The sequence below is a fragment of the Convolutriloba macropyga genome, chromosome 2 (genome assembly GCF_964194025.1).
Source record: "Convolutriloba macropyga chromosome 2, txConMacr16.3, whole genome shotgun sequence".
Taxonomy (NCBI): domain Eukaryota; kingdom Metazoa; phylum Xenacoelomorpha; order Acoela; family Convolutidae; genus Convolutriloba; species Convolutriloba macropyga.
In genome coordinates this window covers 75,982,585-76,113,220 of record NC_134469.1, presented here as the reverse complement: position 1 = coordinate 76,113,220, position 130,636 = coordinate 75,982,585, and the positions used below count along the sequence as shown (strand labels likewise).

The 130,636-nt window shown below is 35.9% G+C and overlaps 7 protein-coding genes across 9 annotated transcripts; 2 read left to right on the top strand and 5 right to left on the bottom strand.

Annotated features, from left to right (window-relative positions):
- The first annotated feature begins 8,491 nt into the window (after positions 1–8,491).
- LOC142335468 (glycine receptor subunit alphaZ1-like) lies at positions 8,492–13,528 on the top strand. The gene is made up of 2 exons (XM_075383981.1): positions 8,492–8,695; positions 12,294–13,528. Exons 1-2 carry the CDS (start codon positions 8,511–8,513, stop codon positions 12,709–12,711), a joined length of 603 nt encoding a protein of 200 aa, XP_075240096.1. The 5' UTR covers positions 8,492–8,510; the 3' UTR covers positions 12,712–13,528.
- A 12,010-nt stretch (positions 13,529–25,538) lies between these two features.
- LOC142334710 (lysM and putative peptidoglycan-binding domain-containing protein 3-like) lies at positions 25,539–43,637 on the bottom strand. Its single transcript, XM_075382954.1, has 3 exons — positions 42,981–43,637; positions 26,432–26,815; positions 25,539–25,968 (listed from the first exon to the last, which is right to left on the bottom strand). Exons 1-3 carry the CDS (start codon positions 43,464–43,466, stop codon positions 25,696–25,698), a joined length of 1,143 nt encoding a protein of 380 aa, XP_075239069.1. The 5' UTR covers positions 43,467–43,637; the 3' UTR covers positions 25,539–25,695.
- A 67-nt stretch (positions 43,638–43,704) lies between these two features.
- LOC142334709 (zinc finger protein 830-like) lies at positions 43,705–46,556 on the bottom strand. The gene is made up of 3 exons (XM_075382953.1): positions 46,073–46,556; positions 44,766–45,040; positions 43,705–44,407 (listed from the first exon to the last, which is right to left on the bottom strand). The coding sequence occupies exons 1-3, from the start codon at positions 46,545–46,547 to the stop codon at positions 43,895–43,897; spliced, it is 1,263 nt and encodes a 420-aa protein (XP_075239068.1). The 5' UTR covers positions 46,548–46,556; the 3' UTR covers positions 43,705–43,894.
- Positions 46,557–49,731: 3,175 nt separating this feature from the next.
- On the top strand, positions 49,732–55,868 carry LOC142335467 (galactosylgalactosylxylosylprotein 3-beta-glucuronosyltransferase 1-like). Of its 3 annotated transcripts, XM_075383978.1 has the most exons (5): positions 49,732–50,269; positions 51,344–51,569; positions 52,006–52,167; positions 52,237–52,303; positions 55,182–55,868. In XM_075383978.1, exons 1-5 carry the CDS (start codon positions 49,956–49,958, stop codon positions 55,346–55,348), a joined length of 936 nt encoding a protein of 311 aa, XP_075240093.1. In that variant the 5' UTR covers positions 49,732–49,955; the 3' UTR covers positions 55,349–55,868. The 3 variants fall into 3 exon arrangements, with proteins under 3 accessions (XP_075240093.1, XP_075240095.1, XP_075240094.1); XM_075383980.1 differs by lacking the exon at positions 52,237–52,303 and having other exon boundaries at positions 52,006–52,120; XM_075383979.1 differs by lacking the exon at positions 52,237–52,303.
- A 3,805-nt stretch (positions 55,869–59,673) lies between these two features.
- On the bottom strand, positions 59,674–99,140 carry LOC142334707 (eukaryotic translation initiation factor 5B-like). Its single transcript, XM_075382951.1, has 15 exons — positions 99,070–99,140; positions 96,932–97,470; positions 92,666–92,908; positions 86,953–87,356; positions 86,296–86,609; positions 85,391–85,990; positions 76,110–76,252; positions 75,560–75,751; positions 74,624–74,995; positions 74,065–74,214; positions 73,583–73,722; positions 67,122–67,314; positions 66,541–66,681; positions 66,021–66,303; positions 59,674–60,224 (listed from the first exon to the last, which is right to left on the bottom strand). The coding sequence occupies exons 2-15, from the start codon at positions 97,065–97,067 to the stop codon at positions 59,951–59,953; spliced, it is 3,585 nt and encodes a 1,194-aa protein (XP_075239066.1). The 5' UTR covers positions 97,068–97,470; positions 99,070–99,140; the 3' UTR covers positions 59,674–59,950.
- On the bottom strand, positions 99,009–116,706 carry LOC142334708 (maternal embryonic leucine zipper kinase-like). The gene is made up of 6 exons (XM_075382952.1): positions 116,380–116,706; positions 112,481–112,616; positions 111,378–111,584; positions 108,110–108,480; positions 106,721–107,363; positions 99,009–99,857 (listed from the first exon to the last, which is right to left on the bottom strand). Exons 1-6 carry the CDS (start codon positions 116,626–116,628, stop codon positions 99,583–99,585), a joined length of 1,881 nt encoding a protein of 626 aa, XP_075239067.1. The 5' UTR covers positions 116,629–116,706; the 3' UTR covers positions 99,009–99,582.
- A 773-nt stretch (positions 116,707–117,479) lies between these two features.
- Positions 117,480–118,058, bottom strand: LOC142335000 (uncharacterized). The gene has a single exon (XM_075383329.1). The coding sequence runs from the start codon at positions 118,056–118,058 to the stop codon at positions 117,480–117,482; it is 579 nt and encodes a 192-aa protein (XP_075239444.1).
- Positions 118,059–130,636: the final 12,578 nt, after the last annotated feature.

The window sequence follows — 130,636 nt, the reverse complement described above, 5'->3', positions numbered from 1 at the left end:
ATTAAGAAGATTACTTATCGAGTATTAGAGATTTAAATTCTTGTTAACAACTGACTGATTTCCGTTGTTTTTGTTCATTTTCCCCCAATTTCATTTGCCAATTTTGCCAAAAAAAGTTCAAATTGTTAACGATAGCGTTGTTGGTTTTACTACTAAAGACAGAAGAGTGTTTTTGAAATGCTTAATCCTTTTTTCGATATTTTATTGAATTTTGATATTTTGAATCCATTTGTCAAGTCGTCCATATATGGTTTAAAACAATTAAGGGTTCCTAATGGAAGAACAGCAATAGCAATGCAAGTCATGGTCTAACCGTTGTTTTTCGTTCCAAAAAAATTTGGATTGCAATCACTTGCTGTTTTTTTTTTCAAAACTATTCATGATTTTTTTTTTGAATTATTGAACAAAACAATTAAAATCAAGGCATACTACAGACAGATCGAATTAGTTTCCCAAGGAGTTTTTCATTTAACATAGCCTGTGGCCGCTTTGCCTTAAAAATACGAAAGTGCTATTCAAAAATTAACAATGGATCATTGAGCTTTGCCATTTTTTGTTTCTCTTTGTGGGTCAAACTGTAGCCTAAAATTAGCAAATACAGGTTGCATCGTTTTTCTAGCTGTCCTATCTTTGAGGTTATTCTTTTTGTCTTGTCATAACATTGACGGATCACACATTACATTTTGGCGTTTATATAAAACGCAATTTGACATATCAATTTGTTCAGTGAAAAGATAAAGGTTTTCAGCGGTTTCAACACCGTCTTCCAGCAGAATTTAATGGATTCTTTAATTCCTTTGCATTTTGTTGTTTTCTGCAGTCGGAAGAAACATTGATGATAATTGCAGTTCTAGCGGCTTTCTAAAGTTCAACAGGGGAAACTTTTTTTTTGCTTTCAGTTGAAAGTTAAAGTTTTTTTTAAATGTGAAAATAAGTGTATTAAATCTTTATAGACGATTTTGTTTTATTTTTCACTTTGATTTTTTTGTCTACTTATTCCCCATCTCATTAATTACAGGTCGTCTATCACATTATTGCTGTTAAAAAGGACGTTGAACATGTCTACTAGTTTTTTGCATTGCTGATTAGACTGACACTTCGACCCGGGTTTCAATTAAGCTGTATCTGAACATGAATATTTGCAAAAAACAGTAAACGACAAACACAAAATTATGTAGAAAATTATTTTGAGGATAAAAAAGTAAAGATACTTGAAAATTTAATTAAAAGCACTGAGATACAGTCTAACGCCTATTTAAAATAATAGGAAATAAATATTGAACAATTTATTGTTCCGACCCACTTTAGCGGGTGATGAACTATATATATAATCAACTGGGAATTTGTTGTTCAGATCAAAATATTCGTACAGGTTTGTGTGTGGCACTATTAGAATGCCCATCCAGCGCAGTATATATATATATATATATATATATATATATATATATATACATATATATAGATATATATATATATATATATATATATATATATATATATATATATATATAATTAAGAAGATTATTTATCCAGCGCAGAATATATAATTAAGAAGATTACTTATCGAGTATTAGAGATTTAAATTCTTGTTAACAACTGACTGATTTCCGTTGTTTTTGTTCATTTTCCCCCAATTTCATTTGCCAATTTTGCCAAAAAAAGTTCAAATTGTTAACGATAGCGTTGTTGGTTTTACTACTAAAGACAGAAGAGTGTTTTTGAAATGCTTAATCCTTTTTTCGATATTTTATTGAATTTTGATATTTTGAATCCATTTGTCAAGTCGTCCATATATGGTTTAAAACAATTAAGGGTTCCTAATGGAAGAACAGCAATAGCAATGCAAGTCATGGTCTAACCGTTGTTTTTCGTTCCAAAAAAATTTGGATTGCAATCACTTGCTGTTTTTTTTTTCAAAACTATTCATGATTTTTTTTTTTGAATTATTGAACAAAACAATTAAAATCAAGGCATACTACAGACAGATCGAATTAGTTTCCCAAGGAGTTTTCATTTAACATAGCCTGTGGCCGCTTTGCCTTAAAAATACGAAAGTGCTATTCAAAAATTAACAATGGATCATTGAGCTTTGCCATTTTTTGTTTCTCTTTGTGGGTCAAACTGTAGCCTAAAATTAGCAAATACAGGTTGCATCGTTTTTCTAGCTGTCCTATCTTTGAGGTTATTCTTTTTGTCTTGTCATAACATTGACGGATCACACATTACATTTTGGCGTTTATATAAAACGCAATTTGACATATCAATTTGTTCAGTGAAAAGATAAAGGTTTTCAGCGGTTTCAACACCGTCTTCCAGCAGAATTTAATGGATTCTTTAATTCCTTTGCATTTTGTTGTTTTCTGCAGTCGGAAGAAACATTGATGATAATTGCAGTTCTAGCGGCTTTCTAAAGTTCAACAGGGGAAACTTTTTTTTTGCTTTCAGTTGAAAGTTAAAGTTTTTTTTAAATGTGAAAATAAGTGTATTAAATCTTTATAGACGATTTTGTTTTATTTTTCACTTTGATTTTTTTTGTCTACTTATTCCCCATCTCATTAATTACAGGTCGTCTATCACATTATTGCTGTTAAAAAGGACGTTGAACATGTCTACTAGTTTTTTGCATTGCTGATTAGACTGACACTTCGACCCGGGTTTCAATTAAGCTGTATCTGAACATGAATATTTGCAAAAAACAGTAAACGACAAACACAAAATTATGTAGAAAATTATTTTGAGGATAAAAAAGTAAAGATACTTGAAAATTTAATTAAAAGCACTGAGATACAGTCTAACGCCTATTTAAAATAATAGGAAATAAATATTGAACAATTTATTGTTCCGACCCACTTTAGCGGGTGATGAACTATATATATAATCAACTGGGAATTTGTTGTTCAGATCAAAATATTCGTACAGGTTTGTGTGTGGCACTATTAGAATGCCCATCCAGCGCAGTATATATATATATATATATATATATATATATATATATATATATACATATATATAGATATATATATATATATATATATATATATATATATATATATATATATAATTAAGAAGATTATTTATCCAGCGCAGAATATATAATTAAGAAGATTACTTATCGAGTATTAGAGATTTAAATTCTTGTTAACAACTGACTGATTTCCGTTGTTTTTGTTCATTTTCCCCCAATTTCATTTGCCAATTTTGCCAAAAAAAGTTCAAATTGTTAACGATAGCGTTGTTGGTTTTACTACTAAAGACAGAAGAGTGTTTTTGAAATGCTTAATCCTTTTTTCGATATTTTATTGAATTTTGATATTTTGAATCCATTTGTCAAGTCGTCCATATATGGTTTAAAAACAATTAAGGGTTCCTAATGGAAGAACAGCAATAGCAATGCAAGTCATGGTCTAACCGTTGTTTTTTCGTTCCAAAAGAAATTGGATTGCAATCACTTGCTGTTTTTTTTTTTTCAAAACTATTCATGATTTTTTTTTTGAATTATAGAACAAAACAATTAAAATCAAGGCACACTACAGACAGATCGAATTAGTTTCCTAAGGAGTTTTCATTTAACATAGCCTGTGGCCGCTTTGACTTAAAAATGCGAAAGTGCTTTTTAAAAATTAACAATGGATCATTGAGCTTTGCCATTTTTTGTTTCTCTTTGTGGGTCAAACTGTAGCCTAAAATTAGCAAATACAGGTTGCATCGTTTTTCTAGCTGTCCTATCTTTGAGGTTATTCTTTTTGTCCTTGTCATAACATTGACGGATCACACATTACATTTTGGCGTTTATATAAAACGCAATTTGACATATCAATTTGTTCAGTGAAAAGATAAAGGTTTTCAGCGGTTTCAACACCGTCTTCCAGCAGAATTTAATGGATTCTTTAATTCCTTTGCATTTTGTTGTTTTCTGCAGTCGGAAGAAACATTGATGATAATTGCAGTTCTAGCGGCTTTCTAAAGTTCAACAGGGGAAACTTTTTTTTTGCTTTCAGTTGAAAGTTAAAGTTTTTTTTAAATGTGAAAATAAGTGTATTAAATCTTTATAGACGATTTTGTTTTATTTTTCACTTTGATTTTTTTGTCTACTTATTCCCCATCTCATTAATTACAGGTCGTCTATCACATTATTGCTGTTAAAAAGGACGTTGAACATGTCTACTAGTTTTTTGCATTGCTGATTAGACTGACACTTCGACCCGGGTTTCAATTAAGCTGTATCTGAACATGAATATTTGCAAAAAACAGTAAACGACAAACACAAAATTATGTAGAAAATTATTTTGAGGATAAAAAAGTAAAGATACTTGAAAATTTAATTAAAAGCACTGAGATACAGTCTAACGCCTATTTAAAATAATAGGAAATAAATATTGAACAATTTATTGTTCCGACCCACTTTAGCGGGTGATGAACTATATATATAATCAACTGGGAATTTGTTGTTCAGATCAAAATATTCGTACAGGTTTGTGTGTGGCACTATTAGAATGCCCATCCAGCGCAGTATATATATATATATATATATATATATATATATATATATATATACATATATATAGATATATATATATATATATATATATATATATATATATATATAATTAAGAAGATTATTTATCCAGCGCAGAATATATAATTAAGAAGATTACTTATCGAGTATTAGAGATTTAAATTCTTGTTAACAACTGACTGATTTCCGTTGTTTTTGTTCATTTTCCCCCAATTTCATTTGCCAATTTTGCCAAAAAAAGTTCAAATTGTTAACGATAGCGTTGTTGGTTTTACTACTAAAGACAGAAGAGTGTTTTTGAAATGCTTAATCCTTTTTTCGATATTTTATTGAATTTTGATATTTTGAATCCATTTGTCAAGTCGTCCATATATGGTTTAAAACAATTAAGGGTTCCTAATGGAAGAACAGCAATAGCAATGCAAGTCATGGTCTAACCGTTGTTTTTCGTTCCAAAAGAAATTGGATTGCAATCACTTGCTGTTTTTTTTTTTCAAAACTATTCATGATTTTTTTTTTGAATTATAGAACAAAACAATTAAAATCAAGGCACACTACAGACAGATCGAATTAGTTTCCTAAGGAGTTTTCATTTAACATAGCCTGTGGCCGCTTTGACTTAAAAATGCGAAAGTGCTTTTTAAAAATTAACAATGGATCATTGAGCTTTGCCATTTTTTGTTTCTCTTTGTGGGTCAAACTGTAGCCTAAAATTAGCAAATACAGGTTGCATCGTTTTTCTAGCTGTCCTATCTTTGAGGTTATTCTTTTTGTCTTGTCATAACATTGACGGATCACGCATTACAATTTTGGCGTTTATATAAAACGCAATTTGACATATCAATTTGTTCAGTGAAAAGATAAAGGTTTTCAGCGGTTTCAACACCGTCTTCCAGCAGAATTTAATGGATTTTTTAATTCCTTTGCATTTTCTTGTTTTTTGCAGTCGGAAGAAACTTTGATGATAATTGCAGTTCTAGCGGCTTTCTAAAGTTCAACAAGGGAAACTTTTTTTTTGCTTTCAGTTGAAAGTTAAAGTTTTTTTTAAATGTGAAAATAAGTGTATTAAATCTTTATAGACGATTTTGATTTATTTTTCACTTTGATTTTTTTGTCTACTTATTCCCCATCTCATTAATTACAGGTCGTCTATCACATTATTGCTGTTAAAAAGGACGTTGAACATGTCTACTAGTTTTTTGCATTGCTGATTAGACTGACACTTCGACCCGGGTTTCAATTAAGCTGTATCTGAACATGAATATTTGCAAAAAACAGTAAACGACAAACACAAAATTATGTAGAAAATTATTTTGAGGATAAAAAAGTAAAGATACTTGAAAATTTAATTAAAAGCACTGAGATACAGTCTAACGCCTATTTAAAATAATAGGAAATAAATATTGAACAATTTATTGTTCCGACCCACTTTAGCGGGTGATGAACTATATATATAATCAACTGGGAATTTGTTGTTCAGATCAAAATATTCGTACAGGTTTGTGTGTGGCACTATTAGAATGCCCATCCAGCGCAGTATATATATATATATATATATATATATATATATATATATACATATATATAGATATATATATATATATATATATATATATATATATAATTAAGAAGATTATTTATCCAGCGCAGAATATATAATTAAGAAGATTACTTATCGAGTATTAGAGATTTAAATTCTTGTTAACAACTGACTGATTTCCGTTGTTTTTGTTCATTTTCCCCCAATTTCATTTGCCAATTTTGCCAAAAAAAGTTCAAATTGTTAACGATAGCGTTGTTGGTTTTACTACTAAAGACAGAAGAGTGTTTTTGAAATGCTTAATCCTTTTTTCGATATTTTATTGAATTTTGATATTTTGAATCCATTTGTCAAGTCGTCCATATATGGTTTAAAACAATTAAGGGTTCCTAATGGAAGAACAGCAATAGCAATGCAAGTCATGGTCTAACCGTTGTTTTTCGTTCCAAAAAAATTTGGATTGCAATCACTTGCTGTTTTTTTTTTCAAAACTATTCATGATTTTTTTTTTGAATTATTGAACAAAACAATTAAAATCAAGGCATACTACAGACAGATCGAATTAGTTTCCCAAGGAGTTTTCATTTAACATAGCCTGTGGCCGCTTTGCCTTAAAAATACGAAAGTGCTATTCAAAAATTAACAATGGATCATTGAGCTTTGCCATTTTTTGTTTCTCTTTGTGGGTCAAACTGTAGCCTAAAATTAGCAAATACAGGTTGCATCGTTTTTCTAGCTGTCCTATCTTTGAGGTTATTCTTTTTGTCTTGTCATAACATTGACGGATCACACATTACATTTTGGCGTTTATATAAAACGCAATTTGACATATCAATTTGTTCAGTGAAAAGATAAAGGTTTTCAGCGGTTTCAACACCGTCTTCCAGCAGAATTTAATGGATTCTTTAATTCCTATGCATTTTGTTGTTTTCTGCAGTCGGAAGAAACATTGATGATAATTGCAGTTCTAGCGGCTTTCTAAAGTTCAACAGGGGAAACTTTTTTTTTGCTTTCAGTTGAAAGTTAAAGTTTTTTTTAAATGTGAAAATAAGTGTATTAAATCTTTATAGACGATTTTGTTTTATTTTTCACTTTGATTTTTTTGTCTACTTATTCCCCATCTCATTAATTACAGGTCGTCTATCACATTATTGCTGTTAAAAAGGACGTTGAACATGTCTACTAGTTTTTTTTGCATTGCTGATACTTCGACCCGGGTTTCAATTAAGCTGTATCTGAACATGGATATTTAGCGGTTTCGAGACCGCTAACTCGCAATATTTAATTGAATTTGTTTTTGTCTGCATTTTTTGTTGTAGACTTACTATAAATTCTCGATAATGACAGCGCTCAAGGTCTTGACCTTGATGTGTAAATGAACTTAAACCTATTTAATTATTTCAGCTTTTATGTAATGGTTTCAATTTATTTGTAGATCTTTTCAAAAAGTTTAAACGTTTTTTTTGACATGCCGTTTTGTTTCACTTTTACTACTTTTTACCGAGCCTCATTAAGGACTGAGTGGTCCCGTGTGTGAATTTTAATTTAATTTGTTGAGCTTAGATTTATTTGACGCTATTTTGGCAAAGTTAGACATTGGGTTTGTATGTAAATAATGTTTGTTGACGTTGTTTGATTTCTTTTTTTGTCTTCTCTTGCAATCTTTGCAATGACAGGTCTCATCGGCCCTCTAATGTGGCATTTTTGACTTTACTAAGTGATTTGAATAGAAAGCATTTTTTTAAAATTCAAGCACTGACTATTTTTGAGCAATATTCGAATTTTTGAAAGTTTTCTATCTCATCCTCATTTGGCAGACAATTCAGCCAAAAATGAAGTTCAGTGGGGTCCGAACATTATGTGCGAACGGACATTACTGAGACTCCTTGTTTACCTTTATAAAGATTTATCAGGCCTGTATTTTTTAACTCAAATTTTTATACTTTGTTTGACGCCATTTATTTTTGTTAATAATTATGGTCGGGCAGGCGCTGATTCGAAAGCGAGATCGGGATGTCGCCGCTAATCATCATTAAAAGTGTGCAAAAAATTTAATTTGGTGATTTTTTTCAGTTTTTCAAGGAACGCTGGTAAAAACTATTTCACAGCGCAGGTAATTCCATTCAATGCTAAATATGCTCAATTTTTATGGTAAAGTTGTTATTTTTTCCACATTCTAGCCTAAAATGGTCTACATTCTTTTCCCAGTTATTCCTTGACTCGGAATTAGGTGGTGAGCAGATGCAAAGGATGGTTAGAAATTATAAAAAGTCACTAATCATTGTTGAAAATAAATTTGAAAAGTGCGCGATTTTCATTAGAAATTTTTTAAAAAATGACTATTCTTATTTGAAAATATATTTAAAAAGTTAACGATTTTGATTTGTTGACAAAACATGGATTTCAACATGCTTTTTGTTTGTTTGAACAGGTAACAACTACACTACTCTATGTATGGAGATCAGACTGTCGAGGAAGATCACGATGTACATTGTGACTATGTACTTGCCAAGTGTCGCTCTCGTTATCCTCAGTTGGGTGTCATTCTGGATCGACAAGAAGGCAGTGCCGGCTAGGGCTGGCTTGACCATCACCACCATCCTCGCCCAGATCACACTTATCACTGGAACTGCCAACAAGTAAGAGATCCATAGACTCCGGTACCAGACTCACGCCCACCCTTATCAATTTTGGTCACATAATGTCACCCAGTTCCAATGTTTTTTCCGAGTATAATCGAGCAGAAGTCTGGACCATTGTCCTATTACGATTTCACCAGAAGCTAGTCCAGTATGGTGATTTGGTACGGTATGATCAGGGATCAAACGTCTGGAAAGGTATCATTAGATCTTTTCTTGAAGTGACTACTAAAGGTCTGGCAAGCGAATTCGGTCAAAACTCAAGCACATCCACATGTAATTTTGGGTCATGAGCTTATGAGCTGTCATTTTGTGATTAACACTGTTATGATTTTTTTCAGTTAGCAGCAATTATTTTATTGCACTGATCAAACCATTTTTTTAGCATTTTATCTGCCAGTAATGTCATATTAAAGCTTATTTGAGGTCCCGACGTACATATTCTCGACATTTTTTTAGCATTTCAATCGAAGTCAGCTTCAGATTATACAGCTCAATTTTTGGAGTCCTTCTGTGGTTTCAAATTTTGTGAACAATTGGATAATTGAACAAAGTTGCGGATATTTTAGAGGTGTGTTCTTGTATAGTAGGCTTACCAAATTAGTTTACGTTTAAAAAGAGAGGCTCGGTAATGTGCGTTTGAATATAATGTCCCGAAATAGGTAACAAATTCACAAAAAGGGAGCCAACAATTCACCAACTGATTTCAAAGTCATTACTGCAATTAGCTGTTAATTTAAAAAACTATAATCACATAAAATTCCTTAAGAAGCCAATGGGACTTGTCGTTTGTGAGATGAGTCATCAAATCAGAAAAGAACAACAAATACAGACACACCGTGAATTTTCAATCAATTTAGGAAAACACAAAATATTTTAGCCAACCAAATCAATAGCTAATAACTGAACAGTATACATTAACTTGCCTGTTAATATTTATATCGTTTCTCAGTTTTATTTAAAAAACCACAATTATGAACAACTATCCAAAAATCTCAAACAGTTAATAAAAACTCTTTGTATCAACATTACAACTACTAGAAATCAACCTCAATATGAAGCCAATGAAAACTGGTTAATCAGAAATTGACAGAATAAAGTTTCCAATCCAATTAAAACAGATATTACTATATAAATGCTTAAAATATATATTCAATTGCGCCCGTTTTAGGTAACTTGTGTTAATGTCGCCATGTGATACTTTGACAACACTTCAAGAAAGAACCAGGATTATAAACAAACGTTCGACAATCAAATTTTTTAAATGAAAACTCGTAGTATCAAAATCATAAAACCAATAGCTAAAAATCAAAACCTCTAAACACTTTATCTTTTCTTCACTGAAATAAAGATAGGACCGAAGATTAATTAAACCGAGTTACAGGTTGCCAAGTATTAAAAATCGCGCGAAAACTTTCGTTAAAAATTATTCAGAGTCATGACAGTCAGTAGTTATCATATCAATGCATTAGATAGGTTAGTTTTGTCTACTTTAGAAAACCAATTGGACTTTTGATTGATGAGAACAACTCGTCAGACCACATAAAGTGCTACAAGTGCAGGCAAACTTTTTAGAAACAAAAACAAAAACACAAAAACCAAGAACTATTCCCTGACACAAAATATATGTTCCTTGGGCATCATTGAGACTGAAATTTGATGTCTGTAAGCGTGATGAAAAAAACAAAGCGGTGACTCCAATTAAAAAAAAACACTTTTCAATTCGAAATATTTTGATTGCATAAATCCACCATGAGTGCAAAACTAGCCCTTCTATACCTCCCAGCTGAAATTTTAAACCTGGATATTTCCTCAATAAGCTAAAAAGAGCTTTAGAAAATCTTTAATTAAAATTGTGAATAATGGTTTTCTAAGGATACTAATCACAATTCAATTCTCTGCGATTAATATCAGGGTCTGACTAAAGTTTAATGAAGAAAAACTCAGCTGAGCATATAATTCCTCCCACCAATAAAAGCTGCCGAAAGAAAAACAAATGGACAGCAATACGTTTATTCAGTCTAATCATACTCTGACTGGACTGTATCCACAGGCTCTGTTTTCTTTGCTTTCAGGTAAGAAAAGTTCAGCAAAATTTTGGTATTTTGTAGATTTATATAAGGTACCAACACCTTTTATACCCAATACTGCGTCCAATCGTTGTCAACAGGAGGACAGATGTAACTTTCAATAAAAGTTTCACGAAATAAGGAAAGGTTTAAACAAGGTTAATTGAAAGAGATATTAAAATAGTTATCCTAGATTATCTCAATAGAACATGTAGACTAAAAGGCTGATGTGCTGAAAAGTGTGCTGAAAGATCATGCTGCGACAATTATGTCGTAAAACTGACTTTTTTGACAGCCAAAATTGGCTAAAAAAATTGAACGAAAAGTTACTCGGATCAATCAGTGATTTTGAATTAAAAGATCTTTTCAATGCATTCTAAACCAAATCAGATAGAGTTTCTTAACAAATGATTCAAAGTTATAAAATTGACGTAAAGGACAAGATGAAAACGAAATCTCAGCAAAAAATATTCAGCATAAACCATCTGCATACTACTGTAAACATTGCTTATATAGATTTTCATTTGAAGCCAATAATATCAAAAAACTTCTGATTCTGACGAGCTAGATAGTTTACAATGAATATCAAATTCAAAAAATTTTTCGAAAAAATTAAAACATTTAAAAATCACTTTTTTCAGCATGAAAATTTCAACAATACTCATACTAAGTTTGCACAAAGACGGACAGAATTTGAAAGCTTCGAAAAACATTTGAAAAAGAGGATAACTCCAAAAATCTAAAGAATTTAGGTTACATATTTCCCGTTTGTACCCCCCGCGCAGTGGGTCCCATTTTCTAAGTGCCATGTTTTAATATATGGGCTATAAAAGACGTATAAGGTCAGAAACAGATGAAACCCAATTTAATGGCATTTAGGTTTCCAAACACTTGTTTTTTCTATCATTGCACTTAAACTTTAAAATAATTTATTTGCGAAAAATCACTACATGGAATAAAAAACGTTTTCTCTACTACTAACACAAATGAATGTCAAAACATGAATAAAAAACTACCAAACAGGTAGAAACTAGTTATGAGTGATTGGTGTCCGGAATACTCTCAATTGGTCAAAACCTCAAGAAGAAGAACTACTAATTGAACTACTAAGTTCAAACAAAAAGAGAAAACCAAATGAACTGTCGAGATTAGTGCATTTGGCAAAGCCTCAAACAAAGAGAACAAGACAAATGCGCGTCTAGAACACCGATGAAAATGAGAAAAAGCCGAATGCTACCCGTTGCTCCCTTATTGGCCAGTGTTTAATATTCGTTGAGTAAAGGAATTTTTCGCGAAAATTTTTGATTGTCCGGGGGGGGGGGGTACCAAGAGACCAAATAGAGCACAACCCAGCCGTATACCAGTGATATATAGTATCTTCCTACTCGGCTATTTTTCCTTGCAGCTAATTTTTATTGCAGCTCCGTGTCATCGTGTCAAATCATTACAACTGTACATCCGGTATCGGAATCAAAATTTAAAAAGCCGTGAAAATTTCAAATCAGTGCATATGCTGATATGGTGTTTAGGTTTCCTGGAATTGCTGATTTGAAGTTGGGGGACACTTACATGATCGTCAACTTCTTCTTCGTCTTCGGTTCTCTCATTGAGTTCGCCATGGTCAGTGGACAAGAGCAACAGAAGATGCGAAACACGCCAGAACAGAAGCCAAAGGAGGAGCAAAAGAAAGGAGCGAACGAGGTGGAGTTGGCTGCAAATGATGACGCAGTTAAGGCCGCTTTGATGACCTCTAACAGTCCAAATGGCGCTGACCTTGACTGCGAGTTGAAAGGTCCTGAAACGTCAATGGTTGACCAGTTAAAGAAGTCGTTCAATCGCCGGTTCCGAGGAGATATTGACCTCGCCGCCCGATTTCTGTTTCCGGCGACTTTTGCATTGTGGAACTGTGTTTATTTCGCACTCGGTTTTGGATTGAGATCGTATTGAGTTCCCCAACAACCTCTTCCTTGATGACTCTCGACGCTGACAGCCGCAATGTTTGAAACATGTTTGCCAGTTAAAAAATATACTAACGAAACAAATCAATGACATTATATCTAAGAAACTTCGACCACTTTCGATTAATCGCACGAGAGATTTTCGTTTTTTATAACATTTGGTGCTGCACGAGATTATATTTTCACTAATACAGGTCAGAGATATGAATAGTATCTAAAAATGAATAGTATCACATTTCGAGGCACATCTAAAATGTAGGTCAACCTAAATCAGTACTCAACGAAACTAAAATTTCTTGTTTATCTGGTGAAAATCTTATTTCTTGATACCCATACAATGATGTTGATACCCATGCAAAAATGTTTGATTGTATCTTTATGTTTTAATTGCCATATTACATGTCAAGATCTTACCATGGTGTAATATTATGTTCCGTATAAAATTATAAGTTTCAGTTCACCGGGTAAAAAATCAGTTCCGTTACATCATCAGCAACTGCAACCATTTAGAGAACCATTCTCGCGAAAAATTATCAACTACACATTTTTTTCTCTTTGAACGTTACCGGGGTCAAGGGTACATATAAAGATTTTGTCTCAAAATCACGAATGGAGGAACATTATAGTATACTATAAATTGAAGATACAGAACTGACCTGATATCAAAGATATCATGAGATGCAACTTAACTAAAAATTTGTCTCTCAATGTTGGCATGCTTAATAGCTTAAATCTCAAATTTAAATTTTAATGCGTAGTTTGTATTCATCTTCTTGTCATTGATTCAATTGATTTTTGATCACAAATCTTTTTCGGCAGGTCAAAAGATGTAGCTCCAAAATAACATTCAACTTCCAGACATTTTATAGCTAAAAAATGCTTAATGTCACTTTCTGTAAAATTGCGCCTGCGCAGTCAAAATTGCGTGTGCTTCAAACGCTAAATTTTCTGTCTTAATATACAGAGACTAGAGTAAGCTCGTAACATCGAAAAGTTGCTCAAATGAGATTCTTAAACGACAAAGACACCAGACGGTACCACGATTCCTCAATTCCAAATTGTTAAAAACAAAATTTTCATGAAGTTAACAAAAAAGATTTTGATATTAGTCAGACATAATAATTCAATTTTCGTAAGAAACGCAAGTATCTTTTGTGCACGTTATAAAAAGTCAAATCAACGAGCAACAGCAGCATGTTTTTTTCCATTGAACTTGGAAGCGACGCCTGCTCTGAACAGTTAATAGCTGCAAATAACACTTATTAGACGGTTACTATTTTAACACACAGAACTTCACGTTAAAATTTACAGAAGTGTACGATTTGCTTATGATCCGAAATTCTCATAACCGATTCAAGATTATTGTTGCTACCCCACTTGTGGGGGGAGGGGGAGGAAATGTATACTCAAATTGGTTTTTTTTGTTCAGACAATGTTCGCCGATCGATATATTCATCGTAGAGAAATGTGAGTGGTATCATTAAAAATCTCGTCCAGCGTAGAGTTCGAAATTAAAAAGATTTTTTTTTGAATTCCGTATTTTTCGAGGAGTTATCGAGGTTTAGAGTTTTGAGTAAAAACGGGATATTTGGCATAATTTTGTTAAGTTTTAGCATTAACTTTGTTCATATTAAGAGTTTTTCTATAAAAATATTACGACAAATTTGCATTTCACGCTAAAAAATGAAACAGTTTTGTGTTGTTTCGAGACGAAGAAAGGCGATAAAAAGGTTCGTTCTGGTCTCATAGGGAAGTTTACTATCGAAAAAAAATCAAATTCAATTTGAGAACTGTTTATTCAGAAAACTTTTGTAATTTTTGTAATTTTTAGTGAAAATTTGATTTTGTTTTCGAGATTTACCAAATTTTTGGAGCTCTATGGCAGAGACTCGATGACTAAAAATGCAAAACGCTTCCTAATGAGCATTAAATGAGCCTATGTAGTGCTTTGAGAGGACAGCTAATTGCTGTTCAACCTTCAGAAAATTTTTTCGAAAAGTTGTTTTCAGCTTATTTTCGTGAACGGTAAGTCCGTCTCAGTAATGACTGGAACCACTTCCTTTCTATTGCAACCGAAATTGTTCTGGTGAGCTGTTTTATCTTCTAAACAAAGTTTTTATGGCTTCGATTCAACGAGTTTTAATATATATTTTTTAATCTTTTGGATATTTTTTTTGGATTTTTGGTTCCTTTTGAAATCTTATCACATTATCCTATTACTGATAGTTCCCATTGGCTTAGAGGAGACTTTAAATGGATCATAGATAACGTTGTCAGTTAAAAGCTTATGATTTCAATTGCTCCGACACTTCTCGCATTTTTCTACTGATTTGTTTTGCTTGTATTTGTTGTTGTTTTCATAGTCATTAGACATATCGTGATGTTCTGCTGATGAATTATGACTGACAAACATCCTTTTTTTCCCATTCTGGCATAACTTAGCGTCATCAATAACTCCCGTTAAAAGCTAATAAAATATTGGCGTTGATACAACGGGTTTGGATGGCGTTGATTTTTTGAAGTCATTTTTTAAACAAGTAAGAATCTCATTGCCCTTAAGAACTAAATCAAATTAGTAATATTTTCATTGAAAAAAATCATTTTTTTATAGCTTCGACACTTTTCCCGCTCATTTTTTTGAATTTGCTGTTTTTAACTGTCGCTTTTAATCTTTATGTAGCCGTAAAATGCCGACCGGTCTTATAAGCCTCTAATTGAGGATTGAATGAATGACATTGCTCAATTTAGTCACCAATTAGTGAAAAGTCCTAAAGTTTATGATATTTTTCGTTTTCAGAATTTTTTTTTCAGTTCTATTGTTCTTGACGTCAATTTGCACGTTACTCTCATCAATGAGAGCTCCCATTCATATCATTGTAATTCAAAAAAAAAATTCTGTCAATTGAAATTAAGTCGTAACTGAGGTTTTGTTTGATGAACACTACGCGCTTTCAAAAATTTTTTTTGAGTGTTGAATATATGTGTTTCTTTTTCTCTTCTTTCAGCATATTCGCTTAGCAACAGATCTCAATGATTTTCACATGTGCCCAAAAGTACTTATTTAATCTTTCAGTATAATTTTAGCTGAATTAGTATAAAAGGCTATTGAAAAAAAAACAAAATTTTCAAATAATAGCTAATGATTTTAATGGCTTCAATAATTTGTTATCGCAAATTGTTTGTATTTTTTTTTGAGTTTTTCTGCATTTCTAGTCCGCTTCTATTGCTTAGTCTAACCAGACACAGGTTCCATTGGTTTCGTAATTAATTTTTAGTAAAGTTATCAGAAATTATTTTGTTAAATGCTAATTATTTTTAGGACGTCTGAACATTTGGTTAATGAAAAAAAGTTGGTTGATTATCGAAATTTGCCTCCTTCTTTCATCTTTTTGTCGACCTGTTACCTATTCTTATTAATGAGAAGTCCAATCTGCTGTAGAGTTAGGAAACAGTAAATTTGTGTACTTAACCATTTATCTGATTGCATTGTGACGTTGTTACTAGGTTTTGATTTTTAATTTTTAGATTTTGAGTTTTTGCCGTGACATTTCTGTTTTTGCTTATTTTGTTGTTTGTTTTTTTTCTCTCAAAATCTTTTAAGTAGCAGATCTGTAATGAGGCATGGCATTATGTAATTCAATTACTTGTTTGGTTCTATAACAAACTTTTTAAGCTCAAACATCTATTTTTTATTATCACTTCATTTGGTTGACAATTAAGTCAAAAATGTCGATGAGCTCGGGTCAGATGATCATGTGCGAACGCAGATTAACGAGATTCTTTGTTATTGTGAGCTTTGGCCGTGACATTTTTGTTTTTGCTGTGTTTGTTTCTTTCTCTCAAAGTCTTTTATGTGGCAGATCTCGTGGGTGCTGCAATGAGGCATGGCATTATGTAATTCAATTACTCATTTGATTCAGTAACGATTCTTTAAGCTCAAGCGTCTATTTTTGATTATCACTTATTTTGGTTGACACTTGAGTCACAAATGTAGATGAGCTCGGGTCGAAACATCATGTGTGAACGCATATTAATGAGCACCCTGGTCATTTATGTATAAAAAACAATTTTCATACTTTTATGATCTCAAATGATAAACAAGCGGCTCGTCCTACTGTGTACCTCATTGCAGTCTACTTGACATGTGAGCAAAAAAAGTTCGCATTTGATTGTAAGGAAAAATCACAGCCTATATTTATACATGTGTTCTTAATTGCCGGTGAACTAAACCTACTTTCGCGATTTTGAGTGCAAGATCGATTTTTAGAAAGAATACGTAAATTAAATACGTAAATTAAATACGAAACGGCAAATAAATATTGATTTTTCGACGTAGGCGTAAATCACACAATTACGTTAGGTACTTATTACATGATTTTAAGTAAATTTTACGTCTTTGATACCTAAGCTTCGCGGAGATCAGACATTGGTGATAATAATTTTTAAGAATTTTTATTCGAACATATTTTTTCGGAAGAGAATTTAATGTTTACTAAGTCAGTCTATTAAAAATCTCAGTTGTTGTTTCAAAACAGAATTCAGACAATTTGTATATGTTTTCGTTTTATAAAATTATAAAAAAAAGCAAATTTCTTTTTATTTATTTATTAGGCTGAAATTAAACTACAGATGTTAATTTAACTATTTAATAAATTTGTTCATGCCCTTTCTATATTTTTGGCTTTTCGAATGAATATTTTCTTTACTCCAGGTTTGCTCAAAAATCAGCCACCAAAGTCTTCTCGTGCTCTAACATAGCTTAGTCATTATTAGATTACCGGTAGTTACACTCAATAATTCGATTTTTTCGGATTGTTTCTGTCTCCAAACTTGTATTTTAGGTAATTTTCTGTTGTTTTTGAGATTGTATAATTTTTCATAGTTGAAATTGGCTTAATCAAATTACCGCAAAATATTTTTCCAGGTAAGACTATAGTTCTAAATGAAAAACCCTAGAGTTTCGCAAAAATGCAACTTAAACAAGATGTTGACTTAACCAAAAAGTTTTTAATTCAAAACTACTGAAACCACTGAACAAAGTAACATCAACAGAAATAAACTCTTGAAATGCGAGAAACTCTTCAAAAAATTTGCAAGTGCAGTTCACACACACATTTTTAGGTTGATTACAAATTAGAGTAAAAGCTCATTTTAGAGTACAAATTCCTTATTGTTATTGGACCCCTAATAATTCATAGGTCAAAACACATCAAAAATAATCAAAAAGTATTTCAAGATAAGTGTAAATTAGTGTTTTTGCTTCGATTTTGATTTTTATATCAAAAAACAAAGTTTACAATTTAAACCATCTTATAATATCTTATCTGGCAAGTTACTTTAAGAACAGAAATGAGAAATGTGTGAAATCAGCTCTCTATTGCGTGCTGGCAAGACAACTTAACGTTTATTTTCTCACTTAATAAATAAGATATTGACCTGGAATGGCATCTTAAGTTTTAAAGGCCATAAATGTGTAAAATTTCTTCTTGCTTAGAAGCAGAAAGAAACTTGGAAAGATGTCGTAAAATCATGAAGAAATAAATATGGACATGTGTTGAGCAAAAACTTTTTGAAAAGTAATCAGCAGATCATAACTTGCTAATCAACGTCTTGCGACAAGCAAAAATTGGCAAAAACAACACGTCTCAAAAAATGGGGACTTCGTCGTATTGTTTCTTGATATGCAAAAAAACCATTTCAGCATTTGGTTTTTGTTTATCATTATTGATTACGTTCCTTTCAGAATACTTTTTTGCGCAAATGCTTCCTAAAAGCACTCAAGCAAAATACAGGAATAATGACTCTTTTTTCGAAAAATTGGGGACTTAATAGACTTCATTTTTCATTTTTGATAGCTTTTAGCAAAGCGGATCTGATTCTTTTAAATTTAGAGCAACTTTTTTTGAAATTTCTGCACAATGTGTTAAATTTTAACTAACAATAGCATAGTTGGGGAAAATGCAAAAGTTGAGTATTCATTTAAACGTTGTTTTCCTTGGAATCAGTCTTGTCAATTTTTTACATCTGACTTTCAAAGAATTGAATCGGCAAATTCATGAGCAATTTATCTCTATCTTCAAGGAAAAATAAATAAAATATGGAATATTTCTCTGCAACAAATTGGGTAAACAATAGTAACTTTTGAACGTAAACCGACTAATGTCTGAAGAAATGCTCTCGAACGACAGGCGAATCATAGATAAATTTTTCTTCAAGTGTGCAAAAAAATTTAAGAATCCACGCCAAGATTCGAGTCATTGACCTGCCGCTACCAGACCAGAAGCACTACCCACTCGGCTATCAGGCCCTTATTGTTGCTATATTGCAACTGATTTTGTTTTAGCGACAAGCTTTACATCGGAGTGAGCAATAGAGATCAATCAAAAATGAAGAACGAAAGCGAGAAAAAGTCACTTGAGAAGTCAAAGAATGTTCAAGCAGAAAAGCGCAAAATCGTCCAGCAAAAAATTTGCTAAAAGACCAACACGTTTACAATAATTGCTGTGAACTTCGTTAAGAACAATTAAAGTTTGCGTATTATGGTCTGACAAAATATTTCCCCACTAACTTAAAACCCTGTGCATGTAACACAAGCCTGTATCTCCTCTCAAATCTAGATAGCATTTTATACAAAGTAAAGAAAAATTATTGAAACAAAAACTCCCTCATTTGAGATTTTATGGTATAAACGTCTTCCAAAAAAGGTGAACGCTAGAAATAGATTGCGCACAACCAAGTAATATCTTGAAAAAAATTTTATAATTGGTCTTAAAAATGTTGACTATAAAAACATAAACCGACTACCGTCGGATCAATTGTTCTCTAACAACAAGTGGTGGTATTAAAAGTTCAAAAACATACATTTGGCCCAAGCTATATGTGCAAAAATTTCCACCCCAAGGGTTCAAAGCAGCAGTTTCCGAACGCAAAGATGGGACCTTGTTGAGCACTTGCCGTTGAAGCACTTGGTTTGTTGACCAAATTCTGTTTAACTATTTGTGCGAACGCACAATTAATTTCGCTTTAGATCCACTTCATATCAATCAGAAAAACAATCAAGAAGTCAATAATATTCTAGAAAACTGCTAAGCAAAACTTTAAACACACACAGAAGCGTTTACAATAATTACTTCAAAGTTCATTCTAGAACAATTGATAATAATTCAATTTATCGATTAGTTTTTAAACATAAATTTTTACCTGTGCACCTATAACTCAGTTTTATTCGGTGTTGCTTATTTTAACTTCAAACAAATGTGAATTACAGAGGTCGTCATTTCATGAGCACACGTAACCGAGCTTCATTGTCAGCTTTGGTGTCTAACTTTGCAAGAGCGAAACCTAACAAACAGAACTTCCAAACAGTCGCCATTGCTTCCTATGGCCCGATAGGGATTGAAACACGAACTGAAAACTTTGAATGTTTTACAAACTTTTTCAGAAGTTCGAGCTATTTTGATTGAATTTTGTAGTTAGGCACCCTTTTGCTGCATTAGAACTGATAACTAGGACTAATAAAAAAAAATTAATTACGGCTCTTCTAAAAATGGACATTAGGTTTATCCCGTTTCAATTTTTGGTTAGTTTTCGATTTGATTCCGTTCAAATTAGATTGCTTCCATTAGTTTATATTTTATTGAGCACCTGAAAAGCTGTTTGAGAGCACGTCGAGTAGAATGAGGGAGCAATTAACCTAACCTAGATAAATAGAAGATTTCACACAAAATCCGGAGGCAAAATTATGTAAAACTAAACAATTTTACGTTAGTTTTACTAAGTTATTATTGGCTATTTCACCATTTGAACTTTGTAATACGAACAAACAGTAAATACTATCCCTAAAATCAAATGTTCTTATAATAATTCAAAACTAATTTGAAATATGAATAGTCAAGAGCCACAATTCTCTCGAATTTTATATTTACCAAATTTGAGTAAAAACATTAAAACTTAGCTCGCAGATTGCCAGAAAATAGCCGCAATAGATTCGTAGATCGGCAGTCTAAAAAAAACAGTAAAAAAGACAGACCAAAAAAATTCGTCTTTTCTTTGCAGGCTGATCTGTTATATTTGGATTAAAAATCTGTATAAGTTATTGCTGCCTCTATTAGCTGATCTCAAATAACCTTCAATTAGAGTGACACACACCCATTTGACCTTATCTCTTTGAATTAAAGTAAATAAAAGTCAATTTCAAACTGAGGAAGTCATTTTTGAGAGTGAGATAAGTCAAGTGTGACCAAAAATTTAATCACGCTCATGAACAAAAAAACTCGCTCCACTAAGAGCGAAAAATTACGTCACACATGCAATTCAGTTGAAATTGCATGAACGAATGAACAAAAAGTGGCTGTGACGTCATATGGTCGTAACGAAAATCATGACGACGAATTAAAAACATAGCCCGAAGAATTCCGGAAGCGACTCGAAGCATCAAAACTTCACTAACAAAACCGTACTGGCAGCAGAAGCCACTACTTTTGTTTTAAACCATTAACTCACTACCTCTCCACGTCTGCTCTAAAAATTTGTGAAACTTAAACCACTTTCACCAAGAGAAACAAAATGCAGCAACATTTTATATCATTGAAAACGTTTGGTAACGTTAAAAAACCGAAATAAATAAGTGCTCAAAAAAGTGATATACTGAAAAAGCTGACAAGGTTATCAATTGCCCTCAAATATTTCATGATTTTAATCTGAAAAAGACCGTGAAAGCAAACGGCAGATAATAATCTTAGAAACTATGTTAAATCTTTTCAAAACAGAAAGCTCAAATTTAAGAAATAGAAAACACCTATAATTACACTTCTAATCACTTTAATTAAGAGAAAAAACAACACACACTTGTTCCTTGTTGTACAGATGCTAGACAACATGATTTCATACTAATTCAAAAATTAAATTGATCACAGAAAAGACATAAGCAGCAGAAGAATATTCAAAGACAAAAAATCTTTTAATTTAAAACCAAGGCCGGAAGAAAGTTGCAGTAAAGTGTCTTGAGTGGAAATTGCGGAAAAATGCGGAGGCTATCAAACTCTCAGTACTGCCTTATGTTGAATGAAATCAAATGCAAACCAAAATGACGAAAATCTAAGAACAAGCTGAAATCATTCATTTTTAACAACTGAAAAAATCAAAATACCGAAAATTAATGTAGGCTCCAGGACAAAGATAGAAAGAAACTAACTAGAATGTGAAGAAAATGGGCACAATGTAAGGAACACCGTAACAAAAACACACACTTGATTTTTGAGAGTTAGAAATCAATTAAAAAATCAAGAAAAACGAATACATTTCATTGTTCAGCTTTCAAGAGATATAAAAGATAACTAATCATTCGATACAAAGATCTATTTTCCTGAAGAGAACAAAAATTAGGAAAAAAGCAGAAATAATAAATAAGAAACATTGAAGCATTTTGCAAAAAAATGGTCAAAAAACATTCATTTATGAAAAAGTTTTGACTGTTTTTCAAAAACCTAACGCCAAAAAATGATTGAATTTTTATTGAAACGCAATTAAAGTCCCTCATGTTGCAAAAAAAAGACTATTTCTAGCAATTAAAACCAAAATACAAACAAAAAAACTGACAAAAATCGGAAAAATACTACCAAAATCGGATTAGCATATGTAAATTTTAAAAAACAAAATTACATCGAGGTAGAAAGAGGCGTTGAGTATATGAAATATCAAAGAGAAGTTGCCATATTAACTGATCTTTGACAAAAAGACGGTTAAAAGATCCAAAAATCAAGAAATTAAGAGAAAAAATACAAGAATTAACTAAAAAAATTAGGAAATATGTGCCAATTTTCAAGTTGAAACGCATTTTCAGGCTCTGCAGAACACTGTGGAATCAATTTCCGAGGTTGACATTTCAATATATTATCGAGTAAACTTTATTTCTATAAGAAACCAAACTAAAAGCTAAAAAATTTGGACCACTTAGTCCAAAAAACGGCTAAAATGGTTATCTATTTGTACCATTTAGTCAAAAACTACTTTTCAAAGTCAAAAAGTCATTCACTAAACGAAGCGCATGATCAAAAAATTTCTCTCGCTTAATGAAAATCTATTCACCGAGACAGCTTTTCTCACTTTCGCTTTTAGGTCAAAATGCGTGAACAAATCTACTTCCTGTAAAAAAAAACATAGCCGGAAGAATTCCGGAAGCGACTCGAAGCGTCAAAACTTCAGTAACAAAGCCGTAATTGCAGCGTAAGCCACTACTTTTTGTATTAAACCCTTAACTCAATTCCTCTCCAGGTCTGCATTAACAATTGGTGCAACTTAAACCACTGTCACCAAGAGAAACAAAATGCAGCACAATTTTATATTTAAAACGTTTGGTAACGTTAAAAAATCCGAAATAATTAAAGTGGTCAAAAAAGTGATAGTCTGAAAAAGCTGACAAGGTTATCAATTGCCCTCAAATAAATCATGATTCTAATCTGAAAAAGATCGCGAAAGCAAATGGCAGATAAAAATCTTAGAAACTAAGTTAAATCTTTTCAAAAAAGAAACCCAAATTTAAGAATCAGAAAACACCTATAATTACACTTCTAATCACTGCATTTAAAACAAAAAACAAAACACACTTCTTCCTTGTTGTACATATGCTAGACTAAATGATTTCATTCTAATTCAAAAATTAAATTGATTAAAGAAAATACATAAGCAGCAGAAGAATATTCAAAGGCAAAAAATCGTTTAAATTAATACCAAGGCCTGAAGAAAGTTGCAGTAAACAGTCATAAGTAGAAATTTTGGAAAAAGCTTGCTATCAAACTTTCAGTACTGCCTTATATTGAATGAAATCAATTGCAGGCCAAAGAAATGGCGAAAATCTAAGAAAAAGCTGAAATCAATCATTTTTAACAACTGAAAAAATCAATATACCGAAAATAAATGTAGGTGCCAGGACAAAGATAGAATGATATTAACTAGAATGTGAAGAATATGGGCACAATGTAAAAAACACCGTAACAAAAAGACATTCTTGATTTTTGAAAGTTAAAAATCAATTTCAAGAAATTCAAGAAAAAGGCATACATTTCATTGTTCAGCATTCAAGACATAGAAAAGATAACTAGTCATCCGATACAAAGATCTATCCTCCTGAGGAGAAAGAAAAATAGGAAAAAGCAGAATCCATAAATACGAAACATAGAAACATTTTGCAAGAAAATGGTTAAAAAACTTTTAAGACTGCATTCATGAAAAACTTTCAACTGTTTTTCAAAAACTTAACGCCAAAAAATGATTGAATTTTAATTGAAACAAAATTAAAGTCCCTCATGTTGCACAAAAAGACTATTTCTAGCAATTACAACCACAATACAAACAAAAAAACTGACGAAAATCGGAAAAAAAACTACCAAAATCGGATTAGCATAAGTAGACTTTTATTTAAAAAAATTAAATGGAGGTAGAAAGAGGCGTTGAGTATATGAATTATCGAAGAGAAGTTGCATTAAGAACTGATTTTTGACAAAAAGACGGTTAAAAGATCCAAAAATTAAGAAATTAATACAAAAAAGTAAAAAAAAATAACTTAAAAATCAAGAAATATGCGCCAATTTTCAACTTGAAACGCATTTTCAGGCTCTTCAAAAGACTGTCGCATCAATTTCCGAGGATGACATTTCAATATAGTATCGAATAAAACTTATTTCTACAAATAACCAAAATAAAAGCAAAAAAAATTGGGCCACTTAGACGAAAAAAACGGCTAAAAACGGTTATATATGTGTACCATTCAGTCAAAAACTACTTTTCAAAGTCAAAAAGTCATTCAATAAACGCAGCGCATGATCAAAAAACTTCTCTCGCTCAGAAATTGGTTCACACGGCAATATTACTCACTTTCGCTTTTAGGTCAAAACAGCGTCTGAACGAATAGTACTTCCGGTAAAAAAAAACCTTAAGAAAACCAATACTCCTCTTCGAGTCGTAAAAAAACTTCTCTCGCTTAGCGAAAATTTGTTCAGCAAGACAGCTTTTCTCACTTTCGCTTTTAGGTCAAAATGCCGCGTGAACAAATCTACTTCCTGTAAAAAAAAGACCGAGAGAAAACCAATACTCCTCTTCGAGTCGTAAAAAAGACCGAGAGAAAACCAATACTCCTCTTCGAGTCGTAAAAAAACCAAGAGAAGGGCAATAATAGCCCCAGCTATTGCTGTGCGGCTATTAATAAAAACCTACGGGATCGCATAGAAATCCATCCATTCTCGAAAAAATATTGGTAATAGAAGAAAATTTAAAAAGCTCATAAAATTTAAATTAAATTCTGACACCAAAATAGTATTATTTATAATCAAGTACCTTGAGAAAAGACAATGAAACACATTATTGACATAAAATATCTGATACATAATTTACAAAAGATTATAATTATAATTTAAGTCGCACCGAACCCTCTTTTGGTCAAACGTTCCGGCCATTTATGAACACCCTGAAAGCCCTCAAAACAATCATTTAACTTGAATCAACCTTCTCACCGATTTTAATATCAGTTTGTTTGTTTGTTTGCAATTTGACCATTTACTGTTGCTTTTTGTTCATCCACAATGGCAAGAAAGGCAGAGCATCAGGCAGGCTGAAAAATTACAACAACATCAGATTATGTTATCTGTGCAACTGAGTTCCAATTTTCCAAAAAAAACAGACAAGTAGCAGAATTCAAACACATTTGACTCTACCGAACTACCAAAAAAACGAAAGCCATTTGTTTTAAGAAAAACCGTGGTGCTAATTGAAGAAAACAATGTTTGATTTAAAAAACTCATGTAACATTAACCATGTGGTTACTTTTATTTTACATATTTCAGTTGCAGAGATAACGGGGCAAAATCAGATGTTGAAATTAGGCCTCAGCAATCAGCATTCATACTCCTCATCATAGATAAAACTTTCATAGTTAAAACAATGAACAGCGTCATAATCATCATCATCAAGGAGAACCAAATCATAACGCATGAGGTGTTTTATCACTAGAGTCTGTTGATGAGGTTGGAGCTTCAAAGTTGTATTTGTAGACCAAGTAGAGGATAGGTGCGGCTACACAGAGGATTAACATAAACCCCACTGCATGTTGCCACCGGATTCCCCAGTCGGCGCCAGAGGGGGGAGGTTTGGACCTGCTCTTCTGGATGACCTCGACTGTTGATGCCCTGGAGAATGCTTGGGAACACATCTCAGAGAGATCTGATTGAAGGAGGTCAGCTGATATGCTCATTGCCTACACATCAAAGCATAGCTTACATTTATATGAAGCATCCAACATCCGAAGATCTTAACAGAATGACAAGATTGTCGTCGCGAAAATGTTGCCTTTTGGGATCGAAGGCAAATAAGACGTGGCGTCATCTGGAAAAATATTTGACAGCTATCAAAAGGACACCAAAAACATTTGCTCAGAAATCACAGCAAGGAAATCACCCAAGCATCTGTGAAATAACTCGAAAACGGCAATTGATCTGTTTACCTGCGTCACGAAAGCTTAAATTAGAGAAGTATACAAACTTATATGCCGACAACGAAAAAATTTTCGGGTATGGAAAAATATCGAATTAAGGAGTGAATCTGGGATTTGTCAATGAAACAATTAAGGTCTATTTGAGTGACATCAATTTGAGTTTAATTATCGCATAACTGACCCGCTGGAATTTAAGGTCTAAGTCTCAAAAGTATGTTCAACTTGCCTGATTGATAGAAACTGTTCTGGTTTCCATCCACTTGATGGGGTTGTTTAGATCACTGCTGGAGTCACTCCTCAGCCTTCCATTCCTCTGACTCCCTCCAGCGCTACCCACCAACACCCCACTATCCCCTTTGCCCTGACTGCTATCTGTGGAGGTAGATGGGAGTTGATGCTGTTGTTTGGAGACGGTGGCAGCGTAAGGGGGAGTGAGGGGGAGGTGATCGAAGGCCATAGCACCATCTAAGGATGAAGAGGGCGAGGGGACGATGACAGAAGAATGGGTTTCATGCAGCACGCTGTGTTTGGTCGTCGGCACTTTTATATGTTTTAATCCAAAGAAATCCTGGTCCGAGATCAAATTGTTTAGGCGCTTAACTTCTGCTATCTAAAATAAGATTACGATTCGCTCATGTGTTTATTTCAGTACGAGTCGTAGTCGAAAATTTGCTGTAAACAAATTTATTAATTCAATAAAATGACTTTTCAAATACTAGTAATTAACGCTTGAATGATTTCATCGCCTATTTTCTCAGATCGATTTATTTTGATGAGAACTTTCAGAATGGCATCGATAAAAAACTCGCGTGGAAGTTTGATCAGCAAGAACAGTTATATACCTGAAATTTACATTTACTATCGTTTGCCCTCCCCTCGACTATCAAATTATTTTTTTATGAGCGGCCTCTAATATTTACTCAATCTTGCCAAAAATCTCTTTTCCAATGAATAACAAACCGACGGCCTATTTGTTCAAATTAGAACATTTCCAATTTGTTAAAAATTTTGATATGACCCAAAAAAATCATCAAGTTGGTTTACTATTTTTGAATTTCAGAAGACACTTTTTGCAAGAGGCAAATTTCAATTGCAATTGATAAAAAATAACCACATATTGAAATGACCACTCATTGAAATCAATCAAGCGTTACCAAAATTTTATAAAACTGTTTCTATTTGTTTAGGGACATTTAGAAAACCAGTTCTTAGAAAACCTGGGAGTTGGGTTGTCAATTTGAGGTGCGCATAGGTTAGCCATGAAAAGTGTAAACGCTGCGATTGAGGGCCGGAATTCATCTGATAACAACGTCAAAAAATGATAGTTATACGCCATATTATCCAATTTAGATAGTGCCAGCAAAGCCACAAAAAGCACAGTTGACTTTCAAATTTGGTAGCATTCTAACTTCTCGTCAAAAGCAGAAAAAAAATAAAATCCATTGCTCCAGATGTCAATTATCTCAAAGCTCCGACTTGAGATTCATGACTTTAAAAATCACCACTAAAATCAGTGATGCGAACCAATTCAATGCGCTATAAAATTATTTACTGCATGTCAGCGAACTATTGTATCTAGAGAACATTGTGCAGTGTAGAGTGAAGCTGCAAAAAACAAATATAGCTGGCATAGTCAATTTCAGAGTGAGGAAGTGATTTTTGAGAGTGAAGTAAGTCACGTGCGACCAAAAAGTTAATAACGAAAATGAGCAAAAATACTCAATACTGCAATAAAAAAGAAAAAATGACGTCACGCAAGCAATTCAGATGAAATTGCACGAGCGACTGGACAAGAGCTTTGAAGTGATTGTGACGTAATATGGTTCTCACAAAAAAATCTTGACGAATTAAAAAAAGCAGCACAAGCCCTGAACTACAATTCGAAGAAATTTCATTGACTAAACAAAAAACTAGACCTAGAATGAACTATGAATCAATTGGTAAAACCATTTAGAAAAAAAACCAATTCAAAAAATTGAAAAAACGGTAAAAAATCAAGATGAAATTGCCGCGTCTGAACAAAAACCACTAGCGAGAAAGCTAATTTCTGTTCAAACCACGTTTTCTAAATTTAACATTACTAGGCTATAACCCCCTTTGTCATGTCGCGGCCCCTCTGCCATTGTCATGCGGGGGCCCAATGCTAATAACGTCCAACGAACACTTGTTTTCAAATTGTGTCATGCGGTTTCCCCATGCACGAAGTAAACCTATGTAAAAATTTCTTTTACCTACTTGAGAGGCGGCCGAATGACATGTTAAAATCGTTCTTTTTATGCTCTGTCATGGGAAATCCACATGCGATTTATATTGTTATGACCGCGACCAGACAAGTGATTGGTTGGATGAGGATTGTCTATGTTGTTATGTGTTTGCTATTTGTTCGAGTTTGTTTGTGTGTCTAGTTTTCTATACTTCAAATTCTATAATTCATTTACAGGACCTCAGTTGGCATTCAGATGCTTCCTTCACATGTGTAATTCAATTCACTTACTGGTGGTAAAATACGGGTCAAAACATGTACAGCAGCAGGATGCCGCTTCATGTACAGCAACAAAATCAGTGTCAGAACAGCAGCAGCAAGGGATGCTGCATATTTTTAAACTTGCTCATTTATAAACTAACTCATTTATAGAGTTGCAACTCATAGACATCCCGAATCTCGTGAAGCTTTATTTGGATCTTTTCCTTTTGTCCCCCCCCCCCCCCCCAGTAGGTTATATGTGCCCCCCCCCCCCGTTACAGCGGACATGTCATTATCTCGACAGATTTATCACTATGGCGCAAAACAACCTAATTGGTCAATAAAAAAGTAGTTCGGTGGACCTTTTATCTTGGGTGTGCGGTCGGCTGGCGCTCCACTCGGCCTCTCCGGGGCCGCACCCTCTCCCCCTGGCGGGGTAAAGGAGCTTTCTCATTTTCTCATTTTTTGGTTGTCAGCTGAACGCCCTGTCTGCCAACTCGGCGGCTACCAAAGCTGGGAAGGGTGGAACAAACGGAAAAGATCGCTTTAATTTAGTGAACCCGAAATAAACGTAAATGGGCCAATGTTTGCAGGTATCTGAATTGTATCTAATAGAATAGTTATATAATAAAATAGTTCAAATACTTATCTGAAAAAGTCAACAATTCTATTAATTTTCTGAAAAGTTAGCGAGATCTTAAGGGGATTGCTACAAGATTTTCAATAGTTTTCTGAAAAAGTCGACACTTCAAATATTTTTTCTAAAAGTCTGCTCCACTCTATTATAGTTGTTGAAATTATTGTACCTAAATAACTTATATTATTGCTTGGGTCCTACCATCGTCTTCGGCTCTTTTATTCAGAGTGGAGCTGCAAAGAGATGAACCAGCTGCATCAAATGCTTTAGCGAAAATGGCAGATGGCGAGTTTTTTCCATCTAAAAACTCAGAAATGCAAACTAGAAAATCGACAATGTTTAGATTACAAATAGATTTTCAATAAACTTTACTTAACAATAAATATTAAAAAATTATGCAAGCCAAAATCGAAAAACCGACAAAACATTTCCATTTAGTCTCTGCAAATAATTGATCTTACTCAATAGCATTTCTTGGAAAGGCTGAGAACTTAACTTAAAAACAAAATTATTTGAGATCAACAAATTGGATGAAATGGATGGAGAACAAATTGCACAATAGGCTAAACGTTTAGTAAAATTCGAAACTTTCGGTTTCCCAAACTATTAATTATCACTTCTGTTACTTTAATATCCTAATTCCAACAAACAGATCGATCAAAATGGTTCTTAATTAAAGAGGCTTGGTAAAAATTGCCCAAAATCGGAAGTCTATACACAATTCCGCAAGTTAATTAAAAAATATCTGCCAGAGGCTCAAAAACCAAATGCCAAACTAAGGATGAACAGATTTCCCTTACGAAAATAAAATTCCGATTAAAGATACAAGCAGAACCGAAACTATAAATCGAGATTACGAAATTATAAAACTTACAAAATGATAAAGCTCAGCTTAAAGATACAAACATAACCAAAATATTGCCTAAAAATAGCAACACTTTTTTAATTTTAAAACGATAAACCGTACGGCAGAAAATGTTCTGATTAGGTTTGTAGTTTCATGAGATTCAAAAAATAAGGGGATTTTTGTGGGCAAGAAGCTTTAATCAATAGCAGCTAGATTTTACTCAACATACTTAAATAAATGGATTTACGAAGTCGTAGTGCATTAACTATTAACGCCTGGGTTTCTTCGGTTCCTCTCACTTCTTTTAACTTCTCTTTTTTGACTTTGAAGCTATTCACTACATTGCGTTAATTTTCGATAAATCAAAATCCGTTTATTTGATACAATGACAAAGAAATTAAGTCAAAGTCAAATTTGAAAATCGTGACTCGTGTAAAGAGTAGAAAGAAGAACACTTAAATTAAGTCTAGTTGAGCAGCGCTTAAAAATTAGAAAAAAATGCTATAAAACAAAAATCAACAAAAATAATTTAAATTTTCTGAGTCAAATTTCTCCTAGAAAATCTAACAAAACAAAAAAGGCAAATGACTAAGAAGGCAAATGGACAAACATAGCTGGCACATTGCCAGAAAATAGCCGCAATAGCTTCGTAGATCTGCAGTCGAAAAAAAAAACAGTTAAAAAGCCAGACCAAAAAAATTCGTCGTTTCAAGTCTGATATGTTTTATTTTGTTTATAAGTCCGTATAAGTTTTTTCTGCCGCTATTAGCTCCTCTCAAATAACTATCATTTAGAGTGAAACACACCCATTTGACATAATATCTTTGAATTAAAGAAACTAAAAGTGAACTTCAAAGTGAGGAATTTATTTTTGAGAGTGAGGTAAGTCAGGTGTGATCAAAAATTTAATCACGCGAATGAACAAAAAAACTCGCTCTACCAAGAGCGAAAATAACGTCACGCACGCACTTCACTTGAAATTGCATGAACGAGGTAACAAAAAGCAGATTCGAAGTGGTTGTGACGTCATATGGTCAAGTCTTGACGACGAAATAAAAAAAACATAGCAGGACAAGTCCTGACGTACAATTCAAAAAATTTTCATTGACTAAACAAAAACTAGACCTAGATGATCGGACTACGAGTGAATTGGGAAAACCCTTTCTAAAAAATCAGACCAAAAATTTAAACAAATAAACTGAAAATCAATGTCAAAAGGCCGCATGTGAACAAAAACCACTAGCAAGAGAGAAATTTGTTTCAAACAAAAACAACTAGGCCTAGAATGAACTATGAATGGATTGGAACAACCATTTAGACAAAAATCCAATCCAAAAAATCTGAAAACCAGTAAAAATCAAAGTGAAATTGCCGCATGTGAACAAAAAAACCACTAGCGAGAAAGCGAATTTTTGTTCAAACACCGTTTTCTCAGTCCACTTTAAAATTAGAGCGAAAAAATTTCACGCCGCAAAACCACTCAAATTTCGCTCCACTTTCTGTTTCGGCGTGACTAAAATCACTGCTCCAATTTGACTTCAAAAATCATGAAAATGTGTGAACAGATCTTAAAAAAACATAGCCGGGAGAAATCCGTAAACAACTCGAAGTGGAAATCGATTTCAACGCCATCCAACTGTTCATCAGACAAAACGTGCCTCCACTAATTTATGATTATCTTGAAACAAAACCATAAAACAAAAAAGTAAAAACAAGTAAATCAAATCTGTTAGAATATGACAAAAAAGTCCGATCAAATTTTGTCATAAATTGCGATCCCGAAATAACTATCTCTGCTAAAAATTACTTCATCAAAACAACTAGTACTTATTAAAACCCCTATGTGAATTTTTTTAAATCACTTGAAGCCAAGTTATGAATAAAAGGCTCTTACAAACAACTTGCACTAAAAAACTGGAAAAAGTTTTAAAAATTTTTAATATTACAAAAGCATATAAATCCAAAGAAAAATTTCTTTCAGCCAATAGTGTATCCAGATGCTCGCTAAACAACAAGCAGGTCAAAATAGGCTAAAGAATTGTCTACAAACAGGAAAAAAAACCCCGAAAAACTTCAAATAATTAAGAAAAATAGTTCCAATTTTCGCCAACTTTTGTCATATTTCTCAACAAAAAAATGATTCATATCCACAAAAACTGTAACCAATTGTTATCTAAAATTTGATCAAGTAGAAGGGGTCTTTCAATACCCATTTGAGCCAGTAAAGCGAAACAATTGTCAAAAAACACAAAAATTAGCCTGAAAATCAGCAAAATACGTGGAAAACCTCCGATTTAGCATAAAATTCCTATGAATTTCCAGAAGCCTTCAAACCACTACCAAAACCTGTCTAAAATAAAAACAAAATCATAGCCAACCTCTTCACCAAACAAACGAAAAAAAACTGCTTCAAAATGCCGCACGTGAACAAAGAATTTTTTTCACATCTCAATTTCTCGCTCTCTAGAAAACAGCGATATGAACAAAAAACAACTCTTTTCGCTCCACTCTTCATTTTGTTCAGCAACAAAATCACTAAATTTTTTCGCGTGTTTAATTTCCCGATTCAAAATTCACTCCAAAATTGATTTAAAAAGGACCTCTCCGATACTCCTCTTCGAGCGTAAAAAAACTCAAAGTCATCCACTGAACACCGCGCATAAACCAAAAACGCAACTTAAAATTCTCTCGCTTCCCAAAGAGTCGTTCACAGCGGCAATTCTACTCACTTCATTCAACATATTCATACCCAATGAGCGGGGAGATTTTAATTCTTATGCCGCCGGATTAGAAACATTTGATTACATATTTGTTAACAAAGGTTTTGAGCGATTTCCGTGCCAGAACTATGTCATTGTATAAATAAATTTCAATCAACGTATTTCCGAAAACGTAGAAAATCAAAATTCAAGTCTTCAAAAACCACGAGTACCGCAATATAGCAATGCAGACCTTACATATTCTCCGCTATAGAAACACGTCTTACAATATTTGAGTGATAACTCAACGGATGTTAAGGTAAAAATATGCAGCAGCAGGAGTAAATGCTATAAAGAACTATTACCGAAATTTTAGTAAACTCCAAATCAATGATTCCACAAAAATATCAAATCCTAGATATCCTGTAATTAAAATTGAACCTCGGCCTGCTTACTAATGTTAACACTAACAGTTCTCTACGTGCTATATTGATCGGCCACATTTTTTGGTAAAAAAATGATCTTTGGGTATATTGTTCCTCTCCACAATAATGAGTCGGAAAAATTTGTATTGGTGCAGGTACTTAGACACTGACATAGACCGACTAACGTCGGAAAAATTGACCTCGAATGACAGGCGGGCAATTTAATTCAGGGGCTGTAGCTCAAATAAATTTTTCTTTATGGTTGCAAAAACAACAGACTAAGGTCGGGTGCAAACACCTACCTCTTGAGTCCGATTCCACCACCTCGATAGAGTTATTAAACACTCAGCTATTATGGCCTTGTCATCGGCAAACAATCGGTTTTGTTTGAACAACAAACTTTATTTCGGAGTGAGAGCAATTGAAACCACTCAAAAATCAAAAAGAACATACTTAAATAAATGGATTTACGAAGTCGTAGTGCATTAACTATTAACGCCTGGGTTTCTTCGGTTCCTCTCACTTCTTTTAACTTCTCTTTTTTGACTTTGAAGCTATTCACTACATTGCGTTAATTTTCGATAAATCAAAATCCGTTCATTTGATACAATGACAAAGAAATTAAGTCAAAGTCAAATTTGAAAATCGTGACTCGTGTAAAGAGTAGAAAGAAGAACACTTAAATTAAGTCTATTTGAGCAGCGCTTAAAAATTAGAAAAAAATGCTATAAAACAAAAATCAACAAAAATAATTTAAATTTTCTGAGTCAAATTTCTCCTAGAAAATCTAACAAAACAAAAAAGGCAAATGACTAAGAAGGCAAATGGACAAACATAGCTGGCACATTGCCAGAAAATAGCCGCAATAGCTTCGTAGATCTGCAGTCGAAAAAAAACAGTTAAAAAGCCAGACAAAAAAAATTCGTCGTTTCAAGTCTGATATGTTTTATTTTGTTTATAAGTCCGTATAAGTTTTTTCTGCCGCTATTAGCTCCCCTCAAATAACTATCATTTAGAGTGAAACACACCCATTTGACATAATATCTTTGAATTAAAGAAACTAAAAGTGAACTTCAAAGTGAGGAATTTATTTTTGAGAGTGAGGTAAGTCAGGTGTGATCAAAAATTTAATCACGCGAATGAACAAAAAACTCGCTCTACCAAGAGCGAAAATAACGTCACGCACGCACTTCACTTGAAATTGCATGAACGAGGTAACAAAAAGCAGATTCGAAGTGGTTGTGACGTCATATGGTCAAGTCTTGACGACGAAATAAAAAAAACATAGCAGGACAAGTCCTGACGTACAATTCAAAAAATTTTCATTGACTAAACAAAAACTAGACCTAGATGATCGGACTACGAGTGAATTGGGAAAACCTTTTCTAAAAAATCAGACCAAAAATTTAAAAAAATAAACTGAAAATCAATGTCAAAAGGCCGCATGTGAACAAAAACCACTAGCAAGAGAGAAATTTGTTTCAAACAAAAACAACTAGGCCTAGAATGAACTATGAATGGATTGGAACAACCATTTAGACAAAAATCCGATCCAAAAAATCTGAAAACCAGTAAAAATCAAAGTGAAATTGCCGCATGTGAACAAAAAAACCACTAGCGAGAAAGCGAACTTTTGTTCAAACACCGTTTTCTCAGTCCACTTTAAAATTAGAGCGAAAAAATTTCACGCCGCAAAACCACTCAAATTTCGCTCCACTTTCTGTTTCGGCGTGACTAAAATCACTGCTCCAATTTGACTTCAAAAATCATGAAAATGTGTGAACAGATCTTAAAAAAACATAGCCGGGAGAAATCCGTAAACAACTCGAAGTGGAAATCGATTTCAACGCCATCCAACTGTTCATCAGACAAAACGTGCCTCCACTAATTTATGATTATCTTGAAACAAAACCATAAAACAAAAAAAGTAAAAACAAGTAAATCAAATCTGTTAGAATATGACAAAAAAGTCCGATCAAATTTTGTCATAAATTGCGATCCCGAAATAACTATCTCTGCTAAAAATTACTTCATCAAAACAACTAGTACTTATTAAAACCCCTATGTGAATTTTTTTAAATCACTTGAAGCCAAGTTATGAATAAAAGGCTCTTACAAACAACTTGCACTAAAAAACTGGAAAAAGTTTTAAAAATTTTTAATATTACAAAAGCATATAAATCCAAAGAAAAACTCCTTTCAGCCAATAGTGTATCCAGATGCTCGCTAAACAACAAGCAGGTCATAATAGGCTAAAGAATTGTCTACAAACAGGAAAAAAACCCCGAAAAACTTCAAATAATTAAGAAAAATAGTTCCAATTTTCGCCAACTTTTGTCATATTTCTCAACAAAAAAATGATTCATATCCACAAAAACTGTAACCAATTGTTATCTAAAATTTGATCAAGTAGAAGAGTCTTTTCAATACCCATTTGAGCCAGTAAAGCGAAACAATTGTCAAAAAACACAAAAATTAGCCTGAAAATCAGCAAAATACGTGGAAAACCTCCGATTTAGCATAAAATTCCTATGAATTTCCAGAAGCCTTCAAACCACTACCAAAACCTGTCTAAAATAAAAACAAAATCATAGCCAACCTCTTCACCAAACAAACGAAAAAAAACTGCTTCAAAATGCCGCACGTGAACAAAGAATTTTTTTCACATCTCAATTTCTCGCTCTCTAGAAAACAGCGATATGAACAAAAAACAACTCTTTTCGCTCCACTCTTCATTTTGTTCAGCAACAAAATCACTAAATTTTTTCGCGTGTTTAATTTCCCGATTCAAAATTCACTACAAAATTGATTTAAAAAGGACCTCTCCGATACTCCTCTTCGAGCGTAAAAAAACTCAAAGTCATCCACTGAACACCGCGCATAAACCAAAAACGCAACTTAAAATTCTCTCGCTTCCCAAAGAGTCGTTCACAGCGGCAATTCTACTCACTTCATTCAACATATTCATACCCAATGAGCGGGGAGATTTCAATTCTTATGCCGCCGGATTAGAAACATTTGATTACATATTTGTTAACAAAGGTTTTGAGTGATTTCCGTGCCAGAACTATGTCATTGTATAAATAAATTTCAATCAACGTATTTCCGAAAACGTAGAAAATCAAAATTCAAGTCTTCAAAACCACGAGTACCGCAATATAGCAATGCAGACCTTACATATTCTCCGCTATAGAAACACGTCTTACAATATTTGAGTGATAACTCAACGGATGTTAATGTAAAAATATGCAGCAGCAGGAGTAAATGCTATAAAGAAATATTACCGAAAATTTAGTAAACTCCAAATCAATGATTCCACAAAAATATCAAATCCTAGATATCCTGTAATTAAAATTGAACCTCGGCCTGCTTACTAATGTTAACACTAACAGTTCTCTACGTGCTATATTGATCGGCCACATTTTTTGGTAAAAAAATGATCTTTGGGTATATTGTTCCTCTCCACAATAATGAGTCGGAAAAATTTGTATTGGTGCAGGTACTTAGACACTGACATAGACCGACTAACGTCGGAAAAATTGACCTCGAATGACAGGCGGGCAATTTAATTCAGGGGCTGCAGCTCAAATAAATTTTTCTTTATGGTTGCAAAAACAACAGAATAAGGCCGGGTGCAAACACCTACCTCTTGAGTCCGATTCCACCACCTCGATAGAGTTATTAACCACTCAGCTATTATGGCCTTGTCATCGGCAAACAATCGGTTTTGTTTGAACAACAAACTTTATTTCGGAGTGAGAGCAATTGAAACCACTCAAAAATCAAAAAGAACATACTTAAATAAATGGATTTACGAAGTCGTAGTGCATTAACTATTAACGCCTGGGTTTCTTCGGTTCCTCTCACTTCTTTTAACTTCTCTTTTTTGACTTTGAAGCTATTCACTACATTGCGTTAATTTTCGATAAATCAAAATCCGTTCATTTGATACAATGACAAAGAAATTAAGTCAAAGTCAAATTTGAAAATCGTGACTCGTGTAAAGAGTAGAAAGAAGAACACTTAAATTAAGTCTATTTGAGCAGCGCTTAAAAATTAGAAAAAAATGCTATAAAACAAAAATCAACAAAAATAATTTAAATTTTCTGAGTCAAATTTCTCCTAGAAAATCTAACAAAACAAAAAAGGCAAATGACTAAGAAGGCAAATGGACAACCATAGCTGGCACATTGCCAGAAAATAGCCGCAATAGCTTCGTAGATCTGCAGTCGAAAAAAAACAGTTAAAAAGCCAGACCAAAAAAATTCGTCGTTTCAAGTCTGATATGTTTTATTTTGTTTATAAGTCCGTACAAGTTTTTCTGCCGCTATTAGCTCCTCTCAAATAACTATCATTTAGAGTGAAACACACCCATTTGACATAATATCTTTGAATTAAAGAAACTAAAAGTGAACTTCAAAGTGAGGAATTTATTTTTGAGAGTGAGGTAAGTCAGGTGTGATCAAAAATTTAATCACGCGCATGAACAGAAAAACTCGCTCCACTAAGAGTGAAAAATGACGTCACACATGCAATTCAGTTGAAATTGCATGACCGAATGAACAAAAAGTGGCTGTGACGTCATATGGTCGTAACAAAAATCATGACGACGAAATAAAAAAAACCAAGAGAAGGCCAATAATAAACTAGCTCTACCAAGAGCGAAAATAACGTCACGCACGCACTTCACTTGAAATTGCATGAACGAGGTAACAAAAAGCAGATTCGAAGTGGTTGTGACGTCATATGGTCAAGTCTTGACGACGAAATAAAAAAAACATAGCAGGACAAGTCCTGACGTACAATTCAAAAAATTTTCATTGACTAAACAAAAACTAGACCTAGATGATCGGACTACGAGTGAATTGGGAAAACGTTTTCTAAAAAATCAGACCAAAAATTTAAAAAAATAAACTGAAAATCAATGTCAAAAGGCCGCATGTGAACAAAAACCACTAGCAAGAGAGAAATTTGTTTCAAACAAAAACAACTAGGCCTAGAATGAACTATGAATGGATTGGAACAACCATTTAGACAAAAATCCGATCCAAAAAATCTGAAAACCAGTAAAAATCAAAGTGAAATTGCCGCATGTGAACAAAAAAACCACTAGCGAGAAAGCGAACTTTTGTTCAAACACCGTTTTCTCAGTCCACTTTAAAATTAGAGCGAAAAAATTTCACGCCGCAAAACCACTCAAATTTCGCTCCACTTTCTGTTTCGGCGTGACTAAAATCACTGCTCCAATTTGACTTCAAAAATCATGAAAATGTGTGAACAGATCTTAAAAAAACATAGCCGGGAGAAATCCGTAAACAACTCGAAGTGGAAATCGATTTCAACGCCATCCAACTGTTCATCAGACAAAACGTGCCTCCACTAATTTATGATTATCTTGAAACAAAACCATAAAACAAAAAAAGTAAAAACAAGTAAATCAAATCTGTTAGAATATGACAAAAAAGTCCGATCAAATTTTGTCATAAATTGCGATCCCGAAATAACTATCTCTGCTAAAAATTACTTCATCAAAACAACTAGTACTTATTAAAACCCCTATGTGAATTTTTTTAAATCACTTGAAGCCAAGTTATGAATAAAAGGCTCTTACAAACAACTTGCACTAAAAACTGGAAAAAGTTTTAAAAATTTTTAATATTACAAAAGCATATAAATCCAAAGAAAAACTCCTTTCAGCCAATAGTGTATCCAGATGCTCGCTAAACAACAAGCAGGTCATAATAGGCTAAAGAATTGTCTACAAACAGGAAAAAAACCCCGAAAAACTTCAAATAATTAAGAAAAATAATTCCAATTTTCGCCAACTTTTGTCATATTTCTCAACAAAAAAATGATTCATATCCACAAAAACTGTAACCAATTGTTATCTAAAATTTGATCAAGTAGAAGGGGTCTTTTCAATACCCATTTGAGCCAGTAAAGCGAAACAATTGTCAAAAAACACAAAAATTAGCCTGAAAATCAGCAAAATACGTGGAAAACCTCCGATTTAGCATAAAATTCCTATGAATTTCCAGAAGCCTTCAAACCACTACCAAAACCTGTCTAAAATAAAAACAAAATCATAGCCAACCTCTTCACCAAAGAAACGAAAAAAAACTGCTTCAAAATGCCGCACGTGAACAAAGAATTTTTTTCACATCTCAATTTCTCGCTCTCTAGAAAACAGCGATATGAACAAAAAACAATTCTTTTCGCTCCACTCTTCATTTTGTTCAGCAACAAAATCACTAAATTTTTTCGCGTGTTTAATTTCCCGATTCAAAATTCACTCCAAAATTGATTTAAAAAGGACCTCTCCGATACTCCTCTTCGAGCGTAAAAAAACTCAAAGTCATCCACTGAACACCGCGCATAAACCAAAAACGCAACTTAAAATTCTCTCGCTTCCCAAAGAGTCGTTCACAGCGGCAATTCTACTCACTTCATTCAACATATTCATACCCAATGAGCGGGGAGATTTTAATTCTTATGCCGCCGGATTAGAAACATTTGATTACATATTTGTTAACAAAGGTTTTGAGTGATTTCCGTGCCAGAACTATGTCATTGTATAAATAAATTTCAATCAACGTATTTCCGAAAACGTAGAAAATCAAAATTCAAGTCTTCAAAACCACGAGTACCGCAATATAGCAATGCAGACCTTACATATTCTCCGCTATAGAAACACGTCTTATAATATTTGAGTGATAACTCAACGGATGTTAAGGTAAAAATATGCAGCAGCAGGAGTAAATGCTATAAAGAAATATTACCGAAAATTTAGTAAACTCCAAATCAATGATTCCACAACAATATCAAATCCTAGATATCCTGTAATTAAAATTGAACCTCGGCCTGCTTACTAATGTTAACACTAACAGTTCTCTACGTGCTATATTGATCGGCCACATTTTTTGGTAAAAAAATGATCTTTGGGTATATTGTTCCTGTCCACAATAATGAGTCGGAAAAATTTGTATTGGTGCAGGTACTTAGACACTGACATAGACCGACTAACGTCGGAAAAATTGACCTCGAATGACAGGCGGGCAATTTAATTCAGGGGCTGTAGCTCAAATAAATTTTTCTTTATGGTTGCAAAAACAACAGACTAAGGTCGGGTGCAAACACCTACCTCTTGAGTCCGATTCCACCACCTCGATAGAGTTATTAACCACTCAGCTATTATGGCCTTGTCATCGGCAAACAATCGGTTTTGTTTGAACAACAAACTTTATTTCGGAGTGAGAGCAATTGAAACCACTCAAAAATCAAAAAGAAGTGCGTGAAAAAGTCACTTGAGAAGTCTAAAGGTTATTCTAAAAGAAAACCGCAAAACGGTCAAGCAAAAAATTTGCATAAACAAGGCACACATGTTTACAATAATTGCTTCCCATTCGAGAGCAATTAACAACATAACTCACTAACGTAGGGCGAATAGCTCTCAAACGACCGGAGAGCGGTTTGCTTCGTCAGTAGCTAGCCACGGTTTATGAGACTAGCTTTAGATTAATTGAAGGGACTTGAGCGCAGAGCGGATTGGTGCACAGCACCGGGGCTGCAAAAAAGGATGGGGGGGGGCTGATCTGGGGGCAGTGGGTGGGTGGGATCAATTTCTAAGAACCGTCCTTCACACCATAAGTATAAGTCTCCAAAACAGTTTCTGTTAATCGCATATTTGACGACTAGTGGGCTGAAAGGCTCTAAGAGAACTTTATGCAAACTAGGGGCTATCTCTTTATCCCGGTTCGGAAGAAGAAAGTCAAATGGGTCAGAAGAAAAATCTGCCAAGCAAAAAACTGCATAAAAGAGACGAACAGGATTAATATATTTGCTACAAATTGCTTTAGAGAGCAATTATCAATGAGTTCCTAAAAAGTGCCTGTTAGGTCATTTATGATAAAAACATTTCCACTATAACTCATTGTTAATGAGGGTCAGAGATGATGACATTACGCCACATAACAGCAGTTGAAGTGCGGCATCAACATAGAGAGAGAGAGAGAGCGAGAGAGAGAGAGATAAAACGTGAACGAGGAATAAAAGGAGAGAACCTTAACCGACAGAGAGAGAGAGAGAAAGAGAGATCGGACAATTTTCCATGATGGGATTCGACTCTGCAACTTCTAGTTTTCTAGCCCTGTTAGTAAATAACTCATATAGAAAAACAAAAAGGCAAGATTAAAAACAAAAGTTTTCAACTTGGCAAAAAAAGTTAAAAACTATTTTTTGTCTTGAAACTAATTTCAACTAACCTATCTCCAAGAATTGAAAAGTTTCGTTGGCCAGAATAGGTCGTTAAATAAAAGGACAATAAGGTTGAAAAGTGTTGGAAAAATTGCAAATTTTGCTAAACATTCATTACATATTTGCTGATATTCAAGATATTAATATCTTGAAAACCATTTATTTGTCTCAAGAGACTATCCAGTATCCCTGTTTCAAGCAAGAAATATTTTCATTGGCTCAAAGATCTATACACTTGGAACATAAAAATTTTCCGAAAATTTGAAGAAATTACGAGAATTTTGAGTCATAAAAAATATTGATCACCATTCCATTAACTCCAGAACTAAGCAGCAATTTATTGTCAAACCCTGGAGGAGGTCTCAGGGCCCCTGTTGCCGGAAAAAAATAAAAAAAATGAAAGAAAAGCGAACCTTTTAAAAAATTGCCTTTATTCGTAATATTAAAATCTTGAAAACCATTCCGTTACATCTATAAATTATGCAGTAAAATTTTATCAAACCCAAGAGGAAGTTTCGTGAATCTTGAGGCTAGATAAACCTAAATATGGCAAAAAATTTTGAAAAACCTAAAAAAAATTGCAAGAGCTAAGAAAAAAATTGGTAAATCTTGTGATATTAAAAAGTTGAAAATTAATCCATGACCAACAAAAATTTTCCAGTATCTTATTATCAGACCCTAACAGAGGTCTAAAAGTTATACAGTTTGAATTTATATTTTCAAACCGTAGAGGAAGTTCCTTGCCTCATGAGGCTGAAAAACCTTAAAAAAGACAAAATTTTCAAAAAATTTGAAAAAAGCAAGTTTTATCAAAAAATTGCTAAAATTTGTGACAATAAAAATTTGAAAAACTGATCAATGGCCAATAAAAATTTGTCAGTAACTTATTGTTAAAATGTTGAAACCGTTCCGTTGCCACTAGAAACTATACAGTAACCTATTACTAAAACATGGAGGAGGTTCCTTGACACCTAGGGCTGATAAAGATTAAAAAATGTCAAAAATTTTCAAATTTTCAAAAATTTTCACGAAAATTGTGCAAAATAGTATAAATTTGCGTCTTTTGGGCGAGCGGTTGTTCGTCAGTAGCTAGAAACGGGGGGGGGGGGGGTGCACCGAGGGCTGATGGGCGGAGGTGGGCCAACAGTGGGGTGGGGGGTAACAGCGCGGGGGGTCAACAGTAGAGGGGTCTTTAACCTCTAAGAACCTCCCTTCACGCCATAAGTATAAGTCTGAGTTTGAGCTGAAAGGTTCTATGAGCACTTAATGCCCGCTTGGCGCTACCTGTTTATCCCATTTTACATGTTTATCCCATGAGGACGAAAAGTCAAATGGGTCAGACGAAAAATCGGTCAAGCGAAAAATCGCAAAAAAAGACCGACAGGACTAACTACAAACTTCGTTTGAGAGCAATTAGTAAAATACATACTGAACAGAAAATGTAACTTACTGTTGTGTGATACTGCAACGCAATGCCCTGTATTGTGTCCGTAGGGTGCATCTTCTTATATACAAAGCTATCTGCCTCCATAGCCGCCTCTTCCGCCTGTTGCATGCAATCGCGTGAGATGCGCACACCGTCGCCCTGCATCGAATCAGCTCCGAAGAAACTCGTCTCGGCAACTTTTCCCGAGGAGCGGCTTCGAACCATGGACGGGGGCATGGTACCCTTGGGGATCTTGATAATACCATTTCTTGAGGCCACTGTGACTGAGTCATTAGGAAGCATGTTGACGGGAGGTTCTGAAGGCAATACCGGGTGGCTATTTGGCGGCCCTGTCTTGAAAAGAGATTTTGCATTCCGGTGATTGTTGTTGTGGTTAATAAGGGGTGCTTTTGCGTATTGTGTTCGATTGTTAAGTTCAAATTCGTCGTCATCGTCTTCTGATTCGTATAGAAGGTGGAACACATCACTCGAAACGCCATTGGTTGACATTTTGACCAATTAAAAACCCGATACAAAAAGATCTCTGCATGTGTGTCGACTGCAGAAAGAATGTCATTCAAACATACAAAATCTCAGCATTATTTGTTCGGACATGGTTCCAGAAACTTCTACAGATGACACGCTCTCTCACTGCAAAAACAATCTGAAACGATTTCAGTTATTACTCCATAAAATATTTGAACAAACTCCCTCCACCAAATAAGGTCAATACATTCAGCAGCAGATGTTCAAGAACTGAAAATCTAATTGGAAAAACGTTCACACTTCTATTTACGAAACACAAGCACCCGTTTTCACGTTAATTTGAACTGCAGGTATTACCATTTAGTCGCAGTTCGAAAAAAATTATTGTTGATAATGTAGTAGAAACATTTTATCACCCACGTATTTTAATCGCTCCAGGCAAATTTGGAACACTACTTCAAAATTGATTTCTTCCTCCAATTGGACATGTCAAACTCTGAAAATTCATCAAAAATATCATCGACGTCACTGCCGTTATCTGAAGCACTATCGGGCTCAGATTTGACAAAGTTCCGAGCGTAAATATTATCGTAAGAGCCCAGATTATCACGCATAGCTCCATTCAGTTTCACTAATATATTATCCTGCAAAGACATTTTGTCCTGGTCCATTTTATCTTCTTCCCCCTTCGAGTCTGTCTCCAGTTTGAGAAAATGGGCAATGACGTCTTTCGTCTCCATGCTGGACGTGTCAACGTCAGGACCTTTTGATATGCGCTGCTGTTGGATGTCTGCTTCTTGTGCACTGTTGTGACCGTTTTGAGGTATTTCGTGGCTTCGCTTCTGTTCAAACAGGTTTGCCGCCCTCGCAAAGTAACTCATTTGTCCCTCAATCTGTTCGATCTCTCTTTCGTGCAAAGTAATTGTTGTCTCTTCCACTTGCATCATTTCAGAGGCCAGCTCTTCCTACATTAGAGGCATTAATATAGATTGGTGTATGAGACGAAAATATCAATTAAAAGTTTTTCTTAAATTACTATTCTAATGAGAATGGCAAAGGGGTATGCTTCTTAGGTTCTGTGGGCTCCGTTTCTCCTGTCCTTCAAGAGATACCTAATTTAATATCTTAACTGTTGTAGAGAATTAATTAATACTTTCTGAAAGTGCACCTGAGATTAATCACATTACCATTCACCAAGTTGGAAGTTTTGATTGAGTTTAAAAGCATTCGTATTAAAATGAATATTTGTCATTCAGCTACTTCGTTACTCAAAACACTACTCATGCGTTACAGAATCAAATCATTTTACAAAATCTTACAAACCTGTTGCATGACTTTTTGGAACTCCTGAAGCTCTTTTTCCATTGGGTCCACGTACTCTATATTTCGTGCTTTTGCATCCAATTTTGGATCATCAAAGAAGCCAGCGGGTAATTCGGAAGTCATGTCAATTTCCTCTTCTTTTTTCTTCTTTGTACCAGCGTATTCGGCATCTCCCCTCTCGCCACTGCTACTGCCTTCCGCCTCTTCCATATCAACAGTTACATCACTCACTACTTGTGATATGCTCTTCTGTCCACTGTTTGGTGACTTAACACCTATCACAACAATCAATCAGACACTACACACTACCGAACAGATTCCGTGATCTAAAAATAATGAACTGTTTCCTTTATCCTGTAATCATTTTAAATGTGAAATAATGCTTGTTTTGCGATTATAATTGTTAATATAGCCTCTATTAACATATAGAGGTTAATATAGAGGTGGGACTATCCAGTACACTTTAAATCTACCATTATAATGGTTGCAAATTTCAAATAGAGATAGTCTATATTTAAGTCTATGCTATTCAAATCCCTAGTCTTTCTCATTTAATATTCAGTGCTCTATTTTTTCAGAACTTGAATTTCTCTGCAATGCAGCGAATTAATCGACAAATCAATTGGGGTATTAAAGTTTGCTATATGAGAAAAAAGTTTGAGAGCTCTACAGATCTCTTAGTAAAATCTGACATTTTGCCTGCAGAATTTTTAATAAGCCAGATGAGTGTTTCAAAACTTAGGAATGATATTTCATTATTGAAAACACACGGCACTGAGAGTTTTTGTTTAAGTGGTAATGTCTTAGTAAGAAAAAACTGTAAAAAAACTGTAGTAAGAAAAAATTGTACTGATTTTGTTTATATAATTTTAAACTTGTAATATTTAACCCCTGGGTTATATTTTCAATTTACTTGTTTTAAAAAAAGTTAGAATATCAATGCAAACATTGTCATGATCATTACACCTATTTATTGATTCTCGTATGTGCATTTCTAAGTGGGACACCTTTTCCGCCAATCGCAGGAAATGAAGACACTTCACGAGAAGCGTGAAAACAATATGATTGTTAAAAATCAGTTAATATTAACGTATATTTACTTCAGTCAATTAAGTTTCCGCTTGATCAGGCATAATATCTGAATGGATCAAACCGTTGAACTCGATGCTGAGGCCGGCGGAGCAAATCAAATACTTCGCACTGATTTTTGTTTCGCTCAGTCGATGCTCAATATTTTCGAAAAAAAATGGTCTACAGAGCCCAGAATGCATAGGTATGGTGATTTCTAATGAAAAATAACAAAAAACCTGTTGTTGTTGTTGAATCAGCGAGTTTCGACTGTTTCGGAGGCGTCGGTGATACCGTAGATGCACTGATGTTTTTCCCTGGAGTATTTTCTGATATTGCATTATTGCCACTCTTCGCAGAAGGTGTGAAAACAATTGGTTGCTCACTGGGTCGACGTTTATTTTTCAGGATGCCTTTCGTGGGAGGACCAATCGATAACGATGGATGAACAGCCGCTACAGTTTCAGCAACATTATTCTCATCTTTGACTGTTTGTTGGACATTGGTGTCCGATTTCTTGCTATTCACACTCTGACGTAGCATTTCCAACATTTCTTTGTGCTTAACCGAGATTACATGAGCGTTCCACAGTTTCTGAGAGGCTGGTTTAATAATCTTGCCACATAATGTGCACATTACTTCACCTTTAGTGGTCAATTTGGCCATTGGCGAATCAATTTTGGGATTACTATCTAAGGGTCTTTTGAGGGACATTATTAATCTGAAAAACAGTTCAGTTGCATGTTTTATTAACTACCATCAGTGTAGAGGAACATTGAATAACAAAATTATTTGATAGGCATAACATGGCGAAAATGGATAAATAGGCTGAAAATAGGACTGTTAAATTCTTTGCATCACTTAATTTATGCGTTGGCGTTGACATACACTAAACAACCAACTACTGTCGGACGAATTGCTTTTGCACGACTGGCGAGGGGGTTGTTTTGGTTTTCGCTAGCTCACTCGGAAATAGGAGAGGAGGTGGTAAAACTTAAACAATTGCCATTCTCACTCAGCTGCTTCGGCGAACCAAACACTTAGAACCTACTAAGGCTCTTCTAAAAGAACTACAAAACAACTTAATGCCCTCGGGCTCAACCAGTTTATCCCGTTTCTTCTGAAGCAATGTCAAATTGTTCAAACGAGCGAAAGCATATTCGTGAACACAAAAACGGTTAAACAAAAAATTCGCATAAAACAAACATAGCTGGCAGATTGCCAGAAAATAACCGCAATAGATTCGCAGATCGGCAGTCTAAAAAAAAACAGTAAAAAAGACAGACCAAAAAAATTCGTCTTTTCATTGAAGGTTGATCTGTTATATTTTGATTAAACATCTGTATAAGTTATTGCTGCCTCTATTAGCTGATTTCAAATAACCTTCATTTAGAGTGACACACACCCATTTGACCTTATCTCATTGAATTAAAGTAAATAAAAGTCGATTTCAAAGTGAGGAAGTCATTTTTGAGAGTGAGGTAAGTCAAGTGTGACCAAAAATTTAATCACGCGCATGAACAAAAAAACTCGCTCCATTAAGAGTGAAAAATGACGTCACACATGCAATTCAGTTGAAATTGCATGAACGAATGAACAAAAAGTGGCTGTGACGTCATATGGTCGTAACAAAAATCATGACGACGAAATAAAAAAAAAACCAAGAGAAGGCCAATAATAGCCCCAGCTATCGCTGTGCGGCTATTAAACATAGCTGGCAGATAGCCAGAAAATAGCCGCAATAGATTCGCAGATCGGCAGTCTAAAAAAACAGTAAAAAAGACAGACCAAAAAAATTCGTCTTTTCATTGAAGGTTGATCTGTTATATTTTGATTAAAAATCTGTATAAGTTATTGCTGCCTATATTAGCTGATTTCAAATAACCTTCATTTAGAGTGACACACACCCATTTGACCTTATCTCTTTGAATTAAAGTAAATAAAAGTCGATTTCAAAGTGAGGAAGTCATTTTTGAGAGTGAGGTAAGTCAAGTGTGACCAAAAATTTAATCACGCGCATGAACAAAAAAACTCGCCCCATTAAGAGTGAAAAATGACGTCACACATGCAATTCAGTTGAAATTGCATGAACGAATGAACAAAAAGTGGCTGTGACGTCATATGGTCGTAACAAAAATCATGACAACGAAATAAAGAAAAACCAAGAGAAGGCCAATAATAGCCCCAGCTATCGCTGTGCGGCTATTAAAAACGCTATATAAAACATGCGACAACAAAAATTGCCAAAACATAGTTCGAGAGCCAATAGATAAAAATTCAAAAATCTAAATAAAAAGTTAATTTTTGTCATATTTCATGTCACAGTCAATCATAAGAAGGATTGTTCCAAGTAAAAAAGTAAAATTTTATTTTCGGTTTTCTTCCCCGCTTCGGAATTTTACCCTTGTCTGAATAGCCCTAGTCCTAGTTTTTGACGAAAAATCTCAATTGCTGTCCAGTAGCAGAGATATTTTTGCTGAAAATCAGAGAATAAATTGCAATGAAAAATAGCGATTACACGAAACTACGATAACGATGTCGTTTACTCAAATATGAACTACTTATGTTGTTTAAAGTATGTTCATGTTAATATTCTGTGAATCTGTCAAAAACAAAGTGGGAAAAAGTGAAGGGCCATAGATTTGGGATATTTTGGCACTTCGCTTCTTTCTGCTCCGATATCTGTGCCTCAGTTCTTGGCCTATTAACTGTTTTAAAGATTGTATTCTCACTTTGAGCGGCATCGCAATTTCAGCTTCATTTATTCTCTATTTTGATTCACAAAAACCGACACTGCGCGGTCTCAACTTGGCAAAAAGAATGCAACCAACATTTTTTTAAATCCGACAAAGCGATGAAACCTTTCTTAGAAGTTCAGAGTTAAATACTTTTTTCAAGGCTCACCACAATTCTAGCACAAATCATGCTTAATGAGTTCAAACCATGCAAGTACCTTTTAGTGCCATAGTGTACGGCTCCTTCAATTGCATTTAAGGTGATTGAATAAATTTTTATGATTGAGCGCGAGCCTGGCAATTTAAGCATGACCAAACAGTCGATCACACAATTGACCACGAAAAAACTTAGCATATAACTGACCTCAGTCACGCATGCCAATCAAGTTGCAAGCTATATTCGACAAACAGATCGAGAAAAAAACATCAAGGCTTTTCATGTTATCAAAATTAAATTATTTAACGACCATAATTTCCAAAGGCCTACATTTTCTTTTTACACAGACTAACGGTTAAAATGGGAAAGATTTATATTTTCAGCTCACATTTAAAAAATGCAATAGTAGCTGCAAAAGTATTACACATCACTTAGGGTTTCAAGAAAGCGGCTTTTATGTATATCCAAGTTTCAAAATTGCCATATCACTGCAATGTTTTCTCAGCTTCGATATACCGGGAAACGCCAAACCTATTAAAGGGAAAAAGTATATCCGCAGGTCATAACTGGTTGGCTCATTTTCACATCGAAGCTTCAAAATTTTTGTCTTCCGTTTCCATCGGCAAAATTTTAGTTTTCCCTTTAACATATCAGTTTTTAAATAAATCAAATCTGATTTTGAGGACCTCATTTCCATTTTTAAGCTTCTCATTTGATCAAATTGCCTCACCTACTGGCTACTATGATAAGCAGCTAGACCTCAACGAGCCATGTCAAAAACAATTCTCAAATATAGCTTTTGACTGTCAATAGTCTATTACTTTTTTTGAAAAAGCTCTAAACAAAGTTCTCAACTCGTTATTAAAGATCTGAATTACGCATGTACTAAACACAGATTTTCAGTAAACTATAATAACAAACTCATTTTTATTACGTTCTGCTTTTTAAAAGCCGTGACTCAATTACGCTTCGTTATTCAAGTCAAAATTAGAGATATATGAATGAATACCACTGGCATATATACAGTGTCCGGCACAGCATTTAAGCATTAGAGCTTCTCAATTCATAAAATTCAATTGTGCTCATCAACCGAGCAGCTAAAAACGGAAAACATATTTAATAAAATATAAACGAGATACGCAGATGCAATCGTAACCAAACTTCCGCCTGACCAAACTGCTCATCTGAGATCAGAGTTGCAATTAAAGTCCAGCGCTCTGTCCACTAGATATGAGATTCTTCAGGTTCAGGCCCTCGTACTTCCTAACAGCTTTACTTTCGTTGCTATTGTGCTACAATTTATTGACTTATTTTGAGAATTCAGTTGCAAACGAAGTGCGAGATCAGATTCAGAATCACAATTCGAAAATTTCGATGCCTACTTTGTATGTTATCACCCCCACTTACAGCAGGAAGACACAAATTGCAGACTTAGTGCGACTGAAACAGACGTTAAAATTGGTGCCCAAATGTGCATGGATTGTGGTTGAGGATGCCAATAGGACCAATCCACTAGTCCACAGATATATAGAAGACTTTCCAAGGTTTTTATAAATGTGTCTGCACAACCCAAACAGTTTAGCTATTGAGCGGTTCAAAAAATAATAACCAAATTTCAACATTACATAGCCGCAGGGTACTAGAAATAGTTACTAAATTCTTGAAGATATTAATGCATATGCGGCTGTCATTGCTGCCAGGCAGAGCTAAGTTCTGCGAGCCATCATGCAGCGGGAGACCAATTTAGACAACGCAGTAACATCCTGCGTTGAGAATGCTTTAAAAAAACTTTAGATCTCGAAAATAATAATTTCTTCAGTGCTTTTCTTCACGGAATTAAGTTTCGCATATAAAGTTTACAAAATCATGCAGCGGACAATACGACAGCACCCCTTCAAGTTTCTTCAAAGAAAAATGCAAACCAATAAAGACTCATTTTGCATAATTACCCATTTAGTTCCTTTCCTACAAAAATCTCTGATTTGCATTTAATTGTAGGACCTGTAATCTGGTGGTATCAGTTCATTAGTAACTATATAATTAAGCATTCTGTTTGCTCTATTTTGTAACAAAAACTGCATTTTCTTCGTTTTGCATTTCTCCTATGCATTTCTTCGTTTATATATGAGTTTCATATTTGTCTTCTTGTTTGATAATGTGTTTTGGTTCCTAGTGTTCAAGATCGTTTAGGAACTACTACAATGAAAATTGTTTGCAGCTTTCAATGCAAAAACGAGAAGTTGTCTTAAATAGAGCTAATACATTAAGCATATATTAAAGTTAAAAGATCATTAACGGAGTCCCGAAACTTTTTGAAAAATAAGTCTGATTCCTAAGTTTGAGTCTTAATCAAGGATTCCAATGTTTTTACTGACAGATCCATGTATAAGGAGACCATGTTCAAGTCTTGCTTTGAACTTACTTTTGTAAAAACCCATCAAATATTTCCTAGGACAGGCATGTCGCATTCTAGCTGTAAGTCTGCACAATTTTTCAAAATTTTCTAACTCATCTATTTGTGTCGTGAAAGAAAACTCCATGTGAAAGAAAAAAGCTCAAGAACTCACAGCAGATAACAACTTGAATTCTTACAATTTTTTGCTTCAACTTGTGCTTAGATTAATTTACATTAATGAAGATTCAGAGAGGAGGGAAGTGGACCGTGGAGTCGCACAGCGGAACCGCGCCCTGGTAGAAATTGTCAAGCTCAAATTAGATACTAATGGAGCTCTCTACTTTGCAGACGACGACAACACTTACGATGCCGCATTCCTCAATCAGATACGATGGGTGAAAACAGTCGGAGTGTTCAACGTGGGGCTGATCGCCGGGCTTCCGTTTGAGGCAGGATTTTGACAATCCTAATAGTAAAAATTTAAGGGAGTAAATCGCAAAATGCGGCCATTTTCATGGCCTACGAAATAAACTATCACAGCAAACTGCAAATTTAATTTAAATGCTATGCGCTGAGATGAAACTGCAATATTAGCAGAAATTTCTGTGGTTTCGGACAAACCATATCCAAGATCATAGTTTTCATGGTCCCAATTGCGATGATTTCGGTTCATCGAATGTATCTAGCAACCACAAAAAAAATTCTGGATTTTTATGTTTAACGACCAAAAGTTCACAAAGCGAAATAAATTTAAGTGAAAGAATCACTGAAGCAGACTTCACAAAGCGTAAACACGGGCAATTTCTTTTAAAGAAAGGATCGCGCATATATTATTGCACTTAAGCATTCTCTGAGAAAATTAACAAGTCAAAATCCTGGAAATAGGGTCCGTTAGTATCGGAAGAGGGAAAAGTAATCGGATGGAAGACAGGATGGAATGGAGATAGGGAATTCTGCATCGACATGGCTGGCATCGTCATCAATTTGAACTTCTTCCTCAGTAGGTCAAGAACATTTCGCCCAGTCCTCTTTCAACATACTCGTAAGGTATCACCATTAAACAACTAATCGAATACCTCATTTACGATTATTTCCATAGCCTGTTGGTTTGTTCAGGGGCACTTAGAAAACCAGTTCTTAGAAAACCTGGGAGTTGAGGTCAGTCAGTTGGAGGTGTTCACAGGTTAGCCATGAAAACATTGTAAAATCTGGCCAGAATTAATCGGGTATCCCCCCTCCCAAACAAAAACAAACAATTTAGATAGCCTAGCGCCAGAAAAACTACTGCATGTAAGCGAGTTATTGTATATAGACAAAACTGTGCACTGTACAAGGTAAAGCCACAAAAAAAAACAAACATAGCCGGCAGATTGCCGGAAAATAGCCGCGATAGACGCTTGGGGCCTGCCATGAATTGAAACAACTAAAGAGATTAGATAGACAGATCGACCACCAGTCCTTTAATAGACCACTAGACTTTTTGGGTTAGCTTTGGACTGTCATTTTTATGAGACACATAAGCTCTATAAGGAGAAAGCCCTAATAGGGCTTTTCAAAACTAGGATCTTTTCCGTTTGTGCCCCCTCAGTATAGTGGGCGCATATTATTTACACCCCTCAGATGCACGTGCAATATTTTTTACATAATGACTTACTATGCAATGGCACGTGCTCTGTAACTGGGAGTGCATAACGTACTGGGGGCACAAACAGAGAAGATCCCAAAATTAATATTCGAAATCAAAAACTCAAGACTCTAATAATCAAGAATTAGGGCATATATGTTTGTCAATACTTAGATGCACACTATAGACCTTTAACAAGTAAATGTTCATAAGGTTTTAAGTTCCATAAGTGAGTTCCGAAGTCATATTTTTGAGTGAGGTAAGTCAGTGAAAAAGTCAATTCCAAGACGTCAGTGTAAGACGAAACAAAAATATGTTAGACGAAGTTAAAAAAAAACATAGCAGGACAAGTCCTGAAATACGATTCAAAGAATTGAATGGAAAACTTAAAAGTACTCTACCTGACCAGCAGATCAATTGAACAAAGCCAAAACAAACAAAATCATCTAAAAAAATTGAGAAACTAAAACAATCAAACAAACTAAACAGAAATATACTCATTACTCAAACTTTTGAAGCTTTTTTCCCTCAGGCAAAATTTCATCCCTTTAAAAATACACGTTTCAAAAATATGTTTAAGACCATTTTTTGATTTTGAAATTGGTCCAGTATTATGTCTGCATGACCTGAAAAAATTCATTGGCCCTTGAAGATCGATTAACTCAAAAATGACCGAAAAATATAAAAAATGAAATCAATTGCAAAAATTAAAATTTTGCTGAAAATTGTGATATTAATATCTTCAAAATCATTTCTGTGTCTCAAAGAGGCTATCCATTAACCCCATTCCAAGCATTAAAAAATTAATTGGCTCAAAGATCGGTAGGCAAAAACTTAGAAAAAATATCAAAATTCAAAAAATAGAAATTCGTTCTATTAAAAAGTTGAAAACCGTTCAATTCTCCCCTAGCAGCTATCTAACAACATATTATCACACCCTGGATGAGGTTAGATAGCTACTGAAGCAAAGAAAACTGAATATAAGACAAATGTTTAAAAAAAATTAAAATTGCAAATTTGATCAAAAAATTTCTAAAATTCGAAAAGCTAAATTGTTGATAACAAATCCATTAAAGTCAGCAATCATGCAGTAACTTCTTATCAGACAGTGGAATAGGTTTTCCAGCACTTGAGAATGGACAAATATCAAAATTTAACAAAAACTTCAGAAAACCTTGAAAAAATTGCAAAATTTATATATAAAAATGCCAAATTTCGAGACATTAAAATGTTGAAAAACAATCCATTATTACTACAAACCATGCAGTGCTCTATTGTCAAACCACAAATGACATTTCTTGGCCCCTGAATCTAGAAAACTCAAAAAATGACAAAAATTTTGAAAAAACTTGAAAAAAATTGCCAAAATTAGTATCATTTTGCATGTTTGTATTTGTAGTACCAAAACATATAGCTCATAAAATGGTCATAACAAGTTATTTTGTATCGCAAAAGGCCTTCATCATTTTTCAAAAACTTCAACGTAAGACAAACAAAATAAAAAAAATCACAAACATGAAAAATTGCAACATTTTGAGCCCAAAAACTCCTAAAAATGACCTTTTAACCTTTAATTAAGGCCATCCCAGCAGCTGCACCACTCTAAGCACTTGAAGGACTAATGAATCTCACTTTGGGCTTCTAATGAAACCTAATGCCGGCTGGGCGTTACCTGTTTATCCCATTTTAAAAGATGAAAGTCATTGAAAAATGTGTGAACACATCTTAAAAAATAAAAAAACAGCGCCCCACTACAATTCAAATTCTTTGAATTGTAAAAAAATTTAGGAGCGCTGGAATTGAGGACGCGGCTATAAATCATAACCAACAAATTTCGGAAGATGTGCTCTCGCATGACTGACCGAGGCTCGCTCTTATTACATTCTGCTTCCGGTAGGGGGGCGTGGTTAGAAGCAGCGCATTGGGCTTATCAAGGAGCCTCAAATGATGTTATTAGTGCTTATATAGTCCATTGGTAAGACTTTAAAAACGGACTAATTCATGTGCAATTTTTTTGAATATCTGCCCCACTCACAAAAATGCAAAGGCTCGCAGGCGTCTGCACAAAACATTCATTGCATACAAAAATTTCCTCTCTGAAGTAAAATTTTCCCCCGTTTTGTCATAACACGCAGTTAGAACACTCGCCTGAAGGATAAAAGTCTTCTTTTCCCCAAAGATGAAAGAAATTAATAGAAGGATTGAAGTACACATTAAAAAAGCCTAGAAAAACACCAGAAGAAATAAAAGCAATAGGGAAAACATAACCAACAACTGCCGGCCGAAATTAAAAAAAACTACCAAACAAAAAGTCGATAATACTAAAAATTGCATTAAAAAGATAGACCAACGGCAATTTCTACAATTTTCCTTTGAAAGAAATTAACAAGAACAGTGATTTTCAACACTGGACCATATATGTTTTTGTGAATTTCAGGGCCCAATTTTGTTCACGTATGGCATACTCAAACTACCCAACCTGAGACAAAAGGCATCCTCAAGACTTTTCCGCATTATCCTCGCAAACCCTTATATTACAGCAACTCTAAAGGTCACAAAAAAGGAACACACTTGAAACATAGATTCGGTATCATATCTGAGTGAACGTAAAACAATAACATCACGAGTGAGCGGTTCTTTCTTATCTTCACATATCAGCTGACAATAACGCGCATTTGCTCTAACAACCTGAGGATATTCTTAGACGCAATCTGGCTCTGCGCGATGTTTGCGTTGGCCATGGAACACGCACATTATCCTCCTCCTACTATCCAATAAGCTCAATTTTCAAAATTGGAATTATATATCAATATCTGAGATGACCGCCGTCAATGAGTCTTGATCTCTTGAATCGAAGCATATGACAGCATCGGGCACAAGAGTCATGTTTATTGCACTGAACTATTGCGGAAAATATAGACGACAGACTGTTCAGAGAAGAACCTGTACGGTGCTGGAACCTCTACGGTGCTGAACGGTACAGAAATGGAAAAAATTCATGAAGTTTTGTTTTGTCATAATTGTTTTGCTAATTTAAGAAAAGTCGAAGACGCAGTTTTGCTTAGATTAATTAGTGTTTTTTTAATATAAGTGGAGTGTTTTTTCCTGAATCTGCTCAAATTTAATTTATGCGTAGTCGGCAAATGACAAATTATTCAAGTGATAATATTGTTGTTGCGAATTGTATGTCTGTGGTCTAACTTTGAATAATGCAATTGTAATTTGTCGGTTTTTAAATGTTTCTTGCTTCAAAATATAAGGGTTTAAAAACCGACAAATTACAATTGCATTATTTAAAGTTAGACCACAGACATACAATTCGCAACAACAATATTATCACTTGATCTTCTTGAATAATTTGTCACTTGCCGACTACGCATAAATTAAATTTAAGCAGATTCAGGAAAAAACACTCCACTTATATTTAAAAAAAACACTCCACTTATATTGACAAAACATTCAACTTAAATTGAAAAAACACTCCACTTATATTGAAAACATAACCGACTAACGTCGGGCAAATTGCTCTCTAACGACCGGAGAGCGGTTGGCTTCGTCAGTAGCTAGGCACGGTTTAGTGAGGCTAACTTTAGCTTAATTGGTCAAGCGAAAATTCGTATAAAAAAGGCCGAGAGTACTAATATAATTGCTACAAACTTCGTTTGAGAGCAGTTAACACCCGTGAAGGACGTAAAACCGATAGAGAACTTAAACAATTGCTTCATTTTCTTTCGGGAGCAAATAATTTTTTAAAACAGGAGTACTCCAGAGCCATACAACTAGTTAAAAGAATCATATTAAAGTTAAAGAGGTTCCTGCGAAGATTCTAAAACTCAATTGGGAGAGGCACTTTTCAAAACAATTTTGAATGGATTGAGTACTGAGAGTTTACGAACAAAAATTGCAAGTTAACCTTATACTGCTCATATGAGCATTTCAAATTAAAATAACCAACTAACTTCGGAAAATTGCTCTCAAGCGGCTGATGGCTCTATATAATTTAACCCAGCTTCAGCCGGTGTGGTCTTCAATTTAATAATTGAAACTTAGGATCAAAAAATTGAAAGTTACGCCTAACAAAGTCATTTTAAAAGTCAAAACCGTCAAGCAAAAAAGCTGCACACGAAATTCAACACTATAAAATCCTATTTAAATTAGGAGTGCTATTTAAATTACACAAAATCAATAAGAAAAACTGGAAAATCAATTGAAATGTCAAATTGGTCGAGCAAAACATTGCATAAAAAATTGCAATAGAGTAGAATTAATTGATTGGCTTGTCGATTATAGTTTGAAGCCCTCAACTGACTTCAAAGATTTTCTCAAGTTGAACACATTTGCTTCAAATGATCTAAGGTCATGTATAAAAATTTCCCATAAAAACAGATCATTTATATCAGCAAACAGTTGCCGTAACCATACTAAGAACAAAAATCTTAATTGTTCCGATCAACTTTAATTTGAGTCTGGCCTTGAAAATATTTTTCGAAATTTCTTCATACCAATAACCGGAAATTCTGTCTTCAATTAGTATAAATTAGTTTTCAAAGAGTCAATTAGTTAGAGGTCCCGTTTATGTTGAAATGATTCCCAATGAATATTGTGTTGTCCGAGTAAAACTGACGGTTTTCATGGCTCCAAAAACTGTTTTCGTAAATTTTTAATGAATAATTGAGTTTTGCAAGCAGTTGCTGATTTTTTTGGTCTCAAAGTAAGTCATTCGATCAAATGTCTAAATTGTCATCGAAGTTGCTTTTTAAAGAACTTTCTAGGATCTTCAGTTGATAGAATGGGTTTTCGCTTATATAACTCGATAAGTATCCAACCAAAATATATTAATTATATTTAATGTATTGACTTTTGGTAAATTTAGCTATTTCGGTACCATTTTGAACAACTTTTTTTAATGGACGCCAGCAGCAAGATTACGGTGAGTTTTGGTCAGGTTGTGGACGTTTACGACGCACTTTTTTAAAACTTTTTTGCAAAATTCTATTTTAGTTACAGACCAGACTGATTTTAAATCAAAGCTCAGTTACTGACGTGTCGCATTAAGTGTAAACGAAGGCCATGAAAAAGAAAAATTTCAGCCAACAGCTTATGGTTTTTTGGCATCAACACCATTTGCCTAAAATTGTTTGTCAACTCTTGAGTACTGTCTGTATTCGTTGTCATTATGATTTAGTCTAACTAATGACATGTCCAATTGGCTCCTTGGGTAGCAATAAGTCAATCTAAAAATTCATTTTAGTTGAAAACTTGGTTTTTTGACTTATGGTTTCAAAGCTTAAACGGTTTTTTTGAGTTCGCAAATTCATTTTTTTCTGCAACATTTCAGCGTAGTCTCGGCCAAAAGAGAAGTCGCATTGCCTTCCAAAAGAATTAAAACGTATTCTCCATTGCAGTTTTGTCTTTTAAATAATGGCATGTGGTTGTGTATTCGACAAGTTTTCATAACATTTTGTTTTTGGACATTTTCCAAACTTTGAGGTTCCTTTTTGCTGCCTTGTCGGCTTGTCCGATTCTCACATTTAAGTCACATTAGTGACAAGTCACACATCACATTAAGGGCCTTTCAAGGAAGGTGCATGAGTGTGCGTTCAATAGTAGATTACGACTTTTTAGGCTTCGACACCGTTTCCTCGCAAAATTGTATTGACTGAGATTTTTGCCTGTATTTGTTCTTTCTGTATTTATCAAATTCTGGATAATGAGAGGTATTAAAGGTTTGGTATGAAGATATAAGTGAAGCCATTAAAAGATTCCAGTTGATAGCTTATGGTTTTCATGACTTTAATTGTTTTAATTGTTTTCAAAAAGTTACACTTTTTTTGAATTTGCTCTTTTTGTTTCTTGTCTACTTGTAGATTAGTCTCAACAAAGACAGGTCTCAAATCATTTCCGGTGAAATTCAAGTCAATTGGTTTATTTTATTTTGTATCTGATGATAATTTGACTTTCATTCAGTTTTTTTTAAATAAATGCCATTGATTTTTGGTCTTAAGTAATGCTTGTTTCTTTTTATTTTTGTTTGTTTGTCTTGTCTCTTGCTGTCCTTAATGTTAAGTATCATCGGCTCTCTAGTGAGTTATTGTTTAATTTGTATAGGGGCTTGAACTTAAAGCGATTTTTTAAATGGATAGTAAATGAATTTGAGAACGATTTCCATCTCTTGCTCATTTGTTAGACAATTAAGTCAAAAAGTAGTAGTTTCGGTCGAAACATTATGCGCAAACGCACATTACCGAGCCTCTTTGGTTGAACCTGAGGACGGACTGATCGTCGGCATTTCTATAGAATTTTAGTTGGTAACTAAACCGACTTCAAAATTAAGTTAGCAAGCTGTTTTACAGAAATTTAATTTTGGACCTAAAACTGCACCAAATTCTGCAAAACTTTTAAAAAAAAATTCTCATAATCGGTTTTCTACACTAATGTTCTTGTATACATATTGAGATAAAACGTAATAATGGTAACTTACCAGAAAAACCCGATGTCAACTTAATGTACTCTATTCATTCGGATTTCTGGTACGATCAATTTCATTTGCATCCCTATGAAATTGACCGTACCAGAAATCCGAATGAAAACTCGTAAAATTTGAGGGTTTTAAATTCCCTTTGACGTTGTATTTTTTTCAAAATTCGGAAAAGCGATTCAAAATACGCTGAAATCAATTATTCACAACTCAATACAATACAATACCAAAGGATATATCAAGCCGCAAAAACAACCTATTGGAAAAACAATGCTCAAGACCGCATAACTGCTAAATATTTTAAGATCCTGAAAACCAATTGCTCTTGGAAGTGAAACAACACCCACAGTTTTACTTTATGGAAAATTGATTACGGCTGCTCATAGAGCTCTAAGCTGCGAGGAGGTTTCGATTCAATTTGCTTCTGAGCCAAAACAGGCACGCACATGGATCGGCTATCAACATTAAATTAAAGACTGCCAACTACACCAATGAACAAAACAGAAATTAAAAGCACCGTCATTAAAATTAAATTGGAAATCACGAACCACTATATCCAACGAAAAAAATAGTAAAGCGTCATATTAACTATCACTGTCTATACAAAGCATCTGTACACAGAACCACAAATAATAGATCTCGTCAAATCTGTCGCATTTAACTCAAACGCCTTGTTGCTATCCGATAACCATCATCTCAGTATAAATCGACCGCCAATTGTAGCTTCCTCAAACAATTCGGAAGACCGCTTTCAGCTCTTTGACGAGAAGCCAGTCGTTTTTGGTCATTTCATCGCGAAAGTGATCTTTCAAGGCGTCAATTGATTCGCGAGATAGTTTGCTCATCAGCAAATCGGTGGAATCAAAATGTCGTCCGTAAAGTTTGGGCGCCTCGCCAGTTGTGTTCTCAATTTTGAGGCACACATCTGATCCTTGCCTGGCCGAGTCCACAGTTCTATTGTTCATTTCAAGGGATGCCACAGTGCCCAATATTATTCCTTCCCTATGAGACAAAATATAAATTATTAATGTTTCATTAGTACTGTTTATGCAAGTCATGTTTCTCAGATATCATCAAACAATTCCAAACCTTAATACTTCACGGGTTTAATAAAAAACTTTCCGCCAAATAACCGGAAAGTGTTTAAAATAATGTAGTACTATTGAACAACATAGCCGGCAGATCGCCGGAATAGCTGCGAAAGAATAGACTTGCGTGCTGTATGATAGACATAGAAACAGATACAGATATAAGTTGAAAAAGTTATCGACGCCACTCAAAAAGCTATGAAAAAAAAATTACACAATAAATTAATAAAGCTTGTCAAAATTCATTGCGCAGAAGCCTTTTCATTAGGGACCCTTATTACACATAAGAGTTCCTTTGACCTTAAACTAATTCAGAATAAACTTAAATTTTAAAGTGCAAAAGTCATTTTATTGAGTGAGGTAAGTCACTTATGATCAAAATCTAATCACGCAAAAAAACGTTTGCTAGAGAGAGTGAGAAATGACGTCACGCGCGCAAAAGCAGTTAGTGAGAGAAAGAAGTCATTCAGAAAATTTGACTTTTTAGCTTTGAAGTGTGAACAAATGTAAAACGAAAAAAGAGCGTCAGACGACGAAACAAAAAAACATAGCAGGACAAGTCCTGACATACAATTCAAAGAATTTTCACTGACTAAACAGAAAACTAGACCTAGAACGGACTATGAATAGATTGGAAAAACCATTTAGAAAAAAATCCTATCCAAAAAATTATAAAAAACAGTAAAAATCAAAGTGAAATTGCTGTATATGAACAAAAAACCACTAGCGAGAAAGCGAATTTCTGTTCAAACACCGTTTTCTCACTCCACTTTAAACTTTGAGCGAAAAAAATTCACGCTGCAAATCCACTCGCTTTTTCTCTCCACTTCCTGTTTCGGTGTGACCAAAATCACTACTCCAATTTGACTTCAAAAATCATGAAAATGTGTGAACATCTTACAAAACTATAGCATGACAAGTCCTGACGTACAATTCAAGTGAATTGGAAAAACCAGTTGCAAAAATCTTAAAAAAGACAGCGCCCCAATATAATTCAAATCAAAAACCAAGAGCACCGCAATATAGCTCCGCTCAGCTTACAGCTTCGCAGCTATAATAAACTGATTAATGTCGCAAGAATTGCTCTCGAACGACAAGCGAATGGAAAAAAATTTGACCACTCGGCGATACAAACCCTTAACGTCCCGATTCCAAACCAGAAGCACTACCTACTCGGCCATCAGTCCCTAATTGATGCTATGCTGCTACCGATATTTTATTAGCAACAAGCTTTACTTCGGAGTGATAGCAATAGAGATCACTCAAAAATGAAGAACGAAAGCGTGAAAAAGTCACTTGAGAAGTCAAACAATGTTCTAGAAAAAAGCGCAAAACCGGTCAAGCAAAAAAATTGCATAAAAAAGACCAACACATTTAAACTAATTCCTATGAACTTTGTCCAAGAGCAACTAAAAAGATTTTTTAAGCAAAAGGGATGGGGCGTCTCAAGGGAGCCGAGCTTACAGGCTAGTTAGAATGAGGTAGATGTGGAGTAAGGATGTAGAGTAAGGGTAACTTTGCAAGAGCCGCCACTCAAACCCTGAATTATTTACGTCTCTTCAACAGTGTCAGTGATTCGGCTACCTGGAGACTATTAAAAGCATAAGGTTCTAAGTCTCCTCGACGTTAATGCCATCCGGTTCAAAAGATCAAGAGAAAAAAAATAGCATAGACACACATTTACAATAATCGCTTCAAAGTTTTTCGAGAACAATTTAAAATATACCAGGCAGATTCTCGGAAAACAGCCACCGTTGATTCCCATAACCAAAATTGGGATTGAAAGAAGAGAAAAAACTAATGACAAAAAAAAATTTATACACAAAGAATTTTAAAGTGCGAACTATTTTGATGTTATTTTGGAGCTGAACATACTCGTGCATCGTAGTGAGACAACACAAGGGCTAGTATCGCTACCAATAAGAATTAGAGATGGTAACTACGAAAACAGTTTGAGTAATGGGCATCTAAAATTGGACTTTAAGGATTTATCCCGTTTCTATTTCTGATTTCGTTTTTTGATACTGACTACTGACTCTGTTCATTTTGAAATGCGTTGCTGAGCAACTGCTGTCTAAACATAAACCGACAAATATCGGAAGAATTGCTCTTGAACGACAGGCGAGGCGATTTAATTCAAGCTCTGTGGCCTAAATCATTTTCTTTATGGGTGCAAAAAACCTTGGCCTCGACGGGATTCGACCCTTGACCTCCCGATCCAGAGCCACCCCCACTAACCACTGCGACATGTTTCACTGATTATCCTAAACAGCAACCGATTATATATTAGCAACAAGCTTTACTTCGGAGAGAACAATAGAGATCACTCAAAAATGATGAACGAAAGCGTAAAAAAGTCAGTTGAGCAGTCAATGAATGTTCTAGCAAAATTGTCCAGCGAAAAATTTGCATTAAAAAGGCCCACACGTTTACAATAATTGCTATGAACTTCGTTCAAGAGCAATTAAAAACACTTTTAGCAGAATGAGAGAAGAGTGAAACTAACCTAGCGAAGTCAAAAAGATTTCACGCAAAATGTTGAACAAGCTGGGAACTAAGGTAAAGCGATAAATTTTTTTTCGACGAAGTAAAAACAACAAAGCAGGAAAAGTCCAGGCGACTCCTAGACCTAGAACGGACTATGAGTGAATTGAGAAAACCATTTCCAGAAAAATCAGATCAAAAAATAAAAAAAAAAACAAAATCAATGTCAAAATACGGTGTGTGAACGAAAAAAAAACCACTAGTGAGAAAGCGAATTTTTGCACATTCTACTTTAAAATTAAAATGAAAAAATTTCACGCCGCAAAACCACTCGATTCAAATTCTAATTCTTTGAATTGTAAAAAGAGCGTAATAATAGCCGGCTGAGGGCGGCTATTAAATAAACTACGAATTATTACTACTCTTTTTGCTCATTTTACTTTTGTGGTGACTGAATCAGTACTCAGATTTGCCTTCTCCTTGAAACAAAAAAGTAAAGTGAACAAAAACAACAGTGTACTCTGTGACCAACTATTATTCAAGTAACTAGTACATAACATTCTTTAACTAATACTGCGAGAAACTTCTAAAGCCAAATCTCCCAAAAAATAAACAATTTGTTCAGAAAGCAATTGCGGGAAACTTAAAGTTAAAGTAAAAAAATTTCACGCCGTAAAACCACTCGATTCAAATTCTAATTCTTTGAATTGTAAAAAAAGGAGCACAATAAGGAGGGCGGCTATTAAAAAAAACTACGAACTATTACTACTGTATTTTTGCTCATTTTAGTTTGGTGGTGACTGAAATCAGTACCCCGATTTGCATTCACCCTGAAACAAAAAAGTAAAGTGAACAAAAACAACTAAGTGTACTCTGTGAGTAACTATTATTCAACTACCTAGTACAAAACATTCCTTAACTAATACTGCGTCGTATATATATATATATATATATATATATATATATATATATTATTTATATTTATATATATATATATATATGTGTGTATGTGTGTGTTTTGTGTTTCAGATGTTGAATAAAAGCTTGCAATAAGCGGTGTTTCATCTGAGCAACATGAGCTTTTTGTTTCACCTGAGCTTTTTGCTTTTTACATTTTCATGAGCTAAATGTCGATTGAGGTAATTGAATGTTTATATATATACAAAAGCTGTTCAGAGGTATCACGAATAGGTACTAAAGCTGCTCATTGGAGCTTTTGCCCGTGAAGAAGATGAAATTAAAAGACAATCGACTATGGTCAAATTATTACTCCAAAAGACTATTTGGAGCTCTAATCTATTGGAGTCTCGGGGGGGGGGGGGGGGGGGGGCAGCTCCAATATATGGCTTAGCTCCGCTATCGCTTCCCAGATATTTACAGAGAAGTTTTGACTTCACCTAAGCAGAGTGAAACGTGGTTTGACATCCCCGAATAATAATCGAGTAGTTCTTTTGGCTTCAAGGATATCTAATGAAACCAAAAAATTTTCAATATAGACTTCACAATGTTCTCTACAATTCATTCAGGAAGTTTGAACAAACTGACTAAAGTCGGATGAATAGCTGTCGAACAACTGGTGGCGGCAAGATTCAATTTTACCTTACTTCCGCAGGGGGAGGTAGTTGCCTGGCTTAAAATGTTAATCTAGCTTATTACAGACCACTACTAAGATATAGAGCGAAAACTGAACCAATTTTTGCGCAGTAGTTCTTTTGGCTTCAAGGATATCTAATGAAACCAAAAAATTTTCAATATAGACTTCACAATGTTCTCTACAATTCATTCAGGAAGTTTAAACAAACTGACTAAAGTCGGATGAATAGCTGTCGAACGACTGGTGGCGGCAAGTTTCAATTTTACCTTACTTCCGCAGGGGGAGGTAGTTGCCTGCCTTAAAATGTTAATCTAGCTTATTACAGACCACTACTAAGATATAGAGCGAAAACTGAACCAATTTTTGCGCAGTTTTAAAAATAGCTGGCACATTGCTAGAGAATAGTCACAATAGCGTCGTAGATCTGCAGTCTAAAAAAACAGTAAAACATAGCCGGCAGATTGCCAGAAAATAGCCCCCGTTGATGCACTAGACGCACATCGGGATTGAAACAGAAAAACATAGCTGGCAGATAGCCAGAACATAGCCGCAATAGCTTCGTAGACATGCAGTCTCAAATATAAAATAAAAGATACAGACCCAAAAAAAACCCTTTAACCTTTTTCATAATTAAGAATTCGTTTAACTTAATGCTACTTCTAATAGGTGCCCTCAAATACCCTTCATTTAGAGTGACACGCACTCATTTAACCCTATCTCTTTGATTTACAGTAGAGAGAAGCCAATTTTAGAGTCAGGTAGTCATCGTGACGGATGTCACGTGTGACCAAAAACTTGTTCACTCAAATGAACAAAAAAAAACTCGCTCCACTAAGAGTGAAAAATGAAGTCGCACACGCAAATCAGTTGAAATTGCATGAACGAATGAACAATAAGAAGATTTGAAGTGGTTGTGACGTCATATGGTCGTAATAAAACTCTTGACGACGAAATAAAAAAACAGCACGACAACTCCTGACGTACAATTCAAAGAATTTTCATTGACTATACAAAAAGCTAGGCCTAGAACGAACTATGAATGGATTGGGAAAACCATTTAGAAAGAAATCCAATTCAAGAAATCGAAAAAACAGTAAAAATCATACTGAAATTGCCGCATGTGAACAAAAAACCACTATCGAGAAAGCGAATTTCTGTTCAAACACCGTTTTCTCACTCCACTTTAAATTTAGAGCGAAAAAATTTCACGCCGCAAAACCACTCGCTTTTTCGCTCCACTTCCTGTTTCGGCGTGACCAAAATCACTACTCCAATTTGACTTCAAAATCATGAAAATGTGTGAACAGATCTCAAAAAAGACAGCGCTCAATACAATTCAAATTCTTTGAATTGTAAAAAACAAGAGACAATAATAGCCCGAGCCTCAGCTTTCGCTGTGCGTCTATTGATAAAAGGTTAAAAAGTTAACTGCCGCAAATTATGATACCGGCTTAAATCCTAAATGGGAGCGAATTTGATCACGCAAAAATCTGGACTTCAAGCATGAAAATCAATCGAAAATTCAAATTGCTCAAGTTAGGGATATAACATTCTAGGAAAAATTTGTTGCTCCAAAAAAGAGACAGACAACCATTGCTTCAAACTTTAGGAGCAATTAACTGTACCGCTTACTTGGAGGGCACGCAAATTTGAGTTCCTGCTTTGACAATTCCTGCTTCAACGGTGACTCCAATAATGATTGGGTCTCGAGTGTTGAATATGCAGTTGGGCAACACTCGAAGCTTGCATGGGAAAATAGCCAGATGTCTGTGTTTGTCTTTGGCCTTCTGTTTGAGCTCATCTTTGTAGGCCTGGAACTTATCGAACAGGTGGTAAATGATGTCGGCTGTAAATATTCTGATGCCGGATGTGTTTGCCATTTCCTGTGCGTCTCGTTCCACTTTTACATCGAAAGCTGAACAAATAAAACTATGTACGAAAAGATATGAATAAGATAACAAATATATTTCAATAGGGCACAAACTTGGAGCTACTTAGCTTGATAAACTAAATCAATACTTCTCGGAATAAGTTTTTAGAAAGTATTAAAAATCCATGGAATGTAGGTGCGTCAAGAGAGCAGAAATGAAAATAGAATATCATTCCCTAAAAAATAGTCGTCTATTTCAAGAGGTACTGCAAGAGTCATTACCCAGAATGACACCGTATAACTCGTTATGCTCCAGCATTGTAGTAGCCTTCATGACATCCTTCTTATGAACTGGGCCAATGTTTATGCCAGAGTACGGAATTTGTGACTGCTTCAAGAACTCCAGCAAAGCCTCCAGTGAACCTAAAATCATTTCCTTTAGATTCAAAAGCCACGTGGAAACAGCTTTCTCTAGAATACATAAAACCAACTCAGCGGATTTTGTTTTTGTTTTTAGGAGCTGAAAATGGTGGGGCTGGCGGATATACGATGAAAAACTAGCACGGCGAAAAATCATGATAGCACTGTTATCAATCAAGAGCACCTTTCGGATCTATTCTGTATCAGCCTCCCGCCCAGCTTAATGGGCATATTATCTTTTACGCCCGCACGTGCTAATTTTTTTTAACATAGTAACGTGCTATATAACATTTCATTTTGTAATTCGGTCACATGAAAAACATTGGGGCGAAACAGAAAAGATTCCACCTTTCATCTAATTTACAAGTTAACCGTTTACAGGTGAACAAAGAGCCTCAAATATTGCTTTTTGTTTGAGGTGAAATTTAAAAAGAAAGCCATACCAAGCGTAGATGCCTGCACGTATACGCCTCTGTCATTGAGTTTGATTGACGAAATCATACTGGCTAGTATCTTCTCCATTTCCTCCGTAAGTAACTCTTGCTCGTCAGTTCTGGCTGCAACCAGCATCGGCATTCCAGCCAACGCCTTCTCCACGTCTTTAGCCAGGATTTTCACACCAGTCGCAGCTCGCACCTATAACCAAAATTTCCCTGAAGTCATCCAATCCTCAACCCCGTAAAAAGACGATACATGTGTTCAGTTTGGAAACTTTTGTTTTGAAAGAGGAAAATGGGACTCCTTGTGTTTTAAAAATATTTATGGAAAAGGAACATCTGTCGTTTTACCGCAACAACCAAAAATTGATGGTTTGGAATCAATCAATCCAAAATAAACAGGCGACAACAACTAAACAGAGTTTTATAATAATTTAAAATTGGGTTATCATAACCAGCCGATTGCCGGGAAATATCCGCTACTGCTTCCCATAAACCCGATTAGGATTGACAGAACAGAAGAAATAGTTTAACTTTGCTCTTATAAGTCTTACTTACCATCTCGTATGCTTATTGGTTTTGATACTATCCTTTGTATCCTCTCAAGAAGCAGAGGTATGTCTAACAGTGGAATGAAATCAAAATTGTTTGCACTTAAAAAATTTTGCTAGTACATCAATCATTTTTGTCCAACAAAATTTTTAAGTGCGAACAATTTTGATTTCATTCCACTGTTAGATATACTCCTGCTTCTTGTTGAGAGGATACAAATGCTACTATCAAAACCAATACGCATAGGAGATGGTAACTAAGACTTAGAAGAGCAAAGTTGAACTATCAGGCAACTAAAAATGGGCTTTACGTTTTTATCCCATTTCTATTCTTGATTTTGTTTTCATGACGCCACTCATTTAGATTGCTTTGCTGAGCAACTAGTCTTGATAAGTCAAAACGCTTTCCCGGAAAATGTCGGAAGAGCGGCAAAATGAGGTAAAGCAAAATAAATTTTTATCCGACGAAGTAAACAAAATCAATAGCAGCGCAATGAAAGCCTGCTAAGAAGATGAGGGCGGCTATTAAACATAACCAACTAACGTCGGGCGAATTGCTCTCAAACAACTAGCGAGCCGTTGGCTTCAGTAGCTAGCTACGGTTTAGGGATGCTAGTTTTAGCTTAATTAAAGGGGCATGAGATGAGCGCGGTGGGGGGGGGGGGCAGAGAGGAAGTGCGTGGGTGTGCGGACTCATAAGGGGTTACAGAGCGCTGGGCAACGGAAGGTGAAGTAGGGAAGAGGAGAGAACATGGTTAGGAACCTTCCTTCACGCAATGATTTTATGTCTCGAAAACGGAATCAGTGGATCGCATACGGTATAAAGAACTTAATGCCCTCTGGGCGTTACCTGGTTATCCCATTTTAGAGGACAAAAAGTCAAAAGGTCAGACAAAAAATCGGCCGAGCAAAAACCGCATAAAAATAGAGCGCAAGACTGATATAACTGCTACAAATTTTGTTTCCAAGTTAAGAACCAACCCGGAATCCTTCAAGTGTGCACAGCACAGAAGGTATCAATACGCCCCCTCAAGGTTGTTAACTGATTCATTTGTTTTCCGAAATACTTTTTTGGATAATTTTTTTTTAAAATCAACATGATGCATTTTACAATAGATGATCGCCAACAGAAGAAACGGAAAAAAATTCATTAGTTCCGATTAAATAATAATTGTCAATGAAATTTTATAACGTTCCAAATGTTACTTTTTTGACAGATATTAGTTCCAATCTTTAAAGTGCCTTATCGCTTTTAATCTCCCAAACAATTGACACATCCAATCTCCAAAATGAAAAAATGAAAACCAAAATGGTTTGCACTATTGATTTAATAAATTATGCATGTGTTGCTGGCGAAGACTTTTTAAACAAGCGAAAGAGAATCATTCAAAGAAAATAAATTTTCTATTTCAGTTTTTGCATTGTCTGGGAATTTTATTCAAACCTTGTTTGATTCAGTCAAAAATATAGGCAAGAAATTTTGGTTCAAGCACTCCCAATTTTAAAAAGAAACAGTAATTAAATTTTCATTTGACTTTGTGTTTTACAAAATGGGAATATTCGTTTTCAGTTACTTTCTGGGTCCTGTGCGCTTTGACAGTTTACGACACGCTTACAATCTCACTGGGGTAAATTTCCCCAAGCTTCAAAACACTGAAGGTCAACGTCTTCAGAGTTTGTTGTTCCGACCCACTTTAGTGGGGGAGGAACTATATACTCAAATGGGTTATTTTTTGTTCAGACAATTTTGGCCGATCGATATAATCATCGTAGAAAGTTGTGAGTGGTATCATTAAAAAGCCCGTACAGTGTAGAATTTGGAATAAAAAAGATTTTTTCGATTTTCCCTTTTGATAGGGAGTTATCGATGTTTAAAGTTTTGTGAATAATTGACGTAATTCATGTTTTCACATTTTTGGTATTTTTGACCTAATTTTCGTCAATTTTGCAAAAATTTGTTCAAATTTTTTGCTGTAGTGTTATTGATTTTATCTCTAAAGATAGGGAAGGGTTGCAGAATTCTTAGGTCTGAGTTTTTTGTTAGAATTTTTACTAAATTTTTCAAAATTCCATTTTTTTTTCGGGATCAGATTTGCTTTCTTAGCCCAATTATTTTAAATTTGCTGTAAGTAGATACCTTAAAAATGCAATCATTTTCTTTTTAAGCTGACAAACGAGCTACATCTTTTTTGCAACAATTTGAAAATTCATCTTTTTTGCAACAATTTGAAAAAAATTAGTAATTTGTTAGACGCGCAGTAACATCTGGGCTGATCTTGATAGTTTCAGAATAAGCTCATAGTTTTTGTGGCTCTGACCAATTGTTTTCGTAAAAATTTTTTTATGTACATCTTGAATTTTTGCTTTCATTTGTTATCCCTTTTGTAGTTAAATGACTTATTGTCCCCAGTCAAAGATCCTGTTAATTCTTCGGAGGTATAAATGAATCTAGACAATTCTTTCAGTTGTTATCTAATGTCTGTTTTGACTTTGAAAATAATTGTTTTTAGAAAATATCAGTTAATTTTTTAACTTTGCCAATATTTTCGTCTTATTTCTCTAATTTCGGGCGCAGTCTCAGTAAAAACAAGCGAAAACCGATTTACTGTGGGTTATAAATAATTGTTCGTAATGGTTCTATGCTTTTTTACAACGCGTTTTCTAATTTTTTTTCATTTTGAGCATAATTGCATATTTTATTAGTTCATTTTGTTTACTTGTCAAATTATCATATTATTGACAGGTCCAATTGAAGGAAAGCATAGTAGGGAAAATGCACAGGGTTAGAAAAAAGCGTATCTGGATATGTTTATTGTTTTAGTTACATAGTTGCGCTGAGACAGTTATCTCGCAGAATTTAAATAGACTTTTTCTGTTTTTCCCTATATATGTCATTTTTCGATGTTGTACGCCATATACCTGATAGCAATAGGTCTCAATTGCTTCCCCAAGACGTATAACTCAACCCAGTTGAAGATTTCAGTTTATATGTTTGTTTCAATGACTAAAATATTGAAAAAAATTTTTGTAAATGTACCTTTTTTTCATTTACCATTACTTTTGTTGATTCATACATTTTGTTGCGTTTGGTTATACATTATGACCTATTGCTTCAACCACTAATTTCTCAAAAATCTTTCGAGATTTCTATACCGTTAAATTTTTGGGTTCCTTTTGTTATCATCTCCTCGTAGTCCTTTTAAAAATAAGGCTCATTGATGCTAAAATGAAGAAAAAAGTGCAACTTACAGGTCTTGCAGAAGTCATTTTATAATTAAAGAACCTCGAATAGTGGGATCTCGTAAAAGTTTTGGCTTCTTTATATATTTATAGTCATTTTGTGGGGTCGTGACTTCGTCTCATTATTAACAGGCCCAATTGGTTTCCTGAGGTATTGCAACTTATTCTATTGCTGTTTGTTGAACTTTAAAGTCTGTTATGACCTAAAAAACTGTTTTCAAAAACATATTTTTGTTTTTGAAATTCGTCATTTTTTTTAAAGTTTTTCGGTCAATTTGTAGCTCAGTCTCCGTAAACACAGGTCACAACCCGTTTCCAGTGAACTACAATTTGATCTCTACAACGGTGTTAGTTTCAAACATTTGTTTCTCGGCTTTGTTACTACTGTAACTACAAGATTTCATAAAATATTTAAGAATTTTTATATTTGTACAATTTATAGGACTTTTGTTTCCTTTTTAATATATAACAATGATCGTAGGTTCCACTGGCTTTGAAGTTTGTGCAAATGAAATTTGGATAATGACATGTCTCAATTGCTTGCTATTGGGATATAAATGAACATTTTAGGAATTCAGTTGATATCTAATGACGTAAATAACGGTAAAATTAATTGTTTTCAAAAACGAAAACGTGTTTTTGACTTGCGCACCTCTTTACTCTTTTTGTCGACCTTCCAACCAGTCGCATTGAGAACAGGTCTCATATCGTTTCAAATTAAGTATAGATCAAAGATCAAATTGCTTTGTTTAGTTTTTATCTGATGCGAGTTTGATTTTATGATTTTATTTATTATAGCCATCAAGTTTTGGTCGTAAATAGTGTTTGTTGTTTGATATTTACTATTTTCGTTTCTATTAATCCTATTATCAATAACGTTCATTGGCCCTCTAAGCTGGCAATTTTATATCCGCTTCTACTTTTTTCACCCCTATTCATTTAACCGCCTATCTTTTAACCCCGATTTGTTCATCACTCTATCATCTAACCACTCTATCATTTCACCCTCTATCATTTCATCCCGCCAACTAGCAGTCGACATTAAAACACGTTTTGTCATAATTAAGTAAATTAATCCCACGATCGGTTTTGATAGTTTCACCCCTATTCATTGAACCTCCTATCTTTTAACCCCGATTTGTTCACCCCTCTATCAGTTAACCCCTCTATCATTTCACCCCTATATCATTTCATCCCGCCAATTAGCAGTCGACATAAAAGCATGTTCTGCCATAACAAAGTGAATAAACTAGTCCCCTTCGGTTTTCATAGTTTCATATCAAATCCCACGGGCAGCTGAGGCATGGCCATGGCCCGCGAGGAATGGCCAAATGATTATATTGCTAATTTAATAATCCTTTCTTATAGAAAGATTAAAAACGGGGTGAAAGGATAGAGGGGTTAAAAGATAGAGGGATTAAATGATACAGGGGTGAATAAATCGGGTTTAAATGAGTAGGGGTGAAAAGGCGGGAAACCATTGTATACCATTGGTTGTTTATTGAACGATATGTATGTAGTTGAAGGTTTTCTAACTCTTCATCATTTGGTAGCCAATTAACTCAGAAATGTGGATGAGCGGGGTCGGAACCTCATGTGCGTACGCACATTACCGAGCCTCCTTATTTAAACTAGAGTGAAACCAATTAGATCGTTTTCCTATTCATTTCTTATTATTCTATTATTTTAATCAAAACAACTCTATTTCTAAATAATTAGACATGATTCAGTTTGTAAATTATTGAAAATCTACTCAAACAGAAGCATTGTTTTTAAATCATTAGATTTCGGAACAAATTTAATTCTTTAATTATTTGGTTTTAATAAATATGAAATTTTTGCGTTAAGAAATCGATATCGCTCAAAATGTTGGCTCCTCCGGTTTTTAAAAAAGCCGAACTCTGTTGGACAAAACAATTAGCGAATGGTATGAAAGAGACAATGTTTTATGCAAAGAATAGTCCATATATTTCGTGAACTTTTAAAACTTCGTAAAATTGAAATTGTAAAAAAAGACACAAATTTCGGCGACTTTTCTGTTGAATTTTAGCAGTAAACTGCCGCCAACTGAGTGTGAAAATTGTGAATTATAGAGAAATTTAGATCACTCAAAAAGTCAAGTGCGTAAAAGTCGCATGAAAAGTCATATCGTTCAGGCAAAAATTTTGCATAAAAAACAGCAGGTAGAGTAACGGAAACGACTCAAAGAGTCATACAATAGAAACGCTAGACTAATCTTACCAACGGGTGGGGGACAGATTGGCGGAATGAGCTCAATAGTACCGTTTAGTGGTCCAATCTTAAATGACTGCTATTAACATCACTTCCTCGTTAGCTTACACTAGGAACTGAATTACTACAAAAGCCCAATATTCGAAAACAGAAGTCGGTAAATAATGTTAATTAGATCGAGCTTGCAAATATGTGGTCGGCGCGCTAGACGCCAGAAAATTGAGATGGGTTATAAAAGGAAGTCACCTAAATCCTAATAATGGAAGCCAAAATGAGTGAAGATCAAATACTCTAACATATAAGAGGACAATAATATGATGATGCGTCTTAAAAAATACAAAATCAGATAAATAATAACTTTGAGTATTGTCTCACGTCTATTGATCTTACAGATTTCTTTCAATCACATGCGAAGCATTGATTTAGAAAGTTAGATACACTTACCTGTTTGACTTTATCATATTGATTTTTTACACGGAGCTCCTTCATTGCAGGTGGCACCAACAAAGCCTTCACATAAGTCTGAATAGGACCCTCGTAGCCAGCGACGACAATTGGCACACCCTCTTTCAAGCGTCCGTTCACTAAAACAACCTTCTATCTTAGAGACAAAAATTTCAAATCAAGTAGTCTTAGCTGCCAATTGGTATTTGGTCAATTGTTGAAATTATGGAAACGGTGTAGGAAATATTCAATTTCTCGCAATGGAAAGCAAATATTATTTGAAAAATTATTAGTCTTGCTGTTTTATAGCAGTCAATTACTATAAGTACTAATTTTACCTTTATTAGGCAGACAAGCCGTTATCAAAACGCCAAATCACGAGCTAAAGAGACTAGAAAAAGTTCCATTCCCCTTAGCTATCGATTCCTTGCAGTTTAAAGATTATATGACAGCGTAGTTGAATTTATCTTAAAATATCTTACCGAGGATGACGTCGATAGTAGTGCCCAGTCCTTGGATTTCTTTGACTTCAAGCACTGTGGCCTGTGGCTCAGTTCTGTAGGCCAATCGCTTCTTCAGGAAGCTCTGACAGAATGTCACCATGTACCAGATCATGTTGCCCATCCCATCACCTATAGAGCACATTATAGTACATGTCGAGTACCAGCTTATCATTCTGTATAATCAAATCTCTTTCAAATGAAAAATATCTCCATCGAAAGAAAAATTTAACGTTTCTGATTAAAAATATCTTTTGAGTCACAGCTGGGGTTATACGTACTGGGTTAACGAACTCGGAAAAATGCAAAAAAAGATATAACGTTGGTTGCATTTCTATAAAGGAAATGCATTCTTAGTAACTTTTAGAAGCTTCATCAAAAACCAGAGATTTCAACAAACCTGACACCTCAAAATTGAGATTTTTAAATTGAACCGATGATCTATCAGATCTATAGTTGAGGGATAAGACTAAGTCATAGTTAACTAAAAAAAACCTTGAATTAAATGCGCAGTTGTACGAACAAGCAATATTCAACATACCTGTATGCGCAGAAGTTGGACAAATTGACACGTAGGTTGCAGGATCCTCGTTCTCCCAAAATGGGACCACATTCAGTTCACATTTTTCGGCAAACTCAGCGATCACCTGCTTCAAACGCGTTTCAAACTCATCCTTTGTATGTTTCTTCTGTCGCTTAATTGTGTCTCTGATGTCCTGGTTCGGGTTCGATTTCCACTCGAACAGACGATCAATTTTGTTTAACGCAATTACGAAGGGCGCCTGTCGATTCTTGAGAAGCTGAATCGATTCCAGGGTCTGAGGTTCCAGTCCATGCATGATATCGACAACCAAAATTGCCAGATCACACAGAGAAGATCCCCTTGTTCTCAAGTTTGTGAAAGATTCGTGGCCTGTTGTTACAAAAAGTGATTTTCAACATTTCTATTCAGCATTAAAATGCTAAGCATACGATCATCGCTGACCATTGTCAAATTTTTGCTGGAGACTTTTAAAGCACAGTGAAACTCAACCATGCGGAATCATAACCAGAGTTAACAATGGCTCAAACAAAGCCTTCAAAGAGCACCTGTTGATTATCTTCACAAGGACAAATTAATTGAAGAAAAAGACGTCTAAACCATGAATGAAATGGTTAGTTGGAGAAAACTACAAAAGGTGCTCTTTCATTTTCAATTTCCGCAAAAAAACTCGGGCTCACAAAAACCTGCAAACAAATGTGGCTAGCAGAAAGAGAAGAACATCAGGAAAAAATTTTAATATTGTTTGATTAACAAAAAAAAACAAAATCCTAAACTAAAACTCCTAAAAAACTACTAAATTTAGGAACATGATCAACTAAATCGCTCAAAAGCCTTCTTAAGAAATAGGGAGCCTATATCTATTTGATAATCTATCTAATTTGATAGTGTTTTCTGTTAGCCGACAAGAACAAAATAGGAGGTTCGTATTCACACCTGGGGTATCAATAACTAGGAATCCCGGGAGCTTCAGGGTGCTCTCGTCAAATCCCTTGACATTAGCCGACTTGCTCCACTCAGTGATCGCAAACTGGGGCATGTTAGTGGCACCAATCTGCTGCGTGATCCCTCCAGCCTCACCGTCTTGCACGTTGGTCCTTCTAATTTTGTCCAGGATCTTCGTCTTTCCTGATAATTCAAACTATCGTTTAAACCTTCTAATTTTGTCCAGGATCTTCGTCTTTCCTGATAATTCAAACTATCGTTTAAATCTGTTTGAATCTCCCGCGAAGCCCGTGACTCAATATTATCTTATATGCACCCTGCATCCCCAAACCCAAAATTAGGTTCAAAAGTACGCGCTTTGAATTTGTCAAAAATCAAGAAAAATGTACGGGGTATTAAACTTTTATGTACGCGCGCCCGCCCTTCTTGAGTTAAATTTAACCCAAACTACGGTGATCTTAAACTCTTGTTTTGTTCAAAACGCTTCATGTAATGAGCCAAATTTTAATCAATTTGTTGCTAAGGTGATAAGTGAACCCACCAGTGTCGACATGTCCCAGCACACAGACCACGGCACATCGAGGATTCCCTACGTCTCTGTTCGCCTCAGATTCTTTCTTTCGCTTCTCAATCCGCTCCCGAATCTCCTCGTGTGTAAACGTTCCCACCTCATCTTCTTCACTGCTGCAAAAGAAAAACAGTATAAAAAAGACGAAATATGACCGTCCATTATTGATATTATACCCAGATGAAATGTCTTGTTCTTTTTAGGGTAGACAAAAGCCTGATTCAATTTACTTTGTACTTTGCCCGAGTATGAAGATCACAAAAGAACGGAAAAAGAAAATGCGAGTTAGCAGAAGTGCTGAAACAACTCTAATTTTCTTTGCAGTTTTTTTCAATTTGATAGCTACGCTTAACACTACGCTTTTTACGTCGAGAATTGAAACCGTGAAATTACTACAAACATTATTTAAAATTTCCGAAATGAATTAATGGCGGTGTAGACTGCGCTGCACAATTTAAAATACAACACTTGAGAATCAGTGAAAACTCATGAAAAATTTTAAAGAAATGCAAATTGCTTTCCATAACCTACTAATATGGATTTCAAAAAGAAAAAGTTGAAGTCCAAAAATGAAAAACCAAAATTGTATAACTGTGATGGTTTCAAAGAAACATCAAGAAACTTAGAAGTTTTCTTTATTAAAGTTTCAAAGAACAAAAGAAGAACCTGCCTGACGAACTTTATTGCTGTGTCGATAAATAATGGTCACAAAACTAAACTCAATTCTAATTTTGTTTTGGCGCTACCATTATCTTATTGACCCATCAACCATATGTCAGAAGTAAATTCTCCCACCAACAGAAACCTGATTCTAACATCCACCGACCTCCAACTAATGAACTCGATTGTACCCAAGCCATATATGATTCTCATGAAATGTTGATGAAAACAGAAAATCACCTCCGGGATTCAGAGTTAAGATCTATTCACATGCCAATCACGTAATATATTTTTAGCTAATCTAAATTTTCTCTGTATATTTTTGCATAGATAACTATAAATACAAGCTAATTTTTGTATATTTTCAGTTCAAAATTTAAAATTCAATTTAGTGAATTCTTTGACCCGTGTTATCGACCACGACAATGGTGATCCAGACCAACTACAGACAAACAAAATTTGGATCTACAGAATGCAGAATCAGCTACTGCGTGGATTATGTCTTTTGTGGCGAAATGTCGCGCAGAGAAGAAAGAGGACAAGGTCAACACCGATGGTACTGTACAGGACCTACAGCTAACCAATTTCTTTCTTAGTATGTGCGGGCAAAATGCAATTATTAAACTTAGGAGCCTAATGAGTCCTGGGAATTTGATAGACACTCCGTATAAAGACATCATATTTGCGATTCAAAATTATAGTTCTCTAAAGAGAGAGTAGTAACGGTAGAAAGGGCTCAAATTCGGTCCGTAATACAAGGTGTACGGAAGTACGACGACTTCCTAGCACGTCTTAGAGAAGAAGCACGCTATTGTGGCGTCGAAAAACTGAAAACAGCGGCCAACCCCGAAGAGGAGTTGGTAAAAATAAAGTTTATCTCAGGTTTGAGGGACCCTGAAGTAAAACTTAGACTACTAGAAGTTAAAAAAGCAAAACCAGCAATGTCGGTTACTGAAATGACCGAGAGCTTACAGTTCAGAAGTCAAGCAATGGCTTTTGCAAGTTCTTCATCAGGTAATAAGCCCTTTACTGTGAAAGAAGAAGTTGGGTTCAACTTGAAAAAGACCTTTCGAAAACCAAATGAAAAAATAACGGCTAATAAAAGCAACAACATGTGCACTAGGCGTGGAGGTAAGCCAAACTCTAGTAGACCCTGTCCAGCGCAAAGTAAAAAATGCAACACCTGTGAAAAGGTGGGACGCTTCTCAAAAATGTTTAGAAGCAAACCCCAACCAAATTCAGGTAAGTACAATAAACAGAAAAACTTTTGCGAAGAAAATGTTTCTTCAGAGCAAGCATCTCCAGCATCGGAGATGGGAATGTTTTATACAGAAGAACAAATCTTTAGCATATCTATGACATGGGAATATATCTCAATAAATAACTGCAAAGTAAAAATGCAGGTAGACACAGGTGCAGATAGCACAGTAATATCATAAAAAATATGGACTGAGCTTGGTAAACCTCAGTTAGATGGTAAGATAACACATCTCAAAAGCTTATGATGGTCATCAATTTACGCTTCTGGGATCACTTAATTGTGACGTTGAGTGGAACGGAAGCAGGCTCACTCAAAAGCAACTAGCAATTGTGCAGTCTGACAAAGAATTTGGACTACCTGGTGGAGACCTTCTACCCAAGCACGGTGTGAACAACATCACAGCCGAGCACCTGCCTGCTAAGAAGGGTTACAAAGCTCACGTGAAGCTGATACCAGGAACACAACCAATGTTCTGCAAAGTCAGAGAAATACCTCTACCTCTTCAAGACAAGGTCACGGAGAAGCTGGAACAAATGGTCAGACAAGGCATCCTTGAACCAGTACAGCCAGGAGGAGTCACTAATGCATCTCCTGTGGTGTGGCAGAGAAAGAAGTGTGGAGAACTGAGACTTTGCGTGGACTTGAAAGTGCACATCAATGGCAAGGTCATGGATGAGGACTACCCAATACCAGACATGGAGACGATCTTCCACAACCTACATGGGGCTTCATACTTTGGCAAAATTGACCTCCCTCTCAGAAGTCTACTATCAAATTGAACTTGACGAAGAAGCAAAAGATATATGCACAATCAACACATCTCAGGGACTGTTCAAGATGTGCCGACTACCTCAGGGATTGAAAAACTCTTCTTCAATCTAACAGAATTGCATCGAATCAACACTCAAAGGAATCAAAGGTGTTGTGATCTTTCAAGACGATATATTGGTGTATGGAACTACCAAGGAGCAGTTCGACAAGAGAATGCTTGCAGTCAGGAGTCGACTACGTGAGATAAATTTTACTATTAATGAGAAAAAATCTAACTCAAAACCAGTCGATAGCGTTAGCTTTTTGGGATACTCCATTTCAAAGGAGGGAATAGCACCAGATCCCAAACATGTTTAAAAAAAACGCAAAAGCACCAACTAACAAAAAACAACTCGAATCGTTTGTTGGGCTAGCTAATTTTTACGGAAAAATGATACCTGATTTTGCAACAAAAATGCTACCCTTAAATAACATGAGAAATAGCGATTTCTGATGGGGCAAAATGCAACAAAAAGCCATTAAAGACATAAAAAATGAATTGTGCTAACCCACCAGTACAGCCATATAGTCTAAAAAAAGCAGCAACAGTTACTACTGACGCCTCTGAAAAAGCCAATGGCGGGGTTCCTTCGCAAGAAGGACATCCAGTCATATATGTATCGAGAAAATTGACTCCAGCGGAGCAAAACTACTCGAACATAGAGCGGGAAGCACTGGCAATTGTGTTTGTGGTCACAAGACTTAAGCAATTCCCTCTTAGAAGACGATTTACCCTACAGACTGACCACAAAGCACTCAAATATCTCTTTGCACCAGACGAGGAGATCATCCCCAAGACAGACGAGGAGATCATCCCCAAGACAGCATCAGCGAGAATCACGATGGGCAATAGCTCTAATGGGTTTCGACTATGAGTTGAAGTACACACCAGCAGAGCAGATATCCCATGCAGATGCTTTGAGCAGAATGGATTTTGACGAAGACGAATCGGAAAACGATCGAGTGTGCTTCGCAATCAATAACATTTACTTCGCCCAGAATGATTTGGTGACCAAAGCAGCAATAAAAACTGAACTTGGAACAAACAGACTCTTCGAGGACATAATGAAACGAATCAAAAGCGGCAATTGGAAACAACGTTCAGAAGCGGAAAAAGGATTCGAAAGACAGAAAGATGGACTTACTTTACATAATGGAATCATCTTCAGAGGTGTTCCTTTCCACCCAAATTACGACACTTGGTTTTGTCAAAAGCACATGAGACACATCCCGGGAAGAATGCAACCGAGGCATCAGTCAGAATGATAGCATGGTGGCCTGGCATTACCCAAGACGTTCAACACTTTGCTAGTAAATGTAAGAATTGTCAATTGAACAGGCCTAGCCAGGGAAAAACACTCTCTAAGTGGCCAGAAGCCGACGTTTGGGAACGGTTCCACATAGACTGGGGTTATGTTAAGGACCAAGGCAATGTCGATGCGCAATTGTTTATGCGGGTTCTGGTTGGATAGAAGCTTTCCCCGCGGGAAATAGGACATCAGAAACAGAAAAAAATATATCTTAGTCAAATCTTTGCAAGATTTGAAATACCAAAAACTTTAGTATCTGATAATGGTCCTGAATTTGTAAGTGGTGACCTTAAACAGTGGCTTGAATCGCTGGCAATTAAGAAAATGGAATCACCCGTCTATCATCCAAGAGCTAATGGACTAGCTGAAAGAGCAGTTCAGACAGTGAAGCGGGCACTTCAAGCGTGGAGTCCCAACCTTAATGTGTCATTTGGAGCATTCCTGCAAAGGGCACTGATGACACATCGCAACACTTCAAAGACGAGAGGCAAAACTCCAGTGGAACTCTTGTTGGGACGCAGAGTGAAACTACCAGCCATAGCAGATTTCGACTTGTGCGAACCCATTCTATTCAAGGCCAACGAAAAGACAAAGACAGTTCCTGCTACCTTCATCATCAGGAAGGGCTTCAACACATCTTTCAGACAGCCCGAAAACTCAGCACGGACTATTCTAGTGGGCGACAACCAAATTGCGAGACTAGACCAGGACAATGTGAAAACTGAACCAGCAGTGGAGGAGACTATATCTCAATCAGAACAACAACTTCAGAACACAGATGTGGGACCTTCACTTCAAGATGAAGCTTCTGCAGCCATATCATCTGCACAGCACCAACAACCCAAAACCTCAGAGCCTTCACGAACATCGACAAGAAACAGAAAACAACCCGACAGATTTGGAGAACCTATACCCACAAACTTGCTCAAAAAGGGAGGGAGGATGTGATGGTTTCAAAGAAACATCAAGAAACTTTGACGTTTTCTTTATTAAAGTTTCAACCAAAAAAGAATTTACCTGACGAACTTTATTGCTGTGTCGATAAGTAATCGCCACAAAACTAAACTCAATTCTAATTTTGTTTTGGTGCTACCATTATCTTATTGACCCATCAATCATATGTCAGAATTTAATTCTCCCACCAACAGAAACCTGATTCTAACATCAACCGACCTCCAACTAATGAACTCGATTGTACCCAAGCCATATATGATTCTCATGAAATGTTGATGAAAATAGAAAATCACCTCCGGGATTCGGAGTTAAGATCTATTCATATGCCAATCATGTAAAATAATTTTAGCTAATCTAAATTTTCTCTGTACATTTTCGAATAGATAACTACTATAAATACAAGCTAATTTTTGCATATTTTCAGTTCAAAATTTAATTTAAAATTCAACTTAGTGAAATCTTTGACCCGTGTTATTGACCACGACAATAAATGTGCATACAAGAAACCTATATAACCCATATACAACCTATAAATGGCATATATGGCACGTGTGATTGGGGGAGCAAATAATATGCACCAAAAAAATCTTAAATCCCAGAAGATGCAAAACTCTTGAAAGATAATGCCACAGCTTGGTGGCCTCGAAATAGTCCTCAGAAAAGATGGCTAAGAACTGTGTTCAAGAACATTTACAGTTGACTTCACACTGCTAAATTTGAGAATTGTAGAAATAATGCACTGCTTAGACAAAACTTCGACGCACCAATAGTCAAAAGAGAACAGCGGACCGAACTAAATACTAAAAAATATTGCGTAGTGCTATCATTTAGTGAAAACGTAAACAGACCAACGTCTGACAAACTGGTGAGGCAAACAATGTAGAAGTAGGAATAGGTTAGAGAAAATTCTATGGTGCGAAAAATTCGGACCAGGGTGGGACTCAATGTGCATGAGAGTCGGGTTACTAAACTCTACGCTACACGGGATATTTACAGTCATTTCTCACAATCAGTTTTCTTTTGGCAGACATTTTCAAAATGCTAGCAATTCAAATCACTCAAAAAACCTTTGAAAGTCAAGCGTGAATAAGTCAGTCAGGAAGTGAAATGAAAAAATGTTCCAGAAAACATTCAAGCAAAACATTTTTGCACAAAACAAACACGTTTAAATTAATTGCCACAAACTTTGTGTGAGAGCAATCAAATTTAAAACATAGCCGGCAGATTGTCAGAAAATAGCCACCGTTGACGCGCTTGATGCACATCGGGATTGAACCAGAGAAAGAAAAAAGAGGAGATAAAATGACCCAATTTCTATTTTTTCAGTGTCAAGAAGTGTTCTAATTCGGCCTGCAGTTTCAGTTGGATTCTAAAACTATACTTAACTCAGCTTCTAAACTGAAAGCTAATAAGCTTATTACCAGTGTCATCTAGCAAACACTCTAATGAACTTTGATAACCTATTCCTCACTCACTGACTCAATGACTTGACTTTATCGCATTTGATTTTTGATTTTGCTCTTTTGACCTTGACTGTATTCACTATGTTGCATAATTCATTGAGTGAATGCATTTAAAAACAATTCAGTTGAAACAGTGATTGAGGTAAGTCAGAAGTCAAACGAAAAACGTGATCAAAAGGTAAAGCGGATTAAAAAAACATAGCAGGACAAGTCCTGACGCACAATTCAAAGAATTTTCTTTGACTAAACAAACATCTAGACCTAAAACGGACTATGAGTGAATTGGAAAAACCCTCTTAAAATCAGATCAAAAAAATTTAAAAAAAAACAGAAAAACAATGTCAAAATGCCTCATGTGAACAAAAGGTAAAGCGAATTAAAAAAAAAACATAGCAGGACAAGTCCTGACGCACAATTCAAAGAATTTTCTTTGACTAAACAAACATCTAGACCTAAAACGGACTATGAGCGAATTGGAAAAACCCTCTTAAAATCAGATCAAAAAAATTAAAAAAACAGAAAAACAATGTCAAAATGCCTCATGTGAACAAAAAAACCACTAGCAAGAAATGGAAATTTAGTTGAAACAAAAAATTAGGACTAGAATGAACTATGAATGGATTGAGAAAGTCATTTAAAAAATCCGATCCAAAAAATTGAAAAAAAAGTAAAATCAAAGTGTAAAATCAGAGTAGAATCATAAGTGTAAAATAAGTGAAATTGCCGCATGTGAACAAAAAGCCAGTAGCGAGAAAGCAAATTTTTGTTCAAACACCGTTTTCTCACTCTACTTTAATATTAGAGCGAAAAAACCCACGCCGCAAAACCACTCGCTTTTCCGCTCCACTTCTTGTTTCGGCGTGACCAAAATCACTACTCCAATTTGCCTTCAAAAATCATGAAAACGTGTGAACAGATCTTAAAAAAAGACAGCACCCCAATACAATTCAATTTCTTTGAATTGTAAGAAAAGGAAGGCGCCTAATTAATAGCCGTTTGAGAGGCTGACGTCTGCTATTAAAAAACATAGCCGGCAGATTGCCGGAATAGCTGCGAAATAGACTTGCGTGCCGTAAAATACAGGTCGAAAAAGATACAGAAGTGAGTTGATAATAGTTATCGCCGCCGCCTATAAAACTTACAAGTTTATTTCAAAGGAGGTTGTTTTTGGGTGCAAAAAAAGTTTCCCTGTCGCGTCTCGAACCGGCGATCTCCGGATTAACAGCCAGTCGCTTTAACCACTCGGCTGTCGGACCACACAATCTGTTTTCTTACAATCAACTTTGTTTTAGGAACAGATTCTGTTTCTGAATAACGGCAATTTAGGTCACGCAGAAAGCGTGAAATCAAGCGCGAAAAAGTCATTTAAGCAGTGACGAGACAGAATGTTCTAGAACAAATGTAAAACGAAAATGAAGCGTCAGACGACGAAACAAAAAAAAAACCGAGAGCACCGCAATATAGCTACGCTCAGCTTACAGCTTCGCAGCTATAAAAACAAATTTGCTTTGAAGTTATCCCATTGGAAGGAAAAATTTGCTCGTTTGTAGCACTCGCAGAAGGCATGAATAAAGTACACAATCTGGCCCGCCTCTTCTGTTCTTCAATTTTCAGGTGCCCACCCAACAAATTTGGCCACAAAAGTCACAGATTAAAAACAGAAGGTAGCCATAACGCCTCTGAGTTATAAAACCAAAGGAAGCCAAAAAAAACAAATTTATCTATCCCTTTGTACCGATCAATAAATCGATTTCAGCTATGAGGTGTCTGAAGTTGTGCTACAAGTTGTTCAATAGCGGACTACTGCTATGAGGTTTATGAAGCTATGACAAGTCATCAATATTGTATCGAAAAAACCAAACAGACAGCAGTCGGACGAATTGCACTGGAACAACAGATGGAGCTTGGTTATATTGTAGCGGTGCAATTAATTCAATAAGGGCCACAAAAGATTTAATTCCAGGTCTCAAATGTTATTCCAGCATTTTAAAAATGTTATTTGAGCTCTTAATTGATGTAGGAAGATTTTGAATGGAAACTGAAGACGATTTTGGCACATTTTCGATCAATTTTAGTAAAAACGCTGCCATTTAAGTTGGCACTTTAAATTCCAAATGAGATCAGTTTAGATCAGGCAAACATCAAGAAGTCGAGCAGTCAAAAGCGTGAACTTGAACAGCCAAAAGGTCAGTAAACAAAATCGATCAACCAAAAATCGCATAAATTGCTACCAACTTCGTTTGATAGCAATTAAACAGGCCGACATCACCAATAAGATTGCTATAACCTTCATTTCAGATCAAAACACAAAGTTAATTGAGAGCATGTAAACATTATCTACTAAAGTCAGTAGAATTGCTCTCAAACGACTCGCGAACAGTTAGTTTCGGAGGACAAAAAGTTAAAAGGGTCAAGCGAATAATTGCATCAAAATACCAGCAGGACTGATATAATTGCTACAAACTTTATTTGAGAGCTATTTATCAGTTATTTTACTAAAACATAGTCGAAGACAAGTAATTATGTCCAACACATTTGAAACCCTTTTGAACTGAAGAACATACGTAAAGTAATCGCGAATAGTTGTTCACTACATAGTTGTGTCGTGACACAATTAAAATATAAACCCATCAACGTCAAAAGAATTGCTCGCGAATGATAGGCAGAGCAATTTAATTTAGAGGGGGAGCAGCTTAGAAACTTTTTGTGGGCGAAATATATTATATAACGGTTGATGGAAACCAATATAAAATCGTTATTTCAAAGAAAATTGATAAAATAGTTCGAATGCTTAACCTCGACTCATCATCACTGCTTTCACTGTCTTCAACTGGCTCTTCTTTCGACGGGACCTGACCGTTCTCCAACTTGACAGCTTTCAAACCATTAGTCAGGGCTTCAACTTTATCCTGTTGCGACTGTTTTGATGATAGTTCATCAGAACCCTTCTCGCTAATATCATCACCATCCTTTTCATCCATCTTCTCCCAATCTTCATCTTCGCTCTGGTCTTCCCAGTTGTCCACAACTTCGGGTTCCTTCTTTTTGGCTTCTTCAATTTCTTTCAGCTTCAACTCTTCCGCTGCTTTCTGTTCTTCGATTAATTTATCCTCCTTCTCTTTCTGTCCCTTGCCTGGCTTCTTTTTCTGGGCCAGAAACTGGTTGTTCTGTCTGTTTTTGTTGTTGTTATTGTTTTCCTTTCCATCAGCTGTTTCCTGCTGTTTTTCAAGAGCTGCGATTTTAACATTACCGCTTTGTAAGAACATTTGTCTCGCTGCTTCCAGTCGTGCTTTCTCCTCTTTCTGCGATTTGGTCAGATAAGTTCCATCCGCCTTCTGTTTCGCAATTTCCTCCTTCTTTCGCTGCTTTTTCTTCTCCTTTCGTTCTTTCTCCAACCTAAAAAGAGCAATATTGTTCCTAAAATCGGCAAAATCTACGAAATATTTACACAAAAAGGGAATGTGTAGAAGTATACTGACCACGGAAACAAACTATCCCATCTTTTGCTATAATTACTTTAAAAGGTGAACCTAAATTACTTTATAATATATTTTTCTTTGATGAATACAGGATGGACCGAGATCTACATTATGCACTCACTCGGAAATCATTTTGATTCACTCAGAAATGGAATTAGAAATTGTTCATCAAATCAGAAATGCAATTAGAAATTGTTCATTTAAATAGTTTGTTCATCCAACCTTTCTTTCTCCTCCTGTTGTCGTTTCATCTCCTCGGCTATCCGCAGCTTTTCTTCCTCTTCTTTCCTGATTCTTTCCTCTTCCGCCTTCTTACGGTCCAATTCCTCCTGAAGAGCCTTCTTAGCGGCAGCACCTAATCCACCCTTGCCGCCTTTTTCCTTCTTCTTGCCCTGTTTGCCCGCAGCTCCCTTTCCAGGGCCCTCTTCATCCCCGGGTTCAGTTGGCACAGCACCAACCGCTGGATCGACAGCAGTGGTTGCAGCACTCTGCTCTGCTTCTTCAGCTGCTGCTCTTTTCGCCTTCTCTTTCTCTTCCTAGAACACAATCCGATTGAAACTTGAGCTTCGTTTTTGTAATTGCAGCAATACAATTTCAACACGAGACTCAAAACCGCATTTTGTTTTTGCTATTCGATCTTTTCTTTCTCAATTTATAATGGTCTTAAGACAATGGACTGTTCGTACAATGGCCCGAAAATTGTATGCGTCAACCGACCAAAATTTCGAACTCCTTCCTGAGATCCTAAAAGTCATTCTTTCCTTGTCACTACAAGTAACGTTTAACTTACATTCCTAGGTTTTTAGGGTCAAGCAAAAAAAAAGTAGCATATAGAGACATGCAAAAACATTTTAAGATCAAAATAACGCAATTCAATACCTGTTTGGCCTGTTGGTCTGCAAGTTTTTGTAGCCTCTCTTCTTCTTTCTGTCGCTCCAGTCTCCTTTTCTCTGCGTCTCTCTTCTTTTTCTCTGCTTTCTTCTCAGCTGTGCTCTTCGCGTCTTTCTTCTTAAACGTCGAGGACTCATCGCCATCATCATTATCGTCCGAATCTCCAACTGGCTTCACTTTTTCCCCAGGCTTTGGTTTCTCATTTGCCTTCTTATTAGGTTTTGAAATATTTTCGCCGCTTGCTGCTTCCTCTGCTGGAGGAGCTTCAGCTTCCTCGTTTTCCCAAAAGAAATCATCTTGTTGACCTTTCTTGTTTTTCTTTTTCTTATCAGCCTTATTTGCTTTCTTCGGCGGTCCCTTTGATTCGAATTCGTCCTCCAAATTAATTGACTCTGAAAAGCAATTTGACAATTTTATTGTTGTGCTCTGTTGGTAAACTACAATTAAAGATCTCTGTAAAATCAAAATTCGATATTCTGACCCCCATTATATCAGAATTTTAGTTCCTTTTAAAGAAAACTATACAAAACATAGCCGGCAGATTGCCGGAATAGCTGCAAAATAGACTTGCGTGCAGTAAAATACAGATGGAATAAGATACAGAAATGAGTTGATAGAAGTTATCGCCGCCGCCTATAAAACTTACAATTTTAATTCAAAGGAGGTTGTTTTTGGGTGCAAAAAATGTTTCACTGCCTCGGCTCGAACGGCCGATCTGATTAACAGCCAGTCTCCTTAACCACTCGGCAGTCGGACCATACAATCTTTTACTTACAATCAACTTTGTTTAAGCATCAGACAACTTGTGAATAACCGCTATTTAGGTCACACAGAAAGCGTGAAATCAAGCGCGAAAAAACCATTTAAGCAGTGACGAGCCAGAATGTTCTAGAACAAATGTAAAACGAAAATGGAGCGTCAAACGACGAAACAAAAAAACATAGCCGGTAAAATACCGGAAACGACTCGAATCGTCGTGCACTATAATCTCTAACCTAATCTTACCGAAATCAATACATCGAGATAGACAAGAGAAAAAACAAAAGTAGCCCAACAAACCACATTCAAGTGTTTTAAAAATTCCGACAATTTTTTAGGTGCGGGGAGAGCTAGGTGGGGTGGGTGGGTAGCTAGGTTGGGGAGGTGGGTAGTGCTGGGATAGTTGGGGGTAGTTAGGTGAAGGGAGGGGGTAGGGGTAGATGGTGGATTTTTTTTTGGGGGGGGGGGGGTGCGGGGGGCGGTGGGGAGGGGGGGGGGGTAGGTAGGTGTTGGAAGTGGGGGTAGATAGGTGGTGGTGGGGGGGGGGGTAGATAGGTGGTGGGGGGTTTGTGCGATGTAATTTAGATAATTAGGGGTGACTTTTATACGAAAAATCTCAAAATGACCTCTTCACCTTGAACATCATGAGCAGTTCCTAATTACTATACATTACAAAAGAAGCTACTGTTAAAGTCCAATGTTCGAAAACAGAAGTCAACAATCAAAAACGGAGGTTAATGGTCGAACAGAAAGAAGTCAAAATTCAAGTCATGAACAAACTTGCTTTCTGCTTTAAAAAACCTGCAGAATCTCAATACTCCTCTTCGAGTCGTAAGAACCAAGAGCACCGCAATATAGCTACGCTCAGCTTACAGCTTCGCAGCTATAAAAAGTTAAGAAAATAAAATTGTTTCCACTAATTACTGAAAAAACTACCACATTTGTGTTTGATATCGGAAACTGTATGAACTATGTCACGTTTCTTGATGTAATCGACAAAAGCGCAGTCAAACTTGCTTAATCATCCAATTCGCCAACTTCTAATTATCCGATGCTTCCTATTTTAAATCTTTCCAACATTTAGTTTTTCGCAGCTGTGTTCCAGCTCACTTTTGAAGAAACTTTGGTGCGCCATTCAGCCTTTAAAAAAGAGGTTAGACTAACTCCGATATAAAACGGTCTCAACAGTAAAAAAAAGAACAACCGACTAACTTCGGGCGAATTGCTCTGAAACGACTGCCGATCGGTGGGCTTCGGTAGTAGCCAGCTGGGGCTTAGGGATGCATCAGTTGGGTGTGAGCGGAGCGAGGGGGGTCAAGCGTTGGGGGGGGGGGGGGGGGTCAAGTGATGGGGCTTTTGGGGGAGGGGGTTGGGGTGACTGAGGGGCGGGGGAATGACAGGGTGGGTCAAACCTTTAAGACTAAGAAAGGATGGTTGGTGTAAGGTTTACGGCTATAAGAGAGCTTCTCGGCCACTTAATGCCCTCCAAGCGCTACCTTTATCCCATTTTTGAGGACTAAAACTCAAATGGGTCAGACGAAAAATCACATAAAAAACCATAGGACTAATATTGCTACAAACTTCTTTTGAGAGCAATTAAAAATGCATGAAACACAAAAATGTAAGTAGACTCAACAACAGTCGACAAATTTCAGCTTTAAGTGCTTTTTCATAACGAAGTTCTCCGGTATCACATTGTTGCCGTATTAAATTGCTTTTTTCATATCAATCGTTCATTAACAGCCGACTAATTATTGCACTGTTTTTCATCTGCATGACAAAAAAAACGAAATTCTCTGTGAATCCAAACATTTAAGAAAAATTTGAATTTTGTTTAAATGTATGAAACTTCTTAGGTTTCTAATTCCCTCAAACTTTTTTTCATGATTTCATCAAAGGTATAAAAGTAGCAATACAATTTTTTTCAATAGATCAAAAATTGTATTTGAAATCCTAAACATTACTTTTTAAGCTATGGCATAAAATGATGGAAAACCTCCAATTATTCGTGCAGCCAAAAGCTAACAACCAAAAACTCAAAACGGATTATGCTCTAAAACATATTGACGTCTACAAAAACTTTCATCGAGCTGTACAGGGATTCAATGCGCTCGGATATAAAGCCCTTCTGCAGGTCGCAGGTCAAAACAAACCGACCAATAACGGACCAATATGATCTCGAAATACAGGCGGGCAGTATATTTCTGGGGATGTAGCCTAGATAATTTTTCATGGCTGCGAAAAGGGAAAGCATTCCAACTCCCCGACCTCCGGAGTACTCGACAGAAACATTAAACCACTCGGCTATCATACCCTTGTATCTCCAATGATACAATCGCTTTTATTTTAGCAGCAAACATTAATTTGTGAGCAATCGAGATCAATCAAACACGAAGAGGACAAGCGTGAAGAAGCCACTTGAGACTTGAGAAGTCAGAGAATGTTCTAGAACAAACGCGCAAATCGTTCAAGCAAAAATTTGAAAAACACGTTTAAAATAATTGCTTCGAGTTGCAGTCAAATGGCAAATATGCAGTTCAAAACTGATCAAAGGTCAAATTGAGTAATTTAGCTTTATAAAGATAACATAATTCTGGTCAAAAATCTGCTCAATATATGGGTAATAAATAAGAGACCAAGGAATATGCGAGACTTTCAATGTGACTAGCCAATAATTATGCGTAAAGTGGTTATTTCTGAACACAGCCAGCAGACTTCCAAAAAAAAGCATCGATACACGCTTGTAGCCTTCCATGGAAGTGAAACAACTCCAGAAATAAGATAGACAGATTGACCACCTGTCCTTTAACAGACCACTAGACTTTTTGGGTTATATTTGGACAGTCAATTTTATTACATATACGGTCTATAAGGAAAAAAAGACCTAAAAGAGCTTTTACAAAATTGATGTTCGAAATCAAAAACTCAAGTCTAATAATCAAGAAGTGGGGCATATAGGTTTGGCACTACTTAGATGCGCACTATTGATCTTTAACTAGTAAATGTTCATAACACTTAAAGTTCCATAAGTGAGTTCAGATGTCATTTTTTTCGAGTGAGGTAAGTCACACAATTGATCTAATAACAGAAATGACGTCACGCACACAAATGTTAACTGCAAAGCAGTAGAAGTCACTGAAGTCATTGAAAAACTCAATTCCAAGAAGTCAGGTTTAAAAATCATCGATAGAGACAATGAATTTAAAAAAACACGATGTCCCCAATATTAGCCGCTATAGCTTCTCGGCTATTAAAAACAAGTATCAAGTTGTTGTAGGTGTTTTACAATAGTAGATGTTGGATCTTTTCCGATTGTGCATCCCCCAGCTTAGTGGGTGCATATTAATTGCACCCCCCCCCCGACACGCGTGCCATGTTTTTACAATGATTTACTATGTAATGGCAAGTGCCCAGTAACGGGTTGCATAACATACTGGGGAGGGCCACAAACGGAAAAGATGCTAGAAGTTTTACAAGTGTTATTTTAATTTGTTCTATCAAACGTAAAAAGCAGCAACCGAAATTTTCCCTTGGAACGAAAAGAAAACTAATTAAAATCCCTCAATTTTTGAATGTCTAGCATACTTCTAGAAGAATTCTCCAATTTATTTCTGCAGCCAAATTTCCGTGAAAAATTCGGCAAATTTCTCTGAATTTCTGTAGAAGGTACGTAAAAAAGCCGCTAAAACACGTCAAAAAATTTGATTACAAAGAAATTTGTTGACAAGTATGGAACTTATTGGGCATGTAATTATTCCTCCAATTTTTTCATGATTTCATCAAAAGTATAAAAGTGGCAGCATAACTTTTGATATAAAGTATATAAAGAAAAAAAACTTCAATTAAAATCCAAACTAATTTTGTACCTCAAGCGTAGATTGATGTAAATTCCTATTTTTTTGTGCAGACAAAAAAAATTGTAATGAAAACTCAAAATTAATGGTGCCCTTCAAAAATTTGGACAATAAAACTGATGCGCAAAAAACAGATGTGAAAACACTCGTCGGCGTGGTTGTTCAAATTTCTAGACCAACAGATCATGAATTTAGCTCTCATAAGAGCTTTGTTGAACATTACACTACGAGACTACAAAAACTAAAACCGAGCTGCACAGGGACTCAATACGCTCGGGTTTTATCCGTTCTGCGGGTCAAAACTCAAGTAGAACAGACGCCAAAAATATGATAAAAAAACTGCATTACGAAAACCAACAGCACCCAAACAACTTTGATTGATCAAGAAGTCAAACGGTGAGACAAAAAATCACTACACCAACAGGGCTAATGTTCATGTTACAAATTGTGTTTGATGGTGCCATTATTGGTTTATCCACTTCTCTGTCTACTTCATCGTACACATTTCAAAAACTTGCTTCACAAAGAAAAAATTCTGGTCAGATATCTGCTCAACATCTGAAATAAAAAACTTGATGAAATAAGAGAGCAAGCCATACGAGACCTTGCTAGTGTGTGTCCAAAATTTCTGCAGCAAAAGTGGTCAATAGGTTAACAAACGTCAGTAGGAAAGCTAAGAAACAGCTAATTTATCAAACTGAAATTCATATGCTTAAAAGGTTAGAAATAATCTATTTCGATACAATCTGTTTCAATTCGTAAACACGACATCCCATGACTTCAATTCATTAATTTTTCATTGACAAGTTGGGTGCATGATTCTTATACACTGCTTTTTACCAAGCTTGTTATACAAAAATATCAACAAACTCGGTTTAGATAAATATTGATGGTTCATAACGGTTGTATTGATAACCACCGTTATGTTAACCAAGTTAATTGTCAATTAATTTTTTATTATTATTATTATTTTACAAAAAAATTCTAGAAATTAAATTTTTATCTGAAAATATTGATGAATTTCAAAGAAGTCAGGGAGGAAGTTAAAATAAATTCAGTTATAAATGACCTCAAGGCAACAAACTCACCTGCTTCTTTTGGTTCTTCAGGCGGGCTAGAAGACTTCTGAGACTTTGCTTCTTTGTTTACTTCATCAGCATTAGCAGTCTCGTCACGATTCTCCTTAGCCTCATCGGCATCATCATCTCCGAAGAAATAGTCGTCAAAATCTTCGAACTTGGCCTTTTTCTTACCACCCTTGGCTGCTTTCTTGGAAGCACTTTTGGAAGGCTGAGTTGACTCCGACATATTGCTGTCTCCGTCCTCATTTTCTAGAAACCAATTGAAGTCAACTGATACCAATTCGAAATAATCATCAATTTCGTTGACTATCATCAAAAAAGTTTATGACAGCAGCTTGCAAACCTCAATAAAACATTAAGTCCATATGAAGCTCTGAGTGAGCCATCACACACAAAGCCTCAACAAATTAGAAAAATTTGTTGAGCTACCGAAATAAAACCGACTAAAAACACAAAAATACAATGAGGAAAACGATAAAAACTAACCCGCACAATAATGGAATTCTTCAAAGACTAGGCGCATTAAAGGTACCAAACCCAGCCTTGAAAAATTTTAAATAATAATATTTTCTTTTAAAAAATCTCCAGAAAGGATAGAGTTCAAAAACTTCACAATGATTCAAACTCAGTTTGCTAAATGAGTCGAAACATCAGAATACGAATTTACTTAGTAATCACAGAAATTAGTAGTACCGAGTCACTTATTATTAGTAGTAATACTTAGTTGTACCGCGCCGCATAATAGACCACAGTCAAACAGAAGCATATATCTTGTTTGAGCGCCGCCCAAAATCAATTTTTGTGTCCGCGAAAAACTCATGTCTGTACACAGTTTTCATTCAAACTAGGACAGTTAAAAGTTATGATGCATAGTTACGAAAAAATTTACTTAATAAAAATGCATTCAACGTCAGAATGAAATATCGCAGAACGGCCATCTCACCAATGATTTTTAAAAAAATATTTAATTGTGCTAATTAATTTTATCACAAAAGAATAAAGCAAATTGAAAACGTCAGAAGACCAACTTAAGTTTCCTCATTTTTACTTTTAAGAAGAAGATCAAAAACGAACTAAACAGGACGTGGCATAAATTTATACAAAAATTATAGAAGGTGAATCAAAACGGACCGCAAAATTTAACCGAGACTCATTCCATACTATCAAAAAAATCGAAGTATTTAAACTATGTGCAAGAAAACAAGGAGGTTCGTAATGTACTTTTGCAAATAAAATTGAAAAAGCGTCCCCAAACAATCTGAATCCCGTTGCGACCTAAACAACACTTCCTAATGATGAGCGTTTTTAAAAATACAAAATTGTTCCAATTCTTAGTGCAACACAAATTTCGCCAAAAATATACATATCAAAAAAACCTGATGTATTTTGGATAAATCGATTTAAATTAGCGAAAAGCTGTTAAAATTTTAGTTCTAGAACATTTTAGTTCTAGCCATCCTCTCGGTTTACGAAAATAATTTTATTTATGTCAGCACTTTTTAAGTCTGTAGTTCCAGTAGATTTGAGACGAAGTGGGCTTAAGAAGCATACTTGGTGCCATTTTTCATTATGAATAAAAACTAAATCGTCCAAAATTTAGCCAAAAAGTCAGATCAATCAGTTTAGCAACTTTCATCTAACTTTAAAGGTAAGATCAAAACCACTGTTGTTAATGAATTTAACATACTTTTAGCATGATTGCTCAAAATTTATGAAAATAAATAAGGACGCTAACAAAAACGGCGGAAGTCAGCCATTTGCTCATAAAACTGTAAACCTCGATAGCAACTTGAAAACGGATAGAAGGAAAATTTCCTATTTGAAATACGGTGGGGTCGAAACAATAAACAAACTGCCTGTGCCTAAAATCAAGTCAACAATAAATAAACGAAAAATCGTCATATTAAACATTTTCCGGATTGTTTTTCAATAATTCACATGAGAAAAGTAGTTACAAAACAAATTTTGAAAAATCTTGTGAACAAATTAATCCACTGCAGCTGAGCTTCCTTTTGATGTCACTTTGAACTTTGAAATAAAAATATCTATTGGCCAGAATTGTCAAGAAACCAGTTGAGCGCAGCACTTTATACCTCTGCCCACTAAATGAAGTCAGCATAAAGTATTAGAGCCGTGAAAGATGGATATAGTGATTGCACATCATCGTTGCCTAAGTTCTGCAATAAAATAGATGCTGCCGCTATGGTAAGGTAGTATGAAAATATTAGCATGTGAAAATAACATAGGAAATTTTAAATAAGATAGTAACGAAACACTAAATATAATACAATTTTGGCGGTATTTAAACTATGTGAAATAAAACAAGGAGCTTCGGATGTACGTCCGCATGCGTGGGGGGGGGGGGGTAGGTTTGTGGTGGGGGGTGATAGGTGTGGTGTGCGAGTAGGCGTGTGTGTGTGTGGGGGGGGGGGGTAATTGTGGGGGCTAGTTGGGGTAGGTTAGATAGGTTGTAGGGACTTATGTAGGATCAAAAATTGACTAAATGACTTTTTCACCTTGAATATTACTATAAGTTCTTAATTACTGTACATTACAAACTAAGATACTTTTCAAGTCGGTTGTTTGAAAACAGAAGTCAACGTTCTAAAACAATAGTAACAATCAAATTTCAAGTCATGACTTCAGCTAAAAAAAACCTGTAGAATCTCAATACTCCTCATCGAGTCGTAAAAACCTGTAGAATCTCAATAATCCTCTTCAAGTTGTAAAAAAGATACGCTTTTAGAAGAATTGCTTCTCTTCGAGAGCAATTTAAAAAAGACCTTTCTCCAATACTCTTCTTCGAGTCGTAAAAAAAACAAAATGAGCCTCACAAAGAAACTCAACCTTCTTTCTCAGCAAAAGAATTCTCTCCCATTATGCAGACATAGCTCAAGAGGGATAACAATTCAAACAATGAAACCCTAAATTTCGACAGCAAGAGAACTTTTCTTAATAGCTGTCACGATTTGGGATCCTAAATACACAGAAATACACGTGCCAAAACTTAAAAACACATTCTCCAAACATCACAAATGTAAGAGCCTCAAGAACTACTAATAGGTCAAATGTTCCAACGGAAAAAAATGCTTATAGTCAAACACTTTTTTCGTTATAAACAAAATAACTCTTTAATCAGTTTTGGAGAAAATGGTCTTCGCGAGGATGTTTCCAAATATAGTTTGAAAAGGCATTAACAGCCGTTCAGGGCAAATATTCAATCATAGCTGGCAATTTGCCAGAAAATAGCCGCAATAGTTTCATAGATCTGTAGTCTCAAACAGAAGGTAAAAAAGGCAGACCAAAAAAGAAATTTATTCTTTTCATTAAGCGCTGAGATGTTAAATTTTGAATAAGGATCTGTAAAACTTATTGCTGTTTCTATTTGCTGCTCTTAAATAACCTTCAAGTAGAGTGACAAGCACTCATTTGACCTTATCTCTTTGAATTAAAGCAAAGAAAAGTCAATTTCAAAGTGAGGAAGTCATTTTTAAGAGTGAGGTAAGTCACGTGTGACCAAAAAATTAATCACGCGAATGAGCAAAAAAACTAGCTCCACCAAGAGTGAAAAATGACGTCACGCACGCAATTAATTTGAAATTGCATGAACGAATGAACAAAAAGCAGAAGTGGTTATGACGTCATATGGTCGTAACAAAAATCTTGACGAAATAAAAAACATACCCGGCAGATTGCCGGAAAATAGCCGCCGTTGATTCCAATAAGCATGATTGGGATTGAACGAATAGAATATATTAAAAAAAAGATTTTTGTACAAAAATATTTTTTAAGTCCGATTTATTTTGATGGCATTTTGTAGTTGAACATACTTCTGTTTCTTAGAGAGAGGCTACAGGGGCTACTATCAACACCAATAAGCATTAGAGGTGGTAACTAAGACTTATAGGAACGACGTTCAAATAGCGGGCATCTAAAATTGGGCTTTATGGGTTTATCCCGTTTCTATTTCTGACTTCAATTTTTTATACCCACTCTGTTCATTTTGAATTGCTTTGCTTAGCAACTGATGTTCAAATTCACTTTTAGCAGAATGAGAGAAACTAGCCTAAAGTCAAAAAAGATTTCACGCAAAATGTCGAAAAAGCGGCAAAATGGTAAAGCGAAAAAAAGTTTGACGAAGTAAAAAAAAATACGAGCGCAATAATAGCCGGCTGAGAAGATGAGGGCGGCTATTAACAAGAGAAGGCAAATAATAGCCTCAGCTATCGCTTCGCGGCTATTAAAAACAAAAGCAATAATTTAATAATTTACTTGATCCATTTGTCACAGTAGGGTCTCCTTTTTCATTAAGCTGATTAGCGGCAGCTCCTGGCGCTGTAGCTTCTGCATCCTCGAAGAAATAGTCCTCCTCAAAGTTGTTTTTCTTCTTGCCCTTTTTAGGAGGCATCTTGACAAAACTTGTTTGTTAGCACTGCAGCTTGTAAATGTATCACTACTTTTCAAAATTAATCTAAGGCTGTCAATTGATATTAAATAATGCAAAACTTTAAAATCTGTAAAACAATTCGACTTGATGCAACAGGCAAATTGTAAATTTGATGAGTGTTTATTTGAGTTTTGCGATGACTCCAAGTCCTCCGGTACACTACAACTGGTTGTCCTCTTTCTCTTGAAACAACTCGTGTTTTCTCGACAACAAACCACGGTCATGAAAAAGCTGCTTCTGATGAATGTATTTCGTTAACTGTAGTGGTTGTAAGCTCTTCAGATGAAGACAATAACTGACTACAAGTCGTAATTCGCGTCAACAGATTTTGAATTCTATGCAGATAGCTGGAACTCAATCCAATCTGAAATTGATGGAAAATTGTTTGCATTACAATACTAAAATATATATACGTTGATAAGGTCAATAAATGCAAACGATGATTCACAAGTTAGCAGAACTGCACCCAGAAAAAAATTTTCAAAATGATACACAGATGAAGGTCATATTCAAAATGTGCTTACAAACATTTGGTCGTTGCAAAAAATTCTTGTATTTCTTTCCATCCTCATGATGTTTTCATGAAAATATTCATGATGGACTATCTTTCATTGTGCTATCACTACCAGAGCTTTCTGCTTTGTTGCCAAATGTGAATGTACAGCAAACAACTGACCAACATCGGATATACTGAACTTGGACGAGATCATATTCACCCTTTCAAAACTTCACCGGAGACAAAAAATACTAGTTCCGCTGCCTGGAACGGTAAAACCTTAACATCAATCTGTATAATCATTCGGAGAACAAATAAAATGATTGTTTTTTTTAAAAAAAATCCGCATCAGATATTTCTTTGCTGTTATCTGGTAATAATCAGTGCTGCGTCTGTTTCGCAAGATTTTTTTAACATGTTTTAAACATTGCTTAACATTTTTTTCCGGTGATACCCCCTTTTCAACGAGGAATCGGGAAAATTGATCAATTAACAAACGAATGTCATATAGATACGCATACTACAGCATATGCTTGCCCAATTTCTCATCTGTTTGGACACATATATGTGTAATTCTTGCTCTTTAAAACTCAACTTATGCCTCAAATATTGCAGTAAAACAGTCAAATGGACATTCTAAGTTGCAACTTTAAAATAAAAATTGACTAGTGAATCTCTGTTCACGTAGTACATTTACTCAAGCAGAAGAGAATTGGAAAAATCCGGTCAAAAAACAATCTGAAACTGCCAATTGTTACAACATCAAGCTATCCAACTGTACATTTAGCACGGAACCATGTCAGACAGCCACACTGAACTGCTTTCACGATTCCCCGCAGCAGGCATGAAATAGGTTTTCGATGCCTTGTAGCATGCACGTACGCTTTTTAAAACTTATATAGAAGACACGTCCTTGCTGCCATGAAAATCAAGCTTTGGTAATGACGACTACAGCAAACTGTTATATCCTAGCAAATATTTTCAACAATCGTCATTAAGATCCAAAAAAATTGCGTCGTCGTTTCAAAAACACAACCGACTTCCGTCGGAAGACTTCTCGCTCGAACAACTAGCGGGAGCTCGAATTTATTGTAGCCTGCTTCAGCCGGGGGGGGGGGGGGGGGGGGATTCACTGAGGGAATGTCTTCAAATGACGTCATCAGAGATTATTATAACCAGTGCAACAAAATTTCAGCCAAAAAACGACAAATAAAAATGGTATCAAACGTCGTTCGACAGCGAGTAAACTTTTCCATTTTCGTCTTTTTAAGTTGAGGCAATAAGCTGCAATCACTTATTATACATCTTCAGCAACAAAACTCAAATTAAACTACTCAGTTCAATTAACGGAATTGGATTGCGACTGCAGTTGCGCTGGATTACTGCTCGCTCCGTTCGATTAAAAAGCAGAAACAAAAATAATTGTTACAGCACACACAAAATCAAAACTGAAAACAAATCACTAACCATCTATCTATTCACTAATAGTCACGCTTCAGCATATATTGCACGAGAGATTAAAGCCAAACAAATACAGTTCATATCATTATGAAACTAAATTCATCAAATGACGTTATAGTTCGCTAATACTATTTTTATGGCTTGCAAGTTGAACTCGTTATGTTTTAATCAATTTAATTCAGCAACAATATCTCAATTCTAGAGGGGCGAATGCATGCCTTTTACAGCAAACTTTAGCTTAAGAAAATCGTAGCCTTAAACAAGTTTTAATTTTGAGCTTCACACACTGAAGATCATGAGAGGGGTTGGCTACACACAGAGATAACAATATTGCTTCGAAGTAAGTATTTTAAAGACTCCCTGATAGTAAATTCAAATGAGAAATAGCTCAAAGCAAAGAAAGTCGGAAAACAATAAATCATCAATCAAAGTAATTTACATCAACAGCACACGATCGCTTGGTTGTTTGACACATAAAACAACGAAACATCATTTGATTAAAAACAATATTTGCATCGTTCAATCGTCGGAAAGCTTAAGAGAGTTGAGAACTCTCTGAGTAAGTGTCTTGTACTCCCAAGTGTCACCAACCAGTCGCTTCCGGAGAATTCCGAACTGCTTTAGTCGAGATACAACAACCACTTCCAGGGTAAATTTGAGGCGGGTGTTACTCTTTTGGTCAAGAGCTTTGCATGACACTGTGTATAATTTCAACTTCGTATCCAGCATTGCATCCTCCTTGCAAACTCGGTGGACTTCGTGTAGTAAAACGGCTGCTGATGGACAATTCTCAACTAGAACAACAAACAGGTCACTGCATCACTCGAGCTAGACTTCAGCATTTTTAAAAATAACCGATGGGTATCTATTCTATTGCAGCCTGCTGTCGGTTTGGTGGGCTCTAAATTCATGTAAAAGCTTCAAATGTTACTATTGTTAGAGGAGGTTTTGGACCACAATTAAGCATTATAGTGGGTAACAGTGAGACCAATATTGTCGACTTTTTCATTGTTCCGACCCACATGTGGGGGGGGGGGGGGACTATATACTCAAATGGGTTCATTTTTTTTGTTCAGACAATTTTGGCCGATCGATATATTCATCGAAGAGAGTTGAGACTGGTATCATTAGAAAGCTCGTCCAGCGTAGAATATGGAATTAAAAAACATTTGATTTTTGTAATTTACGGGGAGTTATCGCGGTTTAAACTTTTGAGAAAAGTAGAGTGAATTCCAATGTTTTTATTCACATTTTCCGTAATTTTTGACCAAATTTTCGTTAATTTTGCTAAAACTCGTTAAAATTTTTTAAAACAATGTTATTGGTTTTACGGTTAAGGATAGAGAAGGCTCGCCCACTTGTTTTATCCGAGCTTTTCGGTTAATAATTTTGCTAAATTTTTCGAATTTGACTTTTTTAACTCAAAAAAGGCTGCAAATAAGCTTTTGTTTCCTACTTCGTTTCAATTTGCAGGAAGTAGAGACATAACATCTGCTGCCACAATCTTTGAAAACTCCTAAAAAGACAGCTGTACATTTGCTTCCTGTAGGAGTTTTTTTTGAATTCAATTTTGTCAGTTTTTGAAAAATAAACCGAAAAATTATACGAAGTGTGGTTTATTGAAATATTTCATTTATTGTTTGATCTATTTTGCAAATATATGGATTAATTAATTGCTTTTGTTGGACGCTGAGAAAAATCAGGGCTAGGGGTCAACACGTCATGAACTCTTACAATCAATAACTATTCGGATTATATAAGGGCGCGATCTTTTTCAAAATTTTTTGCAGTTTTGTTTTTTTATGTTGATCACTGAAACGAATTATTTTAAATCATGGCCCAATCAATGACTATCAATCCTTTTCACAACAAAGCAAGGCCACATGAAAATAGTTTGTCTTCAGAGAAAAGCTCATAGTTTTCAGAGAATTGAAAATGTATTTTCGTAAATTTTAAATGATTTCCTTTTGTTTTGGATTCACTTGTAATACTTTTTGCAGCCCTATGACTACATTTTTTAAATTAAAGATTCTAATAAGTTCATAAAAAGCTGCAAGTGAGCCTATGCAATGCCTTCAGTTATTATCTAATCCCCTTATGACTTTGAATGTCTTGGTTTTAAGAGAATGTTAGTGAAGTTTTGAAATTTGTCAATTTTAATCTTCTTTCTGTTCACGTGTAGCTTAGTCTCAATTTAAACAGGGCAAAACATACTCCAAGCGGATGAAAAAATACTAATTACAATGGTTTTATTTTCAAGTAAGGTTTTTTTGGCTTTCTTTCTACGAAATTTCATGAAGTTTTGTGAATTTTTGCATATTTTACTGTATTTGAGGTGGTTATTTTTTCCTTTTACAACTAATCATACTAATTATAGCTCCAATTGGCATTGAAATAATGCGCCAAATAAACATTTTTCATGACTTCCGCAAATATTTGATAGTTTAAACGACTGCAGAGCCGTTCTCTCAAAACTTCGTGGAATTTTGTCTTTGCCTGTAGTGGTTTTTTTCGTTTTCATAAGATATATCCCTCTCAATCAAAAACCCTAATTGATTCTTGAGACAATTAAATGAATCTATATACTGATTGTGGATTAGAGCTAAAAATTTTAATGATTTTCAACTATTTTTTTCCAGAAAAAAATTTTTTATTTCCCAATATTTACATATTTTCCTGATCTGGGTTTGTTGTTTATTCTCTTTTCAACTTTTAACCTATCACACTAAAGATAGTTCCAACTGGCATTGAAGAAATGCGCAACGGACCTGTTTAAATACTTCAGTGAATAGCCTATAGTTTTAACGGCTGCGCATCTGTGCTCTCACAAAATTTATTAGAATTTTCTTTGTTTTCGCCTCTTTATGATCTTTTTGATGTCGTTCGGTATATTTATGACAAACAAATGATTTGAACCATTCTACGATTCTTTAACTTAATCCATTTCCTGGTTTCAGTTTATAGTTAACGGTTTTAAAGACTTTCAATTATTTTTTTTAAAAAACACTTTTGTTATTCCCATTTTTTGTAATCTTTGGAGCTTTTTCAGCAGTTTTTTATCTTTTGACAGATATCTAGAGAGCTTAGAAATGCGTTTTCATAAGAAATTTGTGTTTTCGATACTGGCCAGCATTTCTCGTTCGTTTTGCTGTCTTTTCCACAAATAAGCTTTACCTAGAAGACCCAGTTAAAATCAAAAGGCAACAAAACCAATCATTTAATCGATTTCGTCAGTTGAAAATTTTACTTATGGTTTTGTGATGTATTATAGATATAATGGCTTCAACACTGTGGCTTCGATAAATTGTTTATGAAATTTCTAATTTTTCCGTATTTTCTGCTTTTTGTCGTCCTATGATTTGGATTCAATACTAACAAGCTCATTTGGATTTCTTAGCAGTTGCAAATTGATCTATTTTGTTTAAAGTTCAAAGCTTATGTTTTGTTGGAACATTCGAAAATATTTCTTTTAAAAAAATCAGTTGGTTTTTGAGCTTTGTCACTTTCAATTCATTTCTTTCAATTTGATAGCTTGGCCACTGTAGGTCGCATCCTCTTTCCAGTAAACCAGGATCCAATACTTATTATAGTTTTAATTTAAACCAATGGTTTCTTGGCTTTGGTACTACGCATTTTTAAAGTCTGATTTTTGGATATTCGCTCACACTGAATTTTCTATTTTCTTTCCAGATTAATACTAACTTGCAGTCGTCCAAAATATTACGGATAACGACAAGTCTCAATTGCTGTACCTATAAATTAGCCTCCCTAATGAGCCGAGTTGATAAAAGTGGTTTCAATCAATTTGAAATTGGTCGTTTTCAAAAAAGAGAATTGTATTTTTGAACTTTGTGCTTTTTGCTCTTTATTGTCGGCCTGTCACAAAGTCGCATTTTTGAGAGGTATTTTACCTTATGCAATGAGCATTTAATTAAGTACAGATTGATTTGTTTAGATCGGGTTTTATCGGATTCCTTCTTCATTTTGTTATTTTCTGTTTTTTAAATATATTCATTGAGTTTTGGTCTGAATTAATGTTTGCTCGTATTTATTTTGGGTGTGTCTTGTCCAGTACTCTCATTGCTGGCAAGTCTCATCGGCTGTTGAATCCAGCTTTATTTTTTCACTTAATTGTTTGATGAGGGTTTCATTTTTTTGAACCTTTTCTTTCGCTTCCTCATTTGGTACACTAATAAATCAAAACGTGGATGGGCGGGGTCGGAACATCATGTGCAAACGCACATTACCGAGCCTCCTTGTTTAACTTCTACACTCACTCCGATTGACTTTGGATGCTTAAAATGCTAAGGAGACGCCATTTTAGATCAAATACAACTCAAGAGTCCAGGATTAAAAAATCAATAGAAAAATCAAACATGATCAGCTAAAACAAAAAAGAAAGAAAGACAACATTTGGCCGAATCATAGAATAGTCTGTTTCAAAAACTTCCAAATACACGTTTTTTGCAAAAAAAATCACAGGTAATCAACAACACAGTCAATTTTCCGATTGTTTCTGAACAGATATATCTGATGAACCCATTGCTCAAAAATTGATTTCACCCATATCCGAGGTTAGCCATGCAAAAAACTTGCTTAAAAGATATACTAAATATATATGCTAAAAGATATACTCTACAGATTCAATGAAAAAAACACTTAATATTAGGTAAGAAATAACCCTCAATGAAATATACCCCGCGGATATAAACCCCTATGTTAAAATCGGATTGGCGGTGATTAATTGTTCCTATGTGATAGTTTCGTATCAGGTCCCACGGGCACTTAAGGCATGGCGATGGCCCGCGATGCATGTCTAACTACGCAGCTTTTAAACAATAAAGCGGACGTTTATTTAAGTGGGACATTTTGTTTTGAGATTTCGTTGCCTATCTAAAATGTAGTTTTTTCAAAACCCTCTTTCCTGCAGCTCTGCCTTCTCTATTTTGTCTAATTATCATTACATGTAGTCCATTAAAAACTTGTAAATTATGGTCTGCTGTTGTTGAGAAATTCAGTATATAATATATGCTATATATAGTATATAGTATAGTAAAGCATAGTATAGTATAATAAAGTATAGTATATATAAATTCTATAAGTACTAAAATTCTGAACAACAGCAGACCATAATTCCCAAAAGTTTGAAATGGACTACAAATAATATCATTAGACGAAATAGAGAAGACAGAGCTGCAGAACGCGGTTGTGGAAAAAACATTTTAGATAAGCAACCACACCCCAAAGCAAAATACCCCACGTAAATGAACGCCCACTTAACTGTTTAAGAGCTGCGCATTTAGAAATGCATCGCGGGCCATAACCAAGCCTTACGGGCCCGTGGGACTTAAAACAAAACCATCACCATCGAACAAATTATCACGACCAATTCAATTGTAACAAAGGGTTTATTTCCCTTGAGGGTTATCTACGAAAAATTAAGTGGGTTTTCTTTCATGGGGGTTCATTTCCTAGACACCTGCAAACGAAATCAAAATCCCAAGCTAAGTTATTCATTTCGTAGTAGCCAATTAAATCACAACCTGCAGATACTAACTCAAAGAGCTAAGGCAAGGGAGCAGGTGGGGGTGGTTAACGCAGGCGGGGGCAAGTGTTCAGGGTTACGGTTGGAATGAGGTGAAGGTGAGGGTAGATAGGTGGCTAACTGGGGAGAGAAGATAAAGTGGATGGAGGGGTTACAGTGGGGGAGGGAGGGAGGTAGGTGTTAAGGGCGCGGGAGGGGGTCAATTACTAAGAATCTCTCTTAAGTGGCAGGACACATTGAACTTAAGTTTTAGTGCAAATGTCATTTTATTGAGTGAGGTAAGTCACGTACTCTCAAAATCTAATCACGCAAATGATCTAACAATTTTGGCAGAGGAGAGTGAGAACTAACATCACAAGCGCAAAATGCCGTTAGTAAGAGGAAGTCATTCCAAAATTTTTACTTTTTCAGCTTTTCTGTGTGAAAAATGTAAAACAAAAAAAGAACGTCGCACGACAAAACAAAAAACCAACCAAGAGCACCACAATATAGCTCCACTCACCTCACAGCTTCGCAGCTATAAAAAAGAAAAATTTCAAACATAGCCGACATATTGCCGGATTAGCTGCGAAAGGATAGACCTGTGTGCCATATAATAGAGATAGAAACAGATATAGATCTAAATTGAAAAAAAATCGACGCCGCTCAAAAAACTAGGCTAAAAAACATTCAGCGATAAATTAAAAAAGCTTGTTAAAATTCATTCCACAGAAGCCTCTTATTAGGGATCTTTATTGCACATATGAGTTCCTTTGACCTTAAACAAATTCAAATTAAACTTAAGTTTTAAAGTGCAAAAGTCATTTTATTGAGTGAGGTAAGTCACGTATGATCAAAATCTAATCACGCAAATAACCTAAAAACTTTAGCTAAAGCGAGTGAGAAATGACGTCACGCGCACAAATGCCGTTAGAGGAAGAAGTCATTTAGAAAATTTGACTTTTTCGGCTTTGCTGTGTGGACAAATGTAAAACGAAAAAAGAGCGTCAGACGATGAAACAAAAAACAGAGCAGGACAAGTCCAGACGTACAATTCAAAGAATTTTCATTAACTAGACAGAAAAACTAGACCTAAAATGGACTATGAATGGATTGAGAAAAACCTTTAAAAAAATCAGATAAAAAAATAAAAAAACAGAAAATCAATGTCAAAATGCCGCATGTGAACAAAAAACCACTAGCGAGAAATGAAAATATAATTCAAACAAAAGACTCGGCCTAGAATGAGCTGTGAATGGATTGGCAAAACCATTAAAAAAATCCGATTCAAAAAATCGAAAAAACAGTTAAAATCAGAGTGAAATTGCCGCATGTGAACAAAAAACCACTAGCGAGAAAGCGAATTTTTGTTCAAACACCGTTTTGTTTTCTCACACCACTTAAAATTTAGAGCGAAAAAATTTCACGCCACAAAACCACTCGCTTTTTCGCTCCACTTCCTGTTTCGGCGTGACCAAAATCACTACTCCAATTTGACTTCAAAAATCATGAAAATGTGTGAACTGATCTTAAAAGAAAACATAGCAGGACAAGTCCTGACGAACAATTCAAAGAATTTTCATTGACTGAAAAAAATTAGACCTAAAACGGACTATGAATGGATTGGAAAAACCATTTAGAAAAAAATCCGATCCCAAAAATCGAAAAAGAGTAAAAATCAAAGTGAAATTGCCGCATGTGAACAAAAAACCACTAGCGAGAAAGCCAATTTTTGTTCAAACACCGTTTTCTCACTCTACTTCAAAATTAGAGCGAAAAAATTCACGCCGCAAAACCACTCGCTTTTTCGCTCCATTTCCTGTTTTGGCGTGACCAAAATCACTACTCCAATTTGACTTCAAAAATCATGAAAATGTGTGAACAGGTCTTTAAAAAAAGACAGCGCCCCAATACAATTCAAATTCTTTGAATTGTAAAAAACCAAGAGCACCGCAATATAGCTACGCTCAGCTTACAGCTTCGCAGCTATAAAAAACTTCCTAAAATTTTTGCAAAAATTCAAGTTGGTCATTTTATAACTACTTTCAACTCAAATTGATGAACCAAATCACTCTGCAATCTTTCAAACTACCATACGACGCGTTTTGAAACGTTGAATCAATGTAATATTACCTAGTGCAACGTTGCCGAAACACCTCGTGTGTCTAGGTCCACTGGTTAAGCTAGCTCTCTTTTTCGGGGTCAGCAAGTCCACAAGCTTATCAATATTATCCTCGATTGAAGCCAATCGGGAACTCGGACGTCTCAGGCCTCCAAACTCCACGACCCTCTTCCTTCCAGGAGTATCCAGTACGTCGCATGAATGAGTCCTTTGAGGTGAAAATGTAGATTGGTCTAAAGAAGCTTTCCTGCTCGTAATGCCCTCTTTACAAAATGGTGACATCCCTATTGTCGTGTCTGGGTCCTCCGACTTACTATGCTTGGGAGTTTTATTGATTTTGAAAGTGGCTAGCTTCAGGTTCTTCCGCAAACTACCATGAACACTGTTGTTAAAAATTGGGGTCTTGTCAACAAGAGCCTTTCTGTCATTCTTCACTGGTGTCGCAATATCACTGAGTTGAGAGTTGGCTACATTTACAGGCTCGAATACGTCATCAATTAAAGCTGAACTCTCCATGCCAGGATTTGATGTTGAGTAATGACCACAAGAGGGTGATCGAGGAACTGTGGTGTTTGTGACTCTGTTAGACACTGACCGCACTTTCTTCAGCACGCCGTCTAGCGGTTCGCGCCTCTGCTTTCGCTTCACTAATATCTGAGCAAATATTAAAAACACTGAATAATTGGGATCTTCATCAGCCCTCCGGGCGGGGAGGGCTGATGTGGGGGAGGGGGCAACAGTGGGGGGGGGGGGTCTTTGGATGCACGGCCTTAAGGTCTGAACAGTGCAGGGCGGGGATTGAGGTATAGGGATTAAGTATAAGTCTCCAAAAGTTTCTGTGAATCGCATACTTGGAAACTAGTGAGCTGACAGGCTCTAAGAGCACTTAATGCCCGCTCGGCGCTAACTATTTATCCTGTCTTTGAGTACGAAAAGTCAAATGCGTCAGACGAAAAGTCGGTCAAGCGAAAAATCGCATAAAAAAGACCAACAGGACTAATATAATAGCTAAAACTTTGGTTGAGAGCAATTAAAAACACTTCATGCTCGCGTCTGCAAAAAATATGTTATTGATTAATTTGCCCTGCATTTATGATATTTAATCCTGTTCATCAATTTGATTTGATCAATTAACGTCGTTTTCTTCGAGTAAAATTTACCGGTATTTTATTCCATTGAAAGAATTTTGATTGTCGTGGGTATTCAAAATTCTTGAGGCAGTTGTGCTAAGGCCCTCGCATTTGCATTGGCATGAAATAATATGGTATTACTCGAATAGTATTTAAGGAATATAACAACAACCAACTCCGAGCCGGAATCGGTCATAAACTACAAGCAAACAAGAAAGCAAAAGCTGAAAAAATTGAGTGTAAACAATTCAACCCAAGTAGTTCAATAACCTGATAAATTGCAAGAAATCGGTCATAATTCCACTCTGACAGTTTCAACTTCACATCCCGTCGACTGACATTGAAAAACTGAGCCATGTGTCCCACAACATCTTCATCAAACTCATACTTTGAAAAAGTGGGCAATAAATTTCTAATTGGTCCAAAATGGGACCGAGTTAGCCATCTGTCTGTGATAAGCTCTTCAATTGTAATACGTTCTTTCGGATCTGTGGTAAGGCATTGTTTGATCAATTTGCGCGCACCCATGGGAAGCCACTCAGGCTCCTCGTACACTCCCAGTTTAATCTTCTCGTACAAACGACTGACATTGTCATCTTCGAATGGAAGGAAGCCACAGAGGAGCGCATAGAGCAGGATCCCTAAACATCAACATTAATCATGCAAAGATGCTGAAGAATCATTCATTCTAAGCTAGTGATTAAAAACAACGATTTATATAAAACTTTACAGCTGTTGTCAATTTTTTTCGGTTGCAAGGATTTAACTTTTGACAAAACATATCATCAACAAAGCCAATATGCTTTTTTTCAACACTCGGACCAAAAATTCAAATCATTAATTTATAATCAACACACGTTAACAACAGAAATAAACATAACCAACTAATATCGGGCGAATTGCCTTCAAACGACTGGCGAGCGGTTGGCTTCGTCAGTAGCTAGCTACGGTTAAGGGAGGCTAGCCTTAGCTTAAGGGGCGTGGCCTGGGGCGGGGGCTGCCCTCCAGAAGTTATGTAAATCACTCGCCTCGAAGTTTAAAAATTTCCCGGTGGCAATAACGCGCGCGTCGAATTATTGCTCATAAATCAGATAATTTTTTTAAAAGAAAGGCAGAGTCCTTAAAAAAATTAGCAACAATTTTATCGCATTTCATAACTAAGCTGGACTTAGCATTCAACACATAGCTGGATGTTTCCTGAACGTGTCAAGAAGTGTCCTGAGCATCATTTGAGTATCAAACGAGCGTTCTCAGCATTGATCCAAACATAAATTCTTCAGTTCAATAACTGATCGATTTTAGGGCCCACTGAAGAGACTACTTTTACCCACTAGTATTCCTATATGCAGATTGACCAAAAAGTAATCTAATCAGCTATCATAGCAAATTTATTTAAAAAAGGTAAGTATCCAGGATAATATTGGTTTCATTTTGCACTAGTTAAAATATTTCGACAAGCGGTTGCAGCTTTGAGCAGTGATTTACTGTGATATTTTGAAGATATCAAGCAGGGTTGAGGGGGGTTATAAGTTAAATGTTTGACTTTTTCTGAGGTTTTGACTTTTTCTGCTGCTGTATTCTATACCAATATGGAAAACCGACAATTTTTCTTTGCTTAACAAAGGTATTTTTCAAAGATATGTTTACTGAGGAATGGGGGGATTGGAGGAACGTTTGAAAAAAAGTTGGAGGAGTCTGACTACTTTGTATCGTTTCCACTACCCCATAAGACCACAAAAAATTGGTCCTCTCAGAAAAAATAGATGCACTTCGGGCGTTACGCTTTACCCGTTTATGTCAAACGTGGGCGCGAAGAGCCAAATGACCAGATAAAAAACTCAACAGAAAGTTGGCGGAACGAGAAGTCGAATGAAGAGACCTACCGGACTTATTTGCTACACTTTTTTGAGAGCAACTAAAGAGGCCACTAAAGAGCATAACCGACCAAGGTCGGACAAATTGTTTACCTGCCGAGGGATCGATAGATCAAACGAAAGCTTAATGAGGCCAGACAACTAGTTGTGCGGCGGTCAAGATAAATATGCTGTAGGGATGGCATTCGAGACCTTCAACAACAATGTCTGCGACTTGAACTTCGCCAACTATTTTTGGAAATGAAATTTTTTGCATATCCTAAAGACAAGTACAACTTGAAAAAATTTGGCACCCTGACTTGATTACTGCCGACAAAGAAAACATAATGGTCAGAAGGAAAAACGATTAGACTAAAAATTGGTCTCTCCAAATCTGACAGAAGACGACACGACAAATATAACTTACGTTTGTCTGAGAGCAAATGAAAGATAAAATTAGGTAGTGTAGGTAGAGTATGATTGCGTAAGTAAATTGAAATTTTTCGTTGAAGATTTGAAGAATTCGAAAATCTGAAAGCTTCAATTGCTGCTAAGTTTTGTACCAACAAAGAAAGGATTATTTAAAATCTATATGCACTTTCAAAATTAGTTAAAATCTTTTGAAATTAAAACTTATTTAACTTTGTCACAACAACAAACACATGTTCTCGAGTGCTCCAGTTACTTTGGAGACTTGTGAAGCAGTAATACACAAAAGCAGATGACCAAAATTCTTTTACACAAACTTTTTTCCTGACAGGAGTAAAAAAAATCTTAAATGCAAGTAATTATAATGTAGACAAAGGCAACTTAAAAAGTATACAATATCCCCGCAGTTTCTGGGATCCAAAAAGTTAAATAACAAATGAAATTCTCAATCAGATTAGTTTATCAAGAGCTTTAAAAAAGTACCAACAAAACAAAGATACCAAAACAGAAGGACACAAAAAATTCCAAATCCTAAATGCAGATTTCGATTATTAAAAAGTTTATAACATTTCAAAAGTGCAACGATCCTCGAGAAATTAAAACAGCCTCCGATGTTCGCGCGCATTTAAACTAAACTGTTTAAACAGGACTGCACCAGCTCTGAATGAAAAATTCAGAGTACTTGAACAGAGCTTTGAAACAACGCTCGGTGATTGCATCATGCATAAACTGGTGCTAGGACAATAGATCGAAAGACAACATATCGAAAGCGAAAATTGGGACAATAGATCGAAAATTAAATTATTCAAGTTGCGTATTGGCCAATTAGATTTGAGCGCTCATTTATTATGCAGCATATAACATGTTCTATTGTGATATTTTGTTCGGTTGTGATAGATTCATATCAAGTCCCACGGGCCGCTATAGCCGTAATGTGGTAATTATACTGTAGCTCGCAAATAATGCTTAATTTCAACCAATAAGAATAAAGATTAATTTTCGATCTATTGTCCCAATTTTTCGCTTTTCGATCTGTTGTCCTTTCGATCTATTGTCCGGTCACCGCATAAACTATGGCGCTCTGACCTCCATTGTCAGCTTCAAACGAAGTTGTGTTTACAACAGACAACGTATTCATTTATCGATCATATCAGTTAACCGTTTCACCCAAAAAGAGACATTAGGGCAGGTTCGCTAACGGTTTTCAATAGCGGTTATCAATAACGGTTATAAGAATTCACTTTTTAAAATCGTACCTAGTGACCAGATGTCAGCCTCGTTTCCTAGATACGGTTTGCCAGAGATAAGCTCAGGCGCAGCGTAAGCCGGAGATCCACAGCATGTGTCCAATGGCGTAGTAAGTCCGGGGTTTGGAAACGCACACAACCCAAAATCAATCAGCTTTATCGTCTTGTCGGCGTCCAGTAATATGTTCTCAGGCTTCAAATCACGATGACAATATCCTAAAATAAAAAGGATAATTAGAGAACCCAGGGTACGATTTCATCGATCACTAAAACCTCCAGGCAGAGAGCTTAGTTAAAGATTGAGCTAAGACTTAAAGAATTACGTCTATTTTTTGCCCTAAACTTAGTGTCCTAAGTTAGGACACAAAGTTTAGGGGAAAAATTATACTTAGCTAGAAATCTAAATTGATACCTGAATCAAACCACCATATATAATTGACTGCTTCGAAATCGGAGACGGAGAAATTTAATAAAACTTCTCTTTCACTAATCTGCAAAATTGTAATCTTAACTTCAATTTCAAATGAAATTCAACATTTTCGTACCCGTGGTTCTGTAAACACGTTATAACAAAATCTTAGCCCCCTCGAGGGACAGACATTTTGTTCTAGCATATAATCAGAACTCCGATGAAACTATAGATTAGGGCACATAAACAAGTTAAAACTATTCATATTGACATTGGAGTTTAAAGAAACGCCTCATTCTAAGTGCTTGAAGAATTACAAATTCAAATGCATAAAAATTATGCAAGAATTAGGGATGACCTATGCATCAAATAGAGGTCACCCGGGTTGCATACGAGGATATATGATTTCACACGCAAAATATTTCGGCGAGATCAGCTGTTACACTTTGCCTTAGAGGGAAAGAAAGACGGTGACTTTCAAGTTGCCTTATTCTTTAGAGCTCTTTTGATGCGGTATTCTGGTGTTCAGACTTTTCCCCTAATTATAATAATAAGGAACTTCTCAAAGGTCTGAAAATACAGTCGAGGCACATATTCAACAAAATTTACAGCCTTTTCAGAGAGCACCACGCAGACATTTAGTCTTTCGTGTGGTGTCTCTTGAGCAAACAATTGATGGCTTGCTCCTGAAAACAAAACATACCTCTTCCGTGTATGTAGTAAACTGCACATAAAATTTGTCGAAAGAAAAAAGTAGCCTCCCACTCGTCGAGTCTGTCTTTGTTCACTATGTGGTCGAATAGCTCTCCTCCCCCACAGTATTCCAATACAATAAACAACTAAACACAAACTAAAACATAAATACAAGTGTAAACTTGTCCTTTCCGATACCATCAAAGGCCTGCAGATAATAAACCGGCCAATTCAACAAGGTACTTCCAATGGAAGGCATCGCTTGTCAAGAAACAACAACTCGTGTCAAAAATTTGCAAATTATAGCGTAAAAACCTCCGTTCCAAAAACCTAAGTTCCAATGAATTCATTGATGGTAAAATTGAAAACGACAAATTTCTGGAGTTTTGATTCCGTTGACACGGCCAGCGAATAATCGTGAAAATTTAAGGAAGCTTAAAATTGAGTAAACTTAATAACAACCCTCCAAAAAATGGGTAAATTGGTTAGTAGTTCGATGTCCCGCAACTATTCTAACTTCTATAAAGAGCACTCGTCTAAAAATTCAGAAGAGCAGAACTCTGAGTAAGTGATGCACTCTTGAACATGGTCTTGATGCACCAGTGCAAAAAATAACCGCACAAATGTCTGCTTCAAATATTCTCCGTTCATTTTTACTCTTCGTTGATGCCAGACTGTAGGTTTGGAGACAAGGATAATTAGTTTATAATTCAACATCGAAATTGTGTCCTGTGAATTCTCGAGTACATTGGCTATATGTCTGTTATCAAGCATCGATGATTTAGAGCAAGGGTTTCCCCGAAGATGGTTTGCGATGATGGTGCTCTACCATGACCTCATATCACACCAGGTAAGAATCTCGCAGGTAGTCAGACATATCTTAGAAACGCAAAACCACATGTATAATGCTGATTAACTGCAATCACTAGCTAAATTGTTGTTACTAGCTGTGATAATGGCAGGCCGTTTAACGCAATCCCAGCTAGAGCGAAGAGCAAAACCCTGTTTCAATTCTCTTACCACAAAATCAAATTCAGATCGTTCTAAACGAATAGCGTTTAGAGCGATCTGAAATCTGAAGCTAAATCTGAAGATTCCCACTGCCTAGATAAAAAGAGTGGTTTGTCACTTTTTTTTAAACTTGAGCTAGGCATCCATGTCTTTGCTGATTTCGGCGAGATGTACCAGCTGCTTGCATTTTACCTTACAGGAAAAGAAAGATAGTGGACATTAAGATTGTCTAATTGCCGTATCAAAACTATTTTGATACGGTATTTTGGTGTTCAGACATTTCATTTTCCCCTAATTGTACGCAAATCACAAAAATTAAGAAAAACCATTTGTGAGCTTGATTTAAAGCCCAATTTGCAATCAATTCATCAAAATTCGATTTTCTGTATTCCATTTGAGGGAAATTGATGGAAGCTTCTTCATGACTATCTATCTCCCTAATTCCATTCTAAGGTACAATCTGCCCGAACAATTTGACTTGATTGTGGCAAAACTAGCTTTGCCGTTTCGGTTATGCCCGTTTTGCTTAGAGTTTAAGCAGCTGCATTCCCGTTAGTTATTCGTTGATTCATATTTAAAAAATAGCCAGTATGGAAATGTTGACGAAAAATTGCAAATGTGAAATTGCAATTCCCACCTTTACTTGTGTTAACCAGTTTAGATGTTTCTTTGATGATATGTCATCGAGCAAATTGATAACCGAGGGCAGGTTAAAGGCTTTCCAACGCGTCAAATAGTTTCATTAGGCCGACGTGTGCCAGCGGTGTTATAGTTAACGTTGAAAGGCTTGCACAGAAAATGAATGTTACAGAATTATCAGGTTTAATCTTCTCGAAACACAACATATAGTTGACTTGAGTATCTACAGATTTGACAAAGATCGAGGAAAGTTTGACTTTTCAGTTACGATTCAGTATCCTGTTTTTCAATCCTGTGGCCACATGATACGAAACTTAAATTTCAAATTGATTTTCCCGATAGGGAGTTCTGTAGAACAAGATTGAACGTCCGATTTCGTTCGCTATTTTTGGATCTAGCTGGCGGATTTAACGGGATGCAATTTAGGCGTGATACCGATGATTTAGCAGTTATGACAGTAACGGCAAATCTGATAAGACTAAATAAAATCCCAAAGGCAAGCAATTAAGGCTTTCTATCTTTTCCCTGTAATAGATGGACATAGACTCTGGAAATGGTGCTCAGAAAACCAAATGAGTCTGAATCTAAAAAAGTGCAACGTTGTTGCCTTCAAGGGGACTGCGTCAGTTGCACTGGGAGGGCATATTCTTAATACAGCGGCAGTGCAAAAAGACCTTGGAATACAGGTCTCCGAATCTCTTAGCTGGGCGTGTCATGTAGAGAAGCGAACCACCAAAGCTCTCAAGTGTTTCTACATGATCAAAAGAAGCACGCTCAACACTACAGCTTGCAAACCAAGAAAGCAATTTATCGTAGTTACATAGTACCTATTGTGTCATATGGAGCTATCCTATTCAAGGCTAGCAAAACCGATCTGCGAATCATTGAAAACGTGCAGAAAAGAGCGGTTAAATGGGTTTTCAATAGAAAAGACAATGACTACAAGACCAGCTTGCAAATCCTGAATCTTCTACCCCTCTCTTTATCACGAGCTGCATGTACTATTAACCTTTATATCCATCGTTAAGAACAAAATTGATGTTGAATGGAGGAACTACGTTAGCGTTGGGGAACAGCAAATTACCAGAGCTGGTCAAATCACTCAGTATAAATGCAAAGTTTACAAGTTGCAAAAGCAAGAAAGTGACTTCTGGTATAGGGCTGCCCACCTCGCAAATTTATTCGGCCGGTATCTCTCAGGAGATGTGTGCGAAACACCGAATATCAAGGGGAAGCTTTCTGATGTTTACTCATTGTACTTCGATCAAAAATATGACTTCAACAATGTCTGCACTTGGAGGATTTTCTGCAACTGCTCGGACTGCAGAGACCTTAACAAACTGAATCTGTGACAGTAATTACCAAACAGGGAACTTATGAAACCCCTGGGACTGAATCCCTAAAGCCTTTATTATTATTATTATATTTAGTTTAGGTAAAATCCATCTGGTAACTCTTCTCTGTACATTTTCCAATATTTTAAGATTGCACTTGGACGCTAAGAAAAACGATTCGAGGCCCAGGTCAAAATTGGTACGATGGTACTTTTATGTAAGCTCAATTTGGCTGACATCGTTGGCAGCTTGCTTAAAATTTGTTGTACTTAAACGAACAACCGATCAAGTGACAGCTCGGTCCACTGCGGTCATCTTTCATTAAAAGTTGAGATCTTCGACCAAGGTAGGTCAATTCACTCAAAATTAAATGGCATTTACCTAACCTAACTGAAAGTTTATTTCATCATCATTATCATCATCAAATGCGCATAATATCGCTGTGCACAATTTTAAACGGTTTACTAACAAGATGTTCCAAGTTAAAGCTCAAAACTTAAAGCCTGAATTCAATATCTGAAGCAAATATCTAAGATCGCGTCCGCCAGGAAGCAAAGTAAAATACTTCTCCAGCAAGAAGTGATGATGTTTCAAGAATGTGAATTCCGCCGTGAAAATGATGAGTAAAAAAAAACAAAATATAATTTTAAATTCAAAAATAATCTACTGACTGAACCTTAAATAAGTACAAGTCAGTAGCACGGAAAAATGCATGAGGCCAAAGTTCGGAGATTATTTTAATTCTGCTCGTAACACAGCCGTTTACGGCCTCAATTGCTTGATGAGAGTCACTGCACAGTATGCGATAATGTTGAAATGATACAAGCCCATGGAGCGCGCATAAAATATTCGCCAGCTTAAGTCGGAGGAGAATAGGTCCACACTTAGTTTACCGAACAGGTTGTTTTTTTTTAATTATACTAACTTTATTAGGCGTGTCAAATACTTCAATCAACCGCGCAATGTTGTGATGCACTAAGTTCTTCAAGGCTTCAATCTCCAGTAGGACACGAGGCAAGTCTTTCCCAATACTGTTCTTGTCAACAATTTTAATCGCAACCTTCTCTCGGGTTAAAAGATGGATTCCTAGTTTAACTTTCGCAAATCCTCCGCTACCGATGGTTTCTTTCAAACTGTAAAACTCGAGCAGCTCTGAGTAGTCTTCAGCGGGCATTTCTTTATCTGAAAGTCACTGTTTAATAAAAATTGACAGTCTGCTAGTTCAAAGACTAATCTCATCTTATAAAACGAATTCCGTTTGATTAGAACTCTTTCTCAGCAATTAAAAGTTTCAGATGAAATTGAGATGCTATAGATAATTGGTGCCAGCAGTCTCTCAAACCTGAAAAACGACTCTGAAGCACAGGGACAAGAGATTTAATAAGATATCAACAGCTATTCCAGTCAACACAGAGAAGTATCAGCCAGCGGATCCTTTCCGTTTGTGCCCCCCGCCCAGTACATTATTCATCCTACAGTTACAGAGCACTTGTCATTAAACAGCAAAATATGGGACGTGCGCCTGGGAGGTGCAAATATGCGCCCATTAGCTGGAGGGCACAGACGAAGATCCCAGCTACCAAACAAGTTTGCTGCAAAACCAAAATCTTATCACCTGGCGTGATGTGATTTTGGTGATGTGATTTTTGTTGTTGTTGTTGGGGATTCTCTTTACAGAAGGGATTTCTCCCGATCAAAACAGCTATAGAGAATTAGTCCATGACTCTCTGCAGTGTTGAGTCACAACAGATCTGCCACGAGCAGACGTTTTCTGGTTTGTACCGCATCATTCCACATTTGCTTTAGAATTTTGTGTTTTAGGCCGTGTTGATTTCCGAAGTCAATGTGTGATGAAGTCTGTGGACTATCCTTTGGGTGCGAAAGAAGAATTCGCCGCGAGATTTTTCGAGTAGTTTTTTCGTTAAGTCAAAGTAATCGTCTCTTCTCATTGACCTGTTTCCAGGCAGCACCGGCTGTTTTGTATTTGTCGGTTGATTTTGTTGAAGACTTGATAGTAGTAGAAGATCATTGAGCTGATAGTACATTGTCAAGGGTAGTAGATTTGACAAACGTAGCTGTTCGATGTAACGCTGTCTTGCTATTTCTTATCCAGGACACAACCTTTCGTTGAAACCACTCCAAGTTTCGCATATCTCCTCGGTTGAAGTCACAGCACGAGGATCCGTACATTAGAACTGGAAGAATCATCGATTTGTAAAGTCCCCGTATGATGCACATATTAACTTTAAAGGCTACACTTCTTCTAAGGGAATAGAAGACTCGGTTAGCTTTCTTCATTCTTTCTTCTAAGTAGATTTTCCAAGTCAAATCAGATTGTATCCAAATCCCTAAGTCCTTTACACCAGCTGAGGTTTGGAGAAGACTTCCACACAGGTAGAAGTGGCTTTCTGGACCTTTGAACAAAACGTTGGCGCATTTTTCAATAGCTAGACCCATTTTGCTTTGGGTGACCCAGACTTCCAGTGCGTCGAGGTTACTCTGTACTTGGTCTGCTGTTGTTCCATCGTGGAGTATTTTTAGGTCATCCGCGAACATAAAGGGTTCGCCAAATCTGAGAGCATCTGGCAGGTCGTTGATGTACATGCAAAATAAGATCGACCCGAGCAGTGATCCCTGTGGGACCCCATTTGTCACTGGTAAAGTTTTCGATTTGATGATGTCCACTCGGACAAATTGTTCTCGTCCGTTGAGATAGTCATATATATGACTTCAAGGAGAAAACCTCCAATGCCAATTTGCCCTGCTTTTAATAAAAGTTGGTAGTGGGGTACACGATCGAATGCCTTCGCAAAAACAGTATAGAATACGACAACTTCACTCTGCACGTTTTTGTACAGCGCTTCGTGTATTTTCTCCAAGAACAGCAGCATGTTCGTGTACACTGATCTCTGTCGTACAAACCCGTGTTGTTTCGAGGAAAGAAACTTGGTGAAGTGCGCGGACAGTGTTTCGTGGATGCATTTCTCGAATATCTTGCTTTCAATATTAAGCAACGACACTGATCTTAAGTTTTCGACAAATTTCAATTCACCCTTCTTGCGGATGGGCGAAACAGCTGTTATTTTCCAGGCTTTGGGTAGCTTCCTGTTCCGCTTGACTGCTTTGAACAAAGTGTTAAGTGTTTTGCACATTTCTGTTGCCGTCTTGCGAAAGAGGAGGGGCGGTAAGCCATCGGGACCTCTGGTTTTAGTCACATTGAGCGTTGCCAAAATTTCAAAAATCATTGTTTTACATTTGGGAAAAATTTGAGATAGTGGAATGTTGCGGATTGACATCTTTAAAACAGAAATCTTTTCTAGGTGAGAAGACTGAGTGGAACTATTGGTTTAGCATGTTTGCTTTTTTGATGTTGTTTGAGCTACATCTTCCGGCGTAACTCATTATTTTTGAAGTGGCTGCAGATTTGGAAAGGCGCTTTACGTTTTTGAAGAGGAGGTTTGTATCACTTGTGGCTAGAAATTCTTTTTGATAGGCGACACGATAGTTTCACATAATTCAGTGACCAGGTTTTCAAGCTTCGTGACCTTCAACTTTCTGTAATTGGAAGGCTTCTTGTTCAGAAGTTCCCGCTGAGTTTTCAGCTTTTTCATCAAGTTCGACGTGGATGGCATTATCGAAGGAGGTAGTTGTTGTCGACGTTTAGTCCGTTGTGGGATGTGCTTTTGTATAAAAATATTGAAATAGTCATGAAGCTCAACACAAGTGTTATTTATGTTTGTATGACATACAGGTTGATATTTTTTAATTGACATGTCGATTAGCATTTCTTCGTAGCTGCCACTTCAAAAGCTGTGGAAATTTTCGATGGCAGCTTTTGGATCTTTATTTCCGATCTCAAGCGTGACCTTTATGGGCTTGTGATCGGTGCAGTTGTATATTCTAGAGAATTTTAGGTCTTCACACGCGTACACAATGCAATTCTTGAAGAAAACAACATCAAGGATGTTGGTGGCACGTGTCGGAAAATTTACTGCCTGCTGATACAAGTTTGCCTCAACTAAGTCCAAAAATGTCTGTTCTTCGTCATCATAACTGTTTAAAAGTGTCCAGTTTGTTGTTGGGAAGTTCAAATCCCCACAGATTACAGTGGGTATCTTGCCTGGAAACGTACCGATGAGTATGGTGTAGTTTTCGTTTGAGTATCTGAAGCTACTATATTTCGGATGGTTGTAGAAGCACATGATTTGAACAGGTTCAGATATTAGCAAAATTTGACACGCAATGCAGCACTCAGGCAGCTCTACTTTGATTTTTTTGGACTCTATGTAGTTCTTCAAAGCATTAAATACGCCACAATGAGGACTCTGGTTTAAGGACATCGTCATGTCCTATCTGTAAACAGTATAATTGTCCAGAAGAAATTCGCTTGTGTCTATTTTGTTCTTTAACCAAGTTTCGGTGACGCAGATTACATTCATTCATTTATATTCATTTGACAAGACGGAATTTTTAAAATTGAATCTTCGCCCAAAATTGATTAAGCTTCTGGCGTTTATGAGTAGAATGTTCAGGGACTCTAGTCATGCATCAGGTTCGCCTTCCGTTTTTTTTTCTAACGGAATCTCCTGATTTCCTTTGAATAACATGAAGTTTCGAATTTCGAGGAGTAATTTTTCTACACCTTCGTCGAGAAGCTCTCGTCTCTTCTTCAAGCACAAATTTTCTTTTCTTGATTCATCAGCAGTCAAGGCGGGCATCAAGAACAAATTTTTGTCAGATAACTCTGATCTTTTCTCCCTGCTTTTGGCAAAGACTAGCTTTTTGTCGTATTCGTTGGACAGTGTCACTAGCAATCTACGTGGCTTGACTCTTTATTTGTTGAAATTTCCAAGTCCACGCATTTCAGTAACTTGAGGTTCTACCCCGAGAAAGCTCATAATCTTCTTTACTTCTTCTGTTGTTGGGACTAGATTTTCATCGTTAGCTTTTTGAACGTCCTCAGGAACTCCGCTAATGCTGAAATTTTTGAGAATTTCATGATCCTTGGCTGCGGCGGCAAATTTTTTGTCTATCTGTGCCAGGGGCGACGCATTTTGTACAGATTTTACGGCTGACGCGTAAGAGTCTGTGACTTTTTCGTACGTTTTGTTCAAAGCTACCTTTAGTTTCCTTTCCACCATGTTGTTTATTCAAGTTTCCATGCTTTTTAGTTTCCCGTTGATATCTACTTTGGATGACTGTTCATCAACAAGAGCACGTCCTTTGATGAATTTGTCTCGCTCGTTTTTTTCAAAACATGTGTTGCATATGAGCATTGCATTTGCTCCAAGTTCTTTGATCCCGTTTATTGCAACAGTTGACAGTCCAGTGCAGGTGTCAAGGTGCAAAATACAATTGCATGCAACGCAAGCGTAGACAGGTTCTTTAGCTCCCACAAGTTTCTTACAAGTGTTACAGGTTTTACCCATATTGTCTCACCTCTCCTTCAAGCCCTTCAGAATAGGCAAATTCAGAATGATTTAAAGTTCAGTCCTTGGTTGTCCCTCAAGCCCAGGAACTTAATCTAGGGAAATCATAACAAGCAATAACTAAACAGATTAGAAAACAAACCAGAGCTAGGAGGGCTTTTCTTGATTTTTCAAATTTTCTGCTTCTCGTTTTTTTCTTTGAAGGTTGTTGACTTTTCTTGATGATGCGTCGTAGGTCGTACGCGTATTTTCTTACGCGGATGAGTCTTGATTTCTGGGAATGGGTGTTGGTGTAGAGCCTGATAGCTCTTTGGATAGTTGTCCAGAGCACCTTTCAGTGAGCTCGCAGCAAGTATGTAAATCAATGGGGACCACCATGGCTGCCCCAGAAATTCATATAAACTATTTAAAAGTGGCCGGCAAACTCCGCCATGCAACTGGCGAACAATTGGAAGTCGTTTTAATTTCTGAAAAAAAAACACTTCTCTCAAGACTACAGCATCAACCAAGCTATAACATAAGCGTTAACGTTTGTTGGCACTCAAGATATTGCCTCTGTCCATGTAAATGGAGCTAATTGACGTTCTAAATCTCATTTCAAAACGGCTACTACTTACAAAAAACATCCCCCGAATGCATGAGAAAGCGAAATGCGTGAGAACGTCCCGCAAATCATGAGAAACGAGCTCAGCTCAAACCGACTGAAGAAATCTAACGAAAACTTCCAGTCACGAGCACAGAAACATTTTCCTGGAAGCTGTTTTCTATCAACAACACGAAATAACCGACTAACGCCGGGCGCATTCATCTCCGCTAATTGCTTGCTCAATTTTAAGCCTAAAACCGCCCTTCACATCACAATTTTATGTCCCCTAACATTTTTGGGAAATCGCTCACTTCGAGATTAGTAAGCCGTAAGGCTCCCAGAGAAGTTATTGCATGGGAAAATCTAACGACAACCAATGTAGTAGTAGTCGTAGAAGTAGATAGGCTTTAGGACGAGGGTGATAGGATAATAGATCGAAATACAACAAAGCAAAAATTGGGACAATAGATCAAAAATTGAATAATTCAAGCTGCGTATTGGGCAATCAATTTAAGCGTTCATTTATTGGGTCTTTCCCATTATAGCCCCCCCCCCGCTTATAGAGCATGTAACCTATATTCCCTCTAAGATGAAAATTCATAACCACCTCCGTAACACAAAATCGGAAATCAATGTAGGCGAGCCGCTAAAAATCATAACCACTTCTTTAACACAAAATTGGAAATCATTGTAGGCGAACCGCAAAATCAGGCAAGTCACAATAAGCGGATGTTGGAATGGGTGGTTTGCCCGTAACAATTGATTTTACTTGATTTCTCATAACCGCATTTCAGCTACTACGGAGATATTACGCAATGGCTCCTATGAACTTAATGAAAACTTTAGAAACTTGCAAACATAAATGAGAAAAAATAGCGCTGTTTCAAGAGTATGATATAATCCCTTAAGTGAAGCATTGCCCTAATGGACATGATATGCTGTTAAGCAGACCTGACATCCAACTATTGCGACGGGATAGATGACGATGCAAAATCAGGGGATGCCGAGTGGATTACAGTATGAGAACTGGAACATGCCTGGCTGGATCTCGAATGGGACTTGACAAAATCTTATTGTTCAAATACGCATGGAGCACTGATATTGCAAAAATCAACTATTGCAAATACCAGCTGGGAACATCCAAGAATACCGCCGTGGATTTCAACATGTATATGAGGGAGGTTCGCACATGGCTAATGATAGACAGTTCCGAGAAAATTAGTGGAAGAGATTGCATGTTTGAGATAGATGCAAGTCTCTTCTGCAAAAGTAAATCAAACATGGGCCGACTGTATCCACAATTTGGGTTTTTGGAGGATAATGTCATCGTGAGACAAAGAAAGTCTTCGTTATAAAAGGTGAAAATCGGAACCGTCACACACATGAAGTGCATTGAAAACTGTTCAGCCTGGATCAACAATAATTTCGCATTTATGGTCTGCATATAAAGTTCTTGACAAGCATCCCTCTTGCAGTCATCAAACCGTAAACCATTCGGACACATCAATAGCGTTGTCGGTTGTCTATATAGAGGGTTCAAAACACAAAAATGCATAGGACTAATAGGGATATAATTGATTCATGTCTTGCGGAAATCTTGTTCAGAAAAAATGTTTCTCACAAAAACTTTGACCCGTCCCGAGAAGTAATGACGGCGATTGAAAAGCTCCAGCATTTGATGCTGATACAAAACAAAAACATGTAACCAAAAATTGTAAGCATAATTGATGAACAATTGTGCTATAACTTTTTTTTCGGAGGGGCTATATTTTTTGGGAGGGGGCTTTAATTGGAAACACTCCATTTATTATACAGCATATAACGTGATCTATTGTGTTGTTTTTTTCCATTTTGATGGATTCATAGCAAGTCCCACGGGCCGCTAACGTATGGCCATGACTCGCGAGGCATGGCCGTAATGTGGTAATTATTTTGCAGCTCTCAAATAATGCTTAAGGTCGACGAGTAAGAATAGAGACTCATTTTGAATCTATAGCCCCAATTTTTATGTTTTTGAACTGATGTCCGTTCTATGTATTTTCTGGTTGCCTAGGACAAAGCCAGGGCGAAATTTTTTCCTTCAGTCTTTAGCTGGCACAAAATTTTTGGCAGGTTTACAGGAGCTTTAGAAATGGAGAAGTCGCAGATGCAGTGTTCCATCTCATTGTTGCTCCTATCGAGGATTTTGTGATACATCTTTGTCTTTCTTGATTTCTGTTGCTTGTTTAGAATGCTCATAATTTGCGCACTCTGTGTCCAAAGGTTTTTATTGGTCTCCTTCTGCCTATTATAAGGAACTTCGAATATTCCTTTTTGCCGCGTTTCTGTTGATCTGAATTTAGGTTTGTCGTTAGAATCTAGAACTTACTCGTCTTGACATACTGCGTTGAAGAATGGAATTTCGTTTAGTTCGAGATACAACAAAACAAGAAATATGTTGAATTTTAGTAGTTGCTGTGCGTAGTCAACATCTTTTCCGCATATATATTCTAAAACCTATTCTAATACAAACTCAAAGTAGTCAACGCTTGCGAAGCTCAACCAAACCAGTTTTGGACGCAAAAAACTTTCCATATAGGGCTAGATGAAGAAGAAGGGCTAGACTAAGAAACTTAGTTCAAACTTTAAAGAGTATCAAAATTTTTTTGAACTCTTGTCTTTTTGAAAGTAAACTTGAAACACTTTTACTTGTTTTTTTGATAATGATCATCTTAGGGGTTTATTCTGATTTCCTATGACAAATAATGCTAGATGAAGGAATAAGTTTTTTTGCTACTACTACTACTACTACTACTACTACTACTACTACTACTACTACTACTACTACTACTACTACTACTACTACTACTACTACTACTACTGCTACTACTACTACTACTACTACTACTACTACTACTACTACTACTACTACCACTCAAATTAGATTAAGTATCGGTAGGCGAAGCGAGTCGAAAAAATTTTTAATTGACATGGAGGAGGGAGTTACTGTGGATTTCGAAGCTATTTATAGAAATGACAAAATTCTTTTCAACTTGAATCAAAACTACTTTGCCAAGTTGCTTTTGTTAATATTGTTGTGCCTTTACAGTAAGAAACTGAGGAGAGTTGATCCCTAGTTTGAATTTAAAAAATTGTCAATGCTTCCCTGCATTTCTGGCGGTTGCAAGCAATCAGCCACGTTCAGTAGGTGAGTTGATCGCAGTTAGCATCTACAGCTCTCTAAGACAGATCAGTCAGTCGTTTTTATGTCCGATGGGCTCCTCGGAGTTTACGTGTTGTATTACTTTTTTCCTGGTATATGAATCTATCTTAGCATGATTTGGCAACTAAGTTTTGTAGATCGGGAGTTCTGTTCCTTCTGTAGCCAGTAGGTTTGACCGCCAATACTTTTTTCTGTGTTTGCAACATCTTCATCGAATGGGATGACTCGCTAACAATGTCTAGTTATGATGAACTTTGTTTGTTGGGTAGCGGGCAGTTCCATCGATCGCTACCTTTTTACAATCATTGAATAATACGAAGTTCCGAATTTTTAATTTTTCACAAAGAACACCCTCCTCAAGAAACTCTCTCCTCCTATTCGGTCTTTGATTCTCTTAATAAACTTCAGCCTTCGTTAAAGCGGGAAGAAAGTAAAGGGATTAGTTCGCTTAGTTTTTGCGGTTTCCCACGCTGTTTGCCATAATTAGCTTCTTATCGTGCTCATTCCATAGCGTAACAAGAAAAGTCCGTGGTTTGACTCTTGCTTTGTCAAAATTCCCGAAATGCTTTGATATTGACTTTGAAGGATTGTAAGATAATTTTCACTGTTTCGGTAATTGGGACAATGTTACTCTCAACTTTTTTTTGGATCTTCAGCCATCCCTTTTTTTCTGAAGCTTGATGGGTTGTTCCGATCATCTGATTTCCCTTTTGATTTTGCGCCCTAGGAATTAACACGGAGGTAGCGTTGTCCAGCTTTTTGGTCGTCACTTTAGCACAGTTTTCCTCAATTTTTTTGAATGACTTCGAAATGACATTTGCAAGTCTCGAGTAGAAAATTTCGGTGAAATTGTTTTCCAGATTGGAGAGTTTTTAATCTATTTTCAATCTGAGATGTCGGACTCTAATTTCGTTAATGCTCTGGATCTGATCAACACGTCGCGTTCTCCATTGTCCAGACAAGTGTTGCACATGAGCTTGCAATTTTTCCGGAGTCCCCTGTTTACTTTGATGACAACGTTGGAGAGAGCTCTGCACTCGCTAGTAAAATGCACGTGCTGGTTGGAGCCCACACAACAATAGGTATTTTCTGAGGCAGCAATGTTATTTTTGCAAGAGGTACATTTTTTCGCCATTATTACTTTTACTTGAGCCCGGGAGATAATCCTCGACGCCATTAAAAAACTGAGAGAACAAAAGAGTGAACTGTTTACCTTAGCCCAGGAAGTTAATCCACGACAACAGTCTGATACATTGGAGTCCAAGGTGTATTCTGGTCTTGGATAGTCGTTGCTTCTTGCTTCTGATGAGACGGATATCACCACCGAATTTCCTCAGGAATGTCAGGGACCGGATTTGGAGTCTGTAGTCTGGATGAAGTTTCTGCTATTTGGCGAGTAGCTTTTCGTTTTCCTGCCTCCGCTTTGAAAGGAAGTCTTTTAGAAGATTGAGGACTGGGAGGTCGGTTTCTGCTAAGTGGCTCTAAGTATTTTTTGGTACTCGACCGCTGACAGCAGACGATGCCACAGACTTTTCAGTTTCTTGAGCTCTATCACATGTTGTTGGGGGAAAGTTGGACGGAGATCAAATGGGTGCATCCGGATGGAATTATTTATAATTTTGCGCCGCAAAATAAAACCTTCGTCTAGTGGGACCTCTTTTTTTGATTTTCTTGACGAGTTTGTGCCGTGCCCTGCAAATTTAGATGCTGTCCAAGGATTGCGAGGATGTTGAAATCAAACAAATGTCGTTGTCTACTGCGTTTCCACGTTTCAATTGCGTGAAGAAGACTGCTTGCTCCGGGTATATAAAACAATAAAAGTTCACAACTGCTGCTTTTGACATGCAATAAACTGAAATATATAGCCTGTTAGGCTGCTTTCCAACAGTGTGCTGCCTTTTAACCAAATATGGAAAAGAAAATTCAGGAAGCAATCAGGATATTTCAGTAGACTTACGATAATGAACGGTGCCAAAAAATGGACTAGAAAATCTGCGCCAGAATTTGATGCTCTCATTTGCACGTCACATATGAAACGATACATAGATTGTTTCAAAGTACCGATTGGTTGACAAAAATTGCAGATTCGAACTCAAAACATGAGTGCTTTTAACAGGTGATGGAACGGTTATTCAAAAAGACGTTTCTTTAATGACATAACCAAATTCGGGGGTGTATAATACCCAAGTTCGACCAGAGCTATTTTTGACCGGCTTTTACAGCATTAACAAACTTTCGGCGCTAGAACCGTCCCCATACTCACCAAATACATGTCATTACCCAATTTGACATATTTCAGGAAAAAATGGTAACGCTGAACTTCAAGCATTCCCTTCAATTCCACACCAACCTGTTATACTTGAAAACATCAGCACAACGGCAATTAAAAAAGGCAGTGAAATTACATGACAGACACGACACATCAGGTTATCAGGTTAAGACGCAAACAAATGCAAATGTATTTTGACTTGCTTCAGAGAGTATTGAAAATTTTGTGATAAACTTTCAACAACATACAGCAATTGTTGTCTCACACATCTAAAAAACTTGACGTGAGAACAACCATAAAGTTTATCATAGAGAGCCTAAAAAATGACTTGCGTCTCTCGAAGGTTGAGCCAGTTTTTTCCAAATCAAATCTGCTGGACTCAAATTGCCATAATTTCAATGCCATCTGATGATAATGCTCCCAAATACAAACGAAACTCACAATTCATATGTCGTGTTGCTCAGCCGAAGCACCATTTATATTGCAAGCTTTTATTCATCATCTGAAATTAAATCACACACACACGAATATATATATATATATATATATATATATATATATATATATATATATATATATATATATATATAAATCATTATATGTAACTTGTGATTACGATACAACAGAATGTACTCAATTGTTCTTACATTCACCTTTCGCATTTTAAAATCCAACGTAATCATCACCTCAATCGACAATTAGCTCTCGAAAATGTAAAAGCACCTTCCATGCTTTGAGCTGTGTTGCTTACAATTCATATATCATATTGCTCAGCAGAAGCACCGCTTATTGCAAGCTTTTATTTCACATCTGAAACTCAAATCACACACACACACGCATATATATATATATATATATATATATATATGTTTGTATATGTTTATTTATCGATATATACGTAAATTATGTGTATAAATCAATATAGGGAACTTGTGATTACGATACAACAGAAGGTACTCAACTGTCCTCACATTCACCTCGTGCATTTTAAAATACAACGTGATCATCTAAATATGTAGGTCTGTTTCTCAGGCGTCCAGATCGTCTATTTTCAATTTCAGGCTCTGCCTTCCATCGGATTATAAGCTTTTTTGGGTGTTTTCTTGAGCACCTTGGGCACTTCGCCGGCAGAAACATCATCATTGGCCAACAAAAGCACTGTAATGTTTTTGTGATGTGATCTTTGTTCCTTCCAAAACATCAATTGCTACCCATTCAGTGCTGTGTCCGATTAAGACTCCGAAGACGGAGCTATGTCTCGAGCAGAGACAGTGTTTTCTTATCCACTAGGACAACTTGGACAAAATTTTCGCTAAGAACGTCTGTTATTTTTACAATAACCACGAGAAGATCAGATTTACTTTGTATAAAATTTCTCATGTATGCTGTATTGCCTTTCAAAGAGCCAATCTGGGATAATAAAATTTCCATAGTCTATTCTCGGGAATTGCAAAAATTGCTAGCGAGGGGTTTCAATTGTGCTGGTACAAGGTACACCTCTAATTGAAGAAATTTCCTCCCAAGATCAATTTCCCAGTAGTTCAGTGGGATTTTCTGGAATCCAAAATGCAGCTAACAGCCTTCCAGATACCTGCATTGTAACGTTTGTTTTGCCCGTTACTTTGAGGTGGTACGGCGATGGCAGATCCTTTTTCTAAGCATAAACTTTCAATCCTTGATTTCCTTCACGATCTGGGAGGATAAACACTGTATTGTCTAATATATCAAATAAATGCGAGAAGAACCTAATAAAAGTCTTACCGGTAAAATCCTTAGTAGAGAAGGCAAAGGGAAATCCACTCAAATTGTCAATAAGCTGAGATAAGAGACGTTACTTGACTTGAAGGACGGAATGTGTAGACTAACTGGTTTAATAGATCTACTGTCAAACAGTTTTAAGGCCATAATAATATGACCAGGCCGGCTCGGATTGTAAAAATTGCGTTTTAATTGCCTACAGGTGTCGTGTGTGGCGATAATTTGCTTAACGTCCTCGAGAGGTTGTGTTGAGAAAGTTCTTAAAATTGACGTAGTTTCAAAGTCTAGTCACTCCAGGATGTGCTAATTTATCGTGCAGAGAAATTAACGAAAATTTTTTCTCCCCATTACACTAGCAATCCTCGAGAGAGCGTCAGATCCTTTATTTTTTCCTCCAGATCTGTATTCAACACTGTAGCGACATTCAGCGAGTTTGATTTGCCAGCGGAGGAGCTTCTCGCTCTTTAATTTTGATTTTGCTGCAAGAAAAAGGCAATGCTCTTTTGGTTGGTCTTCACAGTAACCAGAAATGTCATCAGTAAACTGAAAAATTTGCTGAAAGACTCAATAATGGCTTAGGCTTCCTTTTCCGCAGTAGAGTTATTCTGCTCACACTACAATGATGTTCGCAACAAATACGCTATAAATCTACTATTTTGGATAATTATAAACCAATGGCGTAACCCGAGGGTTCAGTTTCCAGAATAAATTTACCGGAATCTGTGCAGGACAAAGTTTAACATGCATCGGCGACCCGCGGTGATGTCGGTGATACGGGAAATGACAAAAAACACCAAGGAAAAGCTCATTATTTTTGACCTTCTAAAAGCGGCTGAATTCTGCTTGAGCATTTGGGGCTCATTTTGAATTATATTCAAACAACCCAACTAAACGTTGCAATGCTCTCAAATACTCTGGAACCGGATACTTCTTCGAAGCCCTCAGTCTGCCTGGGTCAAGCCGATTAGAACTTACTGAGACTTTTTGGCCTGGCATAGAAATTTCCGTTCGACAGAAATGACCTTTGTCCAAATTTAAGGTGACTCCTTGTTTTTTGGCAGCAAGAAGAAAGCCTTTAGCCTTCTTGTTAATATCTTTTTCGGATCATCCGACATTTATTCTGTTGTCAAGGAAAAGGTACGTCCTTTCTAGCTTGTTTCGGTGAATGAAATTGTCTATAATTCTCTGAACTGCTTCCCTTTTTTTATTCCATGTTACCTTATATAAGAGCTCTTTAAGTCAACCTTCGAGAAAAAAAGATACTCAGAAGCGTTGTTCAGCAGTTCTGCCATATGCGGATACGGTTACGCTTCAAGGACTGGTTATTAAATTGACTGTCATGATGGAGTAACCAATTACCAAGCGTTTTTTTTTCTACTACTACAAACGCCTGAACTAGCTATGGAGATGTTGAGCAACGAACTGTTTTTTTTGTTAGCAGATCCGACATTTCTTTCTGTCTAAACTCAAAATCTTCTTTGTTTGAGTGTCTGTGTTTTTGATGGGCTTAAATTCATAAACTTTGTAGGAAAACATTTTCTGTGGGTCAATAACCATTGGCCCAAACTTGTTATTGGCAGCAAAACAGGCCAAATTAGAAATGTCTAATTGAGTCTTTTTTCCACCAATTTTAATTAAGTCTGTTTTAGGTTGTGAGAGTATATCCAGGCCTATGATTAAATGAAGTGACTAACTACAGAAAAGAAAACACTACAATAAAAGTAATTCATACTCACTACGAACTCCAGGAGCCAGGAATTCTTCTCCGTTCGCGAGACGAGGTTTTGATTTCCTTGACTGGATTGGTATGTCCAACTGCTCACAAACAGCAACCGTTATAAAAGATTGAGTGGAGCCGTGATCTATAAGCCGTAAATAGTCCCGCTTCTGCGTATGATCTGAGAAAGGTCAACTTATCAGAGTCTTCTGTAATTCCAC

Excerpts from the sequence above, each read along its gene's own strand:
- LOC142334710 (XM_075382954.1), bottom strand. The coding sequence starts at position 43,466 with ATGTCAACCAATGGCGTTTCGAGTGATGTGTTCCACCTTCTATACGAA. Across the intron at positions 26,816-42,980 it reads CGTTGCAGTATCACACAACA|ATAGCAGAAGTTAAGCGCCT; the intron begins GTAAGTTACATT and ends ATCTTATTTTAG. Across the intron at positions 25,969-26,431 it reads GAACAGTTTCTATCAATCAG|GCAATGAGCATATCAGCTGA; the intron begins GCAAGTTGAACA and ends TTTGATGTGTAG.
- LOC142335000 (XM_075383329.1), bottom strand. The coding sequence starts at position 118,058 with ATGTACATCAACGACCTGCCAGATGCTCTCAGATTTGGCGAACCCTTT.
- LOC142334707 (XM_075382951.1), bottom strand. The coding sequence starts at position 97,067 with ATGCCTCCTAAAAAGGGCAAGAAGAAAAACAACTTTGAGGAGGACTAT. Across the intron at positions 86,610-86,952 it reads CAGACCAACAGGCCAAACAG|GAAGAGAAAGAGAAGGCGAA; the intron begins GTATTGAATTGC and ends ATTGTGTTCTAG. Across the intron at positions 75,752-76,109 it reads GCTGGGACATGTCGACACTG|GAAAGACGAAGATCCTGGAC; the intron begins GTGGGTTCACTT and ends TTGAATTATCAG.
- LOC142335467 (XM_075383978.1), top strand. The coding sequence starts at position 49,956 with ATGAGATTCTTCAGGTTCAGGCCCTCGTACTTCCTAACAGCTTTACTT. Across the intron at positions 50,270-51,343 it reads TATATAGAAGACTTTCCAAG|ATTAATTTACATTAATGAAG; the intron begins GTTTTTATAAAT and ends ACTTGTGCTTAG. Across the intron at positions 51,570-52,005 it reads TCGCCGGGCTTCCGTTTGAG|GGTCCGTTAGTATCGGAAGA; the intron begins GCAGGATTTTGA and ends TCCTGGAAATAG.
- LOC142334709 (XM_075382953.1), bottom strand. The coding sequence starts at position 46,547 with ATGTCCCTCAAAAGACCCTTAGATAGTAATCCCAAAATTGATTCGCCA. Across the intron at positions 45,041-46,072 it reads TGATTCAACAACAACAACAG|GTGTTAAGTCACCAAACAGT; the intron begins GTTTTTTGTTAT and ends TTGTTGTGATAG. Across the intron at positions 44,408-44,765 it reads TCCAAAAAGTCATGCAACAG|GAAGAGCTGGCCTCTGAAAT; the intron begins GTTTGTAAGATT and ends CCTCTAATGTAG.
- LOC142334708 (XM_075382952.1), bottom strand. The coding sequence starts at position 116,628 with ATGCCCGCTGAAGACTACTCAGAGCTGCTCGAGTTTTACAGTTTGAAA. Across the intron at positions 111,585-112,480 it reads TTACTACATACACGGAAGAG|GATATTGTCATCGTGATTTG; the intron begins GTATGTTTTGTT and ends TTTTTATTTTAG. Across the intron at positions 108,481-111,377 it reads GGCTGACATCTGGTCACTAG|GGATCCTGCTCTATGCGCTC; the intron begins GTACGATTTTAA and ends GTTGATGTTTAG.
- LOC142335468 (XM_075383981.1), top strand. The coding sequence starts at position 8,511 with ATGGAGATCAGACTGTCGAGGAAGATCACGATGTACATTGTGACTATG. Across the intron at positions 8,696-12,293 it reads ATCACTGGAACTGCCAACAA|GTTTCCTGGAATTGCTGATT; the intron begins GTAAGAGATCCA and ends TATGGTGTTTAG.